The 127872-nt window shown below is 46.3% G+C and overlaps 4 protein-coding genes across 8 annotated transcripts; 2 read left to right on the forward strand and 2 right to left on the reverse strand.

The window, feature by feature from the left end:
* The first annotated feature begins 1941 nt into the window (after nucleotides 1-1941).
* Bhlhe23 (basic helix-loop-helix family member e23) lies at nucleotides 1942-3331 on the forward strand. The gene has a single exon (XM_055596238.1). It carries the CDS (start codon nucleotides 2037-2039, stop codon nucleotides 2706-2708), a length of 672 nt encoding a protein of 223 aa, XP_055452213.1. The 5' UTR covers nucleotides 1942-2036; the 3' UTR covers nucleotides 2709-3331.
* Nucleotides 3332-33734: 30403 nt separating this feature from the next.
* Nucleotides 33735-51542, reverse strand: Slc17a9 (solute carrier family 17 member 9). Of its 3 annotated transcripts, none has more exons than XM_055596286.1 (13): nucleotides 51444-51542; nucleotides 44689-44886; nucleotides 44157-44296; nucleotides 42831-42930; nucleotides 40553-40683; nucleotides 39746-39842; nucleotides 39409-39505; nucleotides 38730-38817; nucleotides 37941-37975; nucleotides 36933-37048; nucleotides 36265-36320; nucleotides 36103-36132; nucleotides 33735-34796 (listed from the first exon to the last, which is right to left on the reverse strand). In XM_055596286.1, exons 1-13 carry the CDS (start codon nucleotides 51533-51535, stop codon nucleotides 34633-34635), a joined length of 1344 nt encoding a protein of 447 aa, XP_055452261.1. In that variant the 5' UTR covers nucleotides 51536-51542; the 3' UTR covers nucleotides 33735-34632. The 3 variants fall into 3 exon arrangements, with proteins under 3 accessions (XP_055452261.1, XP_055452262.1, XP_055452263.1); XM_055596287.1 differs by lacking the exon at nucleotides 51444-51542 and adding an exon at nucleotides 49999-50058; XM_055596288.1 differs by lacking the exon at nucleotides 36265-36320 and having other exon boundaries at nucleotides 34700-34796.
* A 6427-nt stretch (nucleotides 51543-57969) lies between these two features.
* On the reverse strand, nucleotides 57970-64812 carry Gid8 (GID complex subunit 8 homolog). Its single transcript, XM_055596219.1, has 5 exons — nucleotides 64618-64812; nucleotides 61930-62059; nucleotides 60564-60760; nucleotides 59705-59902; nucleotides 57970-58891 (listed from the first exon to the last, which is right to left on the reverse strand). Exons 2-5 carry the CDS (start codon nucleotides 62045-62047, stop codon nucleotides 58718-58720), a joined length of 687 nt encoding a protein of 228 aa, XP_055452194.1. The 5' UTR covers nucleotides 62048-62059; nucleotides 64618-64812; the 3' UTR covers nucleotides 57970-58717.
* Nucleotides 64813-64970: 158 nt separating this feature from the next.
* On the forward strand, nucleotides 64971-119334 carry Dido1 (death inducer-obliterator 1). 3 transcript variants are annotated; one of them, XM_055596148.1, is made up of 16 exons: nucleotides 64971-65063; nucleotides 84754-84928; nucleotides 87059-87887; nucleotides 88754-89075; nucleotides 91698-91910; nucleotides 93414-93633; nucleotides 101787-102237; nucleotides 102355-102514; nucleotides 103791-103907; nucleotides 104044-104148; nucleotides 104988-105120; nucleotides 105336-105861; nucleotides 106232-106385; nucleotides 106807-106896; nucleotides 107620-107815; nucleotides 114709-119334. In XM_055596148.1, exons 3-16 carry the CDS (start codon nucleotides 87061-87063, stop codon nucleotides 117966-117968), a joined length of 6774 nt encoding a protein of 2257 aa, XP_055452123.1. In that variant the 5' UTR covers nucleotides 64971-65063; nucleotides 84754-84928; nucleotides 87059-87060; the 3' UTR covers nucleotides 117969-119334. The 3 variants fall into 3 exon arrangements, with proteins under 3 accessions (XP_055452123.1, XP_055452122.1, XP_055452124.1); XM_055596147.1 differs by lacking the exon at nucleotides 64971-65063 and adding an exon at nucleotides 73399-73503; XM_055596149.1 differs by lacking the exon at nucleotides 64971-65063 and adding an exon at nucleotides 73792-73934.
* Nucleotides 119335-127872: the final 8538 nt, after the last annotated feature.

A 127872-nucleotide genomic window follows, 5' to 3' on the forward strand; every position in this document is an offset into this window, starting at 1 on the left:
ACCCACAGGCTGAGACCTGGACCCATCCAGACATAGCACTCTCCGAAGCCTCCCACACTGCTTTGGTCAGGCCCTGGGCAGCTCTACATGGATTGGAGCAGACACAGGCAACAGTGCTCCTCTTCCATCCTACCTACACAACTAAGGCTACGGGGGGGGGGGGGGGCAGTCTTAAAATGACCTTCCTGGCCAAGAAGACAGACTCCCCTGAGCAGCTTGAGAGACTGCTGCTGCTGCTGTGTGCCTCTCCATCTCTGAATCCCAATGGCCCTGCTACTCCTTGTGTAGGCCTTGTCCCTTTTGATGGCCTGGACCACTCCATAGCCTCACAACCACAGTGGGGTCTTCACCAACTCTCATCCACACCTGCCATCAGCCCAGGGACAGGAAAAGGCCTCACAGAGACACTGAACCTTTGGTCCAGGATTCCTAGGTGATGCCGGCCCTCCACAACAAAGCTGGCTGCATGGCAAACCTTCAGGACAGCCAAGAAGCAGTTGTCTGGCCTCTTTTTTTCCCAGGCCTGGAGCAAAGCCTGATGTTCCTTAAGCATATATCCATCGGTTTGTATCTGTGTTCTTGCATACTGGTAATGGCATAGAGCCCCTGAACCTTCCAGAAAACACACGGCTCTCACCCATTCACTCCACAAATGTGCATCAGGCATCTATGCAATCTTGGAGAGTGCTCAACAATGGAATCATCTCTTTTCCTGGTGAAACCTGGAGAACAGAGAAGCTATGTTGAAAGCCAGAGTGACCTCATCTCTCACCATAGTGAGGAGAATCCACCTCTTGCTGAAAACGCAGAGCCCTGAGCAAGTTCACACCGGGGGAGGCTCTGGGCAAAGCCCTTCCGCGGCCTTCACATTTGGGGCATTAGTTGACGAATATGGAGGGCCAGCCGGCAGCCCCTCGTGTTCTGGAGAAAAAGAACCTTCAGCACTAGCCTCCTACCTCCCGTGGTATCAGAAACTCAACTTGCTCTGTTCAACCTAACCTCAGACACTCTGAGCTTCCAATAGGTCAAAAACTTTGGCTCCAATGCTCCCACGCCAAGAAGTAAGATGACTCGGAGCCCTGCACAGCCCCTGCTCCTGAGAGGGACAACTATCGGAACCAGACGTTCTGGACCAGTTGGGACACACAAAGCACCCAGCTCTAGACCACCTATTGTGTGGGGAGGGGTCGAGGCCAGGACTGAGGCCTGGACAGGTGACGGCAACCCCAGTCCCTCACTTACACGAAGGAACCCGGACGCTTCTCCAGCAATTTCTGCTCTGCCCTCAAACTCCAGCTCCTTTCCCCAGCCAAAACTGAGAAAATCCACCGTATTCTTCCCTCCAGGATAAGACTGGGAATCCTTCGTCTGAGGGAAACGAGGGGCTGTCTGTCTGTCCTAAGCAAAAGGTTCCATCCCAGACGCCAGTCTCCACCTCAAACAACAACTTAAGGAAAATCGCGGCAGTCTCGCTGCGATGCGCCTGTGAGGAGATTTCCTGCCTACAGGAAGGTGATAATTCAGCTTGCAAGGCCCGGTCTCTGATCGCCTGGAGCAGACTACACCTTACGGAGTCTGGAGACCTAGAGGAGAACCCGGCTGCGAGCTCCCGCTTAGCTCCTGCGAGTGGGGACCCAGAACGAAGCGAGACTGAAGCCGGTGCCCCCGGGACCGGAGCTTCTGGGGAGGTGACCTCCTAGCAAACAAGACTTGGAAGTTGAGGCGCCAAGAAGCGCTCCCATCTTCCGGCTGGTGGGTCCGCTTAGCCGCCGGAGCGCGGCTGAGAAGAGGCGGCCAGCAGGTCCCCTCTGATTGGACGGCGCCAAGTCCCAGCGGGCGCCTCCGCGGCTTAAAAACGAAACCGAGACGGGAGGGAGCTAGAGCGGCCCCGGCCGGCCCCGGCGCCTGGGTGAGGAGGCGCAGGAGGGGTGGCCGGCCGGAGAGACCACACGGAGGCCCGGGGACCCCTCCCACAGACAGCCGGACGCGCCCGCGGGGGCAGGAGGTCGCGGCGCGGTGGCCAGCTCCGGAGAGCTATGGCCGAGCTCAAGTCGCTGTCGGGGGACGCTTACCTGGCGCTGAGCCACGGCTACACCGCCACCGGCCACGCCTACGCTGCGGCGCGCGGACCCGAGACGGCCCGCGGCTTCGGGGCCTCGGGGCCCGGCGGCGACCTCCCCGCGGCGCCTGCCTCCCGCGTCCCGGCCGAGACGGTCGAGAGCAGCGGAGAGCAGAGCGCCGACGAGGACGACGCCTTCGAGAGGCGGCGGCGGCGGCGAGGGCCGGGGGTCGCGGTGGACACGCGGCGGCGGCCCCGGGAGCAGCGCTCGCTGAGGCTCAGCATCAACGCGCGCGAGCGGCGGCGCATGCACGACCTGAACGACGCCCTGGACGGACTGCGCGCAGTCATCCCCTATGCGCACAGCCCGTCGGTACGCAAGCTCTCCAAGATCGCCACGCTGCTGCTGGCCAAGAACTACATCCTCATGCAGGCTCAGGCCCTGGAGGAGATGCGGCGCTTGGTGGCCTACCTCAACCAAGGCCAGGGCCTCGCTGCACCCGTGGCCGCCGCTCCTCTGACGCCCTTCGGCCAGGCAGCGGTTTTCCCGTTCTCCGCGGGCGCCGCGCTCGGGCACTGCCCGGACAAGTGTGCCACCTTCTCGGGATCGCCCTCGGCGCTTTGCAAACACTGCGGCGAGAAGCCCTGACGGCACCCCGCAGCCGCCTTTCTATTTAGACTGTCCCCTGTCCTCACCGGCCGGACTCGATGGAGAGAAGGCGGCCAGACCTCGGACCCAGCTTGCAGAACTGTTGGGTGCAGAACGCGAGGTCCGTCCTGGCAGAGCCACAGACTGGGTGCTGGACTCCAGACCCCACCTCATCTACAGTGCTCTCTCGGTGTACTCTGGACGTTGCCAGCGCTCTGGAGGTGAGGATGACCGGTTACCAGCTGTGCATCAAAAGGCCAAGGGAAGGAACAAGTAGTGGCCTCTCCCACTTCTGACAGGTGACTCTGCCCAAGGCGCAGGAGCGCAGGCACAGAGCATCCCTTGACCATGCCCTAGCACTGGGGATCATCCTCTGCCCCAGTTCCTTCTAAGCCAACCTGCAGCGCCTTGCTCCAACTAGACGCGGTCCGCAGGACGGATGTGGCCCCTCACCAAGGGCCTCTGACGGCTCCAAGACTCCAGACCCTGACAGAGATTCTGAGAGGGATTCTGCGGTGGTCCTTTGCAAAGGATGTAAGGCAGATGGAGGAAGAACCCAAGAGATGAGGTTTGCAACATTTCCAAGTCTGAGCTTGTTCTCTTCATGCTCTCGCCTGCCCAGAGGCTCAGGAAACCCAAGTCGGCCAAAAAAGTCTGTGGAACCATCCCTAAATATGCCCGGATCACTAGCGCCTGCTTCCTGCGGGCTGGGATGGGCGTCACTTCGTTCTGCTTGTCCCAAGGGGACTGGTGAAGCCCTCAGAACCCGCTTCGGGGCTACTTCACCTGGAGAGTCAGCCGAGGACTCCAGTCTAGCTCCAGAGCCAACCGAGCCCCTCTGCTCCAGTTTTCGAACTTCTAAAGGAAGCCGGGCTACCGGTGAGTACCCGGGCGCTGGACTGAATAGGAACTGATCACTCACCAAATCGCATCGCAACCCAGAATCCTGCCACTCTCCCCAGTCCAAGGCTTAGCCCAAGAGCCCCAGATGTTGGCTGGATTTTGATCGGTGGCCCTTGGCAGCTTCCGCCTCCATTTACCCAATTTTCTTGGCCTTCGTTGATGCAAAGCAAATCGGGAGAGGGCTGCTGCTCTGCAAACCGCCTGTCTATAGCGCTTAACTTCAATGAATGCGTTTGAAAAGGCCCTTTTGTATTTGCAAAATGACGTGTGTGATTAAGTCTTATTCATAAAGACGTATGCTTAATACTGGTTTCTGCTCATTTCCATTTTTTTATTTCTTAATTGTCTTTTCCCCTCCCCTAAACTAATCTGCTTTGCACATTTCAAAACAGACTGTTTCTCAAGTTCCCTTAAGATGAACAGGGAAAAACTGAAAATTCAAGTGTTGTTAGCTCTGGGGTCATTACCCATCATTATCTGAAAAGTCCTGTATTTATGTTTAGACCGGGAATGGTATGCAGATAAAGTATTTGATTTCAGCTTATTTTACAAAAATAGTATGATTAAATTTTAATATCAAATTAAGTGTACATCAATGATTTGATTTCTAATCTCATTATCCAGACAGTGATACTGATTTGGGATCCATCTTCTAGGCCCCCAAGAAATATATGGGATTTTAAAATAGAGGGATACACCACTAACAGATACAATGAGTTCATATGAGAAAGGTGAGGAGTCGGGTGGGGGTGGTGATTTAAACCAGCAGGAGATTGGGACAGGAGGATAGAAAACTTAGGTCAGCCTGATGACATAGTGAGACCCTCTCAGGAAAAAAAAAAAAAAAAAAGATTAACTTTGAAAAAGAAAAGAAAAAAAATCTCTTCTGCTAGAATGAAAGCAGTTTTTAAAGAGCTGGGTATGATGACGATTCATACCGTAACTTCAGCCCGGGAAGTGGAAATGGAAGGATTGTGTCAATCCCAGGTCAGCCCGAACTAATAATACCTATTTTTGCCTAAACTAAACAGTAGTAACGACCCCCTCCCCCAAATAAAACAAAACAACTTTTAGCTGTTTCACTAATAAAAAATAAAATGTCTTCAATTAGTAATCTTAAATGAAAGTTCAAATTAAATCAGGACATTTTAAAACTGGAAGCTATTCTCAAAAAAAAAAAAAGTCAGCAACTTTCACTGGGATAAATGAGTAAGGTGGGTTTTTTTTTTTTTTTCAAGTAAAACCCCATACTTTTCTCATTTGTGGCCATTAATAAAGCGTCCTGGGCTTGCACAGCAAGTTTCCCATCCTGAGGCCACCCTCCACAGCCAGAAAGGGTGCCTGCCATAAGTGTGGCTCTTTTGAAGCAGCTCATGGGGCCTCTGGTTGGTTTTTCCCTGGGAGTAAAGGGTTAAGCTCCTATGGGAGAGATTCTCTATGAGTCTCAGGGGAAGAGCTTCATTTACATCTGCAATCTGACCTTGAAGTAGCGGTCTTGGAAGCTCCTTGCCTAGTTGGGGGTGGGGGGGGTGGGGTTGTTTTGTTGTTTTGTTTCCTTTTTAGGAAAGTAGCTGGAGCTGTGGTGAGGTGCAAGGAGGAGTTCCCAGGACTGGGCTCTTCCCTCTTCCCTCCAGAGTCCTCCACACAAGGAACATGGATTATGTGTGAAGCTTACATTTTTTTCTAGTGGGCTGCATAAAAACAAGTGAACAAAAAAAAAAAAAAACAGGTGAACAGAAGTGGGTGAAATCATTTTAGTGGTAATGTGTATGTCTCCGTACTTAATCACGTCAGTCTTCAAGTTGCTGTCTTGCTCAGCGAGCTCCCCTCTTTCCGACCTGCCACGTTCCCAGTGCTCCATGCTCACGTGTGGCTCATGGCCACAGTGGCCTTGGTACAGCTCCAGGCTGTGACTGTCTAGAGCACTAAATACCCTTTGCTTCTTCCCTTTGTCTAATAGTTACCGGGAAATGCCACCGATTCTAGAGCCATGCAGATACACAATGCTAGTCTATCCCTGCTTTCTTTCAACGCCTACCTCCTCACTGCATCTCCCTCTAAGATGCTAGGGCTGGGCCAATGAGGAGAAGAGCCACTGTCAGCTGTCTGTCAAGAGATGGGATAGACAATGTCCTTCTGCTTCACACTGGCTGACCACACCTAAGCCAGGAGAACCCACCATCAAACAAGGCCAGAAGCTGGTGACATCCCTAGGTCCCGCCCACCTTCCCAGGAGTTAGCTTGAATCAGGGGCACCTTCCTCTGCTGGAGTCCTCAGCCTTGCTGCTTGCTGGCTGAGCAACTCAAAAGACACTGCTTTGATTATGCTGAGAAGAAGGTCCAGCTTACAGGAGTATGGTATAAGCCCAATGGGAACCAAGTTGCATAGCCAGGTCCTACAGCATCTTCATTCAGTAACTGTCATGTCTGTTCTTGGATGCCTGCTGCTGGCCTGCTACTTGCCCAGGGCATCCAGCTTGCCACACAGGTCAGGAGACTTAAGATGGCCTGATTTAGGGGCCAGGAAACTTAAGTTCCTATCACCTCCTTTCTCCTCCTTTCTTAAAAACACACAGACCAATCTCTTCTTAAGTCTCCAAGCTTTGTGGCTTCATAACTGAAACACTGAAGGCTCCTAGCTACACACTGCTACAAACTATTTGATGAGGGTTTTCCCATCAACACTTGGGGCTTGTGACATATTCATTTCCCACAAAACTCAAGATTCTGCATACCCAAAGGCCTTTGTTTCTCCAAAGTTAAGAAATATATTGGCCTGAAACACACACACACACACACACACACACACACACGAGCACAAATGCCACAGGGTCAGGCTATGGGGCATCCAACAACTCCAAATACTACTGAAAGCCCAGCTCCAGCCCCAGAACAGTAGAGATGGCCCCAAGGCCACCTTCCAGCATTTCCTCCAGCCTTCAACAATTCTCCTGGCTCCCCTATACTCTCTCTCCTTCCAGACAGATTGGCCTCTAGAGGTTTCATTTTATTAACTTCATCTCAAATTTATACCATCACTCATGCAGGTTTACCTAAGTCATAGAGAACCAAGTAGACGTGTCTCTAGCCCACGTACCTTAGTGTGAGGGTGTTTTTAATATATCCTTATTGATTATTTGGGAATTTCACAAGGAGAGACTTTTAAAAATACTTATTTTTATCTTTAATTATGTGTATCTGTGTGTGGATATGTGCACACAGGTGCAGGTGCCCTCAGAGACCAGAGGTTTTGGATCCAGTTACAGGTAGCCATAAGCTGCCTGGTGTGGGCACTGGGAACGGAGTGTACGTCCTCTGGAAGAGCAGCCAGCGTTCTTAATCTTGAAGCCATCTCTCCAGCCTTAAGAGGCACTTTTAGAAGACATTTCTACGGAGTGTGTGGGCATGCACAGCACACGTGTGGAGCTCAGTGGACAGCTGTCAGTGAATGAGTTCTTTCCTTCCACGGTATGTGCCCAGGGGTTCAAACTCAAGTTATCATGACCTTGGCGGTGCTTCTTTACGAAGGAAAAATACTGCTTTTCTAAACAGGTATAAGAAATGAAACACCATCCTCTCACCCCAAAGCTACCTGGGCCGCAGAGTCTGTTCTGCCAAAGAAAAGAACCCGGAGCACAGTTGCTGATGCCCCCTAAACCCGGGTTAATCCGGCAGAGAATGATGACAGCAATTTTATAATGTAAATTTGTTTGTGATCTGTTTTTAGTCTTTATTCCCTTTTGAAGGGATAGAGATAGAGGGATTTGCAATGTATTAAACCATTTCTCTAACAATTGCCTCTTTGTAACCAGCCGCTGTGTTCCAACACCCCAACAGAAAGCCTGTTCTGGAAAATTGGAAAGTTATGACATGAATGCAAACTCACCCCCACAGGAACAAAACGCATGTTGCCATGAGCACAAAAAGATTCAAACAATTAGCCAATTGACCCCCAAAGCCATTATTGTCCCTGCAGTAAAAGTGACTCAGGTTGGTGCCTCGCCAGCCGGAAGTGCCCCGGGGATATTTACTTATGTCATGTAGAATAGCTGTTTTTGAGTGGCTACCAGAAAGGAGATGACAGTTGTGGGGTGCATGGGTGGAAGGGGGTCTCTGAGAAGGCCAGCATTGCCCTGTGTCGCTATTTCTGATCTCCAAGATTGCATCCTTGTATACCTCTGGGACTCAAACCACCTCTGGAGCTCAAGCAGGCAGAGTATTGCATTTTTGGAAGACATTCCTATCACAGTGCAATGTTGAGCCGGGTGTGGCCCTGTTGGTTGGTCTCTGTTCTCCAAAACTCTCAGGTCACCTGGCATGCTCACCCCACCATTAGTCTTAGGGTTTCTTTGCTGTGAAGAGACATGAGGCTAGTCTCTAGTTCCACAAGGACCACTTTTGCTGCCCTGGAGAGGGCTTGCCCAGCCAAGATTTTGGGTCAAAATGCTAAGACACACATGAGATGTATGATGGTCTTGGTAGCCACAGGCATCTGACAGGATTTTTTATTTTTGACGCTGTCACCTGCTGCCAGTACAGACTTGCATCATCCACCGCTGTGCCCAGCTCTCCCAGCACTGCCTGCTCTCGTAGCACCGTTCTAAAGTCCCTGGAAGAAAATGGTCTCTGTGCTTCACACACAGGAAAAATCCCATCTTATACATCCCCAGCAGATCCTGAGGTATCAAGTGGTTCTCAGGCTGCCTTGGCCCATGCTGTGGTGTCATGGTCTAAGGAGGGTCAGAGGCAGCCCCAGGGGAGCAGTTTATGACCTGCCTGTCTGATTGGCATAATGTGGGAACCAGGACTACAAAGTCCACACACCTTGTAAATAGTCTTTGGGTAGAGCAGTGGAACCCTGTCCATGAGACGCACAGTGGACTCAAAGCTTAACATATCCAAGTGGGGATATCCCACAGTGTCAGCGTCAGAAATGAGCCAGTTAGAGACAAAAGACCTAAGGAGTAGGCGGCTGCAAAAGGGCCACTGGGACACGTTCACTCCTCAGGTGGCCTCTGGACAGAGCCATCCCCACCCAGAGTAGCCTCACAGACTCCATGGAGGGGGCTTGGCAATCAGCACTTCAGAGGTTTAGGGCAAACAAGATGACATTAATTCAGAGCTATCCAGTCTGTTCTCCCACCTTGCTGACTCAGGGGACCGGAGGGAGAAAAACATCTCCCAGAATAGACAAAATCTGCTGCTAGAGGATCTGCTCCCATAGCAGGGTCCTGTCCATGTGCGTGTCAATTCCCAGAGAATGTGAGGGCTCACCCCTTAAGCTTCCTGTCTGAGCCTCTCCACCATCAGCTGCAACCAGTTTGGGAAGAAACATAGGTCCTGTCAACATCCATGCCTCTCTGCGGGTAACCTTCTCTCCTAACCATCAAGAAGCACTCCTTAAAGTATCCCACGTGCATTTTGGGGTTCCATGCTTTGTCTACTGCCCACAGATAAAATGCTAATGAATCTGGCTTTAGAAAGGCCTGGTTGCTCTGGACAGGAAGCCGTGAGCGGCAAAGAACAAGTGACCAGCTGTCCTCAGTCCTGCCTGGGACCATGTGGGCATCAGGTGAGCTGAGACTGGAGCAGCAGTTCTCCGAATACTATTGAATGTATACATGTAAACTACACACATGTGCCCTGTCAGTGTGCACATGCACTTACATGCTTCATGGCTTTGGGTTGCGATAGCAGGTGCACATGAGTGGATGACAAGAATTGTGTGTGTGTGTGTGCGTGTGCGTGTGCGTGTGCGTGTGCGTGTGTGTGTGTGTGTGTGTGTGTGTGTGTGTGTTATGTGCTTTCCTGGGTGTTGCAGAATGCCTGTGTGTACATGTGTGTGCATACTTGTGGTGGTACACACAACTTTCTCCTCATTGAGGCTCCTGAGTTCTAGTGCCAGGCTTGAAGCAGAACATTTCCAGCTCTGCAGGATCATCATGTCACATTCTGATCTCTCTGAATCTGAGAGGCTCCTGGTCGTTCAGCTGTGCAAAGGGCAGAGAGGGACCTTTATGTCAGTCCAGGAAAGGGCCATGCATGGCCAGGTGGCTTCTGGTTTAAAGGAATGTGGTGCCTGCTCATTAGCATTGAAGGACATGCTTTCAGCACTACCGGGGACAGGGAGACAGTGATTAATATCTTATTAGAAAATGACTCTGCTGACAGATGACAGGAACAGACAGACTCCAAGGACACTGGCTTTCCTAGGAGACCTCACTGTAGCTTGTAGCCCTCTGAATACACACATAGAATGAATAAGCCCACAAAGAGGATGTTGTTGGCTTTCTCTTCCTACCCTGCACCCCCGCCCCATCACACAAGTGAGCCAGGAGTCCCCTCCAGCGCTGTGAACTCTGTTCCCAGACACAGTCCCCAGAGATCACGCGTTGCCTTAATCCCATCTGAGTTCCCACTCTCTGTGGAGCAACAGAGATAAGGGTTCAGTGCGACAGTCACGCTCTCCAGGTCTTTGTAGGCCCTCATTCAAGTTCATTGTCCAGGCAGCTGATAAGGCTTCAGTGATAGCCAGGCGGCCGTGGCATATACCTTTAATCCCATCCCTCAGGAGGCAGAGGCAGAGAGATCTCTATGAGTTCGAGGCCAACCTGTTCTACAAAATGAGACCAGGACAGCTGGGGTTTCACAGAGAAGCACTGTCTCGAAAAAATAAAAACAAAACAAACAAAAAAACTTCAGTGACATAGTCTTGTGGCTCTTTGGTAGAGGTTCCTGGTCAGGGAGGTACCTGGGCTCCCACTGAAAGAATACTTGTAGCCAACAAACACAAAAGATTATTGTTTTGAGAGGCCTGAAGGTAGAAGAATGGCGTGGTTGCCCTTCTGAGGAGTAGATCAGACTCCCATCATATGATTTTTTTTTTCTTTTTCTAAATTAATTTGTTTTATGCATATGGGTTCTTTGCCCAATGATGTCAAAAGAGGGTGTCATATCCTCTGGGATTTGGGAAACAATCAATTGTGAGCTGCCATGTGGGTGCTGGAACTCAAATCTGGGTCCTCCAGAGAAGCAGCCAGTGCTCTTAATCACTAACATCTCTCCATCCCCCTTCCTTCCTTCCTTCCTTCCTTCCTTCCTTCCTTCCTTCCTTCCTTCCTTCCTTCATTCCTTCCTTCCCTATCATGGTAAAATAAGCATAACTTATGTCACTTAGGACAGTTTTTTGTGTGTAGTAGGGATAAACCTGGTTCTGTACATGCTATGTAAGCATTCTACCCCTGAGCTACACCCCAGCCCAATCTCAACCACTTTGAGGTGTCTCACCAACAACATTAAAGATGTTCACAACATCAGTCAACCCCCATGTATGTCCAAAACATTGTTACAGCCCACAGTCTTATTTTTAAGCCACGGTTATTGTCTTAGTTAAGGTTTTTATTGCTGTGAAGAGACACCATGAACAAGGCAACTCTCATAAAGGAAAACATATAGTTGGGGCTGGCTTCCAGTTCAGAGGTTTAGTCCATTATCATCCTGGCAGGAAGCATGGTGGCATGCAGGCAGACATGGTGCTGGAGAGGTTGCTGAAAGTTCTACATCTTGATCTGCAGGCAGCAGAAAGAGACTGTGAGCCATTAGACCTGGCTTGAGCATATGAGATCTCAAAGCCCACCCCCAGTGACACACTTATTCTAACAAAGCCACAGCTCCTGATAATGCCACTCACTCCCTAGGGACCATTTTTCAAACCACCACAGTAACTGAGTTAGAAATGTACAGTTCTGTGAATGCTGATAATACACACATGGCCACTATCATGACAGGCTATAGAATATTGCCATTACCTGCTCAAAAAATACTGCCATTACCCTCCGGCACCCTGACCCTACAGCTCTGAGCTTCCTAGTACAAGTGGTGGCTCCAGAACACTGCCTCAGTGCAGTGTTGAAAGGAGACTTTGCTCAGCACAGACCAACCCAGGTTCCTTATTGGTCCTCAGCCAATCACAAGGATGAGAACAGGTCTACGTTTAGATTTGAGAGAACAGGGCAGCATTGGGAGCTTAGCTTTGCCTTCAGGTATAAATTGCTGGCCTGCAGCTACCCTGGCTTGCAGCTACCCTTAGAGAGTCCCCACCCCTGACTTCTATAGGTGTGACCTTGAAGGAGGCCCTGAGATGTGAGAGACATTTGGTTCAACCTTAATCTTGCTGAAAAGATCCCACTAATCTATCCAAAGACATCTTAAGATGTTCCTGCTCACAGCTCCTAGACACCAAACAGTATGTACAGAGAAGCCCTGCCACGAAGGACCAATGCTAAACACCCCTACTGAGTGAGCTTATTGTACACATTCCTAGAGAGGCTTCTTTGGCTCAAGCACAGTGAGGGCTGCAGAGCTGCCCATCAGGTGGAGATAAAACAGGAAGAAGAGTCACCCTCAGCCCGAGCATCTGAGTGAAGAATGTCTCTGTGGGTGCTGACTAAGCAGAAATGGCAATCAGGGCCTAGGAGGAGGCCATGTGTCGGCCAGGAGTTCATCCCCCAGGGCTTCAGCTGAGAATTTAGTCTTCATGGCTAGAAGCCTATGGAACCACAGCCTATAAGCCAGCTGTGAAGGATCTGGACCTTATGAGAGAATGTTCGTATGAATGGTAGGGAAGAAACCCTGGGATACCATCCCTGTGAGTGCCAGGAAAAGACACCACTGTACGCTGGCTGCCTCCCAGAGAGAGGAATAGGAAGGGAGGGTTCCAACTCAAATGCCATGTCCCATTTTTCATTTTGTACTTCTTTGACCTGCAGATGTCTTTAATAGGTAAAATAAGCCGTCAGGGTTGACTCACTGTTTGAGTGACAGAACATCTCACTTGCCCTGGATGGTTGTCCAGGGCTACTTCCTGAGCTGATGCAGACACACACAGGGATCCAAAATCCCCCAGTGGTAGCAGTTATGCATCCAGCCAATGGATGCTAGGGATGAAGCCGTGATTAAATTTCCTCCTGTAACGACCCTAAGTAAATCTTTGCAATTTTCATTTTGCTGAGAATTAATATAGATCGGTGCCCTTGTTGCAGACTCCCACTTTAATCCAAAATCGCTCATTAAGAAGAGCCCAGCAGACGTTGCTGGGCAAGACCTGTGGCTGAGCCTGCAATGGGAATACCAGGGCAGGCAGGCTCCAGATGGACAGAAGCAGCTGCCCTTGTTACGTGCTGGGCGCTGATCTGAAATGCTGACCTGCTTCTCTGCACATTACACATATTAAATGATACCAGAATTCAGGAGAATTCACATGCCAGGGCCCCCAGGGAAAACGCTCTGCTGCCTCTTCCTCTGAAAGATGATGGGTGTTCCTGTTCCCTGAGCTGCTGAGAACAGGGCTTGGAGGGGCCTCCAAAGGGACCTCATTTCAAAACCATTAAGGACTCTAAGATGGTGACAGCACAGCCTTGAACCACGATCAGATACCTTTACGGTCACCAGGCCCTGGACAATGCCCAGGTTACACAGCCCCAAGCCACTCATGCCTGGAGGAGTCCCTTACACCCCAAACTGGCTTATATTAAGCTTTCTATCTTCTTCCTTCTCTTTGCACAGCCAGGACCCAAAAGCGATAGCCACATGTGGCAATTGTCCGTGCACACACACACACACACACACACACACACACAAATATACACACACATTTGCACATGTATACACATACTCACACAAATTCACACCCACACATACCCGAACATGTTCATGCATGCAGTCCACACATGTCTTGACAGGTACACACCTACACTTGCTCACACATGTGCATGCTCATCCACACTTGTGTATGAATGCACACACTTGTGTCTGAATGCCTTGCACACAGTTCCCTGGACAGTAACACCACTTGGGAAGTGGTAGCAAGTGTGTCTGCTGCCGTCACCCTTGCTCTGCTCGGAGGGATGAAACCCGCTTGGTCTTGGTGTGGAGAGCTAGCACAGACTAACAACTGGTAGCTGTGCCCCTGAGCACTGTCAGACTCCAGCGTGAGGCCTATGCAGCACAGGTGACCAGATGACTTGGCCACTCACTGAGAGGACGCTATGCAGCAAGCCACTAATATCAGCCATCCACCTTGCCTCTCTGACGCAGACAGTTCTAGGACCCAATTGAACACATGATCAGAAGTAGTTTGCAGACTCCATTTTTGTCTATTCTTGTTGTTTGAGGCAAAGTCTCACTTTGTACCTTGACTGGCTTGGAACTCACTCTATAGGCCAGGCTAATACTGTATTTGTAGCGACCCACCCACCTCTGCGTCCTGAGTGCTGGGATTAAAGGCCTGTGCCACCATGCTAGCTTGGCCTCTGCATTGAAGGAAAAGGCAGTTTCCGAGGAGTAAAAACTCTGGAGAGACATGTGAACAGGCCTCCATGGGCCTCTGGGGAAGGTGCTCAAGAATGGCTAGTAGGAGGGGAGGCCTTTTCCCATATCCTTCTACTCCCCGAATTTCCCTCTACCTCTTGTGGATAATCTTAGAGGCTGAGTGATGATCCCTAAAATGGGTATATATGGTCCCAGCATGATATGACCTTAGCCTCCATGAGCAATGACTTTGTTGATGGGCCCTAAGTTACTCTGGTAGGGTGTTTTGCGTAAATTCTCAGAAAACTATAAATGGGAAAAAGAAAATTCCTATTAGAGTGTGTGTGTGCAGCTCTCCCGCTGGTGATCAAGCCCAGGTCATGCTAAACTGAAGTGGGCTTGAGATAGACCAGCAATTCCAGTGGGAAAGAAAAAGCTATTGTTTTGTCTTGTGTTCATACTACGGCTGTTTAAACGTGGGGCTCACTGGGCCTGCTGTCACTCAGAAAGAGGGACACTCAGCGAGGACCCAGCAGACTGAGCTTCATCCCTGCACAATCCTGGACCTGCCTGCATCTCTTGGTCTCACTGCACCTTGGGCTAGTCCTTCATACATGGGACAACATCATTCCAGAACAGGCCACTGTCCTGCCTCCAGGATCTGCGACTATGACTTGTCTAGTAAAATGTGATAAAGCTGCCAGTCTGGAGTAGAGGCAATATCCTCCCATTATCCTGTTCTGTGGATCCTTATGAAAGCCACAGCAGGAGTCCAGGGACAGGACCATGTGGGAACAGCGATGAAAAGATGGAGCAGAGAGAGAGGCAGGCAGGAGGATTGACAGCCATTCCAGCAGCACCAGAAGGGCAGCTGTGGAAAGCTGCGGCTCTGTCACCACTGATTCAGAGGTGCCTCTGAGTGTAAGAGGGAGCATATTTTGCCCTCAGCCATCGAGTATGTGGCAGTTAGTTGTGGTGCTCCACCAGCATTCTTGGGAAGATCCTTCAGCTCTGCGTAGAGTCTGAGTCACTGAGCTATGCCTTAGGCTCATGCTGGGTACCAGGTTTCCATTTTCTTCTTTGGGCACATCCAACTTTTTCCTCTGACTTTATTCTGCTAGAGGGATTAGAGGCTTACAACTGGCCAGCTATGTGTCCCTAACCCTATCCACATATGTAAGTACACACATTACAGGGGAGCTACCCAACCCCAGAAACTGGCCAGTAGAGACACTTGCCAGCCCAGCAGCCTCTCTGCTCTCTGCCCAGGAGTTACGCTGTGGAGATATTTTATGCATGTGGGCTGAGTGCTATTGCTGTGCATGCCACATGCTTGGAAAGACAAGCAAACATCCACGAGAAGAATCATATAGTCATATCTTGTTACTCTCACCTCACAGATGGGAGACAGGAGGAGGGGAGGGGATTCATCTCAGGTCCCTCAGTTGCTGCCTACAGGGACCAGAACATGAACCAAGGCCTCTGTGACCCAACCTCACCTACAGAAGACAGATGCCCTACCTAGTCCAGTCACGATTGGGTGCTGCCTTGGAAGTTTCTGGAAAGGGATTCCTTGCAGACCTCCCTGTACCCTGGATTTCAAAGCACTCGCTTAAGGCGACACAGCATGGAGGGCTACCAGAAGGTGTGTAGGGGGCCACCCTAAGAAAGAGATTATAGCAGTCAGGCTTCCTATACAAGTTGAATGTCAGCAATAAGGAGGGTGACCTCAGCCCTCAACAGTCACAGGAAACAGTGTCTGATCCAATGGGAAAGAGAGAACAGAAGAAGGGAGAGGAAAGGAGGAGAAGAAGGAGCGAAGAGAGGAGAGGAGGAAGCACGAAGGGATGAAGACTATAGGAGGGGAAGGGTGAGGAGAGGGAGTAGCACCTTCCCTCTGCACCCTTCCTACCTCCTCCTCTCCTGGTATCCCTTCCCTCCTATTATCTCCCCAAGTGCATCTATGCTACCTGCACTATGCCAGTCATGATGCCCTTAGCAGATCTGCAGCCCTAAACCTTGTTTCCAACCAGCCTGGTTGGCCAGTTTCCTGCTTATCTCTAATTTTCCAGGCTCTGAGGTATCCTCAAGATAGACAAAGCCCATCAAAAAGCTGGTCTAGGTTGGATGTTCACCTCTCACACAGAGGTGTGTGATGGCCAAAGGTGCCCTGTGAAGGAGACTTTGGGGACATGGACAGCACTACCTTCCTGGGAAAGAGTGAAAGAGAGGGCTTTGACTGGGCAGTGCCACATGGAGATGAGACTGGTGAGTTTTTAATCCCTGTGTCTTTGAGAGCCTGTGCGCTGGCCTGGTGTCAAAGGAACTTTTATTTGCCTATTTCAATTGTTGTTTGGGAGGCTTACTTCCACTTTCTGCTAACCTAGGCCTAGTTCTGGAAGCTTCTAGCCTCCCTACAATCTAACCTAGGCCTAGAATGTTTTCCGCCTTTGAGACTTACTGCTGAATAAGCTCACCCTTTCTTTTTCTTACTGAGCTCTGGGCTGGCTGGTTCAACTCAGCTGTTCTGGCTCAAACTTTTCTCCCAGCTGAATTATTCAATCTGGCTTCTCTCTCGGCCCCTGAATTGCTCTCTTGACCTCAAACTAATTACAGCAATCTGCTCTAATCTTCTGACTCCTTATTCTCTGGCTCATTCAGTCTTCACCTGAGTTCTCTCTCTGCAATCCGTTTCTCTATTACTGTTCTGGTAAAACTGCCACCCCTCTCTCTCTCTCTCTCTCTCTCTCTCTCTCTCTCTCTCTGTGTATGCCCTCTTAGGTAGATTCCCTTTCCTTTCTCTTTTCTTGAGAGTTGGGCATATCCTATTCTGTCGAATCTTTCTCTGATTCGTAAGTTTTTCTGCCATCAATTAAACATCACCGAGTCTCCTGTATAGTTCAAAAGAGCATGGACTATTTCACCTGTATGTCTCATATGACTGCCTTACCCGCACACTTCACCTGCCTGAATCACCTCACAAAAGGAGTCTATTTGAATAATTACATTTGTTAGTCTTTGGACATGTCTGTGAGTGGTTGTCTTAATTATTAATTGATGCATAAGGCCTCAGCCCGCTGTGGGAAGTACATCCTCAGTCAGGTAGTTCTGGGTTATATAAGAAAACTAGCAAATGCTCTAGAGAGATGGCTCAGTATTTTAGAGCACTTGCCGATCTTGCAGAGGACCTGGGTTTGGTTTTCCAGTACCCATACGGTGGCTATAACTCCAGTTCCAGGGGATCTGATACACTCTTCAGGACCCCACAGGCACAGGTATGTGCATGCAGGCAAAACACTTGTACACGCAAAGTAAATAAATCTAAACTAAAAAAGAAAGCTGAGTAAGTATAACCCTAAAGTGAGTAAGCGTGAGAGCAAGCCAGAATGATTTCTTCACCAGGTTCCTGCTTGAGTTCCTGCCTGACTGCCCTCAATGCTGGGTTGCAATCTGGACGAATAAGACAAATAAATCCTTCCCTCCCAAATTGCTTTTGGTTACTGTTGTATCACAGCAACCTAAAGGAAACTAGGACGCTTACTGAAGCACCTCTTCTGTTCAGGGTCTGCCTTACGTGAGCACTTCACTGGGTCCCTTACCTGAGTGGTGGCTGCTGCCCCTTGGGTCCAGGAAGCTATCAGAGACAATATGTCCATCCACATCAAAATGAGCTGAGCAGAGGAGGTCTCTGCTCTGGGACGTGTGTAGGCTGGGCACCCAGATTGAGTCTGCCCTCATGGCCAGGTTCTGGAATTCACACTGGATCCCTGTGTGGTCACCAGACGCCTTCAGAGCTAAGTGTGTCCACTGAATGTGTGCGGTGGCCAAGAAGAAAGCATGTGTAGCCACCTCCTCCCAAGCAGCCAAAGGGCAGGAGATTCCGTCCTCAACTGGAGGGTCTGTCAGGGTCAGTGAGATAAGGGGCTTCCCACGGAAAGTTCAATAGATGGTCACTAGCGTCATAATGGCCATACCAATAATACTACCTGTCTTGTATCCATGTCAATGCTGGGGACCTCCATGTAGCCACATGCATACAATGGCTTAAAAGTCGGGTATACGAAACCATACCTGGGGTCAGGGGCTCCACTAATCCCACGGGAGTTCTCGGCTCGCTCTTTGTACCATGGGCTAGTGTGGGCTGTGCCTGGCTTTTCCTGAGAACCTCAGTTACCCTAGCTCTTCCCAAAGCCTTCTATCTCTCCTTCCTGGCTTTGCTCAGGCTCTGGACCCATGTCCCCCTCTTCCCAGGAGAAAATGGTGGTCTCCATTGGATCCTTCCCATTCTTTGGAGGTTTCTAGATGCCAGAGGCCATTTTCCAAGAAGCAAATATCTGCAGCAAGCAGAGTTAGGACACATGCTGGGGAGAGGCGTGGTGGTACCTCCACAGACCAGTCTATGTCCTCTTCATAAGCCAGCTCCAGCAGCCACAGCCCAGCTCATGCATATTGATGATGCTCCCTCGGTGTGGAGCCAGCTCTTGGACTCGTGGTCCTACCCGGACTGCTGCAGAGCGCCCTGCTCCAAGATCGATCAGGCTTTGTTGAGTGTCAGGCCACGCTGCGGTGACAGATGGATGCCCGCTTCAAACCTCCATGCGCAAAGCCTGCACAAAGGAGCCAGGGATGTTTTTAATATCACACACTTGCCTCAGGCGAGTTTTCAATCTCCATCTAGCAGGGGCTCAGGCTTTTTATCACGCAAACGCCTTAAGCACTTTGTCAACTTGGACATCTGGCCACTCAGTTAAAAAAAAAAAAATGTTCCTTTGCTAAAATATTTAGCGGTGTAGCAGGGGCCTAGCTAGAGACTGCATACAGTGCTGCCATACAGACACTCACAAAAATCAAGTACCCCAAAGCAACTGAGGTCCCCAGACTGGATGGGACTCATTATGACCACCAAGTCCTGGCCTGGCAGGAGCCTGTTCTTATCTGTCTATCAGGATCTGTTGCATCTTAGGGCACGATGAATGGCCTTCTGTGACTTCTTTCTAAATCAGCTTACAGCCAAAGATCCTGGGAGAATGTGTGAGCTCAAGAGTCACAACTAAAAACAAGGCTGAGACAAATGCTGAGCACATACATGAGCATTCCTCACTGCACTTAGCCCTGCACAGGCCTCACCAGGAACAATGGGCTCAAATGCACACCAGCTAATGCCCTGTCACACGGTGGGCTATTGTTCAGGCATGAAAAGCTAGGAGCACTGCTTACTGCAACACAGAAGAGACTTGAGATGTGGTTAGAGGAGAAGCTAGACACAAGGGTCACAAATGTCCTTAGTTGTCTAATTTCTATGAAGTGCAGAGAACGAGTGAGCCCACAGGGACCAAGAAGGGCTACCAGAGGCCTCCAGGGACTGATAGAGTAGGAAAAAAAGGGGGATGGGAGTGATTGGTGCCGAGTAGTAGATATTTCGGACAAGGTGAAAAGATCTAGAAACAAGTGTGTTAATTGCACAATTAAAATACATTTGGTGCAGCTGAAATGAGCCTTAACAACACTCATTGGCTTGTTTTATCACATTGAACACACACACAGGAATAAAAATAAAAAACAAACAAACAAAACCTAGTTGGGCATGGTGGCACGTGCCTTTAATCCTGTCACCCAGGTGTCAGAGGCAGGTGGATCTATGAGTTTAAGGCCAGCCTGGTTATATATAATCTAAGAAAAAAATTTCAAATTTATAGTGTTATTACAGATTTTTATATATATATATTGACTATAGCAGCTGCAACCTCTTGGATAAAAAAGGTCACTGCATTGACCCATATCCCACAGAGGGCATGCCCTGCCCAAACCCTGGCAGAATCAAGAGGTTCCCCAGGCAAGGAAAGGGTGTGAGGAGGGCTGAGGTGGCACAGCAGCACAGATTTTTCCGAAGGTGTCACAGGAAGCTGGAGGAAGGTTGTCAAGGAACCCTGGATAGAGTGGAGGTCAGAGGAGAGGCAGGGAGGACATGGACTGAAGTCTGGTTTTTGCTCAGTGAGGCATGGCTATAGGAAAAGAAGGGGAAATTGAGGCAGCAGGTGTCACCGGAAACCCAGCCTGTAAGCACAGCCCAGGAGGCAGCTCTGCCAACAGATGCCTGGTGCAGACTCACTCAGCAACATTTACCTTCATCTGATGACTACTTCCCAACAGGACACCGGCCTGCCTCAACCTACCCACTTCCTGAAAAGCATTTGCCTGTCAGAACCCAGTTCCTGATGGGGAAGCTAGGGCTAGGAGGAAGTGGGCCCCTGGCCAAGTCTGCAGTTCCTAAGATGGAAACAAGGATTTAGGTCCAACTTTGGGTCCAGATCCTAATAGGACTACAGTAAGTCACCTCTGAGGAGAGTTAAGAAGGGCAGTAGCTCTGCTGTTCCATCGTGGGCCCCAGAGAGAGGAGACTGGAATCAACAAGACCCAGCCCTGAGGAACCAGCTCAGGAACTCTTGGGTCACAAGGAGGCCAAGGACCTGTAGCTTCAGGGCTGATTCCTCAGTGCTCTGAGCTGGTGGTGGGAAGGCACCAACTTTCATACCCTCTCCTTGGTAACCCTTAAAGGCTACCACTGGGCTTCACAATGTGTTACATTCATTTAGAGTGGGCCTGGAGGATCTCTGTGAGTTCGAGGCCATCCTGGTCTACAGAGTGAGTTCTAGGACAGCCAAGGCTACACAGAGAAACCCTGTCCTGAAAAATGAAATAGAGTGGGCCTGGACCACTAGTATCTGCCCTGGCTTTAAACTGCAGCCACCATTCTACACTGCATAGGAATGCCTATGTGCCTGAGCTGGACACAGTACCAGCTCAGCACCTTGGACAGCACCAGGAGTAGAGGGGAGCCCTGGTAGTCACCTCTCTCACCTGCAAAAGGTACAAAATCGGAGAAGACTTAATCCAAGCGGAGTGTAGCAGGCAGGGTCAAACCACCTGGGCCAGGACCTGGACCCTGAAACTGCAGGCCCTTGGCCTTCTTGTGACTCAACAGCTGGTTACTTGGAACTGGCTCATGTTGAACCCAGTCTCCTCTCTCTGGGGCCCACTCTGGAGCCACAGGGCTACTGCCCCTCTCACTGCCCCCAGAGGTGGCTTACTGCAGTCCTGCTAGGGGTCTGGACCCAAACTTGGACCTAAATCCTTGTTTGCAACTTAGAAGCTGCCGACTTCGCCGGGGTCCCACATCCTCTGAGCCCCTAGCCTCCCTCTCCATCAGGAACTGGGTTCTGAAGGGACAGCATCCATCATGCTACAGGAGTTGGCCCTGCTCATTGCAGCTTCTTCAAAAGGAACATTTGTTCTTCTTTCAAGGAGATGGTTGAGGAGCTCCCTCCCTGCTCCTCAAATGAGCTTTCATGTCCCAGCAAAGGCTCAGTGACATGAAACACTCCTGCCTGGAGCCTGCCAATTATGTCCTGTCCTGAGACACAGTGGTGCCCTCTCCTGTGGCTGCTTCGAAACAGCAATGTCCTGCCCATGATGTTCCTTCCATTTGTGAGAATCCTGAGCCTGTCACCCTCACTTTGGTGGCTCTTTGTGTCACCTGCCTACATCTGGTCCCCAGGGACCCTGGTGGGTCTGGGCCCACAGCCTCTCCCCCATGGCACTGGGACCAGAGCCACTGGTCCAATTCTGCTGTTCCCTTGCCTTTAGATGTTCAGCAACATGAATATTCTTATTTTTTATTTAAAACTAATTTGGAGTCCTCACTCTCCAAGGGGCTTCTAATCACCAAAAAGTGCCTACGGCAAAAACTGATTGACAGGCCAACGTGGGCACTTCTGAGGAACAAATTGGCCATTGGCAGCGCCACCTACAAAGAGAGACGCTAAGTGCTTGTTATTTATGAGCTATTAGGGAAACGCTTTCCACAGCTGCTTCCCACATGGGCAAAACACCTGTCAGACATCAGCAAACCATGAAAAGACACTCAACCCGTAGTTACTTTGTTTAGAAAGTCATTAAAATTAAATGTCAGCTAAAACTTAGGAAAACATTTATTCTTCAAACCCCTTTGAATCCCGCCCGCAAGCAAACAGTCACCGACCCTGTCTTTGTGAAATGAAGGGATTTATGAATAGCAATACAAGGCTATGAGAGGAAGCCAGAGCCTCCTGGGGCAAGAACTAGTGGGCCACACATGTGGTATGGGTGCCAGTGCCTCCTGGGGCCACTGCTGTGAACAGGGCCACAAATACAGTGATTGTGGATGTACTCAGAGTCTTGGCCTCAATGGCCAGCTCCAGAGAGCAGCTAACCCCACAGATCTGGGCAAAGGCTGTCCCCAGCACTTCTGCACTGTCCTGTCCTCACCAACATGAGCAGGCCAGTTCTCCACCCACCAGGAGGCAGCTGCAGCCCCTCCATCTCTGTAAGAGTGCAATTAAGACCAATTCCAGAGATTCCTCATGACAGACACAGGTCAGGGGAATGAGCAGGGGAGCTAATTAAAGAGACAGAAGGTCTCCTTTGCTGGAAGATTGATGCAAGTGTCCATCTGTCTCCCAAGAGCAAATAGACTGGAGAGAGACTGGCCCAAGGAGCTTGCTGCCTGTAATCTACTCAAAATGGACAGAACGTTGGATTTGAGGGGCAAAAGCCTCCACTATGAGGAAAGCTCAATGGATATGAATCAGTGGGGAGGGGGGCTACATCCCTGACTGCTGCTGGTCAGAGGGACAGAACCCCACTGGCCACCAAGACATGTTCCCAAGAGATTCTGAGCAGCAGCAGTACCGGCCCCAAGAGTGCTGCCCTTAGCCAAGATTTTGCCTATCCCAGGCTGCTTGGGCTTGGGCTTGGCTGGAGGGTCACTTGCTGTCCACTAAAGGCAGATGGATGAACAAACTGCAAGATAACAGCTAGACTCCAAACAGGCTAGGATACCAGACTGCAGAGTGTGGTGACCCTGAGATGGTGGACAGGATGGAGGGTCATCTCTGGTGGTAGTCCCTTTTGCTAATTAAACATGATAAGCCCCATATAGAATGAGCTAGAAGAAAGCTGATGGACCACAGAAACTACCCCAGCCCTTGCTCTTCTTGATGAGCCCAGGGAAATAGTAGGATATATTTACAGCCTGCATTCTGACCCACAGAAGGAGGGAGCATGGGAACCACTCATGGGTTTGGAGAACGGTAATTAATGCTAAATGCATGAAATAATTTAATTAGACAGGCTGTATTTTATGTCATATATCTTGTATGCTTAGTGGTGTCTGCACCAGCATAACCTTGGCATAGACTCTCAGGGGAAGGATTTTTGCTAAAGTAGTTCTGAGGTCTGGCTGCCCACTCTTCTAAGAGGGGGCACAGCTTTGAGATAAGGTAGGCTACCAGTGTTGGTTAAATTCCTTCTAAGCCACAGTTGTGAGCATTGTAGGCCATGAAGCAGCAGGGGTTCTTGATGGTATCCACTGGACAACTGGAGGCTCAGGCAACACTGCCTGGCATACATGCTGAGCTCTCTGGCCACCAGGGTCCCCTTGGAAATGCTCAGTCTTATAAGGCAGCCCCCTCTGCTTCCACAGCTTGTTGATGTTCCAACTCACACAACCTCTTCCCAGGCCTTAGCTGGCCCGGCACACTCCTCACCTTTTGCAACTTGTGATCTTGGTTCAGAATCCCAGCACCTGGTCTGGTACCAGGATGCTGGTCCTGGGCTCTTTTCTCCCCCTAATCTGTAGTGGCACTAGCTGATACTACTCCTTGAAAGGCCAAGGGTGATCATATATGCCTTTATTCCCAGCACCCAGGAAGCGTACATAGGCAGGCTGATCTCTGAGTTCAAGGCCAGTCTGGTCTATATAGTGAGTTCTAGAACAGCCAAGACCGTGTAAAGAGACCCTTTCTCAAAAACAAAACAAAACAAAACAAGAAAACCAAAAACCCCACAAACCCCGTTGGGCTGGAGAGTTTGCTCAGTGGTTAAGTGTATTGATTGTCTTCTAGAGGAGAAGGATTCAATTCTCAACACCCACATGGCTGCTCACAACCATTTGTAACTAGTTGTAGGGAATCTGAAATGCTGTTCTGGCCCCAATGGACACTGTATGCATGTGGTGCACAAAAACACTCAGACACAGAAAAATAAGTGAAAGCTCAAAAAAAATTTAACCAGCTGGGCAGTGTGGCACATGCCTTTAATCCAGCATTCAGGAGGCAGGAGCATGTGACTCTCTGTGGGTTTAAAGCCAGCCTGGTCCACAAAGTGAACTTCAGGACATCCCGGGCTACACAGAGAAACCCTATCTCAAAAAAAAAAAAAAAAAGTTTTCCTTAACCAAAAAAGTGATATGTAAAGAAAGAAAGAAAATTCAAGAACTCAGCCCTGAGCCAGCTTTCCCATGTGGCTCCTGCAAGGGTGATAAGAGTCTTCTCACAGCATGGCAGCTGGATCCCAAACTACGTATCCCAGGAACGTGAAGGACATGGAAGCTGCAGAAGCCAAGCTCTAGCTTCTGAAGCCACCAGAATCAGGGGAGTGAAAAATGTGGAGCCACATTTTCAGTGGCCTCAGCATCCTATACACACTCTGCTCCTTTGACGGCTTTTGCCAAAGGGAGTTACAAAACTTGAACTCTCCTGCCCTCTCACAGGAGACAAGGGTCCCCAGAGAAACTCCTGCTGCTTCCGTCTGTCAGTCAATCGAGGAAGAAGAGTGCTCATGCTACCCAGGCTAGGTGCAGGGGCGCTTTAATTTTCTTCAGTCAATAACCCCTACCAACTGGGGCAACTAGATAACAGGGAGCACTGCCCATGAGGCCCAGGAAACAGGGACCCCAACAGTGGACCTCAGGGTGCCTTAGGATGGAAAATGCACCTGTGCCAAACTGCTACAAAGCCTGTGAACTCATCCTTTCCTCTAAGCCCTGTGGACAGCCTGAGCTCATACGTGTGTGTATATACAATCAATCACACATACATTTATGTTGGTTGCGTGTATGTATGCAGATATGTGCGTGTGTGGTGGTGCGTGAATATGCGCATGTATTCTAGGTATGTGCATGCGTGTGTTTGTATGGAAATGGGCGTATGCCACATTACACATATGTAAGTGAATACTGATGTGCATGCAGTGTGTGAATGTGTTCTGTATAAGACAGAAACAGCAGGAGGAGGAGACAGAGACAGAAAGATGAGCATGGAAAGGAGGGGGTGGGTCTGCAGAGGGGAGGGAACAACAGCTGTCTCTGCTCCTGTGTTTGTCCAGCAGGAGCATGAGTTGTGAAAGGGCCCCTATAGTGCAGGGCTAGCCTTGGGGGAGGCAGAAGCTTTCTGCTGCTGTGTGTCAAAAGTTGAGCAGGAAGTTCTTCCTTATTGGCCTCAGTTACTTTCTCCAGGGAGTAGGCAGCTTGGTCACCTGCTTGAGGGCTGTGTGGTTGATCTAGCATGGAGACGTAAGCTAGACAGAGAGGTAACTCAGTAGGCAGTCTCGTTCATCAAAGCAGCTCTCTGGGGACAGCAAGACTTCTGTCTCCTGCTCCCATTTCTGCCCAGGCTCAGCACCACTGCAAGGCCAGGGTTCTGCCTGCTGAGCTTCAAAACTTTACAGCTGTGGCTCAAAGCCGTTGGAACCGCTGTGTAGAAAGAATCCTTCTGTGGTTGATAGGGGATGAAGCCTTTCTGCTTGTTGTGAAAACTGATGAGTGACCATGCTCTTCTGGCACAGCCATATCCACTGGAAATGGCAAAAGTCATGAAGGCAGCACGGCTGTTTGACACAGTTCCAGCACAGCTGAGCTGAATGCTGCAATTGAAGTCCTCTGTCTCTCACTTTTGGCTCTGGTCTCTGTGGGTTCCACTCTTGGAACTGCATTATAATTCCCAAGAAAATTATGTCTGAGTCTTTTTAAGGAGAGTTCTAAACGTAACTTTATCTGGACACTGTCTGGAAGTCTTCCTTATGCCCTGGAGATCATTAAACACAGATAAGCAGTAAAAGCTGGAAACTCTTAAATGAGGCCATTACTCCAGGAATCTTCTTGGGGTATCCACCCCTAAGCAAACTCAAACAGCATAATTGGTGTAAGGTAAACAGAGACAATTGACAAACTCTGACTGGCCAGGAGAATAAGTTACAGCTTCAAGGCCTCTTTTTACAATACGCTTAGAGCTCTCTGAAAATGTAATTTAGAGATAGGAGTTTATACAGGGTACACCCCTGGAGGAATAGAACTCAGTAAATATGATAGATGGACCAAAATAAAAATTTCCTACTTAATAGCATAGATATAGTAAAAGGGTGTAAGTGTTAGTATTTGTTATTCATGAAAAGACTAACTCACATACTTTCTGTTTGTCTGGAGTGCTTTAAAACTGCAAATATTGCCAGCCTAAAAGCAGGCTGTCATATAATAAATGTGTTGGCTTTAGAGGAGACATTCTTTATTATTATTTAAGTTGGAGTTATAGGGCTGATAATAAAAGTAAAATCTGTTCTACTTGTACTTTCTAATTGTGACTGAACTTGTAACCCTGGACATGTAATGAAAAATCAAACATATTATCTGTACTTCTTGGATAATCATTAGGCTGTCTTTGTTCTGTGAAACCTGTATAAATAAGGGAGCACCTGATTGCTAGTCAGAGCTGTGAGATTCCCCTGTGCCTGACTCACTCCTCCCCTGATGACTTCTTATCTCCTCTGCAGGCTTCCCTGTCACCAACCAGGGAGGCACCCCCACCCCCACCCCCAGCTCACAGTGTCTCATGATGAAGAGAAATGAAGCTGGCCCCAGGAGCTTCCTGTCCCTAAAGGCACAGTTCCCAGGCCTCCCCTCCAGGACTCAGCCCTCGGGGGAATCAGTGGGCTTGAGGTGCAGCATTCAGGGGACTCCAGGTCCCCCCACCTTCCTTAGCCTTGGGCCAAGGTCCTCTCCTGTACTGGCCTATGACCCTCATGGTCTCCAGCCCTTATCCCCAGCTTCAAATGAATCAAGAACATCTTTTGTATTCCAAAGGCCAAAGGGCTAGGCTTGCCTTTAATTAAAATGCACATCCTTTAATTAAAGGCCCCATAACACATGAAGGGCATCACTGAAATACGACATGTGACATAGTCATTACCCTGCTGTTAATTACTAATTAATGAAGCTATTTCAATTAATAGCTTCCCCACCACCAGTCCCGGTGGACAGACCCCATGCTGAGGTGAGTCCCTGAATCACCCTCAAAAGCTGGCTTTCTGCCAGAGACTCCAACCTGAATATTCATGACTTAACTTCAGTGCTTTTCAATTAAACATAATAAAGTAAATCCTATCAAAAGTGTATTTCTAACTCAAAGCCATCTCCCTTTACTACTTCACTTGGCAGGAATCAGCAGCTGGGGGAAGGGCTGAACAGAATACACTGTGGACTTGGGAGTGCCCTCAACCCGGGGCACTATCACAGGTCTGGTGGCTTCACCCAGATAACTGATTTCCAGGAGTTCCCAAGGGAGCAAGTGGGCACCTCAAGGCATTGTTATCCTACAGCTGAAGGACAATGGCGAAGAAATGGGGAGACAGCCTAGCGATGTGGAAGGGACATTAGCATACTAATTATGAATATTAAGCAGCCACTAAAGCCCCTCATTTGAAGAAATGACAGGAAAGTCTGACTTAAAATAAGCAGGAGGGGGCAGCCCTGTACCTGAGCTGGAATTAAAGGATGGGGGGGCCCTAGGGAGATCTTCGCAGGGCTTCTAGAGCCTGTGGACAGGCCAGCAACTTGGACAGGAACAGCCTTCGCTGGAGGGACATTCAGGAAGAAAGAGGTAGGAGAGCTCAAGGCAGGTGGTTCAGGGAAACACTAGGCGTGGCCAGGACAGGCCTCCAGAGCCACATATTAGGAGAGGACCCCAGGCTGGAGGAGTTGTGTCCACCCCTCCAAACTCCCCTATGAATAATGACCGCCACAAAGACTATGTTCAATCCCAGAATCTTCCTGTACGAGGAGGCATGTTCAAAGTGAGGTGGGCACTTCCGTCTCCCACTTAAGCCCTAGTCTGTCTCTCCTTGATCTAGATTGGATTCCCAGGAGTCTCTGCTCAGGATGGCCCCTCCCTTTGATGGGCCCCAATGTGGGAGAATGAGCCTCTTTTTCCATGAGGGGTTGTTCCCTGAGGTGGAGGTCAAAGGTCTCCAGTGCAGCCTACTGAAGCCCCCATGCCCAGGTGGAAGACAGCTCTCATCCCCAACACCAAGCCCAACACCTCACAGTGGCTCTCACCCTGAGAGGAGTTGAGAGCAGGTTCCCAGAGGCAGTGAAGTGCCTAGGATGTGGACAGGGTGGGCGGTGCTGGAGTACCACGCTACAGCATCTCTGGGAGACTCTGGATCTGCAAACTCTCGCTCAAGCCTTCTGCATGCTCTCATCAAAGGTGTTGTCAGAAACCGCATGTCCAACTCTGCTAGCCAGCAGGAGGTACCCACTCTGGGTATCCCAGACTAAAGGTAGAATGGACTGTTGGAAAGGTGCATCCATCAGTCTCCTACCCAGCACCCAACGCGCCCATCCCAGCCTAAAGAAGGTTCCTGTTGGCTTCATGTCTGTCCTCCCCCCACTGTTAACTGTGCTTGACTTTTCCCCTGCCATCATTTCAGTATTCTCTCTGCCCCTTCTCTTCTATGCGGCAGAAGCCTGGCCCCCACTCCCCATTGCGTCCTGAGAAGGACACTAGGTGGCAGCAGCCCCCACAGAATCCCGAAGTTAACTCGCTCTATCCCGCAGTGCCCTCTGTTGTCCAGAGGTGGGATGTCAGTGGCTGTATGCAAGTCTGAACAGACAAAACACCACCAGCCTAGCACACACACTTGTACCCACACTCACTTATACAGACTCCGTTTCCAGAAAGCTAAACCCAAGATGCCCTCCGGATTCCAGGCCTACAGGAGAGAGGCTCCAACAGGAGACCTGGACTGGCCTGGAAGCTCTAAAAACATGTTTCTAGAAGTTGAAGCAGAGCCAGGTGCTTTGGTGCACACCTGCACTCCCAGAGCTAGGGAAGGTACAAACAGATGGGTCCCTGTGAGTTCAAGGCCGGCCTGATCTAAAAAGAGAGTCCAGGACAGCCAAGGCTACACGAAGAAACCTTAAAAGACAGAAAAAAAAAAAAAAAAAAAAAAAAAAGGAAAAAAGAATCCGGCATCAATCTAAGGTCTGAGAACCAGATGACTGTGGCTCTGCCTCCAAACAAGGCCAGACTAGTGTGTATATATGGTGCAGGGCTGGATAAGTGGGCCCAGCTGGGCTAGCCTGAGTTGATAAGGGGATTAGACAAGTGAGGGGGGAGAGGAAAAGGAAGTCAAACTTGTTCTTACCATTTACTCTGGTGTCTCTAAAGTCCTGCCACCTACTCGTCTTTATGTGAAGACCCATCTCCAAATGCAGCCTGTACATGATCACTCTAGGATCCTAATACCTCTGTCCTCCCCAGGAAGGCTCCCTCTTACCCCTTCTACATGCCTCTGAAAGGCTCAGAACATGCCTCCTGCCCACCATAGCCAACACATTCTACCCAGAACTCCTTGGGTTTATTTTATATTTTTTAAAGATTTATTTATTATTTATTTATACAGTGTTCTGCCTGCATGTAAGCCAGCAGGCCAGAAGAGGGCATCAGATCTCATTATAGATGGTTGTGAGCCAGCATGTGGTTGCTGAGAATTGAACTCAGGACCTTTGGAAGAACAGCCAGTGCTATTAACCTCTGAGCCATCTCTCCAGCCCCACTTCTAGAGCCTTGGAACTGTGGGAGGCAGGTTATAGCCTCTTGTTTAGTGAACTCACAAAGGCAAGAACTTACCAGCAAACAAATTATCCACAAGATTTCACTGGTACTCAGTTAGCTACTGCAGGCTCATCCACGAATATCCTCTCTCATCCTAGATCTGTGGTAGAAGCATACCCATCCTACCCTAATCCTGACCTGGCTGCCTACCAGACAACAGACATGCAGCCCCATCTTGCTGTAACTCCTGCATTGCTCCTTCCACCAGACACAGCCTGGGGATGGAAGAACCAGAGTCGGAGGTGATGGCCCAGGGGAAGCAGCTAAGGGACATGGTGTACCTGCACCCCTAAAGCCTATGCATCAGCCTCTGCCTACCATCTAGCCTTTGGAGAAGTGACAGATGGCATCTGGAAACCAGACATAAACCAGTAGTTCACACTGGAGTGTGATACCCTTAGTGTATCCAGCAGGACCTGCCCAGTGGTGTGAAGTGAATCATGTCAGGAGGCTTCAAAATATTGAGAGGCCATATGGTTCAGGGCTTCCAGGAGAAGGAAACTTTCCTCCACAGGCAAAGATTGCCCAGCTCACCGTGAATGAAGTCTGGAAGTGCCAGTTTTACCCACACATAGGCTGCAGCACGGTCCACACTAGGACACAAGCAACCCATCATCTATCAAGAGGCAGATGGACAAATGAGTGAAGTGGAACCCATCCCTGCAGTCCCAACTAACAAGAGCCTGAGGTAGGTTGACTGAGCCCAGTAGTCAAGAGACCAGCCTGGACAACACACCAAGAAACTGCCCCCTCCCCACATACACACACTATCTTAGTTTGGGTTTTTATTGCTGTGAAGAAGACACTGTGACCATGGCAACCCTTATAAAGCATTTAATTGGGGATGGCTTACAGTTTATAGGTTTAATCTGTTATTGTCATGGCGAGGGTGCATGGTAACATGGAGGCAGACATAGTGCTAGAGAGGAGTTGACACTTCTACATGTAAATCTGCAGTCTGCAGGAAGAAAGAGTGAGCCACTGGGTCTGGCTTGAGCTTCTGAAACCTCAAAGCCCACCCCTAGTGACACACTTCCTCCAACAAAGCCACACCTACTCCAGCAAGGCCACACCTACTCCAATAAAGCCACACCTACTCCAATAAGGCCACAGCTACAATAAGGCCACTCCCTGTGGCCTTTTTCATTCAAACCATTTTCATTCAAACCACTACACCCACACAACAAAATATTTGGAGCTGGCTTTCCTTCCACCCTGGTGGTACTGAAATTGACTGAACGCAGGTGCTCTCACATATGAAGCAAGAACATGAGTACTGAACCGTCTCCTAGACCCAGTCAATGGAGTAGTATCCACCCTTGGAAAGGTAGGAAAATTTTTTTCAAGGCAGGGTTTCTCTGTGTAGCACTGGCTGTCCTGGAACTCCCTCTGTAGAACAGGCTGACCTCGAACTCAAAGATCCACCTGCCTCTGCCTCCCAAGTGCTGGGATTAAAAGGCATGTATCACCAGCAGCTGGCTAGTAGGAAATTTTGATGCCTACCTCAACATTGGTGAATCCTGAGGACACTGTGCTGAAGAAATGATCCATTCACAAAGGTACAAAGCCTATGTGATAGTTTGTTTACACGAGGGTGCAAAAAGAGTCAAATTCATCCACAAAAAGTAGTGATGGGTGATTGTAGCTAAGGGTAAGGAAGGGAGCTAATACTTGATAGAGACAAATTTGTTTTGAAAGTTGACAAAGTTCTTAGATGTTGGTGTGATGAATGTACAACGCAATCTGCTTAAAGCCACCCACTGACTGCACTTTAAAAAAATGCAAGATAATAAATGTAACTTTACCTGTAAACAGGACAGAGAGGAGACTGACTCCAGGCAGGCTCTACCCCTAGAACCTGCAGGAAGGGGCTGCCTTGGGCTTTCATTGATGTGGTAAAACATCATGACCAAAAGCAAATTCAGGAGAAAGGGGGTTATTTCAGCTTACAACTCTCAGGTCACACCTTGTTACCGAGAAAAATTTGGGCAGAAATTCAAGGTGGAAACCTGGAGATAGGAACTTCGGCAAAGTTACTAGCTTGCTCCTCGCGGCTTCCTCAGTCTGCTTTCTTACACTACTCAGGACCGCATGCCCAGAGGTGGCTTCGCCCACAATGGGCTGGGCCCTCCCACATCGATCGCTAATGAAGAAAATGGCCCCACAGGCTTGCCTACAGGAAATCTGTTGGAGGCATATTCTTAATAGAGGTTTCCTCTTCCCAAATGACTCTAAAGTGTTAAATAGACAAAACACTAGTCAGCACAGGAGCCTTCTTAGGTATGGCTCCCTAGCCTCAGAAACTTAACTATGGGAGCTTCTGGAAGCACAGCCTGAGGTTCCTAGGAAGCTCCTCTGACTGAGGGATCATGACCCATCCTAGGAGGCCAGGCTAGAGAGCCAGATCATTAGTTAAGAGCATTTTCCGCTCTTCCAGAAGACCCAAGTTTGGTTCTCCCACACTGGACAGCTTACAACTACCTATAACTCCAGCTCTGGGGGTGGGGAGGGTCTAGTGTCCTCTTCTGGTCTCCATGGGTATCCCCATACATGTGGCGCACACACACACACACACACACACACACACACGCACACACACACACATGCACACACATGCATAAAACTAAGCATTAAAAGATCATTTTTACTCAAAGTTGGGAGACCATGGTACTCATATGTCATGTCTGGCACATCTGGTTCAGGGCATCTTGCTCTGGAGATCTGTGTACACTACTGAGTTGTGCAGACAGGTGAGAAAACACTGCTGATGCCCCAAGTGCAGCAGTGAGGGTTTACATCTACGCCAGTGCTCCTGGCCTATAGATATCTCTGCTCTGAGGACTGCCTCTGATCTGGCTGACACCTCACTGCTCTCCTCACGAGTGGATCATAGAATGTCCTCAACACGTGTTCATTCTCTAAAAATAAAAAGACAATGATGTGTGTGTACACACGTGCTAGCGCATGCTGGTGCGTGAGGAGGCTAGAGATGGACGACAGATGTTTTCTTCTACAGTACTCCTTTTTTTTTTTTTTTTTTTTTTTTGAGACAAGTTCTCTCACTACGCCTGGAGTTCATCGACCGTTTAGACTAGCTGGTCGGTGAGCCCTGGGATTTGCTGGGGTCACAGGTACACATTACCGTACCAGGCTTTTGTATGTGGGTTCTGGGAACCCAAACTCAGGTTCTCATGCCTGTTCAACAAGCATTTTATTCACTGAGCCTTCGACCCAGCCTCCATATGTTCATTTTTAGAGGTGATTCACGGGGAATGCTCTCTTCCAGGCATGACATGGCCATTTTGAAATGAGAGCAGCTGATTACTAGCATGAGAGCCTCATAAGACGGAGTACACGAGCACTCCCTCATAGAGGAGAAAAAGACTTTATGAGGCAGTTTAGACATGCAAGCCCACCCCTCCCCCAATTTGTTCCTAGGTGAGAAAGACTTTTCTTTGGTGGTATAGCCACCTCTAAGTTACCCATGTTCCTGTAAATAACTCCAATTAAACTCATTGGTAAACTGGGCAGTGGTGGCACACGCCTTTCATCCCAGCACTTGAGAGGCAGAGGCAGGAGGATCTCTGTGAGTTCAAGGCCAGCCTGGTAAACAGAGTGAGTTCCCAGCTCTGTTACACAGAGAAACCCTGTCTCAAAACAAAAACAAAAACAAAACAAAACAAAAAAAAAGCCCCAAACCAAACTCATTGGCTCATCAAGTTAAACTTGGGTGGAACCATTTTTGTTTGCTTGGGTTTTTGTTTGTTGGTTGGTTTGGTTTGGTTTGAGACAGGGTTTTTCTACATAGCCCTGGCTATCCTGAAACTCACTATGTACACCAGGCTGGCCTTGAACTCAGAGATATTCACCTGTCTCTGCCTTCCAAGTGCTAGGATTAGTGGTGTGTGCTACTGTGCCTGGCTAAGGGAAACCATTTTTTTTTTTTTTTTTTTTGGTGTGTCATTAGTGATCTAAGTAGGGGTGAATAGAAGCTTGTTTACCTCCCCAGGAAAAGTTCATGCAACAAAAAGTGTCAAACAAAACAACAATCTTCTTTTAAATAGTTTAATAATTTTTGCTTAAATAAGACTTTAGTGAGACTCAACATATCTATAAAGATAATCTAATTACAATCTTGGAATTCATTATCAGTTCATGAAACCACCAGCTCCACAAGGTATAAAAGGGGAGGTAGAAAAACAAGGCTAGAAAGTGGGGGGAGGTTTCACCTTGTTCTGGGGTCTGTGATACCTGGAGAATCCAGGCAGAGCCTGAGAAGTGCCAGGCACCTGCCTGACCAGGCAGGACACATCAGTAGTGCTGAGTGATCCACAGGAAGGGGACTGGGGTCTGTAGAGGCAGGCAAGGACCTCGAGGCCACTGCACACGGGTCCAGCTGGAGTGGCAGCCTGACTTCCAGGGAGAAGCAGAAACCATAGCTTCTGAACTGTGGTTCTGGTGGGCCTGTCTTATCATGGGGACATGGGTTAATGTCTATAGACAACTTGGGTTATCATTGCTGGAGAGACAGAGGTAGGATGCTGCCTGGGGTGGGTGAGGGTCAGAGCTGCTCCTGAACATCTACCAGCATACAACACATCCTCAACACATCAGATGGACTGGAGCTGGGGAGGATGCCTGTCAGCAATGTGGCTTCCACGATCCCAGGCAGCAGTCCCACTGAACCTGAGAGGAGGGTGGGACGGTCCTGACCAGCAGATGGATACACTGAAGCTCAGAGAGGCCATGACCCTACTCCTGACACAGGCCATTGTGTACTCAGGTGTCTGTTTCTACCTATCTCTCCAACTCATTTGCGTTCCCCAGGAGACCATGGTCTTGGCTGTCTGCTCCTATATGTGAGGTGATGATTCACAGTTTCACCAACAGAGCTGTTGTCCTTAAGCTGCTGACATCAGGGTCCTTGATGGGACTGGACAGTCTGGGAGCTAGAGGTCCTCATGAGTAGGGATCAGGTCCACCCTCTGGGCCTTCCCGAATACCAGAAACATGCACAGTCCCAGGTTGCTGATGATGGCCACCAGGTTGAACACACAGGTCCAGGATCCAGTGGACTCAATCAGGTAGCCACTCAGACACACGCCTACAACACCTGGACAAGAGAGGCAGAGACTGACTGACGCTCCAGGGAAGCTGGCCCCACAAATCAGCGAGCTCTGGGGCAGAGCAGGGCAGAATATAAATGCCCTGAAGACCCTGGGATAAATTTGGAAATTTGAACTGTGGGCCACTGGAGACTCAGACTCAGGTGGGTCTTAGAAGACGGAGTCCTCACAGGCCATTCTAAGTCACATGTTGATGGTCTCCCTACTCCATGTCCCGCCCAAGGGAAACAAAACAGAAGGTAGAGAATAAGTCTGTCAGCCCAGATACTCAGGGGAGGGACCAGGTGGTATCCCAAACTACAGGACTAATTAAGACCTGGTGTCAGTCAGGGGAGAGTGGCTTGTGGATCCCCCCACCATCAGCCAAATCAAGTGACACCTCAGCTGGCATATCTGTGACTCTCCTTGGGCCATCTTGGTGCTTATGCCCTACCTTGACTTTGGGACCCCATTCAGCAGCACTGGATGAGCAAGGTGGGATGAACCCCATCTAAGCTCCTTCCCATGCTCACTTATTAGTTAACCCAAAACAAAGAATGTAGAGACTTTTTAATTCAGAATTAAATGGTCATTCTGGCAAAAGATCTGTGATCTGGCTGGAATACAGACACACCTTCAATCCCAGGAGACAGAGGCAAACAGATCTCTGATTTCAAGGCAGCCTGGTATAGAACAAGTTTCAGGTAAAGAAAAGTTTAGGTCCAGGTATGGCGGTACACACCTTTAATCCCAGCAGTTAGGGGACAGATGCGTGCAGATCTCTGAGTTCTGTTCAGGCAGTTGGGTGAGTCAGTGAGTTGAGAGGCAGTGCAGTGAGGTTGAGTTCATGGCAGTTCAGTTTGTGGAATTCAGAGGCAATTTTTACCAGGAGAGTTTTACAGAAAGAGATTGAAGAGAGAACAAGCTAGACACAGGTGAAGGCAGAACGAGCCAGAGAATTAGGACAGACTGCTAGTGTTAGTTTGAGGCTAAGCAGAGCAGCAGAGCGATTCAGTCAGAAGCTGAGAGAAGCCAAACTGAATCAAATCAGCTTGGAGAGAAGTTTGATCCAGAACAGCTGAGTTGAACCAACCAGCCAGAGTTCAGAAAGAGCTAGAAAGGGTGGGCTTATTCAGCAGTAAGTCTCAGAGGCTGAAGACATTCTAGGCCTAGATTAGATAGTATGGAGGCTAGAAGCTTCCTGGACTAGGCCTAGGTTAGAGCCTCTGAAACAACAATTACTTCAGAGGAGTAGAAGTTACTTTACCAAAAGAACAAAAGAACTCTAGGCCTGGGCCTGGAGCCATCCCTTACCTGCCAATGCCCCTGCAGTGTTGGCCACACCTGTGAACAGGAAAGTGCGGAGGGAGACATCATGAGAAGACCCACTGTTGATCCTACAGCTCCCACCTCCATCCCCTGGGATAACCTACTGGCAAGGGCAGTAGATAAAGCAGGGATAAGCAAGCAGCTCACCAAACAGAAAGCCAGCACAGGATGGGGCCAGGTCCTGAATATTGACTGAAATACCACTATGGCAAACAGGAAGGAAGGCAGGTTAGTGGCCACAGGCCTGGCTACCTCTACTTGGCCTGAAGGGGCTACTAGGACATAAGAGAGGGTTTGAAGTCATCAAAAGACACCCAAGCCTGCCCTGCCCCTACCTGCCAAGTGCTGCTAGGCCTGTTGGCACCATATACTCCACACCTCAGCTCTCCCACCCTCTTGCTGACACAGCACTAGAAGCTAATTCTGAGAAGGTATACAAGACCAGAGAAGCATGCAGTAGGCTCAAATGCAGTCTGCTGTTTGTCAGTTTAAGACAGCTTTGAACTGGGTTCCTAATGCATCTTTGAGATGCTTAACTAGATTGCTACTACTACAAATAAGAGAAAAGATGCAAACTGAAGGGAACAGGCTGCAGAGGAGCATCAAGCCTGGTGTTTATGCCTCTTCCTAGGCCCTACTCTCAGCACGGGGTTGGAGGAGGTGTCCTTGTTTTCTTGAATGACCCTGGCTTGGTACCCAGATCTACTTATTTTAACAGATTATGGGGAGCTTTTCCTAACCCCACCTTCATAGGCCTCTGAACCAGCATGCACTAAAAACAGGCAGCCCTGTGGTATGAGGTCATGGGCCCTTACCTGTGGTTGAAGGTCTGGAAGCCAATGGAAGCTGATGCAAAGATCATAGCCTTGAGGAAGCTTGTAGTATGACCCAGACACAGGGCAAAAACGCTTGATAGGCCAAGGCCCATCACCTGCAGAACAGGGCTGGTGAGGAGCCAGGAGTCATGCTGGCCAATATGGCTCATCCTGGCTTGGCCCCACTTAAAGACCCCTAATGTTCTGAACAAGATCAGAATAGTTCTGCCTAAAAATCCCTCCCAGGCTCAGCCTTCCCTACTCTATTGCCCTGACACAGAGAGACGAAGAGACCATCTTCAGAACTCTGAGAAGGTTCTCAGGTTAGCCAATACTGACCCCAGAGCATCTTCCAGTGGCCACCTGCAGTAGCCTCTTTCTGGGTTCTATTGCTGTGGACTGGCCTCTGATGGTTTGATATCTTACAGACTTTCAAATCTGAGCTGACTCTGTCAACACCTAGGAGCAAATACGGTTCTGGGACTATGAAACCTGGCTGCAGTTTTCCCAGCCTGTACCTGATATCAGCCTGGTTCCAGAAATCAGGGGATTTGCATACACAACCCTCAGGTCCCAGAAGACCAGAACAAAATAGGGATGTCCAGGGAGGAATGTAGTGATTTGAATAAGAATAGTCCCCATAGGCTTATATATTTAAATACTTGGTCTCTAGTTGATGGAACTGTTTAGGAAGGATTGGGAGGTACGGCCTTGTTGAAGGAGGTGCATCACTAAGAGTGGCCTTTGAGGTTTCAAAAGACTACAGCATTCCTAGTGTTTCTTTCTCTGCTTTGTGGCTGTGTCTCAAGATGTAAGCTCTCAACTAGTGCTCCAGGGCCATGTCTGCCTGCCTGTCTGCTACCATGCTTCCCACCATGATGGTCTTGGGGTCCAACAATATGAAGCTGGAAGCTCTAAATAAATGTTTTCTTCTATAAGTTGCTTTAGCCATGGTGTCTTATCACAGCAATAGAAAAATAAAGTAAGGGAGTCAAATGATTTTCCTACCTGCATGAACTTACGCACCGTGATGACTCTGTAACCTGAACAGGAAGACAGAACCAGGATGAGTTTCTATCAGCTCTTTTGGGTGGCCCTTAAAGGTGTTCTCAATAGAGTCCCACCCACAGAGTCACAGAAGAGGAAAGAGGGTACACAGGGCAACGCCTCAGGGCTCAAGACCAGAGATTCCCTATCATGTACAGTATATGTGTCAGAGGGTTTCCTGTGGTGCAGTCTGGGTAGAAATATGGAAGGGCAGCCCCATGGGGTATTACAAAAGTGCAAGCTATCAGGCAAGCTTAGTTCAGTTTCTTTGAGTTTCCTCAAATTTTCTGGTCTTGCCACAATGAATGTGTGCTACTTTCTGTTAAGGAAAACCTTTATCTAGAGAATGAGGACACATGTACATGTGTCTTCCATACCTGAATCTATAAGGACATTGCCCCTTAGGGGCTACAGTGTGGCCCCCGGTGCTCTGGAAGACTCAAGAGCAAATCTAGGTACCTGTGATGTCAGGCACTACCAGATACTTTTCTTTCCCTGTCCAGGGTCCAGGATTATGTTCACTAGGATTCTCTTGCTTCCCCCAATCCTTCCCATTAAAGGGGAGATCAAGAAAGACACAATGGGCGCCTCAGCCCCAGGCTGCTTCCATTCCTTGGGCTGACTCTAAAGGATAGTTGTCTGTCATGGGATGGTGGTATGGCCTTTCCCCAGTGATGCAACTGTACTGCGAGAGGGGAGTGAGATTCTTGAGGATGTGGTTTACCTATGACAATTTACCCCAACACTTACCCTGACTGATGAGATGGTCAGAGAGCAACCCACTGAATAGACTGGCAGGAATTGCCAGCAGCCAGGGTACTACATTGAAGATCCATCCCTGCAGGGAGAGGTGCAGCCTCAAAGGTGGCCAGGGTGGCACCTAGCCTCAAGGTGACACCCAGGCAAGAGGACCACTCCAGTCTCGCCACATCAGTTGAACTCTGCCCACCCACAGGCAAGGCCTAAAAGCAGAGGGTTCTAGGAAGACAGGCCCTAACCAGCCCATTTCTAGCCCCCTGGGCAAGAACTGAGCCCACTAATGGTTAACTCCTGAAGCCACATTCCCTACATGTTCCCCTTATTATAACAGGGCTAGAGCCAAGCCAGTCTGCCTGGGACTGCACAGCCCAAGAACTCCAGGATTCACAGGTCTCCCTTGGATGTGGCATCAGCACATTAGCTAGTCAGTCCTAAGAGAGGGGGCTCTCTTGGGCAGCAGAGCAAGGTCTTGGGTTGAGGTAGCTACAGCTCTCAAAGCTCTCATAGCCTTGAATTAGTGTCTGTTCCCAAATGGACTGTCATCTCCAGGCCTGAAGGCCATAGAGAAATGGAGTTTCCAAGACAAGGATGCAACCACCCACACACAGGGGCCTTTACAGCCCAAGCTTAGCCATCCTTACCCTGTGAGGACCCAAGCAGTATGACCCACCTTGGAGTGAGGGAAGGTCTCCTTGAAGAAGGTGGGCAGCCAGGAGAGTAGAATGAAGAAGGAGCAAGCTGAGCACAGCTGGGAGCAGATAGCCGCCCTGTGTGGGGTACCAGGCTCAGGGATCTAAACAGCTGCCAGCCCCTTTTGACACTGACTCCATGTATAGCCCACTCCTTCCCGAAGGACACCAAGGCCCTACTCTCTGAAATCCGGGGCATTTGCTGGAGTGTCAGGACTGGGTCCTGCCAAGCATAGCCAGCTCCATGCAACAGTGGCTGTCATGCCCCATGTCCTGTCCTCACCCACACTCTGCCTGGCCATGCCAACCCTAGCTCACCAGACAGAGGCCTTCCGGAAGAGTTGTCTCCAGGGCACTTTGGAGGGGCTGGCCACAGGTAGGCCTTGTGCCAGAACACCCAGGGCCAGGACAAGGTCTGTGGGAACAAATGATTTCAAAGTGATAGCTTCAGGACTAGGAATACCATGTCGTTCCTAACACAGCAGAGGAGTCAGGGTGCATCTTAGTGTCCCTTTTAGACAGTGCCTATCAGGTGGCAATACCCATGAGAGTCAAGTTCTATGTCTAACTTGTGCCTGGAGTCCCTCAGAGGCCCCTTCTTGCTACCTGAAGACAGCCTAGTCCTACCACCTGCCTTCACGTACTAGACATCCTGTGTCAGTTTCAGCCCTGATGGAACAGAATGATGAGAATCCAGAGCTGGGGCTGGCTGAGGGCTCAGCACTTGGGTTTTCGGATCTGGTTATTACTCTCTTCCCCAGACAGCTATGACTACCCACAAAGATACCCTCAATATGGAGTCTGTTGGCCATTAGACCCTCACCTGACATTCCAGCCTCTTCTGCCTGTGCTTTCTGTACTATTGCCCCAGCCACAAGTGGCTTGGGAGGTTAGCTAAGAAGGGGACTCCATCTGTCAAGCTGTAGGGAAGTCACCATCGTCATCCTTGCTGGGGTGAGCTAAGCTAGACTGGAGTGAACTTGTTTCTTGGATCTGTTGTTGGTGCCCTGTCTGGGGCGAGTAGAGGTTCGTTGGCTCTCCCCAGAAAAGGTTTCTGCCACAGATGTTTGAAGTATTGCTGCAAGCGGAGGAGGCACAGGGACCGGCCCACACGACTGCAGTTACCTTTCTCATTCAGCAGGTACCTGTACACGTAGCACACCCAGAGCAAGGTGAGACCACCGGAAAAGTAGAAGACACTCTGCCAGCCACACCAGTCCAGGAGCACGGAGCCTATACCCCCGGTCACCAGTGTCCTGGGAGATACAGAGCAGTTTTGGAGTAACCTTGGTGGCTATCCACAAATGAGTCAAGCCCCCAGGGAAAGGAGCTACTCAGATACCCCTGCCTTACTTATTTTTTTTTCTTCAAGGAGACTGGGGGTGGGACAGTTGGGGCAAGGGGAATTTGGGAGCAGGTGAGGGGACTCAGCATGAGAACTTCAGCTGAATATTCAATCTCTTTCTTCTAGACCTTCAAACTGGCCCACCATTTGCCATGTGGATGTCCGAGGGGCAGGGTGAAGGCATTGATAAAAAGGTATTTTAGGAAACACTGAAATGAAATTTCTCTCTTTTTTTCCCCCTCCATATATTATAAAGGATGATATTCCAGAAAAAGTTCTAAGTGCAAAAGCATGGCTGCCAACACCAAGCCCCACAACCTTCACCTTGACTCCAGGATACTAAGCCCCGGATACAATGTAGGGCACCTCTGCTTCAGCCTTCAACCTCCACCCACCTTGTGCACTCGCCCAAGAATAAAGAGAGAACACTGGGCTCTGGTATGAGGCTGAGCTGCTTCCTTTCTTCCTGTGCATTCGTCTGTGTCCCAGGACTGGCACCTGGGGCAGTTCCCTACCCCTGGCTCAGGTACTTTCCCCACCCCTGCTGGCCATGCATAGAACCCTGTCTGCTGTGCAGGACATCAGAACTGGGACTGAAGATGTGTAGTGAACCCTTCTGTAGATTTTGAACCCTATTGTTTCTTTGACATTCACATTTCACAGCATGAACTGTGTTTTTAGTGTTAAGTCAGGCCAACCTACCTGGCAGAGTTAACCTCTTCCACAGGCAGCCTCTGCAGCTCCCTCTCTCCTTCCCTCCCCATCCTGAACTCAGCATCAGTAGACCCAAGGCTGAATGCATCAGGAAGTCCCCTTTAACCTCCCAGGGGTCCTATCAATATACCAGTAGTGGCCCTTCCTCCATGATGCCCACATAGGGATGTCTCAGAGAATGGACCTACCTAGTCTACATGCTAGAGCCTCATCTTACAGCATCCAGAAAGGCACAGGCATGCTGTGATTGTTAGCCTTTACTGTCAACTGGAGAAGATTTATAATCGCCATAGAAACACACCTCTGCGGGTGTCTATAAAGGCATTTCCAGAAAGGTTTAACTGAGGAGAAAGAGGAAGAACGAGACTGAGTGTTAGCAGCACCGTACCATGGGCTGGGGTCCTGGGCTCAATAAAAAGAAGAAAATGAGGGGCCTGGAGAGATGGCTGGCTCAGAGGTTAAGAACACTGGCTGTTTTTTCAAAGGTCCTGAGTTCAGTTCCCAGCAACTATATGGTGGCTGGGAATTGACCATCTATGATGAGATTAAGTTCTCTCTTCTGGCCTGCAGGCACACATGCAGGGAGAATACTGTATACATAATAAATAAATCTCTTAAAAAGGAGAAAGTGAGAGGGTGTGGTGGCACACACCTTTAACCCCAGCACTCAGGAGACAGAGGGATGCCAGCAGGGCTACGCAGTGAGACCTCGTAAAAAAAGAAGCCACCCCCCACCCCCAGAAAGAAGGATAAAGTAAGCTGAGTACCAGTATTCATCTCTCAGCTTCTGGCTGTGATGCAGTATGTCCAGCTGCCTCATGCCCCATTGTCACGAATTCCCTGCAATGACAGACTGTACCCGCAAACCACAAGCTAAAGTAAATCTCTCCTCCTCCTCTTCTTCCTCCTCCTCCTCTTCTTCCTCCTCTTCTTCTTCCTCCTCCTCATCCTCTTCCTCCTCTTTCTTCTTTGAGACATGGTTTCTCTTTGGGTAGCTCTGGCTGTCCTAGAAGTGGCTCTGTAGACTAGGCTGGTCTCAAACTCATAGAGATCCATCTATCTGCCTCTGCCTCCCAAGTGCTGGGATTAAAGAATTGTGCCACCGCCCACACACCCAATCCTTTCTTCTTAATCTGCTTTTTTTGTTTTGTCACAGCAAAAACAGTAGATAAGGCACTTTCACAAATGCAGCACAGACACGAGGTACAGCAACCAGCCTTTGGAACCTAGCACTAGCCAACAGTTCTCAAGCACCTCTACTTTAACTATTAATGCTGGACTTGAAGGATGGACCTTGAGAACTCAGCTGGAAGTTTCCTGGATCCCTGGGAGGCAGGACCTTACCCAAACTGGGAGCCAGCACCCACAGTGCTGTAGGTAAATGCTCTCTCACTCTCCTGCACTCTCTGGGACAGCAGACTGGTCAGGGCTGGGAAATAGACACCTAAAACAAGCAGAGAATGCTGTCAATGGGTGCTCAGTGACAGCCAGTGAGAGCCAGGACACCACTTGGGTTTGGGCTGTGAATCCAGAGGATGCCCATGTGTCCTTTCTGTTACCTCACTGGGCTATAAGGGACCAGCAGGGCTTTTGGCAACATTAGGAACCAAACTAATTCAGGGTGAGAGTTATACAGAGTGACATAAAACATCCCTTGCAGAGCACTCTGCCTCAAAGCAAAACACCTCTACCCCAAGACATACTACCCTACATCCAGACTGTTGTTCGTGCACATATATACATACATGCCCCGCATCAGCTCCCTGGTGGCATTTGACAGTCCTCCCACTAACACATTCATGTGTGCGCACAGAGACTGCACAGCAGCCTCTCCACTGTGTTCTGGCACTGTCAGACACTTTCATATGTTAGCCATATACTTCTATATGTCTGCCATGTACACATAAATATCCTTCCGGGAAAGTAACTCTACCTATTCTTAGAGGCAGTTTCCTCCCAGGATTCCCTTTGGTTCCTAGGCAGCTTAGAAGCTTGGAAACAGCTGGGCACACTCTTTTAATCCTAGCACTCTGGAGGCAAAGGCAGGCAGATTTGGTCTGAGTTTGAGGCCAGTTTGGTCTAAGTAGTGAGTTTTGGGCTACACTCAATGAGACTCTGTCTCAAAACAAACAACAAACAAACAAATAAAAAAAAACTCAAGTATTCTCGCTATTGTATTCTAAACTTCAGTCTGGAGAGACTCCTTGAGAGGTCTCTTTGGGGGTGCGACAGAGGAACCCACAGCCTCCCTTGTTGTTATCACTCATAGCAGGGAGGCAGGAACCACCATCCTGCTTCCCTTCTGGAACTTTTTATCACCATGTTAATGAAGGGGGCTCCTCAGAAGGCAGTTCTTGCTGCTTGAGATCATGGGACCTGGGGCCAATACCCACCACCCTATGAAGGAGAACCACAGGATTGGGGAGCTCCATCACCTCTTCTTTGTCTACAGATGACACAGATATGGCAAGCCCCCCCGCCCCCCAAATCCCTGCCCTGAATGAATAGACATGGGTTGTCATTCAAAATAAATATCTTAGTTATACAGAACAGATTTTTGAACAAAAGGTAGCATGCGGGTACACAGGTGTACATGTTCCTCTCTCTAGTCTTCCTGGTGACAAGGTCAAAAGGCAGCATCAGAGGGAGGAAGCTGGAGATGGCCCTTACCTTGGAGCAGACCGGTGAGGATTCGGGAGAACGTCATGAAGGCCAGGTGGCCACTGCCAAGCTGGGCAAGCAGTGGTGTGGCAACAGTAATGAAGCCCCAGGTGGAGGCTGACAGCAAGATGACTTTCTCACCTCCGATGCTGGAGGAGACACAGGGAGGGCCAGGATGGAGTGGCTACTTGACAGGGCTGAAGGGCACTATCACTAACCACTGTACTAACCAGTGCTCATCACAAGTGCCCTTGTGATGGACACTGCAGTGACCTGCCCTTTAGAGGGATCCAGAGCTTAATATGGTATACAGGGCTGAGTCTGCCCTGTCTGTTTCATGTTTCTGTGCAGAGTGCCTCAGAGCTGCTATACTTGACCTCCTCTCCCCAAAAGCTAAGCTCCTCCCCAGATATCTGTTGATCCTCTCCCATCAGCCCCTCCCTCTCCTGTGTGCAAGGCAGGACTGACCACACCACCTCTCTGAGGCACCCAGGTAATGGTCCCCCTCAAGCCTGAGAAGTGGGGAGAGGAGGTTGGTTACCGATCCCCAAGGTGGCCGCCCACCACCTGAGTCAGGCAGTAGCCCCAGAAGAAGCTGCTGAGCACGATACCAGCCTCCTTCTTGTTCCAGCCAAAGTCCTGGCTCATGGCAACAGTACAGACGGGCATGGTGACACGAGAGCAGTACAGCAGGCAGGTACCCAGGAGCAGCATTCCTGTCCATGCCTGGCATTCAGGCCTGTAAGACACACAGAGAGAGGATCAGGACCAGGCGAGGGTCCATAGCTAGCCTTGATCACTAGCCTTCCCAAGGGCTAGGGAATGTGGTCATGCATACAGTATGGTTGGGAATTAAGTTAACCTCTTTGGCGGGGATTTTGGCAGGCTAATAAACATTTGAAAGCACCAACTCTGCTGACTTCCAGAACATAAGGCCAATTCTAAACACAGGGGCTGAGAACAGTACTACAGCCTTCAGGATAGGGGCATGTTAAATACATGATAGTCTACTCACAGGCTCAGAGCCTGAGCCCATTCTTCTGGCTACCAGGACCACACCAGGATCCCAAGTTGAGAGCAGATACTAGCATGGCCCATATTCTCAAGTTTCTTGTGGGACTGCAGAAAGGGATCCAAAAGTAGCAGACAGCTAACAACCTTCAGGGCAATGTGCCAAGCAGGGGAATGTTGGGGGTTGGTCTGGTGCTATATCCTAATGTTAATTATTTTGCTCCCGAGGTCTGCTTGCTGTCTTCTATGAGCAGACACTCGGGTACCCAAAATGATGTTTGTAATCCTTGCCTCAAAATTATCTCTTATAGGTTGAATAGATGCCTACACACCTGGACAGGGCGGGAAGTGAGGTAGGCAGAGCTAAAATTCACAGGCTTGGAGGAAAGAAGGATCACTGGAAGGAGAGAGGGGTACAGGAGAGAAGGAAGGAAAGCAGATTGCCATGGGTTAACGTAAAGAAGTACCATGTGGCTGGGAGAAATTGACTCTGAGGATCGGCATGGCTGGAAAGAAGCAGCCCAGATGGAAAGCATATGCGAGTATTTATATTATTTTGGGTGGGAAGTAGCTCAGATAAGAATGATTACAAATGGCATGGATGTGGGACTGGGAGATAATTAGGTAGTTTAGGGATTTATATATGCCCAGCCCCAGGGGAAATAAGGCTTATTAAAAATCTATCACTGGTAGCTGGGCAAAGTGGCACATGCCTGTAATCCCAGCACTTGGGAGGCAGAGGCAGGCGAATCTCTGTGAGTTTGAGACCAGCCTGGTCTACAAAGTGAGTCCAGAATAGGGAGGGCTATTAAACAAACAAACAAAAAACCTGTCTCAAAAACAACAAACAAACAGTATATGTATGTGTGTCTCTCACTGGTGAGGTGAGGTTGTGCATGTCTGTAATCTCAGCACTCAGGCAGGCAGAGGCAGGCAGATCTCTGTGAGTTGGAGGCCAGCCTGGTCTACAGTGCAAGCCTAGACAGCCAGGGCTACACAGAGAAACCCTGTCTCAAAACAACCAAAAAAAAAAAAACAAAAAACCCTATCAGGTGTCTGTGTCTTTTATTGATACTGTAGGGGGTTAATAATAACCGCCACAATAATTATAGGCTATTAATAATACACATTCATAGGCTTTCAATTTTCTATAACAGGGGAACCCAACTCAGGGGGAGCAGAGGACTCCCAGGGAGTAGTAGTGCCAGCCCTCAAAGTACCCCAGGAAAGCTCTTGAGCTTTTCCGGGAAGGGGGCATGGCATAGTCAGGAGAAGATAGAGAACTTCAGGGTAGTTATCCTTGGAGGAATTCTGGCTGGGCAAGGTTGCTGGGCATCCAGATCTCAAATAACACTGCAACTGGGATCTCAGGGCTCCCACTTGAGTGGGGTTTACTGCACAGCTGACAGTGAAGAGGCAAAGAGTCTCAGAGGGAAAGAAGCAGACCCTGTTTTGGCTCCCAGCTAAGAAGGGAAGAGTGAGGTACGTGGCTCAGTTATAGGAGCCAGTTCATGCTTCCTGAGAAGAGCTCTGATGGTAACAACTTCCTGGTATACACAAAGTCATATGGTAGACTGGTGGCCTTAGCTGGATGAAAGGATAGGAAGCAAAGTGCCCTCTCTCTCTGCCCCACCCACATCTTACTGCTCCCCCAACCCTCATCTGTGTAGACTAGACTAGAATAACAGAGCCCAAGGTGACCTCAGATTCAAAGCAACCAACCCCCTTGACTCAGCTGTCTGAGTGCTAGGACTACAGACATGAGCCACTCTAGCTTTCTTCTTTCTTAGAGTCTATTTTGTCCCGGAGCTCACTGTGTAGAAGCAGGCTGACCTTGAACTCACAGAGATCCTCCTGCCTCTACCTCCTGAATTGTGGGATTAAAGGCATCTTTTGCTAGCTTCTTAAATATTCAAATTTTGGATTACCATTCACCCAGAGAATTCTGCTGACTGAAGAAATCTGATAGTGAAACAGAAACTCTGGTATGCCCTCCAGACCAGACCAGCCTCCTGTCCTGGCTCTTCCTTTTCAGTGAATTTGGATATCAGCAATTTTGGGAAAGACGGTGATGACAGACATGTAGGTCTGGATACTGTTAGTGAGTTTAATCACACATGCATAGACCTATGGTCTACATTATTTCTCTCACCTCAGCCTGTAAAGACCCTAGCCCTCTACTGAGGGAGAGATCTGCTCTCTGTCTCTTTCTTTCTTTTTCTTTTTAGTTAGTGCTGGGAATCAAACCTAAGATCTCACTCCTGCTAGGCAAGTATTCAGTCATTGAGCCCTGTCTCTAGTGGGAGGTCGATTTGAGATTTGCTCTGTTGTCTCAGTGGATGGTCACTTGGCAAGCAGATTCTCTTTTGTAAAAGCTCATTGTCTGAGTGACTAACAGTGTGTGGTAGGCAAACCTGATCTGATTCTGCCACAATAGGACAGTGGAGAATGGCTCTTGGCCCATGCGACCCTCCTCCTAAAGACACCCTGCACAACAAATATCAAGAGGGATATTACACACAGCACTGGCCAGCCAGTCATCAGCCACTAGAATGTCCACACTGACTCACAGATGGTGATAAGCATACCATCCATCTAGGACAGCAGTGGAGAGTTTGTTTTGGGGCGTTTGGGGATTGAGCTTAACTATCCTCATGGTGATTCTAGACAAAATCTACAGTTTAGACTTTTAAAATATAAAATGGGTTTGAGCACAGTCATAACAGTGGGACCCTCTGGGGAGATGAGTGCTCAAATGAGTCTGAGTTGGGAGGAGGAGGTAGGGTTTCAGGGAGGACATCCTCTCTGGGAGAAGGCAGATAGAAGGGAAGCATGGCTAGACACAAGTCCTTTGGAAGTAGGCTAGAATCTTGAGGCAGGCGACACTGGCACAGACAGAGCAGGGAAGGCACAAACTAGCAGATTCCAGCTAGCTTGGAGACACAAGGCTGCAGGTGGCGTGGATCCAGAACCCCATAGAGTAAGTGCTGGACAGAGTCACAGGTAAACAGGAGCAGAGTCAAAAGAGAGGGCCAGGAGGCAGAATGAACAAGCTCATGAGAGCAGCAGAGTCAAAATAAAATGGCAGAGAGAAGACTTTGTGCCACAAGCCAGGAGCCCAAATTCTGTGATCAGTGTCCAGCAGGGGGAAAGAGGCATGGGCCTCAAAGGGCAGCGATCAGAACAGAGAGGAGGTAACAGCGAGACAGATGAGGTGGGCTCCTGGGGGGGGGGGCATTACACCTACACTCCTCCATAAGAACTGTGGGGTTCTAGGGTCCAGCAGCAGCCCCCAGACTATGGAGCCAAGTGTCTCCAGAGAGCTCATGGGAGGTGGGAAACCTCTGAGGTCTGCTCTGGTGATGGCCATCCTGGTTCCACTGTGTGGGCAAGGAACCTCTGAATCCCAGAGCCAGGAAGAAATCTCTTGAGTAGATTTCTCCAAGAAAGGCTGAGCCCTCTGCCACGTATCTGGAGACCTCAGGCACTGGGGAGGGCAGCAAGCTGTGAGCTTGCCCAGCATGAGATCAACAAGTTCCTTGCTGGTAGAGGGGGAAGACTCAGAGCTCCAGCTACTCTCAGGCTGGGAATCCCAGACACTATTGTTTCATAGTAAGAGAAGACAAGGCATGGATAGGCTAGCAGGCAGGAGGGGATCATCACCTCCTGCTTTCTGCTTTCATTTCTTGTCAGGTATTGTCCTGAGCCAATACTGCCATTGATTACTGGGAACTCAGGTGACCAGTCAAGCGATTCAAGCTGCCCTCAAGTGCTGCCCCACCTGCAGAGCAGGTGAGGACACTATATGCAGCACAGCTGGTTTGTTTCAGAGGCAGGAGGATCACACCAGGGGCACAGGAGCAATGCTAACTCACCCACGAAAAGCCACATAAAGATTCCAGAGGTATCTTTAATGAGGCGCTTTATTCCTTTATGGAACTAAAGCAGCAGAGAGCCACTTGTGTTCAAGAGGGACCCACCCAGCATTCCACTCTTCCCTAGGTACACCCATGATGGCCCATCCCTGTTACTTTCTGGAGAAGACCAGTTAAAAACAGGAAGCTAGCTAGACTCACACCCTCCAGATGAGAAGTGTCTCTAGCTTCCTGGTAGCATGGGAAGTCAGGAAAACCTAGGCAACCAGTGCCCTGACTAGAGGAGTAGGAGAGGGCTTTGGCAAAGTGTTGTCTGAATGAAAACGAGGACATGACAGTTCCTAGATATGGTTGAGGAAAAGGTTTATTTGTAGATTTGAGAGTATGGATAGAGGCATCTGGAAGAGTCCAGACTGAACATGGCTAGCAGAACAGAATGGGTAATGAGAGGAGAGAGACAAGGGAGAGAGGAAAAGAAGGAGAGGGCAAACAGAAGGGACCAGGCGAGGGAGAAAAACCAGAACACATGGTAGAAATAGCTGGTTTTTTAAAGGAAAGAGAAGCTGAGGGAAGGGAAACAAAGCTCAGGGGCTGAAGTAAGAAGTGCTAAGAGGAGCCAGGACTCAGTAACAGTTACTTGTGGTGCTGGGAGAGCCTGGCAGCTTTGATATGTAAATAGGCACCTCGGTTAGCCATTTCTCCCAGGTTTCTTGGGACCTAACAGCCTTCTGCTACATCCCAGCACCCTTGGAGACAAGAACAAGACCTTTTCCCTCAGCTGGGTGGGCAATATTAGCTAGGTTAATGAAGGTACATCCTCAGTAATTGCCGGTAACACAAAATAAGATGGCCCTATAGGCCAGCTGCCTGACTAGTTAGAACCCCAGGGTCAAGAGCCCCCATCTTGCTGAAAGCTCTTTAGGACCAGGAGCTTGGGTCAGGACTGCCTGAAAAGCTCTACTTGCCTGATGGAGCCAGAGCTCAGTCTGCCACTCTCAGCAAGCATGGCACTTCCTCACAGACTTCTACAGCCTTGGTTTCCTGTTAAATGGCCTGTGCACAGCATCCGGGGCTGAGCAAGCAGGTGGTCACGTGACCTTTGGTTCAGAGAGGGGAAATGTACTGTCACCAGTGGCCAGGGGACCAGAGTGAACTCCAGAGGTATATCTCCCTAACTCAGTCTCCATCAGCCTCCTCACACTCCAAGATTTGTTGAGGAGTACATTGCGTCCCAAGTCATGAAAAAGGATGGAGGAGGTGGTGGGCAGATAGAGTATTTAGTGCTGTTACTATTACCCCCACATGAGTTGAGAATGACCTTGACCCTGCAAAATCTCCCAGAATTCTCGGCTACCACCTCTGCCAGAGGTGACTGGAGCAACTACACAGGGAGAGCAGTAAAGCAAGGGCCAGGCAGGGCCATTAAATTGTAACCTACAGCAAAACTGGCAGGACAGTTTACAGTTCTCAGAAAAGCCCAGGGTGGTGCCTCCAGGAGCAGGTGAAGCAGAGGCATTGGATAAGCATGGGATAGGGAGTAAGGTGGTGAGCCAGACAGCAAGAGAGAGCTAGTAAGGGCAGGCACACAGTCTCCCCATTTGGCACACTGAATCTGGCCCTCCCCTAATTGTCTGGCAGGGCTGTGACCTGGTGCTCTGCCTCTCTATGACCTCCTGTGGTGCCTTCATCTGGTCCAGTGGTGGTACTATCTTAAGGTTCTCCTTTCAGCAGATCCAGGTTCTTGCCTCAGGTGACCGGGAGGTATCAAGACTGCTCTGGGCCCTGGGTCCGGAACCTCCACCTGGGGACCATAGGAGCCAGAGCAGGGTGTGAGCTCCTTTGTAGCCTGGGTCCCCCTCTTTGGGGCTCCTGTTTGAACCCTCACAGAGGTTACATAGCCAGATGCCACCTTCTTGCTCCCGGTTTCTGTGGGGCTACTTACCTGGAGAGCAATGGAAGCAGTGGGAATGGAGTATGAATGAGGATGGTAACTGTTTTCCTCCCTAGTTTAGAAGCCTTATGATATGGAGCTGCTGCCTGGATCCTTAGTCTGTGAGCATCTGTCCAGCCCATGACTCCTATCAAGCATCAAACACTGCCCTGCCTCCCACACCTCAGAATCACTGGCAGGAAGAGGGGCAAAAGGGCCATTTGCCAGATTTCGGTATCTGGTAAGAAAAGGAGGGCCCCTTTATCGGGCTGAGCATCTGTGTTTTCCCCCTTCTTTTGGGCTAGGGCTGTCCAGGGAGGGGCATGCCAATCCCAGGAGTGAAAGTGGCAGGAAGCTGGGAGGCAGCCCCTAGAGTCTGGTGCCCCCTGAACTCAGGTCCTATGAAGTAGCATCTCAACTCCCTCCCTAAATGTAAATGTCCTCCTTGCCTCAGCCCCACTCACCCACACCTCAGTTCACCTGGACCATAGTGTCTCCTCTGCTACTGCAGATGGGGTCTTGCGGGTCTCCTCTGGGGTTTGCTGCATCGGGCTGGAGCGCTGGGATGGCATAGGCACTGTTGTGTCTCAGTACAGTGCCCTCCCACCTCAGGCCTAGGACAACCCACGGGGCAGCACCGCCCAAGTCCACGTGTCAGTCCCAGTGCTTCCGTCTAGCTCTCCCAGGACGCGTTGCCCCCGGACAGAGTCTCCGCCCCCCTGATCTTCGGGGAGGCAGGGCCAGGGACCTTCCAGCTACAGCAGCCCGAGGCGTACCACTGGGACTTCCGGCTGGGGGAGAGAATTCTCTGGGGGATTGTGGCCCCAAACCTGCCAGAAATAACTTTTTCAGGAAAGAAAGCAGTATGTATGAGAGTCTCTGGTTCTTTCTGCCGGTAGTGATAGACATGCTCACAGGACTGTGTTCTAGTCTAGTAAGAATTAGGGATCAATCCATAACCAAATACAAAGATAGTAAAACTTTTTAAGGCAGTCAAGTTTTAAAATGGGCTGGTGAGAGCACTGGTAACACAGGGGCTAAGGGCAGTGACCTGGAAATCCGGGGCAATGTTCTGAGCACTGACCAAGGACTAGGCTCTAGTCCCAGCTAGACCTGACCTGCAGGCTTCTGAGTCTCCTTCCTTACACTGACTCATCCCTCCTCTATCCTAAATAAATTTCTCTTCCACACAGCTGTAGGCTGAACGGGACACACCTACCAAAGGCACCCATAGCCCTCTATCTCCACCCTTGACAGAATGGCTTCTAAGCATTCTACAACCCAGTCCAAAGCAGGTCTTTGAGGCTATACATATTTGTACTTAAAAAACAAAAGGATCTAAAGCCAGGATATAGCTCAGTTGTAAAGCATGTGTTCAGCAGGTGTGAGGCCCTGGATTCAATCCCCATTTCTGGGGAAAACAGTCAGGACCTAAAAGTAAGGTCAGTCTTTCATCCACATCAGATATCCAGTAGGACACAATGATGGCAGAGAAAGGTTTGCTTCACTGGTGGCCCAGGGATTGCCTCTAAGTGTATGCTACTAAGAAGTCTGTTTTCTTCCACTTATATACACTTTCACTATGATGTGAAGCTCTTCAGAAACTGAATATGGAAGATCCAGAATCAAAGAGCAGGAAGCGTTAGCATTTTTTTCTTGAGGTGTCACTGTTTTGTCACCTGTTGGGGCAGGTGGCCAAAAATAGAGATGCTACCTTAGGTAGGTTGAGTGGAGGAGGGGCCTGCAATACACATGAGGTCTGCAGGAGTATACCCATAGAGTGCTGGTATAGATCTCAGACCAGAGCCTCAACAGCAGGGTAGAGAGGTACACTGCCGGAGTTGACAGGATTGTAGATACGGGCTGGGGCTTTCCTCCCCAGGCTCCCCACAGTCACTAAAGCAGAAGGTACGTGTACAGCCAATTGCTTGAAAGAGGAGCATGTCTGGCTGAGAGGTGAACAACACCAACTATTGGCAATAGCTGGGGTGGACATTCTCTTGGGCTTCTCATTGATACTTGTGAGGTACTCCACATACAACTGACAAAACCATCTTTGCAATTTGAGACCGAAAATTTGATGTGGGGACAGACAGGTAATGCTTGGCACAGGGACTACACTTTGAGCTGACTGACTCCTATCTTGCTGCTTATACTGCCACCCTATCTTTCTTAGATCCTTGGCTATTCTACTGAGAAATGAGGCAACATGGGTCCAGATGACTGGGTTCGTGAACAAAAGCAACCCCTAGACCTTACCCTGGGCCCAAGTCTCCTCCAAGACTCCGACTCCATGTAACCCCAACCTCCTCTATAGTCCAACAACACACAGTTCTAAAGATGAAATATCCAAATAAATCAGACTGAATAATTAGATTGTACTCCATTGTTACTGACAAGCAACTATAAAAAATAAGACTCCAGGAGCCAGATATAGTGTTGCTGCCTACAGCACCATTATGACCAGACTGGGCTACAAAAATCCTGCCTGAAAAGAAAATACAATTTGCATCCACCTTTTAAGACACATGTGTGGTAGAGAAGAGTTTGAGCAGCCAGGTCTGAGTGCACAGGATGCCAGGGAGTGGACCTCATGATGACCAAAGATGCGTGTGCATGGCTAGGTCTGTTCAAAAATGGACCCTCAGCCTTTGGAATGGCTTATTCTTTTTTTGGATGCTGGCGCCTTCAGCTGAACCTTACCAACACCACCACTACTCTCTCTTTCCAACCCAGAGTTCTAGGTGACAGGACAGCCTGTTTTATTTCTGAGAACCAGTTGGAGGGGTTGTCTATATGACCGACAAGAGGGACAATTCCTGTGTGCACGCATGTGGGTGAAATCCGTGGATGTGCCTGTAGGAAAAGGGAGTTTAGAGCCATTTAGAGACTGTCTACCAGGCACCGAGGGCCTGCGTTCGGAGGCTAGCAGTCATGCATGGCAAAGCTGATTCAAGAAATGAATAGTCCCGCCTACCCTGTAGTAGCCATCCTCTAAAAGGCCCCAATCCAGCCTCCACCGACTTTCAAAAAGGCCAGGCAAGGCAACTTTCATCAGGACCTTGAAAAGTCACATGTAAGCAGCTGGAGATGGCCTACTGATTAAGAGCCCTTGTTCTTACAGAGGATCTGAGTTTGATGTCTAGGACTCACATCACAGCTTACAACTCTTCATAATTCAAGTTCCAAGGGTTCTGATGATCACTTTTGACTTCTGTGCACACTAGGCACACACATGGTGACAGATACACATCCAGGCAGAACATTCATACACATAAAAAAATTTTTTTTAAATTAAAAAAAAAAAAAGTCAGATAGGTAGCATCCTGTAGTCACATTTCTTGGTTACAGTTGGGCACAGTTTTGCAGTTTTCTTCTGTATTAGGATCACAATGATGCTTAACCTGGCCCTCATCTAGGGGGCATGGATGAGCTGCAGATACAGAAGACAACCACAATCTGTTAAACATTCATACCCAGCATGAGGCCACAAATTCCTGCCCTACAGTCCACCAGGTTCACATATAACCCCATCAATGGATCTGTTGCCCAGGCCTTAATCCACAAGAGCCATTCCTGGCTTCCAGAACAGGCAGATAATCTCAGGACATATTACTGAGAGCACAAAGAACTATGTCAGAGTCTGCAAAAGGCCAGAATACCAGAGGCCATTCAAATTCTTTGTTCTTTCATGTACATATAAATCTCAAGTCAGATGGCATTCCAAAATTGAACTCATTCATGATAGGCAGGTGACAGCCCAAGCCCCTCTTACCATGCAAGAGGGTTCATATTCAAGCATACCAGAGATGTCTGCCACTGGACCATTTAGCATTACCCTCTGGAAGCATAAGGGAACTGTGAACAATGCTCAAGAGTTCCATACCATGGCACTGCCATAAAGGGCCCAGGGATGACAAGGTTCTTTCCTGTGTACCATCACCACCCATTACCCAGTGCAGAAGGCCTCTGTAGAGTGTGCAGCTCAGAGCCCTTGGAGGCTTCCTCTCACTGCATTTCCCTAAATCCTGACCGAGAAAATGGCATTAGAGGTCCAGCGCGGGAGCTGCTGCATATTGCACAGGGCACCCACAGTCACCTCATCCTAGGGCCCAAGAATGCTGCAGCTGTCAGCTGAGTGGATTGGCATTATGCTATGGCACCGCTGGATTGGGGACAGAGCAAAAGCAAAGTGCAGCTACATCTTCCTATTCTTCCAGTTCTAATACACCGACATGCACAGTCGGTAATTCTTTTCTCTTGTGGTACCTCTCCAGGGAAGTGGGGGCAGAAAAAGAGCTTTCAGACATGCTGGGGGAAAAAACATGAAAACTTTTACTAACAAATTCACAGCAGGCAGCCAAAAGCTACCCAACCTGTACTTCTCAGATGATATGTGGCTGGGGCACAAATGCTCCTGAATGAAGAATTACAATTAAGTATGCACATGAGTACCCTAGCAAGCTAAGGATTTATACTGACTCTACATATCCTCTGCTGGCAATGCAGCTCACTAAGCATCTGAAAAAAAGCAATGTTTGTGAAACAAAAATATGCACGGTGTCAGAACAAGACATGTTAAAAAAACAATGAGTGAAGGCTGGTGAGCACACTGTCCCCGTGCATGGTGTCCCCTGCACACTATCCAGCGTGTTCAAACGCAGGTGTGAAATTTGGTCTTTTGTTCATTCTGAGATTGGACAGCAACATTCTGTAAGGGAATTCCCATATTATTCTCTTGATGACATCAGTGTCCTTACAATGGAACATGTAAGAATCCTTCTGGAACCCAGGTTTCTCCTCTCCAAAACTAACAGTAATAGCACAGAAGAAAAAAAAAAACATTATACTGCTCACCTCAGAGTGACTATTCTTCAACTACATATACTATAGGAGTCTCAAACACCAAACTGAAACCATGATTCAGGTGATAAATTCTCACTTTAGTGTGCAATAATTACTATGCTTTAGAAATTTCAATCTTGTTTACTCCTATGATGGAACAGAGTACCAGAGTATTCTCATTTCATTTATTTCAAGGCACTTTCCACCAAAAGGTGCAAAAAGAAATAAAACTACTGTGTAAAAAGCCATAAACACTTCTGAGTGAGACTCAAAGGAGGCAAGCAGAAAAACTAATGTATCCTGCATGTTCAAGTTCAAGTAGATTAACTTCATTTGTCTCCTGCAACAGGAAAAGTCGACATGCACACCTTTGGAAGGTGACTTCTAGGCACTAGCGAATCATGGATACGCAAGCAGTTCTTTCTGAAGTCCTCCAGACTCACTGACATCTGAGGTATTGGCTGATTGGGCTAGTGTTAAGAAAGATGTCAACACCTTATCTTACAGCCATTTAACATTTTATGCATTTAACAAGCCTCTTTTGCATTTTTGCAGATAATCTCTACAGAGGGGACCTCCCATTATTATACATTTTATGTCCTCTAATTTTAAGAGCATCTCAAACTGATTAGCCATACGAATGATCATATATATGTTAACAAATGATAGAAATATGCTGTCTGTCTGGTGCTTTTCTGTATAAGAAAGTATCTCACATATAATACAGCCTAGGCTGGCTTGGAAAAGCTCTTCCTCAGCTTCATGAGGAAGCTTCATGAATGCTGTAATTACAGGCACAGGAGCAACAACACCTGACTGTATATGGTGCTTTAAAAGCAAACACTATCTTTATTGATTGCCCCCTCACCAACTTCTGCTTCTCACCAACTTAGCTACCTGAAAACTAAGTTCTTTTCCCTTCACATTTAAAAACACTGTGTGTGTGTGTGTGTGTGTGTTTGTGTGTGTACGTGTGTACATGTGCATGCATGCCTATGAGTATGTGGAGGCCAAAGAGGGCATCAGATTCCTTGGAGTTACATGAGTTTGGGGGATGTCTACTTGGTATGTGGGTGCTGGACTCTGGTCTTCATGATCATTCATCATATCTTCTTAACCAATGACCCGTCTCTCCAGTAACTCCCTCTATGTTATTCTTGCTACATCTCAAGATGATGTTGAAAGGCACCTGCCTGGGAGGTAAGGGGAGATCTGCTCACTCCTTACTCACAGACCAGAAGAGCAGTGGAGGGTCATAATGACAGCAACAACTTCATCCTTGAGTCTGTTACTAATGTGATCCTAAGGTCAATACTGCCAAAGCACCTGCCCTCTGAAGTAGAAGCAGAGAGCAGAGAGCTGGAAGATACTTCATTCCATCCCAACAAAGTACCCTGTGGGAGAAAACAGGTAGATATTGATGAATAATACTGAAGTTGGGAACATGACAGAGACAGCTTGTTGGCTGTGTTACCTGAGCAACCCAGGTGCCAGCAAGCCAAACACACCCAGTTTGATCTAGCTGGTCAGTATACACTGCATTGCTCAAGAACAAGGCCAACAGTCCCTCCTCAGTAGTTGGGAAGTAGGACACTGCTTCTCTGCGCCAAACACCAGAACTCCCAGTTCTAGTGCCAGATAGGCAGGACTTCGACCAAAGGACAGTACCCACATTATCTCCACCATCCATATCCACACATAACTGAGGGCTCTGTCTATACACCCTGACCCAGCCTTCAGCATTGGCTCCATCAGGCCTGGGCCACTGCCAAGATTCAACCAAACACACCCACACCAGACACAACACATGTATACATGCATCACTCAGATCACTGACCTACACATGCAAATGTCCTTCCTGCCTTCCACTGAGCAGGTAACAAGCAGCTGGTGAGAAGCAGGGCATGCATCAAGAGAAGAGAAACTACTTTGCAAAGCTCAAGTTCAAAGTAGCTAGCATGAACATCTAGTCCTGTGAAGTTTGGCACCACCCAGCTACACCCACCAACACCATGTTGCCTTGCTGTCATGCAGGGCATTCCCTAGACACTTGGGAATTAGTCCTTAGGCCATGAGTAAAGGTGCTGTCCCTGTGTCAACAGGGAAAGAACACCCAAAACAAAGGCTATGTGAGATGAGAACTTCTTAGAAGCCACTGTGGTCATTCTCGAAGTAAAGAGAAATCTTTATTTTCAACAAAGTTGCCTACAAGAGATAATTCATTGATCCACTATGAATGAGTCTCTCTCACATACAGCACCAAAAAATACATTAAAAAAAATTTAAAAAGCACAGCCTCGTCTCTCACACCCACACATATCCCCTCCCAAAAGCCATACAGCCCAAACCAAAAGGCAACAAACCAAATCAAACTTAATACCCACACACAAGTTATCTTTGAATTAAGATTTACAAATTTATATATTCTTTCCTATGAAGGAATAAAGAGAGAAAAAAAAGAAAGAAAAGAAGGAAAGGGGTAAGGAAAAACTTGAAGAAGGCCTGATAAGACCTAAGAAAATAAAACACTGCCTGCCTGCAAGCTAAAAGATAGCAAAAGAATGTCAGTGCTTTTCATATTCTGTGAGTGTGAGGCCTGCAGCTGAAATGACACTCCCTAGCACTGTAGCACACAGCGGCAAACCAGGTCTTCTAGAGCCAGCGACACCAGGAGCAATGGAATAGTCAGCCGCAGTGTGTGCAGCTCTCAGGATACAGGGCATGGCAGAGGTGGTGTCTTCCATCATGGGTTTGCCAGTGTTTAAAAAGGCCATTTTCCCTTTTTAAACAATGGGGGCCAAAGAAGAGTCAGGGGGAAAAGGTTCTCTACTGTGGTGACAATCTGCCAGTCACAGCTGGAGGAGAATGAGTCCTGTGCTGGTTGACAGTGCTGGGTACGTGCACAGGCTCTATTTGGGCTCCTCAATCACACCTTTGCTGAGGTCTGTCATTTTGGGATATTTTACTTTCTTCTGGTCTAGCTCATTCTGAGCCCAAAGTAGCAGTTTCAGTAATTTTGCCAGCTTGGGTGTGGACTCTCGATTTTCATAATCCAGAACAGCCTGGTTAACTTCACTCCACACCTGGAAAAGAAACACATCCAATAGAGAAGGCCACACTACAACAAGTCTGACAATATGCTCAAGATATCTTTTTTTAGTGCTACAGATAGAATAAAGCACGTTAGGCAAACACTATCACTAAACTATAGTCCAGCCCATCTGGATACTGTCCACACCCAAGAGGCTTGTTACTCACTTAAAAACAAATTAAACATGCAACTATAAAAGCCATTTCAAGGTACTGAATGGTCCTCTCCTGAAGGGGCTCTTACACTTTGTTCAGCTAAGCACCCTGACCCTTTCTAAACAAAGTGTTGTGAGGACTTAAGAGAGAAGAGCAGCACAATGTCTATATGAGCTCCCTGCAGGTACACATTAAAGAGATATCTCAAGAAGACCTTTCAAGGATAGGCAGCCTTTCCAATATGGTATGGAGGACAAAGCCTTAGGAGGAGGGATCTAGCACATGGAGAAAGCAGGACACAGTACTTGGGAAGCAATAAGCGATCATGCTTGCAGCACATAAACAGAACAGGAAAAAGTTCCAGGAGACTGTATTGATTTTAAGTTGAAAATACCTGTTTTTAAATAGACAGGAGGAAAGTTAAGAGAAAAAAATATTGGCAAAGGGTTTTGGATACTAGCAGTCATAACTAGCTGCTCCTAGTTGCACAAGATAAAAGGGTACAGATAAGAGGAGCTGCCAGTATCCTACTGGAGAACCCTAGCCCAGGACCATGTGTTTCATCCCATGACAAGTACAGCACATGCACCATCTTTCCACAAGTCCTCTGAGTGTCCATTGGCAGGGCTCTTCCCTTACTGACCCTTTACCTTTTGTCTCTGCATCATGTGGAGGAGGTCTCCAAAAGGTGACTCCTCAGGGCTGTCGAAGGCCAGCAGGGCCAATGTACGCTCCATTTCTGTGAGGCACTCTCTGCTTTCCTCACCCTGCTCTGCCAGTTGCGTCTGGGCAAACTCCAATGCTGCTTCTGTCTCACGCTGACGGATAAGCTCAATCAAGTGCTGTTGCTGGTCAATAACAAAGACAGACAAGTTTAGCTAGCACACACCCAGGTAGGTAACACCCAGCGTAGTCAACAGCAAAGACAGCCAAGCTTGGCTGGCACACACTTAGATGAATAGCAATAAGCACCTGGCTCTAGTTAAAACTATACCTTACGGGGTGAAGGTGTAACTCAGTGTTAAAGCACTTGTTTAGCATTCAGGGAAGAACCTGGGTTCCACCCCACCACCACAAAAAGAAGGTAAGAAAGACATCTTAAAAGAAATAGTTTTCTAGCATCTCCAAGTTAGTGCATTTTCATTTTAAAAGCAAAGGAGAGGTTAGAGAGATTGCTGCAGTGATAGTGTCTGTTGTGCCAAGTATGCTGGTCTCAGTTTGATCCCCAGCGCCCATGTAAAGGTACAGAGTGGACTCCCAAGGATAGTCTTCTTGCTTCCATACACACGCTATGTGGGCCCCCCTGCTCGCCCTCTCACACACACCCCTTTAAAAAGTAACTAGTTTCTATAATACATAAAGCAGCACTTACCTCAAAACCTGTCCCCTCCCCAAAACTAAGCAATGTGTTATTAACGTACACATCAATGTACGTTGGCCAACTTCTTTCTGAGCCATTACAAACATGCCTAATCTACCAACTACCAAAATCAGACTGATAAAACTCACCTGAAGATGGAAGTAAAGATACCGGTTTGTGTCCAGGAGCTCTGGGTGGAGGCTGTTGATTAAGGCAATGGCCTCCTGGATTTGACCCTTCAGAATCATCTCCCGAATCTTGATTCGCTCATCAAGTGTTTCTAGGTCCACACTTGGTTCGATCCCAGATTCCATTCGAAATTTCTCTGCTGCTTCCTTAAAGCCCTCTGAAAAGAAAACTATCATCACTGCTAGGAAAGATAACCAGGAATTAAGGCTCTGAACATCCAGAGAGCCCAACCACTATTAAATGACCCTACATATAAATTATACTTTCTTAGGGACTTGGTTTTTACTATTTTTGTGATTAACAATGATTTCATTCCTTTGCAGCTATCCAAAAAACCTAGCCTAGCAACCTGAAGATCACAGACTACTAGCCCATTGTGTACTGTGACATGGTTAGGGAAGGTATTATAGGTCAGAATGCCATAGCAACAGAGCCAACTCCAGATGAGGCAGACACCTTGCTGTATCTTTACAGGGCTGCTGTGCTCAGTGCTGCTTCACCCACAAAAGCCTAGTGAAACTGCAGGCCAAGATGTCTGTATCCACTTTTTAAGAAATTTTAGCAGAAATTAACCAGAGATGTGCAGAAGGATAAAGATTAATGGAAGAGTTTTCACTGTGTGCCTTTGAAAATTAGGCAGAAAGATAGCTTGATTCTTTCATCCTAGTTGGCAGTGACCTTCCTCCCTCCAAAAGGAGCATCAAGTGCATATTTTTCTGCATATATCCACCCATTTTCCTTTCCTTCCCTGTTTTGAGTTGGGCACACCTAGAAACAGTCCAGAATATTTTTCAAAACTGGCCAGAAGATATCATTTATTTGGACTTTAAATGTACTCTGAAACTTTTTTTTTTTTTTTTTCAAGTTTTGAGACAGTGTATAGTCTTGATGTGTATAGTCCAGGCTGGCCTACAATTTAGAATCTGAGTCAGAGCACTCTTAATAATCACGAAGGCTTAACTGTAAAACTGTCAAAAGCCAAAAAAGGATGTTGCTTTAAGTCTCAGTGACCTGGAACAATCATTTGCTATGAAAAAATAAATTTTAGGGGGTGGGGAAGTTGAGAAACAGTTTCACATTACAGCCGAGGCTGACCTTACACTCAGAATCTTGCCCCAGCTTCTTAACTGTTCGGATTCATACCACTTTGGGCTAGAGTAGGTCATCTTTAATATGTCAATTTCATTTACAAATATCAAGTAAACATTGTGTTTTTATGATTTCTCAGTACAACCCAGCCTTATCATTACGCTTCAGGAGTAGAGGATTCCTTATTTAGAAAGGGAGAACTATGGTCAAATGGTGGTACCCACAGCCAGTCTTTACCTGTGACTAGGTAGTTCATGATAAGACGGTTCATGTCTGCTCGTTGAACATGTAAGTTATTGAGCTTTTCCATCCATTCATCTTTGGTTATTTCATCGGGTTTTTCTGCATAACTCATTATGATTTATTTCTACAGAAGAAAGATACAACAATTGGGGAAGAATTCTACATCCACTGTAATAATTTCAAAAAACAAACATGGCAATGTAATAAGTGGAAGAGTAGGATACTTTCAATCTTCAAAAAGACAAGCAAAAAAAGGCCTGTCTGGGTAATATCAAGAAGGTCAAGGGTGGGAAGTATGGTTCAAGAAACAAAGAGTCGAACGTCCTAGAATGAAGAGACCAAGACATCAGACTGTGTCAGACAAAGTTCCCACCCTTTGAAGGAATTGGTCAGATTTCCATTCCTCAAGATGGCAAAAGTGTAAACATTCATTCAACAAGAGCCCAAATAAAAGAGCTTTGATACAAAGATACCACATCCAAACCCCGTTCATTCAACAAGAGCCTGAATAAAGGAGCTTTGATACAAAGATGCCACATCCAAACCCTTGGGTAGATGTGTTCTCAATAGAATGCTGCAGTGTGCACACAGATAAAACAGCACAAGTTCTGGTCTGTTTTATGTATGACAGCCTCCCTAGAGACTGCTGCATGGTAGAATTTTGCATCCTTTATTCGGTGAACAACATGTGTATTCACACTAAGTGTAAAGGAAAGTAAAAGATGTTACCAAGTTTTGTCAACAAATAGGTTTAAAAAAAAAAAAACTGCTTTGGCTGGGTGTGGTGGCCATGATTTTAATTCCGGCACTTGTGAGGCAGAGGAAAATGGATCTCTCTGAATTCATAGCCAGCCTAAGCCTGGTCTACAGATCGAATTCTGGACCAGCCAGTTACATGGTAAGATTCTGCCTCAAAAATTAATTAAAAAAAAAAAATAAAAAAAAAAAACTTTTAACATTCAGAGTACTTACTTTAGAAGGAATATGGTTGTACATTATTTTTAAACAACACTGAATGGGGGGAAAAGGCTAAAACAGAAGTCCAGGTGTGACATGAGGGTTCCTTGTTTTGTTTTGAAGACAGGATTTCTCTGTGTAGCCCTGGCTGTCCCAGACTTGTTTTGTAGACCAAACTGGCCTCTAATTCACAGAGATCCACCTGCCTCTGCCTCCCTGAGCGGAGGAATTATAAGGGTGCACAATGGCACCTGGCTTGTGACATGAGTTTTGCAAAATCAAACATGAAACAAACTACATGGCACATCTTTAGCACTAAATATTGTGTACTGTTTAAGCAAAGACATGGAATCAGTGATTGTTTCATGTGGGAGGAAGGCAGAATGGCAGAGCCACAGAGGGCAGATAGGGTAGCTCTGAGAGCATTAGCTGGACCGTTTTCATACTTTGTCAGTAACATTTACCTCACAGATATTAACTCTGCACACTTCAAGGAACAAGCTAATCTGTTTTAATAATCATAAAATTGAAAGATAACTCTGGTTTCTGGCCTATGGATGGAATGCATATTGATGGGGAGAGCTAAGCAGTCCAGCACAGAGATGTCCTAGTGCTGTCACAGAGGGCAGGAGAAGACAACAGACTCTCAAAATCGAGCTTTGACCTCCAAATCAATGGCAGCTGTTGCTGGACTGAGTATGAAAGGACAAGAGAAAAGAAAGAACCATGAGCAACCAGAGACTGGAAGTTACAAGTGTCAGATATGGGACAACAATATGGGAGAGCTGCAAGTAAAACAGGTTGGAGGAGCAGGGCAAGTATGGGTGCAGAGGACTCTGGCAGTTGGAGGGGTGTGGTAGGCCTCTGGATTACAGGTTTTGGGACAACTCTGGAAACAGTAATTTGGAAAACACACATACTCTACACACTGGTGGAAAGTTATTTAACCAAGTTTTTTTTTTTTTTTTTTTAAAGTAACATATTAAAATTCCAAATCCACTTACAGAGAATGTGGGCAGGGAATGTAGAAGGGCTTAGAATTTGGGGCATGCCAGGACTTCTAGTTCTGGCGGACTTGGTGGTCACAGCAGCCTGAAAGGTAGGGGGCAGGCGGGAAGTGAAACTAAACAGGGCTGATGCCTCGCCACAGTCACAGGATAACAGCAGAATTTACCCTGATTAAATGTTTATTTAGAATACACGGGTAAGCTAAAGATCAGTCTGGAAAACTGTCCCCCCCAAAGGTCCCTTCCTCTCGATTTCCACTCAGCGCCCGGAATGGTTCTCAAGCAAGGCTGCAGACTGAGTCTCAGTGCTAGTGTTTCTGTATGACTCAGTGGTCCCAGAATCCAGCGACTACAGTCGACGGGGAAGTATCCTAAGCCCCGAGGATGACTTTCAACGCAGCAGCTGCGTCTTCACCTTCCAGTCTCCGCTTTACTGCGGCTTTCATCACAGAGACAAGCGAACATTTGCAGTAAACTATTCCGGTCCCGGCAGCACCACGACCAAGAGCGCGGTCTCCAGACCTCCCGCTCCGGGACCGCGCCGTAAACGGCAGGACCGACAGCCCTGATACTGGCTCTCCTTGCAGGCTTCGGATACCCTAGGCAGGGCAGTCTGGTGGGCACAAGCCCCCGACCTCTGACCTCTGCGCCGCGGCCCACCCCAGAGCCCCGCGGAGACGATCGGCACGGCCGCCAGAGCCCGCTGCGGCCATCTTACCGTGCGGATCCCGCCTCCCGCGCGACAGGGTCTGGGCGGCGGCTCCGCGGCCGCTCCCGGGACCGGGGAGGGGCGGCAGCGACCGCGGGAGATAGAGGAGGAGGCGGAGGCGGAGGCCGCGGCAGAGGCGGGGGCGGGGCGCGAAGCAGAGGTAGATACACCGGCGTCTGCCCCTTAGACACCTCTCGCGAGATCGCAAGATCTCGAGATGCGAACCGGCAACCAATGGAATCCTCTCGCGATGGCTGCTGGGCGGGCGGTCACCGGAAGCTAGGTTCTCAATTTCCGTCCTTGCGCACAACTCTTCGGCGGTGCCCTAGCTCTACGGGTTGGCGCGAGAGTCAAAAGGTTAATGTCGCATCTGCGCAAGATGGCTACTGCGGGTGCGTCCGCGTCTTGAGTGCTAGCGCGGGGATGGAGACGTGTAGACTGAGTTCGAAGCGAAGGTCTTAGCTCTTTTCTTGTTTTGGGTTTTTTCTATTTGTGCGTGTGTGTGTGTGTGTGTGTGTGTGTGAAGCTGGGGGCGGGGGATAGGTGTGTGTGAACACGGGAGAGCGCGAGATAAGGAGTACCTGTAGTCAGACAGGCTTAGTCTTCAGGGCCTACGGACGTGAGCGAGCTCCTAGGATTTACTCCGCGGACGTTATAATCGAGGCCAGGTCGGCGTCAGAACTGCCCTGCCTAGAGCGATCGTCGTGGCCGCGTTCGAGAGCGGACTGCATAAGCTTCTGTTCCCGGGGCAGGGACGCCTGGTTTCTGGGCACTCGCGAAGGTGACTCCCTAGTGGTGGGGCTTTCATGCACCGAAGTGACTCCCTGCTTACTAATGCAATCGTGGAAGCAGAGTGAGGCCATCCTTCCAAAGCGCTCACGGGAAGGGGCAACTCACTACTTCTGGGCGTTCACGGAGTGACTCTACTCTTAGCTGTGTACGGTGGGGACCCTGCTCCGGACGCCGGCGGAGGGAATCTCTGCCGCGGGAGGAGTGATCCCAATGACCCCGGGAATCGTGCTTACTCCTTGCCGTGGGGTGGATTTTAAGAGTTTGCCATGAGGGGGTAGGTAGTTGGAGGCCGTAGAAAACCTAGAGTTCGTAAATTGGTATTTGCATGTTTATGTGTTTATTGTCTACCGGAGGAGAGTGCAAATTTAGTCATTGTAATGTAAAGAAATTCTGGAATGCTTCTGGAAGGAATGTTGGGCAGTTTTTCTTGAGATAATTCTGTGTGCTTTCTTTAAAATGAACTGAGTCTAAGGAAAGAAACTTCTTATTGATTTACAGAAGAAGACCAATTTAGCAGATATGTTGGACACTATGACCACACTAGACATTTTCCATTTATTACATGCGCTAAATCTGCAACTTCAAAGTTCTGACCAAAAAAACTGTTGAGGACGTACAAGCCCTACAGTAGGTAGTGACAAACTTTGTAAGGCTTACTTAACCCTGTGTAAAATTGGAAAGTTGGATATCAACTCAAAGGTGTACAAGGGAAGAGGCCAGTATCTTTTGTTTGTTTGTTTTGTTTTTCGAGACAGGGTTTCTCTGTGTGGCCTTGGCTGTCCTAGACTCGCTTTGTAGACCAGGCTGGCCTTGAACTCACAGAGATCCTCCTGCCTCTGCTTTCCTGAGTGCTGGGATTTAGGTGTGTTAAGGAGAGAGAATGATTAACTCATAATTTCAGTGCCTCTGTGAGTAACAGTCTTGCCCGCAGTTGGCCAGTGCCTAAGGCTCCTCTTCCCTCTTCATAGTCCTTTCTATAAACTGACTCATTTAGGGTTCCGCAGCCACTTCACTTTGAGCTTATCATCTTCGCTGTTTCCACAGTGTTCTCTGCTACAGTGTCTTTCCTAACGTCATATATGTTCCCTCACCTTACTGTTTCTCCTACAGCTTTACTTTTATGTAAGGTGTTCATTGACAGTTGATTACCTATTGTAAGCCCAGCTAAAAGTCTGTCCTTCCTGCTCCAGTCATCCTGACTTCTGTGCTTCTCTTTGAGCTGTGCTATGCAAAATGCTTCCCTCAACTGCTTGGGCTTCCCTGGGAAGTCTTCCCTAAACACCAATAAGTTCTGGCTCTCCCTTTTGCTCAGGTGATTTTTTTTTTTAATTTTGAATTTTCTTTTTTTAATTAAATTTTTATTTTTTATATTAATTACAGTTTATTTACTTTGTATCCCAGCTGTAGCCCCCTCGTTCATTCCCTCCCTAATTTTGAATTTTCTAGATAAGGTTTCTCTGTGTGGCCCTGGCTGTTCTGGAGCCATGCCTGCCTCTTCCCAGAGTGCTGTGATTAAAGGTGTGTTCCCCAGGCTGGGTATGGTGGCACACCTAGACGCAGGCAGGTAAATCTCTGTGAGTTCAAGGACAGTCAGGGCTATGTAGAGAGACTCGGCCTTTAAAGAAAAAGAAAAAGAAAAAAAAAAAAAAGTGCAGCCCAGCATGACATTGTAAACTAGGGTTTCTTAAACTTTCCACCCACAACCCCTTTATGTCTAGGTGGGGTGTGTGTGTGTGTGTTTTTGTTTTGTTTTATTTTGGTGCTACTCTGGGTATATAGATGTATAAAATAGAAATACAAATCAAATATTAACTGATATATAAATTTAAAATGGCCTTCTCATATAAATAGTTTACATCTTTAAAAACTAAAACAAATTTGCATTCTAGTGAAATGGATATGTATGTTTATTTTTAAATCAACCATTGGCCTTGGGGCTGGAGAAATAGAGCACTTGGTGCTCTAGAAGAGAACAAAATTTTAAGTTTTCAGCAGCACCTACAACTCTAGCTTCTGTAGATCTGTTATCTCTGGCCTCTGGGCACTTGCAGATATATAAAAACAAATCTTTATTTTTGGTTTTTTCATTTGTTTTTTTGTTCTGAGACAAGGTCTCACTATGTAGCTCTGGCTATCCAGGAACTCACTGTGTAGACCAGACTGGCCTTTAAAATCTGCCCCTCTTGAGTGCTGGGTTAAAGGCACGTATCACCACGCCTGGAAAATCTTTATTAAATGAAAGAAACTTTGGCTGGGTGAGGTGGCACAGACCTTTGATCTCAATCAAGGACAACCAGAGCTACATAGTTCTGGAGCTAGGCTTGGTGGTGCACGCCTGTGATGCCTGTGATCCCAGCACTCAGGGAGGCAGAGGCAGGCAGATCTCTGTGAGTTCCAGGCCAGCCTGGTCTACATAGTGAGTGGTATAGTGAGTATCCTGTTCCAGGACAGCCAAGGCTACACAGAGAAACGCTGTCCAGAAAAACCAAAAATACAAAACAAAACAACATTTACATAGTTCCAGCTTAGCTAGGGCTACATAGAGACATGTGCCAAAAAGTCTGAATGCTTTCCCAGGATTTATTTTTGTGTATGCGAATGCCTGAACATGTGAGCCTGTAGGTCAAAAGAGGCTGTCAGAATCCCTGGAACAGAGCTTTATAAGGGTTGTGAGTCCCTCACTCTCCTGTGAATGCTAAGAACCAAACTCTATTTCTGAAAGAACCTCTGAGTCTTATTTTTGAAAGACAAGGTCTCCTCTGGTGTGTGCTGCTTTTAAACTTATGTGTAGGTAGGCGAGAGTGGCAAGGGCTCCTGCTTCCACCTTAGGCCACTGTGCCCGTGAATGTGCTATTGGGGACTGAACAGAGTGTGGTGCATACTAGGCCAGCAGTCTACCCATTAACTACATCCCTGTCCTGATGTATTTATTTACTAGCACAACTCAAGCCAGTAATTCCAACAGCAATTTTTAAAATCCTAAACCCTCCAGAGGTTATTAATTTGACACATGCTGAAGAATGAGTGTAGGGAGTTTTTAAAATTCTGTTATGTTTCTTTAAGAGCATAAGCTTTGTCCAGTAAAAACACTGCAGTTCATAACACACAGTAGTCTTAAATATGAGCAAGGTGCCTTTGTAGGTGTTTCATGGCATGTAAAGTGAGCATGTTTTATATTCCGAACCAAGACTGCAGGACCCAGAGAAATAGCTCAGCCCTTGTTGAGGGGTTAGGTCTTTAGCTCCCACAGCTGTTGGTTCATAACCACTTGTAACTCCAGTTCCAAGGGATCCAATACCCACTTCTGACGTATACACAATTTTAAAATAATAAAAACAAATCTTAAAAAGATCCAAGACAGCAGTTGATCAGTGCAACACAGGTAAGCCCTGCTAGAAACACCTCAGGTTGTGTTTGATTTTGATTTGTTACATGCTTACAAACTATAACTATTGCCAAAATTGTCTTGACCTTCCCCCCATTTCACTTATGCGACCCCATATAGGACTGCAACTCAGAGCTTGAGAAATGGAGTTTTGGAGCTAGAGAGGCAGCTCAGCAATTAAGAGCACTTATTGCTCTTAAAGAGGACCCAAGTTCAGTTCTCAGTGTCCACATGGCAGTTGCTGCCTGTCACTCCAGTTTTGGGCGATTGAGCTTCCTCTTTTGGCCTTAATGAGCACCATGAGTGTGCATTTGGTACATATACATACAGATACAGGCAGAATAGTCATACACATGTGCATGGTTGTGCATGCTTTCAATCTCAGCCCTGGGGTGGGGGCAGAGGGAATAGGGCCAACCCAATCCACATAATGATTTTCAGGATATCCAGGGTTCTGTAGAGAGACCTTGTCTCAACGAAAAAAAAAAGTTCTAAACTATTATTTCTTGACCCTCAACACCCTATCCCATGCTGCCAATGACCATGGTTCCCCCAGAAACAAGGTTCACTGTGTTGGGGAGATGGCTCAGTCAGGACATGCTCACTACACAAGCGCAGGCAACCTGATGTTGGTTTCTATGTAAGGACTGACACTGGCTTCTGCCTAAACCCCAGTTCTGGGGCAGATGTGAGCATCTCTGGGGCTTCCTGGCAAGCCCACCTAATCATAGTCGATGAGGGGTCAATCTCAGATAAAAGATTGAGAAAGACAACTGACCCAACACTGACCCCTGGCCTCTAGTTGCCTGAGTACACATACAACTTCATGTACATATACACACATGGATGAAGGGGCACACAGAAAAGTAAAGTTCTTGTGTATTGTGCATCTCCAGTTAATAAAAGTGTCCAGTACATTTTAGGAACTTTATATGAATCTCTTGACTAGATTAGGGAATAAATGAGTGAATAGAGACCTTTCCTTAGGATGAATACTAGCAAAGGGTGGAAGGTTTGAAGTCAATAGCTCATGTCTGTCTTTTTTTTTTTTTTTTTTTTTTGTGGGTGGGTACACACCCAGGAAGTGCATAAAGGCCAGAGGAGATGGCTTATGTTCTCACTGTACCTTACTTCTTCAAGACAAAGTCTCTCACTAAACTTTAAGCTAGGCTGGTAGCCAGCAAGCTCCAACAATTCTGCCCGTCCCCTCACCGCCACCCACACAATGCTGAAGTTAAAAGCACATGCTTGTGTTTGGCTCTTTATGTGGGTGCTAGGGATCTGAACTTGGGTGCCTCTACTTGAGCATCAAATGCTCTTACTGCTGAGCTACTTTCCCATTTCTGAGAGTGAATGTTTGTATGTTAGGCTTTGAAATGCATTTAGGTTTGAGGTATACCAGGGAAGATTCTGAGGACCAGGTGAAAGAGTGGATCCACATTGTGTAAGAGTTGGGTTCCACAGTATATGTGGAACAGACAGGATAGTTGGGCAGAGCAATAAAGACCTGTGTGCAATAGCACTGAAGATGTAGAAGAGTAGAAGTGGCCAGATATAGTCACGTTGGCTACAGTCTGGGACAGTTGCCAAGTTGACAGAGATATCAACCTGGTGGATTCATTAACTAGCTAAGATTCCGGTGTGCAAGAGGTGGACCTGGGCGAGAGGAGCCATAAAGTTTGGCCCTGAGGTAGGAGAGGCTACCATATGGTCAAAGGTACTATTGTTCTGCAAGCCAAGGCAGGAATTTGAAGTTGTTTCATTGTGGAAGTTCTCGAGCCTGGCTGTGGTGGTATAGGTCTTTGATCCCAGCACTTGAGACACAGAGGCAGGTGAATTTGAGTTTGAAGTGAGTGTGGTGTACAAAGCAAGTTCCAGGACAGTCAGGGCTACACAGAAAAACCCTGTCTGGAGTTGGGGTTGGGGAAAACTAGCAGTTCTCTAGAAAGATTAATTGAAAGTATATGGGCTGGAAGAATTGGTGGGTGAGATAGCTCAACAGGTAAAAGTATGCTGGCTGCACAATGCTATAATGATGATCTGTGTACTAGATCATCTGGGAACCCATGTAAAGGTGGAAGGAAAGAAGTCTCCACCACATCTGTCCTGGTGGTGTAGATGTACACATACACAATAATAAAAATTAAAAGAACACTATCGGGGTTGAAGTGGTAGCTCAGCGGTAGAGAACTTGCCTAGCAGAGTGGATTAAATCTTCAACATTGAATTGAGTAAATAAATATAGAGGGAAAGGCAGTCCGAGGATAAAATACAAAACACTCCCATTAGGCAAATGTTTAGATACCAGGATGCAAGCTATGTTTTGCTGAATAACTTTCCCCCCTTGAGACAGGCAGGGTCTCAGTGTGTAGACCAAACTGTCCTTGAACCCGCAGATATCAGGCGGCTGCTCAAAAGGCAGCCGCAACTAGGTGTGGCCAGAACAATGTTGTTTTTTTAGATACTTTCTTTTACTCTCAAAACAAAAAAATAGAAACCTTTGCATTTCGGAGTTCTTGGCTTTTGTAGAAGAGATCTGTAAAACAAACTGCTTTCACATTTACACCTTAATTTTTTTTTTTTTTTCCTGATAGGAGTTTATGTGTCACTTTCCATTTTTCCTGTAAATACTGACATGGGCTTGTAGAGGTATTACACTGGTTAGAGGGACTTGTTGGTCTTGCAGGGGACCCAGATTCAGTTTCCAGTACCTACATGTTGGCTCACAGTCACCCCTAACATTCCAGTTCTAGGGGATCTGACACCCTCTTCTGACTTATATGGGTCCCTAGGCATACACATGGTGCATATGTGCAGGCAGAACATGTATACACATTAAATAACCCTGAAAAAAAGACTTGTCTGACCTCCCACCTTCTATAGGCAGATTTGCAGAGATTATGTCCTGTGAACACAGTAGTTTTTCTCTATTTCTCTCATTTGTTCGAATGATTCTTTTTGTTGTTTCCCTTCTACCCGTTCTTTGACCAGGATCTCAGTGTTTCCCTGGCTTTTCTGACTGATCTTTGTGTTTTTTAAGACAGTGTTTCACTGTGCAGGCAAATCTGGCCTGGAAGTATCTTCCTGCCTCAGCCTTCTCAGTGCTAGTAATACAGATGTCACCATACCTGGCTACAAAGTTCATGAATTGTTTTCTTGGCCCTCTTCTGTTCTGCTAATACCCTGTACTCTGTCTGTATTGTGATGGCTGCTGGTGATGGTTCTCTGCTGTGTATCTATGAGGCACTGCCAGATAAAGATCTGCTGCAAATTGGAACCTGCTGTTTTCTTAAAAGAGGAACCAAAGACTGGTGCTTTATTCTGCTTTGTGCAAAGCAGCTGCTGATTTGATTGTTACAGGATTGTTAGTGGAGTGCAAGTAAAGATACTGTATCTAAAGTTAGCTGTTCGGGGTACCAGATTACTCATGCCTAGCATGGCTCCGGGTTCAGTCCCCAGAAGTGCACATAATAAAATGAAGTAGAAATTAAATGTTGGTTTTTGTTTTTTAGATTTTTAAATTTCTATGTAATGTGTATGAGTGTCACATGCAGTGGGTGTCCCACGTTCCTGTTGCAGGAGGAGGCCAGAAGAGGGCACTGGATCCTTGTGTTGGCTCCTTGTGGATGCTGGGAACTTAACTCAAGGGCAGAGTTGAGGAATTAGGGTATGCTCCTCCTTGACAAGAGTCAGAAAGGTGGCATTGAAGGATCTTGCCAAGGGAAACAGAAGCAGCTTTCCACTCCATTGGGAGCCTCAGGGGCTGGCATGTAACACTGGGAAGTGTTAGAGAGAAAGCAAACCTACTCAAGCCCCCTGGTCTTCTGGATGGAGCATTAGAGGCCTCTACAGTGTGGATGGGACTTTACTAGACGGGGTTACATCTTTGTTCTCTGAGGAGGCTAAAGTTAGAGGCCAGAAGACTCTGGCTTCCAAGTTATGTGCATACATAAATTAGAAGAAGCTGGCTGTGTCGAACAAAGCTGAGCGCTAGTAACTGCTTTCAGGACAAGCGGCTAGTGTTCACCTTGCTGCTAGGGAGTAGCTACCTCTCTCCGGTTTCCGGAAGTATTTGGGCAAAGTGAAGGAATGCCACTGTACCTAGCACAGGTGGTGGTGGTGGTGGGTCCTGGTCCGGCCCTCTCAGGCACGTATGCCCAGGCTCTGGCTCCTGGTCGGTATTTTGGAAGGGCACGGGGCAGGGGTGTTTCTAGGAAGAAGTGAAGCAAGGTCAAGTCCCAGGGAAACCCTGCTGGGCGGACGCCAACACCCGGCCAGAGGCCCAGAGTGCTGCGCAGACTGCGGAAGGGCTTTGGGGTCTTTTCTTCCTGGCCCCTTCCCACCGGAATCGCACGCAGGTTCACCCCGAAGGACCGGTTCCCGCAGACGCAAAGGTTTCTGAAGCTTTTGAAATGCTGGCCAGAATAGCCCGAGGACCATCTTGGAGGCATTGGCTCCCAGCTTAGCCCCTTGATTCAGGACGCAGGAATCTGTCAAGCGTGTCTAGGACACGGACCAGGCCGACGCTCTGGGTAAAAAACTCGGGCGGCGCATGCGTGCTGGCAGGGCGGCTTAGCCGCTCTAGCCTCGCCGCATCTCGGTGGCCGGTCTACCTTCCGCTTACCGCGCGGCCCGCCGCTCTAGGCTGGTAGTCTCGCTGGCTTCCGCTCTAGATCCGTGGCCGATCTGGAAATGGCTGCGGGATCCCGGAGGCCGCGGTAAGTGGCTCTGTGCAGCGAAGGAGGGCGGGAGCCGTGTGGACTCGGACGGCGCTTGGAATCAGGACAAGGCGGAGCGGCGCCATGCCCGCAGCCCAATTCCAGCGAGCGGCGCAATCGCGCTGAGAAAATGGCGTCGCGTCCCGTGGGGCCCTTTCCGGCCCAGGACAGAGGGGTCGCGGAGAAGAGCGCGAGGCCGGGCGGGCGGGCGGGCGGCCGGTCTGCGTCTGGTTTCTGCCGAATCACTGGTTGGTTTTTGTGGTCCAGTCTGGTCCGGGTATGGGAGGCTGTGGAGCCCTTGAGTGCGAGTCGGAGTTGGGGCCCGAGCCGCCCGCGACGCGACCGCAGGTCTTGGCACTTGTGGTAGGATGTGACTGGGCCTGGGCACGAATTCGCGGGTGTACGAGCAAACATCTCGTGGGGGTCTTCGGGTAAGAACTAGCCCCAGCCCGGTGTAGAGTCTGGGCGTTGCCCCGGCTCTCATTGCCTCTTGCCAGTGTTGGTGGCCAGGTGTGTATAAACAGTGACTCTTTAGTAAGAGGCCCTGGTTTTGATTTGGAATGCCGTGTATGTTTCATTTTCCATAAGATACTCCTTGTTACACTTGATTATTCTGTCAGACAAACTCAGTTGTGTACAGATGAGAAACGGCACACACACACACACACACACAAAACGGTTGTGTAATTGATTACCCCTGCCAGCACCCATGACCAGCACTTTCCTCCTGGCACTCAGTGCACATGTAGCATCACAATAGCTTGCTGAGAACATGTGCTAGGGTACTGAGGAGAGCCCAGGTAGGTCTTGAAGGCAAGGTGGGATGTTTTGTGGAACGGTTGTTCGCAGGAGTTTTCTGTTATCGGTAAAGCTCTCTGGATCTCTGGTAGGTACTGCCTTAATAGGCTAAAGAGTCTTAATCCTCAGCCAGTGCTGAGCAGCTCAAGTAAAGATTCTTCTTCTGCATATGGGTGCTGTGCCAGGCTTTACACTTTTGTGAGCAGAGCGTGTTTTACCATGTTATACACCTATGCTCAATACCAGGTGGCTTCTGTTTGACTCTGGAAGAGCAAAGATTCAGTTCTGTTTCATGTCGCTGTTAGTTCCTGAACAGTGACCCATGTCTTAGGATCTGTTTGTCATGCTCAAGTCCCAACTAAGAAATTGTTCCTAAGTGGAGTCTCTTTTGAATCTTAGATGACTGGTTCCTTAATAGGATCCTTTATAAAAACTCAGGAGTCTCTAAAGTTGTGTGAAGTGATGTGTGTTGATTCAGTTGCAAAGGTTATATGATTAATAGCCAGTGATACTGTGCTCTTTGGAAAGAGGAGGTCAAAGCCCAAAGTCTGAGTTGTGCTCGTTTGTTGTGAGAGTACAGACTTGCCTGTGAGACGGACCATGTTGACCAGCCTTTAGTTCTTTTTCTGAGCAGTCATTTTGAGAAGTTGATAAGGGAAGATCAATAGTCAGTTGTACATACTTTTTAAGAATAAAAAGGAGGCTGGAGAGATGGCTTCGTTGTTGGGAGCTCCTTTTTCTCTTCTAGAGGACCAGAGCTTGGTTCCTAAGCATCTATGTCACCTGGAAGGCTCACAAACAGTTCTAACTCCAGCTCCAGAAAATCCTATGTCCTCTTCTGGCATCTGTGGGCACCTGCACACAGGTGGCAGATATGTTTTTTTTACAAAGAATAATTCTATATTTGTGTCCATACAATTTATTTTTAGGTATTGGTTATCTTCTGCACAGTTTGTAAGCTGTGGTGTGTGTCAAGGTTAAGTTCTGGGGTTATGTTTTTCTGGGGTTATGATAGAAACTGAAGTGATATGTAATATGTCATGAAAAGATAAATCAGGTTTTTCCAAAATGAAGGTGGCTTCATTGTGCTTGAATCAAGAGTTAATACTTTAGAATGAGCTAGAGAAGATGGCTTAGGTGTTAAGAGTATATACTACTCTTCCAGAGGACCTGAGTTCTCAGCATCCATGTCAGGCAGCCCACAGTACCATATAACTGCAGCTCCAGGGATCTGAGTCTCTGGCCTCCACAGATACCAGCCCAGCACTCATGTGTACATACCAAAAATTTAAAACAATAAAAATAATTTTCAAAATAATTTACTTTATACATATGGGTGTTTTGCCTGAATGTAAGTTTGTGCAGCACATTTGTGCCTGGTGCCCTCAGATGTCAGAAGAGTCTGAGTCCCCTAGAAATGGAGTTAGAGATGGTTGTGAACTGCCATGTGGGTGCTGCTTATCAAACCCTGGTTGTTAACCACCCAGCCATCTCTCCAACCTCATAAAAAATTTTTAAAGAAATGTATCTATAGAGAAAACAATACAGAAAAATGAAGTGAAAACACTGCAAGTAGCTTGTGCTATACTTATTTGTGTGTTCAGAAGCTCAGGTATGGCGCCGTGTAGCTATTTTTCAGTGCTCTTTCCAGTATTGTGGATCTCTTGAGTAGTACTTCAAAGTAGTAGCTGGATGCATGCCTATAATCCCAGCACTTAGGGTGGCAAAGGCAGGAAGATCTCTGTGAGTGCGAAGCCAGCATGGTCTACAAAGTCCAGGACAGCCAAAGACAGGCTACACAGAGAAATCCTGTCTCAAAAAACAAAAAACCAAATTAATTATTTACCTTTTATGACAACACGGCTGTGTGCACTCTGGTATGTTAGACTGCTAAGTCAAAGGGAAGCAGTCTCCCTCTGTATGAGATCAGGTCTGATGATAGCCTACTTTGATGCTGTTAGTTCAGTATGCCCCCAAACCCTCTAAGAAATGTGGACACTTGTCATTTTGGTGGGTGACATTGACCATTTGTTACTCAGTTGTCAAGTGGGATACTGATTTGATGCTTGACCTGGTAGGACTTAAGGAAAAATTTTAGGAAACTGAGGTCTGTGTTGACCCCACTTCAGAACGGAGATTACAGCCCTTTGCAAAGGCCACAACTTGAGCCAGGACTAAAGGCTTGAAGGTTCTTTTTCACACTTGGTTGGTTCTTCCTGAGCCTCTACCCAACTCTCATTGGACTAATCCTAACCCCTAAATGTCTTACAAGGGAATCCTTGCTCTGACTGTTGGGGATAGAAAATGTTGGTTATTGGGACAGGAGCAGGAATTGGGAGCCTGTATACATAGAGCCCTGATAGTCAGGGACTGTCAGAATTTGTTATATTGTAATTTAAGAAAAGTGTGTTTGGTTTTGACATAACCTTCTTATTACCCGTTTTTACCTGTGTTAATAAAGAAGTACTGGGTGTTGCTACTCTAATTGGCTTGAGAATAGAGTTCAGCTGAGTTACAAAAGGTAATATAGAAAACCCTGCTAGAACTCCTTTATCAGTGGTGGGCTTTGTTATTTTACTCCTGACCCCACCACCAATAAAACCAAAGGAAAAGCCCCCTTGTCCTTGTCCGCTACTAATCTCAGAAGGAAAGGAAAATTCCAGCTGAAATACAGCTAACTTGAGTTTCCCAAGCCTCTTGGGCTTTGCCCTGAACTTAGGTAGCAAGCCTTACAGCCTCCTCAGAGTAATGATTGAACCTGAATGAGGTGGGAAGGAAGTGGAATCAATTGGGTTACTGCCCTTATGAATCCTGGCTAGATAGAAAGGGTGTTTTTAAGTTATTTACCTTTATTATGTGTTCACTGGTGTTTTGCATGCATGCATGTCTATGTAAAAGTGTCAGATCTTGGAGTTGCAGACAGTTGTGAGCTGCCATGTGGGTGCTGGGATTTGAACTCCGCTCCTGGAAGACCATTCAGTGCTCCTAACCACTGAGCCATCTCTTCAGCCCCCAGAAAGGGTGTTTTATACAGAGAGATAGCAAGTACGGAAACTCTATGCTCAGTTCCATACCAGTTGTTCTCAACCAAACTCCAAGGGATTTATACTTAACAATTACTGGTGACACTAAAGAGCTTTTGTTGATACTGATTATTTTACAACTGAGAAATTTAAACTTTTTATTCATTCTAAAACTTTTAGCCAAACTCAATCTGCCCTTATGTTAAAATAAGTATTTTGTGGGAACTACTTTCTAAGAAACTTCATGAGAAAAATAACATTTATGCTTTTGTAAATCTGTTTATCTCACAATGACTGGTTCCTTTTATCTGTTTCTACTTTGTGGCACATCACTATCACTTAGCTTCTGAAAAGTGTGATTTTTCACTGACAATAAAGAGGGCATATTATACCTTAGTGCTGTGCAGATAGCCTTGATCCGTAACCCAATTATACATTTTTACCATTTACTGCTCATAACAATTAAAAGTGCTCCTTTTCTTTTTGTTTTGTTTGCAGTAGGGTCTTGCTATATGGCTCTCTGGCTGTCCTGTTAATCACTCTATAGACCAGGCTAACCTGCCTCTGCCTCGTGGAATCAAAGACAGGCATCCCCTGGTTTGGTTTTTAAGAGTGCTCTTACTGCCCAGACGTGGTGGTATATGCCTTTAGTCCCAGCACTCAGGAGGCAGAGGTGGGTGGATCTATGTGAGTTTCAGGACAGAGAAACCCTGTCTGGATCCCTCCCACCCCCAAAGTGGAGTGTTTTTATTGTTAAAATGAGTTGAAAAAATAGTTGACTCTAAACACTTAGAAAAACAGATCACCTTTATACTGTTAGACTGTATCTTTGAACTCTTTTTATTGGCTCAGCCAGTTTCTTGCCTTTGGGGGAAAGTATGATGAAACAAATGATTTTCTTGTGATCTTGAAGATGCTGTTTCATTCAGTTCATGCTCCTCCAAGAGATGAGTTAGGAGCTGCCATTGCCACGGTGCTTCGGACAGCACCACAGTCAGCTGGAGGTGTCTGCATGGGAGAGGCACCAGGATTGTGTTTGACCAGCCCTTTGCATTTACCATAGGATGTAATATACTTTCATTGTAGACAGTGGGACTTAGATGTTCAAACCAACCTTCATCTGGGGCTGTGGAAGTAAATATGAGCTCCAGGTACCAGGGATTCCATGTTCTTTGCTTGTATGATTGTCTTGGAAACACTAAATGCCATGTACATGTGCACACATTGTTGGGTAGTTAGCATAGGAACACAGTGTGGATACCAGGTTTCCAGATAAGCAAGCAAAAAAAAAAAAAAAAAAAAAAAAAAAAAAAAAAAAAAACATGCAAAGTGATCAATGTGCTGGTGACCTTGAGAACAGCAGTTACCTATACAGAGCTCCACTGTCTCTGGGAATGTGAAAGAGACAGGAGGAGAATCCGGCCTCTGTAGCTGCTTTAAGAGACTTAGTGTCCTGCCCCAGACAAGGCAGTGCTAGCCTCAGAGTTTCTACTTAGAAGAGTTGAAATGTCCTCCCTGAGTTGCCACCAAACTTAAAAGCCTATACTTTTAAACTAGAAACTGGAAGGGATTCAGAGATACTTGGAGACATCAGTCCTCAAAGTGGTTTTTCTATTGGCGAGTGTTTGCTGTTTGGCGCTGTGTGTTTATAAAGTAATAACTGTGAAATTTAAATCAACAAGATTGACTTTTTAAAAAATAATTTCCTTTCACCTTACCAGAATAATTAAATAACATTGTGATTTAGCTAATAGCGGTTTATCACTGAGAAATGAGAATTTGGGTTTTTAAATTTCCTTCATGGGCCCGAGCATCAGCATGTGTGATAGACAAAGGCAAGAGGAGAGGAAGTTTTCTGATTTCTGAAAAGGCCACATTTTCTAGGCACATTTTAATTTTTAATTAAAATTAAAATCAAACTGAGTAATAAAAACCTTTTTTTAGATAATTTTTTTCTTTTTCATGAGTGTTAACATCTTTTAAGTCTCTTATTTAGCAGATTACCAAGGTAGATGTTTAATAATAGAAAACATAAGTAATGATAAATTGGCCTAACCTGTGAGAAGTAGCAAATTCTGAGTCAGAGTCAAATAATCTTTATTACTATACTGGTCATAGTTTCTAACAAGTTAAAATTGCTTTAAAATTAAATTTGGGGGCACTGTAGGATGTAACTTTTGCTGGTATTCGGTAAGTTCTCAGGTCAGGGTCTCATCCCCCAGCATTGCATAAATCAAATAAAGCATGCATGTCATTTCAGCATCCCAACACTCAGGTGGTAGAAGCAGGTGTATTTGAAGTTAAGGTCATCCTTAGCTACATAAGGAGCTGAAGGTCGGTCCAGATTGCATGAGACCCTGTATAAAAATCAACATTTTGAATAGCATTTCAGAGTAAACTGAAGTTTAAAAACATAGTGATTAAATAGGGCAAAATGTGCATGTGCACTTGGGTATTAAGAGTCATAACTGGTTTCCTGGAGTTGGCTGTAGTAGAGTGTAGGAGTTTCGTCATGGCCATCTGTCAAGTTTCAAAGTAGCTCATACTGAAAGCTAAGACATTAGCTTCATGTTTGTGGCTGTAAATATCTTTAAGTGGACAGCAGTTAGAATGGTGACAGTTTTGAATCTTCAGATTGAGTTGTTAAAAGATAGGTCATGTACCATTACTGGTTTTTTGAGAGAGGGTTTCTCTGTAACAGCTCTGAAGCTCACTTTATAGTCCAGACTGGCCTCAAACTCACAGAGATCTGCCTGCAACTGCCTCTGCCTCTGGAATGCTGACATTAAAGGTGTGTGCCACCGTCATCCAGCACTACTACTGGTGTGTTGTGTTTTTTTTTTTTTTTTTTTTTTTTTGCTTGTTTGTTTCCAAGACAGGGTTTCTCTGTGTAGCCTTGGGTATCCTGGACTGGCTTTGTAGACCAGGCTGGCCTCGAACTCACAGAGATCTACCTGCCTCTGAATCCCTGAGGGCTGGGATCACAGGAGTGTACCACCGCCTCTGCACCAGCCACCTCTCCTGTTTTTTAAAAGTGATAATTTAGTGCCAGGCGTGATGGCAAATGCCTGTAATCCCAGCACTTGGGGAGGCAGAGGGAGACCAATCTTTGTGAGTTCAAGGCCAGCCTGGTCCACAAAGCGAGTCCTTGACAGCCAAGGCTGCACAGAGAAATCCTGTCTCAAAAACCAAAACAAACCAAAAAAAGTGACATTTTAACATTTTGGGAGAGTAGGTTTTACTCAGTTTCTCCTTTGCATTGGTAATAATGTTTTTGCTGAGTCAGGAAAGGAAGGGAATTGGGAGGTTGTTATGAAGTACCTAGGATGAAAGATGGTGAACCATAGATGTCTGTCATGCACTGTCCATTTCTACTGTCCATTAGTAGAAATGCCACAGAGCTAAAGTTCTTTAAATGTACTCCATAGATTTCTGTGGGATCCCTGAAGCCTCCTTTGAACTGAGAGGTCAACACTTTCTGAAATAATAGACCAATATGATGAGTCTTCCTGACAGCTGGTTTTTGCACCCACATATAAGGGGCCTTGTGGTTCCATTGTGGGCTGAGTTTATAAAATACACATTTCCCTTAGAATGTCTTGGAGCCAGGGAAAGTGGCTCGGGTGGGTAGGGGTATTTGCTACCAAACCTGATAGCCTGAGTTTAGTCCCTCTAACCTATAGGATGAATAGAAATTAAGGACTATTGCTAATTGTCCGCTGACCTCTGCAAACTCATGCTATAGCAGACACATGCATGCACATACACAGAAAGAATAAGTGTAGTTTAAAATTTTTTAATATCCTTGAACAAGACGTACATGCTCTTTTTATTAGGCTTAACTCTCCAGTGCATACCTGTGTCACTTTCCTGTGAGGAGTTGGTACTTCTTTTGGATGAACAGGCACTTCAGCTGTTTGGCAGGTGTGCTCTCCAATATAAATGGCGTGAGTCTCAAGAAAAGCAGCTGAGGATTTCTTGGTATACATAAAATTTACACTTTCAAGAGAAAATTAGAACATTGGAGACTTGTATCTATATCTTGAGCTTGATAGCTTTCCAGTAATCACATATCTGTGAAGCCATCCAAGTTGTATAGAAGCCTTTCTTGTCTTAATACCTGAATTCTGTGAGCTTAGTGACTCAGGGTTAGGATTAGAAGACAGAAACGGGTAAAAGACTCACATAGTAGCAGGCAGCACAGGGGTTAATGCAGGAGAGTTAAGAGACCCTGATTGTACTTTATAGTCCACACTGATGATGCTGACTTCTGAGACTACTGCTCCACAGTTATGTAAAAAGAATGACATGCCTTGGGCTGGAGAGATGGCTCAGAGGTTAAGAACACTGGCTGTTCTAGAGGTCCTGAGTTCAATTCCCAGCAACCATGTGGTGGCTCATAATCATCTATAATGATATCTTGTGCCCCCTTCTGTTGAGCCGGAGTATCTGAAGGCAAGAACACTGTATATAAATAAATAAACCTTAAAAAAATAATAATTATATGCTTCTGTATGGCAGGAACTTTCTTCCTACTGTTCACTAAAAACCATACAAGGCAGAGGCATGTTTGGAAATGCTGCTGGCTTCTCCTGAGCCAGAGACCTCCAAAAGAAAAAAATACTACCATTCTTAATACTTATGATTTTTGGAATAACAAAAACTAATATTAAGTCTAGTGGATTTTTAGTAAATGACTGTTCAGAAATAGCAATCAATACATTCCACATAAACAAAAGACCTTTGGAGTCCTCAGAGTGTATTTTTCCTGGACCACAACCTTTGAAACTTACTACCCAAGAATGCTGGTCAATCACATACTGTTTCTGATGTCACTCTTAATTATAAGTGTGTGCCATCACAACTGGCTTTAAGCTGTGTGTGTTGCAATTGTATGTTATGTGAATGTTTGTGCCCTTGTGCTTGATATTCTGTATCTTCCTCTATAATTGCTTTCTACATTACCTCCTTGAGACAGGCTCTCTCACTGAACTCAAAGCGTGGCATTGTAGGTAAACTGTCTCCCTGTCTGCGCACCTTCTAATGTAGGGATTACCTGTGTAGTGCGTACAGCCATACTGAGCTTTTATGTGGGTGCTAGGGATTTGAACTTGAATCCTTGTGCTTGCTTACAAAGCAAGTACCCCTACTCACTGAGTCATTCCTCAAGCTGACTTTTAATGCTGAATTTTAATGCTGAGATTTCATTGTATAATCTATACTTCTAGTTAATAGGAAATAGTGAATTTTAATTGGGGAGTGTAAAAATGCCCTTTATAGTGTTTAGTGCAGTGGCTCACACCTTTAGTTCTAAACATTCAGGAGGAGTAAGATTGCCATGAGCTCTAAGACAACTTGGACTAGAATCAGGCCCTATCCAGAGACTGACAGAGGTCATGTAGAAATGTTTAGAAATGTAGAAAGTTAATTGTGACTTCAGCAGTCAGAAATGGCCACTTTGTCTTCCTTTGGAGAAAAATTGTTAATATTACATGATTATAATTTCATGATCACTTTTTGTATGGGCTACCCTGTATGGTATGTAGAATTACATACTAATTTGGGTTAGAAATGTAACGCCATTTTTAAATTTAATCTTTAGTGGTGTTGGGCTTAGTACCCAGGATCTTGTGCATGCAAGGCAAGTGTTAAGTGTTTGCTGCTCTACTACAGCCCAAACCTTACTTAGTTAAAATGGTCTTATATAGCCCAGGTTGGCCTTGAACAGGCCTTTCTCCTATTCTCCCTTCACATGCCTGTTGCCATGGGGCCAGGCCCCAACACTATTTTTTACTTACACTTTATGATATATTTCATTTTGTTTGTATTTTGTCTCAGTACAGTATATTTTTATTCCGCACACTGAGTTTTTATTAGTTTTTGCATTGGCAGAATACTGTTACAAGTGTCTTCTATCTCATTCTACTTAGCAGAAATGACTGCATTTTTACTTCTTATTAATATTAAGGACTATTCTAAATCCTTAGAAACATGTTTATTTTTCGGGTTGACTTTTCACCTCATTGTTGGGGATCCAATCCATGCTAGGTAGACACTGCCGGTAAGCTACATTCCCCATCTATAAATTGAATCTTATAACCTAAAAAAAAATTTAGGTTATTTTATGTGTATGAGTGTTTTGCCTGCAGGTATGTTGGTGCACTACATGTGTGCCTGTTGCTTGTGGAGGTCAGATGAGGGCGTTGGATTTCCTGAGGTTACCCTGGAACTGGAATTAGGAATAGTATGTGGGGTGCTGGGGACCAAGCCCAGTTTTTTTTGCAAAGAGCAACAAGTGCTCTTAACTGCTGAGCCATCTCTCCAGTCCCTCTGAGTTGAATCTTTTTAACTGATTTGCATCCCTGAGATTATTGTGATTTTATTTTTTTGCCTTTCTAAGGAGTCAGTGTTAGTGTTTGTTTCCCTATACTCTGAGAAAACTCTTGATTTGTTGTCTATTTAGTTTTTGAGTTGCTGTATAGATCCAACCCAGGTCCTGTGGCCCAGGCCAGCCAGTAGTTAACTCTTAAAGTTGGCTTTTGTGGCTAGCTTCCCATGTGATGGAAACTAATTACCTCCTGTAGCTACATGGAGTGGACATGAGGTCTAAAAAGGTCTTTGTCACTTTAAGGATACATGGAATGTTTGCTCTTTGTCTTGGGTTACTAGGGAGACCACAGTTAGCTGAAAGGCAGTTGGAGTCAGGCAGAGAAAGGAGGTAAGAGATGGGTTCTGCTCAGAATTGCTGGCTCTAGCCCTTGTGGCTTAAAAGACCTAGCTTAAAAACAAAGGCATCTGGAGAGAGATTGTGATTGTATAAAATAAGAAAGAAGAGACTTGTTGAATTTGTTTGTTTATTTGTATATTTATTTTAGATTGAGACACAGACTCATTGTGTAGCTTAGACTGGCCTCAAACTCATCTTTTGCCTGCTTTAGCCTCTGAGTGCTGGGATTACAGACAGATATGTGCCACCCTACCTGGCTCTCAAATATACATATATAACACATTACATTGATGTAGATATAAATTTAGATCTCTAAATTCCTTATATTTTAAATTAACATGATATTTGTATACTACTAAGATTTAAAAAACAATTACATAACATAATTTTACTATTCAGCTTTCCACTCTTTGTGTTTCTCTGCTCAGTCTTGGGTTTCTTTGTGCTGGGTCTGCTTTATGATGGGCTGTTAATTGAATTCAGAAGCAGCTGATGCACTGAGCCCTCTTCTCACCTTGACTTTGACTTTTTGACTCTTGCCTGGTGCTCTTATTTCAGAGTGTACCAGTGTGACTACTTCTCTACTCTTAAGATATCTTTGTAGGTCACTCAAAATAGATTAAATAGAATTTGCTTTTGTTGGTGGTGTGTGGTTTAGTCACAGCTGCTTAAGACCTGTGATACATCTCTCCTTTCCTGTAGGAGCTTGCTCAAGAAGCAGTTTATACTGCCCCTTTACTTTTTGGGAGCTCCAGGACCTTCTCATTGATGCGCTGACTGACAACGGTGAGGCTTGCCTATCTGCTGGACCCGGCCCCAGCTTTTTATTATATGTAGGATTTCAGCCAAAGGTTTCCAAGCTCTCAGTTTTACACAGGTAAGTGATATTATTTGTATAAAGAAATGACTATAATGTAGCATTTATATTTTTAATAATCTAAAGTATCAGATTTTTTACTCTAGCACTTTTTTGGGGGGGGGGTGTTAATGAATAGCCATTGTTAAAATTTTGACTCATTGTTTTCACCTTGGCTATTTTATCAATGTATAAACCTTTAATTCTGTGGTTTCTGTCTAATGAGAGAACAATTTTGTAGAGGAAAGGTGCCTCTTGGATTCTAGGGGTGCAGTACTTCTTAGGAAGGCTGGGCAGGGTGGCTCCCAGACTGCCCTCTGAGTAGAGATGCAGTGTTGCCTGAAATGAGGATACAGCCATCTTGCTGCAGCCTGTATCTGGAGTGTGGCTCAGTGATTAAAATAGGAGCTTAATCTTAAAACATTGTTTTGGTGCAAAACTGGTTTTGCCTAAACATCAAGGCCATACTTTCTAACTAGAATGAATAAGCCATTCTCGTAGGTACAGTTTGATATTTACTCAGCTGTGTGTATTTAATTTTTTTTCTCCCTCTAAACCAATTTAACTTTTCTGTGTATAGATACTTTACCTGTAGCAATGCCCACAGAGGCCAGAAGAGACTGAGGCGAGAATAATAAGTTATTAGCGCTCTTGTGAGTGCTAGGAATCAAACATGCCCACCTCCTTAACTGCTGAACCCCTCTCCTGCCCCAGCTATGTGTATTTAAAAGGAATATAGCAGGTGGCCATGGTGATGACATCTTTAATATACCAGCCTGACCTATATAGCAAGTTCTAGGCCAGTCAGTTACATGGTGAGTCCCAGTCCCTAAAAAGATAAAGAAAATGGAGTACACCTCAGCCTTAATGAAGCCAGCTCCTCTTGACAGTTGCTTTATGCCATCGTGTCTGTCCTTGGTGTCCAGGCAGTCTGCAGAGTTGTGCTGTGACTCAAGAACTACTGTTGGTACCTGACTTGGTTGAGTTCTGGCTTTCACATTTTAGGAGAGGGAACTAAAGTGATTTCTTCACTCAGCTGCTTTGAGTGACCTGAAGGCCAAGGTTATAGGGTGATAAAGGTCAGTGCTAGGCAGCCCCTAAGGCTGAGTAACAATTATTTAGTAAACTGCTAGGAAGGAAAGCAATATTTAGGGTACTGATAATTTTAAATTTTCTGTGTTTTGCATTTTTGGGTTTTTGTTTTAAATGCCAGTCCTTCCCCTAAGATGGAACATGCAGTAAGATCATTTATCACTAACATTTAAATGCGATTAAAGCCTGGACAGCTAGAAAAAGAATTCTCAAGGTATACCCTTTTTTCCAATTTTGTCATTTTAAACAATGAAGATTTCATCTTTTAGAAAGAAAGGAAAGACCTGTGTGTGTGTGTGGTGGTACATGCTGTAAACCAGTGCTTGGGATGCTAAGGCATGAGGGTCACCACACAGTGCTGAAAGCCAACCTTTGCCGCATAGTAGTAGCAAGACCCTAGGAGACAGGCAGACAGGAAGGTACTTGGGCAGTGATATACCTAAAAGCTGTTGCTTAGAACAAACGAAACTGTGGTCAGGAATCTGGGTAGTTCTTCTTACTGGTGTCCACAAGAGTTACTCTATGCTCAGTTGGCTCCAGTGTGTTCAGACTAGGCCTTGGATGAGAGTTTAAAAAGCCAGTGCCAAAGCCTCAGACAGATTTGCCCAGACTTATTGTGGGCAGGCCCAGAAGTGGCACGCATCATGTGCCCTGTGCCCACTGATGGTCTTGGGCAGCCTGACTTTACAGAATCCCTTAAGAATGGTGTGGCCTCTAACGCCACTCACATATGTGTTGCCCTCATTGACTGTTTTCATGCTGCTTGGACTGCCTTCACTTAATAGCTTCCTACCCATCTTGTTCGCTCTCTTACCTGGATTATTTTCTGTAGAACATTTGCTGCATAACTTAGAATCTTTTCATAAGTTAACTTATATCTCACACACCATAGAAAACAATGGTCAAAAGCATTTAGTTCATGTGCAGCTCTGTTCCTGTAAGAAAATGCCACTGTTGGTAAGGGGAACTCACTAGGTACCTCTGGTATGCCACCCAAGACTACATGGTATGGTGGCGTGGTGGTTTGTTGGTCACAGTGTGATTACCTTTTGTCATTAGGTATGGATGAAAAAGAGCACCTGAGCAATGAGGAAGCACCCAAGGCTATCAAACCCACCAGTAAAGAGTTCAGGAAAACCTGGGGTTTTCGAAGAACCACAATTGCCAAACGTGAGGGTGCAGGAGACACCGAGGTGGACCCCAGTGAGCAACCAGCACAACAACATAGCCTTTCCCTGCGCCGAAGTGGACGGCAGCCTAAGCGCACCGAGAGGGTAGAAGAGTTCCTTACTACAGTTCGCCGCCGAGGGAGAAAGAGTGTGCCAGTCTCCCTGGAGGATTCCAGTGAGCCCACATCTTCCACAGTCACTGATGTGGAAACAGCCTCAGAGGGGAGCGTTGAAAGCAGTTCTGAGATCAGAAGTGGCCCTGCACCTGGCTCCTCAGGGAAGGAACATCCTGCATCTTCTGAAAAGGCAAAAGGTGATGAGGAAGAAGACACCTCTGACAGTGACAGCGATGGCCTTACTTTGAAGGAACTGCAGAACCGCCTTCGAAGAAAGCGAGAACAAGAACCTGTGGAGAGGCCCTTGAGAGGCATTCAGAATCGCCTGAGGAAGAAACGCCGAGAGGAGGACCCTGCTGAAACGGGGAGTGTCCAAACAGGCAGTGCTGATGAGGACATACCTCTCTGTAAGCAGGAGCCTGAGGCTAGTCAGGGACCAGTGTCCCAGTCAGAGAAAGATGACAGAGAAAATCAGTCAGAGGGGAAAGCAACTCAGGGAAGTAAAGAGGAAGGCCCCAGGGATGTGGGCAAACCAAAGCCTGAGTGTGAGGTTTACGACCCCAATGCCCTGTACTGCATCTGCCGCCAGCCTCACAATAACAGGTAGGTGGAAGGAGGGAACCTGTGGCTCATTTTCAGAGAGATCCAAGGGATGGAAACAGCGAGAGAATTCCCATTTGCTTTGATGCCAAAGAGCTTTAAGCTGGGCTTGCCAAGCAGTTGGCTTATTGAAAAATGATGAATGTGTCTGTGAAAAAGAAACAAAAGAAGTGCATTCATATGGACTGCCTAGAGCCACCCTCTCTACTGCGGCACCCACCTATGGTCAATTGTTCACAGTCATTGTGTCCAGCGTGAAATGAAAAGCTCGCTGCCTCAGTCTCTCAAGCCAGGTGCAACTAGTGGACACTAGATGGGTGAGAACCATCTCTCCCAAAGAGCCTATGGGAGTATTACTCAGGACATGACTGCACCCAGTGTGGTCCCTATGCTTGAGTTGGCTGCCAGGTAGTAATGGGTCATCCCTGTGGGATTGTTAGGGGATGAAGTTGCTGCTGCGTGAAAATACTCTAAAGCCTCTAGTTCACTCTTAAAGTGGTCCAGCCAAAAGATGAAGGCTAAGGATGTAGCTTAGTGCATAGAGTGCTTACTTAGTATGCATGAAGCCCTGGGTTTGATCCCCAGTACCTCATAGAATGGTGTAGTGGCATATACCTGTTAATCTCAGCTTTCACTAGGGGCAGGAGGATCAGAAATTTAATATCATCTTTAGCTACATAGGGAGTTTGAGACATGAGAAATCCTGTCTCAAAAAGAAAATAAATAGAAAATGAAAAAAGATGAAGTAGACTTGGAGTGCTACTAACAAATCATTTTTCACATTATTTGCTTGCTTTTCATAATAGAATATTAAATTTTTTTTACTTGGTGATACGTTGAACCGTAACCACATACCCTTCCCATTTCAGGTTTATGATCTGCTGTGATCGATGTGAGGAGTGGTTCCATGGTGACTGTGTGGGTATTTCTGAGGCCCGAGGGCGGCTTCTGGAAAGGAATGGGGAAGACTACATCTGCCCAAATTGCACCATTTTGCAAGTGCAGGATGAGACAAGTGCCAGCGCCACTGACGAGCAGGATGCTGGGTGCAGATCTGTAGGTGCTGATGGCACAGACTGTACAAGTATAGGGATAGTAGAACAGAAGTCTGGTGAAGACCAGGGGATAAAGGGTAGAATTGAAAAGGCGGCAAACCCCAGCGGCAAGAAAAAACTCAAGATATTCCAGCCTGTAAGTATTTGTCGACCATGGCAAGCTCAAATGTCAGAGTTACTGCTGGTGAAAACACCAAGACTAGGCAGGTGCCTTTTCATTGGGATAGCTAGGCTTTTGTGAGGTAGATGCTATATCTGATACGGGTCTGAGCCCTGCAACCTAACAGCCTGCTATTGTTTCCATCGTGTATCATCTTTATGGCATTTTTGCATGGATGTGTCTATGTCACTCAGCTTGGCCTCAGTTTGTACTCCCTCTGCCTTAGCTTTCTTAGTACTAGGACTGTAGATATGTACCACCAACACCATACTCTAATGGTCCCTTCCTTAACAGGAAAGTTTGTAGAAAAAAAATTAACCTTTTCATATGTTCTTGGTGTTACATGTTTTGAGTGCTGGCAAAATTAACTGAGAGAGAGATGGCACTTAATCCTCCACTCTTAGCATCATGGCCTGTACTCATTGTGTTGTTTCTCTCTGTGCCCAGTGTTTTCTTCATTCTTCCTACTTGATTTAAGACTTGATTTAGGTTGGCTTATGGGGCCTTGACTATCACGTTTCCTGTGAACTATGACTAGCAGAACTATCTCCTGTTCTCATCATGAGCATCACGTGTCTCAGGGGTGCCACCATTAAGTGCCTTTTGACTGGATCCCAGACCTCTATAGCCTGCCCTCTAGCAGGTATAGAGTCTGTGGAAACTACAGTCTAGACAACACTGTGTTGCAGGGTAAAAGAGTGATGACTGCATCAGTGTGCTGTTAGTACCACTTATTCAAGGAAGTTGTCAATTTGATATTTTTGTTATTGCCAGTATGTTAGACATGGCATGAATTTAGTTTTTTGTAAACTTAGATTTGGTAGAAAAAAAGCAACTATATTAAATATTTAACCTAAAAATTGACATTTTGCTTAAGTCAGTGTAAGGGACATGTTAATGTGTACTTACCTTTTCCTTCAATATAACATTAGAAGTTGTAAGCAGAGACATCTGTATGTGCTATTGCCAGTGTCTTGTTTGTGCTGCTGTGGTACAGACTTAGCTTACAATTCCTACTCCCAGTCTCCATGGGTCGGAGCCTGGACCCCTAGGGGCAGAGGGTCTTCCAAGGCTTCAGCCTGGCTAGGGCTGTGGTCTCATTAGATAGCTGGAGATGAGTCTTTCTAAGGTGTATGTTCCGTTCATTATTTCTGACAACTTAAAACTAAATGGTCCAAATGGTCACTCATTATCTGAAGTGTGTATTTAATTGAGTGTCCTGTGTCTTTTGGCAAATAGCCTCCCCTCCCCCAACACCAAAAAAGGGGAGGAGGGGGGCTTCCTTTTGTCCAGAATCAACAGTGAATCTCTGCTCTTAGGGAATGGCACACTTTCTCAAGAATTTTTACCTGAAGACTGGGTGTGGTGAAGTCCACACTTTGGAGGCATTATGAATCCAAGGCTTGCCTGGTTCACACATACACACAATGTTTATGTGTTTGCTTAAGTCACACACGCACACAGTTTGCATATTTGCCTGCGTTCCAGGCTAGCCAAGACTTTTTTTTTTTTCTCTCAAAAAAGAACAACAACAACAAAAAACTTTCCACCCTTCTGGGGTCCTGGAGAGGTAGCTCAGTGATTAAGAACAACAGTTGCTCTTCAAGAGGAACTGGGTTCAATTTATAGTGCCCAAATCACTGTTATCTGTAATGTAAGTGTCAAGGAATCTGGTGCCCTCTTATGACTTGTGGCACTGTGGATAGCCAGGCATACATGTAGGCAAACACCCATACATATAAAGGAATTTTCAATTCCTTAACAATTACAAAAAGGAATTTTCACCTGGGCCTCCAAGATGGCTCATTGAGTAAAGGCACTTGCCATCAAATCTGATTACCTGAGGTTAATCTTAAGATCCCACATGGTAAAAGGACAGGACTGACTCCTGAAAGTTAGTCTGACTCAGCTATATACATGTACTCCTACACACACATACACGCACAATGTAACTAAAATTTTTAAGAAAATAATTTGTACCTCATTAAATCTACATTTTGGCTTTTTTTTTTTTTCATAATGGCTTATTTTTCGTGTGTGTATTGGGGGAGGGGAGGGAATAATGTATACAGTATAGATACCCTCAGAGCCCAGAAGTCTGAAGTCTGAGGTGGCAGTGAGCTGCCTGACATGGGTTCTAACAACCAAACTTGTTCTGTAAAGGCATTCTTTGAGATACATTTCAGCCCCTCTCTGATTTTTTTTACCTCATTTGGGACCTGGACATGTTTTCTATGGCGGGCATGTAGCTCTGAAGCTCCCGTATGTACAGAGCTTATGTGCCAGGGAGGTCAAAGAGGAAATATATATGCCATCATGCACAGCTAATGAATTAAAACGATACATTTTTTTTTTCATATAAAACATGTTAGAGCCAGCCATACTTGTATACACCTTACACCTTTTAGTCCCAGAACTGGAGAGGCAGAAGCAGGCAAATGTCTTAAAATCAAGGCCAGCCTGGTCTGCATAGCAAGTTTCAGGCTAGAAATACTGCTGGTGTCTCAATTACAGTGACCATCAATAGTGCTGTCACTGAGCACTGACTACTATTGTCCACCACATATGTTGTCTGAAGTCACCTGTTTCATTCTGCAGGTCGTAGAGGCTCCTGGTGCTGCTAAATGCATTGGTCCTGGGTGTTCCAATGTAGCACAGCCTGATTCCGTGTACTGCAGTAATGATTGCATTCTCAAACACGCTGCAGCTACCATGAGATTTCTAAGTTCAGGTAAAGAACAAAAACCAAAACCCAAGGAAAAGGTCAAGATGAAGCCAGAAAAGTTCAATCTTCCAAAATGCAGTGTTCAGGTAAGCTGACCAAAGTCGCCTTTGGACAATTGAAACAAGAAGTGTTTGAAAAATACTCATCATAGTCTTGTTTCTGTTTGCTTAAGGAGTGCAGGGAACAACAGTTGTCAACAAAATCTAGATCTCATTTTCCTTACCTCTTCCCCTTTCACGAAGGGATTAGCTAACAGGTATACAGTAAAACAAGCAAGCATATGGTTCTTTTGAAGAACCTCTTTTGAAGACCTCAGGATGTGGACCACACAGTTTTGTGCAGGACATTTAAATAGGGACATAAGGTTCTGGGGCAAGGAGCTGTGTCTGTGAAAGATAGCACAGTGGTAGAGCATGCAAACAGTCTTATGATTTCTACATATCCCTTGGGGGAGTGTTTCTTTTGTTTTAAAGGCAATTTCTATAGTGCAGGCAGGACTTGAACTTGGAATTTTCTTCCCTTAGCTTCCCAATCAACTGGGGTTACAGTCCTGTTGCACCAAGCCTGTCCACATGACATAGTTTTTATTTTCAAGTCTGTCATTTTCCATCTTCAAACTCTTCATAAAAGTAGTTGCTCTGTACAGTCTGGGGTTAGCTGGAGCATATGGGATCCAGCCACAGTTTCCCCAGTGGACAGATTTTTCACTGGGAATACAAATACTATTTGTCCCCATGCCCACAGGCAGGCGTTTTCCATTTTGTTTTTAGCTTGTTTCACTACCTTGCCTGGAGGGGCTCATGCCTTGGCTGTATCACAGACAGATCTGGGCCCAGGACCTTCACATTAACCAGGTGTTACAAAGGAATGCTAAGGGTTACTATAGCAGAAGGCCACCTGTAGTGGTCTTTTAAAAAGCTCTTATTTAGTGTTTTTAGGTCTCTACCTCCCTTCTACCAACCCCCCAGTGTTAAGTAAGAGAGAAAAAATGGTTAGTGGGTAGAAGGGTCGCAGACCCCTTTAACTTCTCTCAGCCAGTTAGGCCAAAGGGTTCTTATAGGGCCCTATACCAATCTCTGTTAGCTGCAGATGCAGCTAGCAGGGTCCTCCATGCCGCTGCACTCTAAAGCGTTTCTCTCAGTTTGTCTGTTCCAAATAGCAGCCACACTGTCTTTGGTCTCTGTCTCTCCAGACTGCGACACGCCAACACTGAATGCCGCACAGAAAGCCTCCCAGTCTCTTTTTCAGCTTCATATATATACTCTTGAGTCCTAGACCACACTCCTCTGTGCCTCATGTGAAAGGCTGTTAACAGCTGGCAAAAATCATACCCCACATGTGACAACAGGTATAGACAAACAGGCCCAAATAAAATTCCATACATGGAATTAAAACAAAAGCATATTTATATAACATACAAAGAAACCAAAATTTGATGTGTAGATATAGCCATGAAAAGATGATAGGACTCTGCCTAGCTTGAAGGGTCTTCAGATTCTAAAATAAAAGGCATATCATGTCTTTAATTGGTCATTGAAGCAAAGGTGTCACTTCAGACTTTAATAATTGGGATTTCACTGATTATCCAGGCGGGGATTAAAATCTCTTCTGTGCACAAGAGACTAGCTTCAGAGAAAAAAGAAAACCCACTGAAGAAAGTGATGGTGGCTCCCAGGAGTGAAACATCAGGGAAGGAGGTAGCCTGTGAAAGCACCACACCATCCTGGGCAAGTGACCACAACTACAACGCTGTGAAGCCTGAGAAGTCTGAGAAGCCCACTGCACTCTCACCTACCCTATTGAGTAAATGTACGTATCACCCAAAGGCTGGCTTCCCAGACCCCTTTCACCATCTGGATGGCTGCCAGGGCCTATCTAGGACTGGAGTCCTGGGTGTTCTAGTGCTGCTGGTAGCCAGCAACTTACTGCCAGCCAGACACAAATACCAAGATGCCTCTGGACCCCAGGCATCCTGCCTAACCTGTGGAACTTCTCTGGGTGTTTCCTAAAGAGTGTGTAGGCCTCACTACTGAGTGTCTTAACATTGGAGGCAATTTATTTCAGTTTCAGGCTTTGGTAAGTATTTGCACTGCTCTCAACAGGATGGGACTACATCAGTATTATGCAGACATCATTTTCTCACAGGACAGCCCTGCATAAACCATGAGGAATTTTTCCATATTATCTACTTTCTGCACATGAAATCATCACTACTCTTCTATAGCAAAAAAATTATTTTTGTATGAGATAGGGCATTTTTGAAAGGATAGGCAGACAGTTTTCATCTATTTCACATTTACATAACTACATAAACAGGTTCACATTTTGAAGGTCATTTGTTGCTGCTCAGACCCCATGGTGAGTAATCATGTTGACCTCACACTTAGGGCAGTGTCCTCATCCAAGGAGAATAGTGGGTAGTTGCTTTCAGGTTCCTCTTAGATATTTTAAATTAGTCTGCTCCAGATTTCAAGTAGGTGAAATGGCGATAATTTGAGTAAATTTTTGAAATCCCAGATCACAAAAGTTGAAGCCATTCTTGTTCATAGCCCTTTGCTCTACACGTTACTTTTTTATACAGTGGTTTCAAATGAATTTTCAGTTATGTTCTCTTGATAGTGTTTTGTTCCATGTCTTCCAACCCTCAGCCCCAGACAGGGGCTCTTATAGCCCAAGCTGTCTTTAAATTTGCTGTGAGGTTGAGGATGACTGTGACCTTGTGATTCTCCTGCCTCCACCTATAAAGAGTGCTGGAATGTACAGGCATGCACCTATTTGTGTTCTGCGGTGTGAAATCAGGGCCTATTAGGCAAGTGATCTACCACCGAGCTGCATTCCTACTCATGATCTTGAACTTCTGGTCTTCCTGTTTTTACTTCCTGAGTGCTGGGGTTACAGCATGTGGTGCTGGGGATCAAACCCAGAACTTCATGCATTCGACTAGATAAGCACTACTGACTGATCTATTACCCCACCCCCATTAGTGCATCTTGTACCTTTTTAAAAAGCGTAACAGGGTTGAAGAGCCCTGAATTCACAAATACAAACATGCTACATTTCTTACTAGCCTTTTATCAAATTAACTAAGGGAGGAGCCTTTTGCAACTAGGTTCACAAAGTGAAAATGCAGTTGTGCATGGTGGTGTAGGCCTAGAGTCCTAACACTAGAGAAGTTGAGAGAAGGGGATTGAGTTCTAGGCCAGTTGGGGTTGCAGAGTGAGATCTTTTCTTTAGGACAAGTGGAGGAAAGGGTGAATAAAGACCCAAGAAACGGAGTAAATTAGCCTACTCTGCTGCATTATGGCAGGCCTCAGTGCACTTTAGGCAGTTGAGTAGTGGGTTTTGTGTTTGCAGATGACAGGTCTCGGGTGGCCTTCCAGTTATAGCAGCTCTACAGCAGCAGCACTGTAAGCTAATGAGTAGACTTAGAGCCAAGTACTACCTCTCAAAATAGGTTAAGGCCTGCCAAGTATAGGGTTCAAGTGCTTACTAGTGTCTGTAGACCTGATAGAGACCTGACAGTATAGTCAGTCTTGGAAGCTGAAGAATGACCTGAGTTGTAATCTTTATCCATGTGCCCAGAATGGAAAACATGGTCTTGAAGTTCTGACTCAGGGTCTCACTTTAGAAGCAGTTGAATCTCTAGTTTTAGTTTCAGACCCTGGTAAGTATATTGACTGGCATTACAGAAGGTCCTGTGCACTGGAAAAAGATTGGTGAGGAAGATGGAAAATAGTGGGCCTTAAATCTGAGTACTGTCTTCTGTCTCCCTTCCACGAAGTCTGGGAGATGGAAGGCTTCCCAGGGTTCAACAAAGTGACCATTTGCCTGTGCTCTGGGGTTCTTCTCGGACCTCTTCTGCCCTACACATCGGCTTGTTCCTCAGTGGTGCTGATGGGCTCCAGGGGCAGGAAAGTGGGACGAGTTAACAAATGAGAAGTCTTCCCAACATACCAGCATCTCAGTATTGACCAACATTCAAAATACAACATGCATCGGGGACATGTTTCTAATGTTCTGATTTTTCCCTTCATCCCGTAAATATCTTCCAAACACTGAGTAGTGTGTCACCAGTGAGGAACAGTATCCCTTCTCTGCCTCTTGCTGAGGCAGGGCCTGTCAAACAGGCCCTGTCCATTTTGATTCCTATTCTGCATAGTGGGAAGGCACCACACATCCTGTGCAACTGTCCCAAGGACTCTGGCCTTGTCTCCCCACTGCCTGTGTGCAGAACACACAAGGGGGTGGAGAAGGGAGGGAGGGAGGCTCAAAGTGAAGCCAGTGCTGGGAACACTTTCTACAATCTCCTAAGTGGATGCTCACCATGAATGCTGTGAGAAGATGCATGGCAGAGCCGAGCCAAGCTGCTGCCCTCCGCGTGGATGCAGGCAGACAGAGTGCTGCCTGCACAGGAAACCACTCCTACACATGCAGGTGACTCAATTTCACGCACAGTTGTTCCTCTGTTTTTTTTTTTCTTTCTAGAATATCTGTACAAATTCCTCAATTTATAGAAACAATTGTCATTTTAAAAATTCCCAAAGATTGATACTGCTATCGTGATTTTTGTATCCTTCTGTGTTTCTTTATTTTCATTGACACCTCCCATTGTCAGGGGAGGGATGTGGGCTGAACACTTGCCTAAAATATTCCTCGTTTATTAGTTTTGAAACAAAATTTGGTACTTGTATGCACAATATTTAGTATTTTGGATTCACTAAATGGCTCATCAAGTGACTTAAAACACTAGGTATTTGAATAGATCTTGACAAGACATTTCATCTGGCTGTGGGGATTTAATGGAAAACCCTGACCACCTACAAACGCAAATCCTGGGGATTGACTGCATCCTACCTATGTACAAACATTTTCCAAGTTGATGATGGCATGCATCCTGCACAGGCAAGCAGGTGGTGGGGGAGGTAGGTAGAATAGGAAGAACATGTGTTTTTGTTTTTTGTTTTCGTTTTTTTTTTTTTTTTTTAATCAAGGTATCGGGGAGGAGATTCCAGGAGTACATTTCATGGGATCATGAAGGAACCCTGTAGAGGGTACTAGAAACCTAAAGCTAGGGTGGGCCTGTGTTTTATCAGCTGCATGAGCCGTTTGTTTGTCTCCTTCAGAGTTGTTAGTGGCAATAAAATTGGATAAGAGAACAGCTTTGTACATCCAAGCCAAGCCCCTTCCTGTTAGAGGGGGGGATGCAAAATTGTTGCTTAAGGGGGTTAAACTTGGCAGCTGTTTAATAATATAGAGTTGAAACTTACTAGGTTGTTAGTTACATCCTGATATTTTAAATTATTTTGCTTTTTATAAATCTTTAGAAAAAAACCCATTGTTGAGAAAATTGGATCATAACACTAACTTGAACCTGACAAGCGAGAGCCTCTAAGAATACTCCAGTGTTCTATAGCTGTCCCTGCGTGTCCTTCACCTTCTGAATAACCTTCCTGTAAACTTAAAAAGAGCTGTGGGTCGAAGGGTTAACACTCCAAGAAAATCCTCTTGATGCCATTGCTGATGTCAAGAGGACAAAAAGTCGCCTCTGAAGATGCCTGCCATGATTCTCATTAGTGTAAAGTGGTAAAATGCTTTTGCTACACACCAACATGCACATAATTAACATGCTTAGGTATCCAAAAGTTAGAATAAACAGATCAGATTCTTTGCTGCTTTAATGGAGGTTTGGGCAACATTGATTTGCTCCAAACCTGGAAGAGCTTGGCAAGAACTGAAGGTACCCGGCTGCATTTTCTTCACCTGGTTATCCATTATGCCTCCCAATTTGGACTCTTCCGGTCTGGAGGGTCTAGGGAAGGTGCATGGATTGTTCTAACATGCTACTGCCATGTTTCAGTAAACAATTTAGGTACAAAGAAATAATGGTTAAAATGAACTTTACTGAAGTCATCTGTGCCTGGTGTGTTTGGGGAAATCTGAGAAGCAGCAGCTCCGCTTCCGCATAGGTGGGCAGACAGAATACACCCACCTGGCCCTCACCACACTGCATTCTAGTGCCTTAATGTAAGAAATTATTAGCATTACCAGTCCAACATGATTTAACTTAAACCTTTCAAGATACTATGTAAAATGGTTAAGAGAATTTACAAGTTTAGAGTTCCTCTGCGTTAAGATGGAAGTCATACTGGACATCAGTAAATAAAAACTTGGTTTTCATCCCCTAGAACATAGCAGTTGGATGAGGATCTCTACAGGGTCATTGTGATCCCAGTGGGTATCAGAGGAGCATCTCTAATGTAACCTGTGCTGCTTTTGGTCCAGGTCTCATTTTCATATATAAAAGGAAATCAGTAACTGCTACAAAGATAAACTTTTTTTTTTTTTTTTTTTTTTTTTTTTAAGATAGCTTGCTTTTGACGATGGTGCCAGTATAGTCTTGGCCACCTCTCCCTTATAGTCCTTCCTTCTGAATCATGAGATGACATGTGCATGAGGTCTGGATACAGGCATATTTATTTAGAGATACTTAAGCATGTTCAAGAAGCAACAGCAAAAACATTTCCACTTGGTACTGCCACCTCACTGAAAAGTACAGTGAAGCAATGGGAAATCCCATGTTATGTGGCCCAGAGCCACAGAATTCAACTAGTGTCCTGGTTTCCAGGTGCTGGTTGGTCATGGTCACTATTCTCAAAGCAGTTTCCCCCTTAGGAGGTGTCCTGCATGGGGACAACTGTAGTAACCTTCTGGCAGTCAACAGGTAGCATGTCTGGGATGGTTGGGACTGTAGATTTGGATCCCTGCCCTGCATCTGGAACCTGTCCCCAATTACGTTTCAACTTGAGGGTTGCAGGGTTTTGCCCTGGAAGAACATATGAGCAGTTTGTTCCCTCATGCCTTCTTTCCTCTGGATCATTACTGCCACCTGGTGGGCAGCAGTGCTGTAGCGTCCTTACTAATGAGCCCACGGTGTGAGAGTAGTGTGTTGTGCTCCCATGCAGAACAATCTCCTGTACTCCCGTCAAGCTTGAAGCAGTTTAGTTTCCATTACAAAGAACCGATCTTGGCAGCAGTTCGCCTTGGGTAGTGGTCAGCACCACTGGAGACCCTTTTCTCCTGTCACTTAATGTTGGTCAATATCTTTTTAACCCCACAAGAGGGCAGAGACTTCTAACAAGATGGCTCAGCTAGCAGGATGGATGGGTGGGAACTAGGCATTAACCTTTGCCTAGTGGTACCAGGTATGGCTCTGCTCACCAGGTGAGAAAGCCACACACAATGTAAAGTGCTAAATGCTATTTATAAGAAGGGTTATTGGTCACTACTATTTAGTTAAAAGTAAATTACGCAGTTGAAAGAGAGGACTCAGTGGAACACATATTTGTCCAGTATGTAGAAGGAAACCCTATATTGTGGTAGGGAATGGAATAAGTGTTTACAAGTTCATTTATTGCCCTATTCAAAAATGAAAGTGAACTCCTGTTGCTGGCATTGCAGCAACTGATCCCCTAAATCAGTTTCAGTGCTATTCCTACCTATAGGGGCTAGAGGAGCATGCCAGTCCCTTGAGTAGTTGCAGTGCATAATTGTTGCCCTGTTTGACCCCCTCCAAAGTAAAAGAAGGCTTGATGTGTCAAGGTGCTGACAGGCAAATGGTTAATGACAGCTATCATTTATGGCACACATTTACCAATTCAGTTACATAACGGCTTCCATGTAGTGCTGGGAGTGTGGCTAAAGGGTCCTGGCAGTTGGCCTTAAATGGGCAGAAACCTCTAGAGTTAAAACTCCCGGGTGATACTTAGAGAATTATATTAGTAATAGATGGCATTTGGCTATAACTGCTCTCAAATCAGCAGAAGTGTTCTGGGAGTGTCAGGAATAGCCAAAATACAGTCAAACCAAGAGTTTGGAACCTGTGGTTTTAAAGTCCACATTTGTAAACAAGAAAAACACATTGTCACTGCTATATGAAGAGGCTTTGTTGAGGTTCTGGTAATACCTAGTTTTGTAGAGTGGAAGACAGCTGAATTTAGGTCTCCCATCTGACAGCTGACAATCTAATACACAGATTTACCATACCCCTGCCCAGTGTCAACGTCTCATAACCAAAAGAGTCTGTACTGACCTGCCCCCACTCCCATAACCCAACAACTAGACATGCCGGTTAATTGCTGAATGCCCCTGAAACCAAGAATTAGAAATAGACTGCTACTGCAGAGAGTCCTTGGGTACTGACCTTTATCAATGGGAAGCTTGCTGTACTCCTTGTTTTTGGAATGTTTATACACTGTATTGTAAAAATAGGTCCTTGGCAGTAAAAAGTATATACCATTGTTCAGAGTGTACTATTCATTTTTTACAAATCTGCCTTTGGATATTTCCTGCCCTCATCTAGAAAAACAAAATGTGAGAGTTTTGGCTAGATGTGACCCCTAAAGTGCTTTGAGGCTGAGGATTGGCATGCTTCGGAACAGACAGGCTACTTTTAACAAAGGGCCATTGGGGTGGAGTTGGATCAGATGCCCTACAAGATTTGCATCATCTCGGTTTTCTGTGCCACTTGGTAGTTAGCCTTATGGCAGTGGTACAGGTTCCAACCCTTGAACAGGTTGGTGGCCAGGTCTGACAGTACTTGGTGGGGTCACTAGATACCTAGAGCAGTTTGTTGAAGTGACCTTCCTTTTGTATTTGTTTTCTGCTCTTCTCTGAGCTCTCTGACCTTCCTGGTTATTGGAAATTATTACTGGGGCAGAAGATGGAAAGTACTCATCTATGATCTTGATGTTATGCTTCAGGCATGGCTAGAACTGCCTGTGTAGTGTGGGGGATTTGCCAGCACACCATTGTATAAGGACTACCTATCTAGATGAGCCATCTTATAGGTGTTTCTTGCTGGTAAGACAGCAGTCCTAAACTACATGATCCCAGATACTAACTTCCCTCGTTTGACCACTTGGGCTATTGGTCAATTTGTTGAATAAGCATCATTCAGTTCCATGACCTAGGCTGTGCCTTTTTGAGACATCTTGTGAGTTCTTGATGTGGTATTTTAATTAAACTGGTTACCTACTAGCGTGTAGAAGTTTTGATGTAAACCAAAGCTATTTGACAAGCACTTAAAATGAGAGGTTGTCATTTTATTCTGCTGAGAGAATTGTGAGGGGTGGTGGGAGTGGGAGTTTGTATAAATGGACATCACTGCTTTTGGCATCTGGTATTCATCGCTTCCCTGGCTCTCCCTCAAGAAAAAAGCCTGTGCTGATTTCTTTTACATAAATGCCAGCGGACATCCATGTGAAATACTAGATACCCTGGAAGCTTACAGTCATTAGGAATAGACAGCCATTGAAATTTTCTATTTTAGCATCTGACTTTTGGTGTGAAAATAGGCTGGCTGATCTTTGCTATATTGCAAACATCACCAGTACATATTTTTATCAGTGTCTCCAGTGAACTACAATTGAAGTAATGTGTTCCCTTTGCAGACAGGAAGGGATCAACATCTAGGACCCTCAGGGTTGGCTGTTCGTGGAGGATCGTTTTTTTTGGTTTTTTTTTTTGTTTTGTTTTGTTTTTTTTTTGTTTGTTTGTTTGTTTTTTCTCCCCTTTTTGAAAAGAATTTTTAAGGTCACACAAAAACACCTTAACTTGTTAATGAAAATTATCCTGTAAATCTACCCTATTTTTATGGCAAGTTCGTCCTTTAGTTTTACAGTTTAGCTAGTGATTAATTGGAGCCTTTGATAATTGGCTTGTTTGAAGTAAAAGGCTTCATGTAATAATACATGAAAGCTTTTTCTTTCTGAAATAAAGAGTAATTACCGTAAAATACTATGACAAAAGCCTTTCTGAGCTTTGAGAGTTTAAAAATCTGCAAACATGTCTGGTTTTAACTGCTCAGTTGTACTGGCTATTTCCAGGATGGACATGGTGTAATGTCAACTTGCAATTTTGTATGTTTTGCCCATACCTCACTCTGTTTGCATTCTGCTTTCTAGCCACGAAAGACGACAGGAGAATCGAGGACAGAGCAGTCCCAGTCCCAAAGAAAACAGTTCCTCCAGGCTCCTTGGTGGGCAGACAGACTTCACCTAGAAATCTCGTTCCAAAGAAGCTTCCTCCTTATGCTAACATGGCAGGAGCCAAACCAGCCATTAAGAAGCTGCCCTCAGGTTTCAAGGGCACCATCCCCAAGAGGCCGTGGCCTTCAGCCACCCCATCAAGCACTTCTGCCAGGCAGGCAGGACCAACACCTGTAGCAGCTGCTTCCAAAAAATTGCCTGGCTCTGTTGCTGTGGTGGGAGCTGTCAGGAAGCCAATGTCTGCCAATGTCTCTGCATCTGCTCCCGCCCCGGGACGCCTTGGGCCTGTGAGTCAAGCTCCATCACAGCCCAATTCGCAAATTCGGCAAAACATAAGGCGCTCCTTAAAAGAGATTTTGTGGAAAAGGTGGGCCATTGTATATGTCATACCTTTCACAGATGTAACATTGATGATAGTATTCTGGAATTCCCCATTAGGCAAGTGCCCCCTGATTTATATAATCCCTCTTTTCATTCTATTCAGAGTCAATGACAGCGATGACTTAATAATGACAGAAAATGAAGTAGGAAAAATTGCCCTCCACATTGAGAAGGAGATGTTTAACTTGTTCCAGGTTACTGATAATCGCTATAAGAGCAAATATCGCAGCATCATGTTCAACCTTAAGGATCCTAAGAATCAGGTCTGTGTGCCTCCAACTAGATGATGGGATTTCTTGACCTAGGATAGACCTTCACCTTCATTTCTGTTAGCTTCACAATGATATATCAAACAGTATTTAGAGATGTTCATTTGTTTTTTGGTTTTTGAGACAGGGTTTCTCTGTGAAGCTTTGGCTGTCCTGGAACTCTCTGTAGACCAGGCTGACCTCAATCTCAAAGAGATCTACCTGCCTCTGCCTCACAAGAACTGGGATTAAAAACATTTGCTACCACCACCTGTCTGTCATTTGGAGATGTATGCATCCTTTCTGTCATCTTTGCAGGTCGTCATCCCTGCCAGAACTAGCATTATTAGCTTTTATAACCCCTCTTTTCCCATTTTACTAGATTAGTTTAGATTTTGCTAAGAAATCACTGCCCACTGACCTGAAAGTTTTCATCCCAATTTTCAGTGATGTCTGATGTAACTTTTTTTCTGGAGGGGTGGAGGGCAAGGTAGGATCATCTTATAGACCAGGCTGCCTTCATTGTTAGGTGATCCTCTTGTTTCTGCCTATTCCAAGTTTTGGGATTAAAGATTCAAGCAACCTTTTCTCCCTAGGCTTTCTTCCTCAGCCAATGATATGTGCCACCTCTGAAGGTACTTAACCATGCCAGCTGGATACCTCCCCTTCTTTTTGCTGCTGGGACTTGTTCAAGTCTTCTCTTGACTCTGAACAGCATTCTCCAAACCTCCATGTTTTAGAACCCCCATGCTTTGGCTGCATCTCCTAGAAGTGATCTATCCCTGCCTTTATTTCTAACTTTTTGTATGTGTGGCAGGTGGTCAGGGTCTTACTGTGTCTCTGGCTGACCTCAATCACAGACCTTAGTGCTAAGATAAAAGGGCTGTATGGTCTGGCCTTTAACTCCTTTTTTTCAGGCAGAGTCTTGTGTTTCTGCTTCCCGGGTGCTGAAATTATGGGGGTGTATCACTTAACCTGGCTTCAAACTTTTTAACCTATATTTCAAGTTGAATTCATGGTTTGTGATTCTGAGAAGGCATAGAATCTGCAGATGGCCTTGAATTTGTCTCACAGCTGGCCAATACTGCCTACTCCAGAAATGCCGCTACACAGTGGGTTGAAGGTGTACTTCTGCACTGTGTGTGTGGTTCAGTCTTAGAGTATTCAGGGTTTATCTGATTCCCATTATGCTACTTTGTTTCTTCATGTTGATCCAGAATAATCAATATCACTAAAAATTTATGAATGAGGAAATGAAAGGTGGCTTTTTTTTTTTTTTTTTTTTTAATAGGGCCTCTTTCATCGTGTTCTTCGAGAAGAAATCTCCTTGGCAAAACTTGTGAGGATGAAGCCTGAAGAACTTGTGTCTAAAGAGCTTTCTATGTGGACAGAGAAGCCCACAAAATCTGTAAGTGCTAAGGAGGATGGCTGCCTGGTGCCCTGGAGATTTTTCATTTTTCTAGAAGTCAAGTAATAATCTAATTGTAGGGTGGATAGATATTCTTTCTTCCTAGAACCCAAGGCTTTGTTTTTGTCCTTTGTAGGTGATAGAGTCCAGGACTAAGTTGCTTAATGAAAGCAAGAAGAACACTGCTAAGCCAGAAACCATTCCTGACATGGAAGATTCTCCACCAGTGTCAGATTCAGAAGTAAGGATTTGAAGTCTTTTGTTTGCAGAGACCAAAGCTAACATCTGTCTGCTTTCACATTCCTTAAGTCTCTGAGAACATCACAGGCCTTTGAACAAGTGTGTGTGCATGGTGGCACTGTGTGTATTCATTGGGATGATAGGGTTTTGTTTTTTTTTTTTTTTTTGTTTTGTTTTGTTTTAATTAAGACAGACTCTCTAGCTTAGTCTGGCCTAAAACTTTTCACCTCTGGAATTTTGGCATTAAAGACTGGTCCATCACGCTTGGTTTAGTGCTTTCTCAAAACAAAAAGTTTTTCTGACTAGCTCTGACTGTCTTGGAACTTGCTCTGTAGATCTGGCTGTTCTTGAGCTCAGAGATCTACTTCCCTCAACCTCCTGAGTACTGGGCCTTAAGACATCCACCACCCCACCATGCCTGGCTCTCCATTTGTTTTTCATCGTTTGCTCTATTAACTTGGAGATGGATTGGATTTAGAAAAATCACCTACTTGAGCTATGTGTTGGCACTTCCTGTTTCTTGATCAGTGGTTTTTAACCTGTGGGTTGAGACCCCTTTGGGGTCAAACGACCCTTTCATAGGGTTCTCATATTAGATATCTTGCATATCAAATACTTACAAGTCAAAACATTAGGAAAATTACAGTTATGAAGTAGCAACAAAAATAATTTTATGATCGGGGGTTACCACAACGTGAACTATATTAAAGGGTCACAGCATTAGGAAGATTGAGAACCACTGATCTAGATGGAAGCAGGAGGATCAGAAGTTTCAGGTCATTGCTGGACATTATCTGAAGAAAACAACAAAGGCAAGACCTACTTTCATTTCACTTGTAGGAACAAGAGTCAGTGCGAGCTGCCCCTGAAAAGAGCACAGCACCTCTTCTCGATGTCTTCAGCAGCATGCTAAAGGACACAACAAGCCAGCATCGGGCCCATCTTTTTGATTTAAACTGTAAAATCTGCACAGGTGAGCATAATCTAGGGGCTGAAACTTTGGAAATGGGATAGAACTTGGTTTTGTTTAAAATTGCTCTTCTAAAGGTAGCTGTATTCAAGCTACGTTTAGACAGTAGCTTTCTGATGCTTATGTAGCTTCAGTAATTGTGTTTTTATTAAGTTATTCCCTACACATGATTGAGCTGTGCTGTTGAATGTGTCTTCCTCACACCTCATACTGTTCAGGTCAGGTTCCATCATCAGAGGATGAACCAGCTCCTAAAAAGCAAAAGCTTTCAGCTTCTGCTAAGAAAGAAGACTTGAAGCCCAGGCATGACAGCTCTCCATCTGATCCAGTTTCTAACACTGCTGATGAAGGAATTGCAGAGACACTGCCTGAAAACGCCTCTGACCCAGACCCGGAGAGTATATCTAGTCTGAACCAGGAGAGAAAGTGTTTCCCTGCACCTTTAGGTGATGGCCACTCCGAGCCCTCATCACTGGATGGCCTCTCTCCCTCTTCTGTCTCTGGTGGGAGTGGGGTGGTCACCACAGTCACAGTGTGTGGTCGAGACCCCAGGACTGCTCTGAGTGGGTCATGTACAGTCACAGCCTCCATGGCAGCCCACCTGGACACCCAGACATCAGAAACCAAACTGGACATGCTAAAGCCTGCTTTGACTCCTGCAGTGGTGCCCAAGTCCATATTGGCTAAGCCGTCCTCCTCTCCTGACTCAAGATACCTGTCAGTACCACCATCACCAAATACGAGGTGTGTTTTTAGGATGGGGTCTGAGCAAACCTCAACTCTTGCCTTAGACTAACAAGGGAAGATAGTGATTGGGTTATCAAACCTGAAAAATCTTTAGTGTCCTGAAAATGCTCCATTTCTTGGATGCCTAGTTAATATTTAGTTGTCATTCAGGTCTTGAATACAAAGTTTTTAACTTAATGGCCATTCCAATTTGTTTAACTTATTTTCTTAACCACATGTCTAAGTTATTATGACTTAAATAGTTGCTTGGTAAGAGGAACCCACCAACCTTGGGATTCTCTTTTGCTCTTAAATATGAAGTCACCATACTTTGAAATATTCTTTCTACAAAAAGAAATTAATACTTTTTTGTGGTTTGGTTTTACAGCATTTCAGAATCACGATCCCCACCAGAAGGAGACACAACCCTCTTTTTGTCTCGACTCAGCACGATTTGGAAAGGATTTATTAATATGCAGAGTGTAGCGAAATTTGTCACTAAGGCATATCCTGTCTCTGGGTGTTTGGATTATCTCAGTGAGGTTAGAGCCAAGAAGTCCTTTCCCCTCCTCCTCCCCCATTCCCTATCTGTCTGTATGCCTGTGTACGTGTGTGTGTGTGTGTGTGTGTGTGTGTGTGTGTGTGTCTGTCTGTCTTGAGAAGGGTTCAGATTTGTGCTGTCCTGATGTGGTGTGGCAGCAGGTTATGTGGTATTGCTAGAAGCAGAAATGTGGACCAGAAATCAGGCATCCCAGTTCTTTGCTTAGGTGTTTCCACATATTTGACCTGCTTCAGCTTCTGAACGTAATATCCTTGGAAGTAATGCGGTTACCTTCCCACCCTGGCATTAGCTGACACTTTTCTTAAGTTACAGTTTTGTTGTGTGGTCTGCTATTTGGGGATTATTGTGTCAGTCTCTAAAGACTGCAGCTCTGGTGTTAACTGCATGCTCTTCTGGTGTAGGATTTGCCAGACACCATCCACATCGGTGGAAGGATTGCTCCAAAGACAGTTTGGGATTATGTCGGCAAGCTGAAGTCATCGGTGTCCAAGGTACCTGCACACAGTATGGTCTGTGCAACAGTGGGAGAGTGTTTGCTTAAACTTTTTATTTTTTAATTTTACATTTTGTTGGGCTAAGGCTTGTAACCAGCTTCTAGCTTACTGGATGTGGAAAATGTTTACAAGTACATAAGATGTGACGGTATACTTGACTGTTTGTTTTTTTAATTTATCCTAATGATGTTAGTGCATTCCCTCTTTCTTGACTAAGGGAAAAGAAGGTAGGAACTTGGAGGCATCCTGGCTCAGACATAGTCTTAGCTCACATGCAGGCTTTGACTTCTAAGAAATCCCTTAGGTCAGCTTCAGGTGATGTGTGAGGTTTTTTGTTTGTTTGTTTGTTTTTTGAAAAAAACAGGCTCAGAAGAGTGGGTAAACCATATATCCTGCCTTCTTAGTGTGGAGATAACCAGATGGCACCTGTTGATGGTCTGTCCGGTCTGCTGTGATCCTGTGTCATTAAAGGAATAGTGAAAACTTTCTTGGTGTCAGACATGCCTAAGCTGACAACTGTACATAACTACTCACTGAGAATTTTGGGATTGGTTTCAGCCGAGTAGTCTAACTGGAACCTGTGTTCTTTATGCTTTGTTTGTGTTAATGAACAGGCAATAGGACTGTGACAGTCAGGTCAGAATTGTTAGACATTGTGCCTTAGGGTCTGCATCTGAAGGAGGGTTGAGCATGTTTCCTTGTGCTCTGTTTGCCTTACAGGAGCTCTGTCTGATTCGCTTCCATCCTGCCACAGAAGAGGAAGAAGTTGCCTACATCTCTCTCTACTCCTATTTTAGCAGCCGTGGCCGCTTTGGGGTTGTAGCTAATAACAACAGGCATGTCAAGGACCTGTACCTGATTCCACTGAGTGCTAAGGACCCTGTACCATCCAAACTCTTGCCCTTTGAGGGCCCAGGTAAGCACCCAGTTTCTGGGAGGTGATTAGGTCCAGCTAATCTCCGTACAGTTCTCTGACACAGTCCTCCTAGGTTGTTACAGGGACATCTGCCTCCTGGCCCAAACTCCCAGGAACTAGATTAGGACAACCGTGGAACCATGCATGGCAGGAGATGCTGTTCTCTGAAATGTAAGCACATAGCTCTAAAAGTATCACAGCTAACATAAAAATTGACTCACTGCTTACAACCAAATTGTTTGCTGCCTCAGACCAGGGAGCTGTTCAAATGTGAGGACCTAGGACCAGACCTAGAGAAGAAAGATAGGGCTTGCCCTAGATCCAGGGGTACCTTCTACCCCAGAAAGAAAGTTATTACTACTGCCACTCTGCGCAAAGTGGGCTGGCCTCTTTCATTCCAAGGTGCTTTTCTACAGGACTTGATTCCTGAGTGGTCTATTAACAGTGCCATAGAAAAGGATCTCAGTGCCTTTTAGTCACTGCACGTATTGTAGTAAATTCTTTCTTTTTTTGCAAACTATTTAGATTTGGTCTTTCCTTTAGAAGTATTGCTTAGTAGAATATATATATAGAAACACTAGCTGGGGTTCATATGACACTGAGGAGCCTAGTCCCGTGGTGTGTGGCTCTGCTAAGCAACTTCAAGGAGTTTTCATGACTTCAATTAGGGAATTGGCACTAGGTGCCTAAAATGGTCTCTTTGGACATGTCCCCAGAGGATTAGTCTTACCTAAAAGTCAGTGGGTTTAACATGTGCAAAATATTCTTTAATGTGCTATCATACAGGTAGCTGTTGAATGTTCCAAGCCCCACAACTACACATAAACTGGCTGGGATACTGAAGACCCAAGCCCATTGCCCCAAGCACAGTCCTCTGCCAACTACAGCTTGCTCCTAGTTTGTGGCATGGGTTTACCTGTGCCTGTAGTTTCAAAGTATGTGCACATTAAGGTATTATGTTGCTTGGTGTCATAATGCTAGGTTAAATGTTACTGAGTATGCTCAGTAAATGATTTTAGTCCCCAGCACATTTCAAAAGCAAAGTGCATTCGTGTGTTCTGTGAAGCCATATTAGGGATAAAAAAAACAAACAAACAAGGAAACAAACAAAAAAGCTAAAAAGCCACCCTCTGGGTGGCAGAAGGTGTCCTGGAAGTGCTTGATGACAGCCATGTGAAGAGCTCTGTTCAGCCCACTCATGACCATGGGGAAAAAGGTATCCAGCTCTCCTGGAAGTGAAGATCCTTGGCACCTGTCCGTGTGAAGAGCGGCCGGTCACTTAGATGTGTCTCAGCTGGCGGGTAGGAGTAAATGTCCACAAATGGTGCCTGTAGTGAGGACAAGTATTGCCCCTTGGGTACCTCCCTTCAGGTGGAAAAGCACACCTTTAATTGCAGAAATGTGAGTTAGATCCCTTGCCTCCTGTTTGCATATAAACAAAAGCAGCCCTTCATCCTTCATATTCTCTATCCCATCTTCATCTCAGCATTGCCAAATGAGGACAGACTGGAGTGTTGAGAAGCCTGCAAAGTACATGGGTATCGGGGGTTTATGGGACCCTTAACCAAATAGGACTTGGAGGAGGTTCCCAGTGGCCAGTGCCAGGAAGTGATACCACCAGAGTAATAGCACATACATTGTGGTCATCTGGGTGCAGGTTTGTGGGATAGCCAACTAGGAAAGGGCAAGTCACACTGTGCTTCCAAAATTACAGAGGTTGGGTCCTGGCTTACTGTGTCCCACTAAGTGATGGCCACTCACAACCCAGACTCACGTGCAGAGGCTGGCCAAGTAGAGGGCACACTTTCTGAGGCCATGATACAGAAGGAACAATCCAAAGATAGGCAGATTCCCATACACATTGGACTATAGGGCTGAAATACTTTTTAATGATAATGTCACAATTACTTGTGTGGTATTTGCACACTGTCGGTGCAAACAGCCTTGGCCCAGGCCAGGCTTGTGGCTGGACTCGACCTGCCTTATGTACTGATGGCTTGACTTGGCATTTTCTAGGTGTAGGGGTGTGTGTGTGTGTTTGTCATTATGCTTGTGTGTACTGTATGTGTGTAAGGCTAGGCTAGAGCCTTTTTCCTGGCTTGGTTTTTCCTGTCCTCTTAGCACCTAATCGTCACAGAAGCCCTAGATACCTTGTGCCATCCATAGGTGGTAGCTCTGTCTCCTGAGCTGACCTGTGGCCCCATCTGAGTACCAGCTACCCAACAAGCTGGGGGCAGTGCACATACCTAGGAAATTACTGGAGCTTGGTCTATGTACCTAAAGCCTTTCTCTCTCAGTGTAAAGGCTCTGACTTTACACTGACAGTAGTGAAGCTCTATCTTTGAGCTGCTGTCCCAGCAGGTAGAATATCCTGCTATGCCCAAGTAGAGTAGTCCCATATAGTGTGCGTGCAAAGGAGCATGATGGGAGTAGATAGGATCTTGCCGGAGAGTGACCCACTTGTTTCTGTGCCTCTGTTTTTACACATGGAGCCACAGTCCTCTCCATCTGAACTCAGAGCCGAGTAGTTTCTGATAATGGCCTCTTGAAATCAGTTTTTCTTGTGCTGAAGGAAGGCCACACCCTCAGGACACCCCCTGCTAGCATTCGGTTCTAGTCCTAATATGTGTTGTTCACAGACCCAGTCAGTGCATTCTGAGCTGCTGGGTTTTCTAATGACCTTGTGCTTTTTATAATGATTATCCACAAAAATGCTGTCTGGTCTTATTCTGTCAGACACTGATGTTTATACCTAGAATGGATAATTCAGAGGACAGCTAGAAAGTCTAGGTCATTCTGACCCTGCTGTCCGTCCTCTCCACATTAGTTTAGATGCTATCTTAAACCACCAACAGGGTCTCAGGCAACTTGTGGCCTTAGGGGAGCAAGACTAGTTACAGGGAACCCATCCCTTCTGCTGGGCCCTGACAGTACTGAGTCCAAAATCCATGTACCACCTCATATTCATCAGGGCCCACTGCTGGGTTGGAGAAACCAAGGGAGCTTCATTTTGATGTCAGTGCCTGTTGCACTCCCCACTTCACTCAGGATGCAACCAGTCTCTTCCCCCAATCCATCCTCAGGTGCTCTGAGGGAAAGGGCATGTGTCTGTACATAGAAAGCATTCCTCATGGAGTGTCAACTCCAATGTCCTTGTGTTTACTTTAAACAATTCAATTAGCTGGAAAGTTCTATGCTTTGAAACATTAACAGGTAAGCACTCAGTTTTCTTGTGTATGTATCAAAGCTTTGCACAGAAACTGTAATCAAAGTCAAATACAGTATTGAATGGAATGTACTACTTTGTCGATCTACATCAATAAAAATATATCATGGAAACTGGTCATTGTTTGTTTGACTTGGAACCATGTGGTAGCTACGGCCACTTGCCCTAGGTTTGCCTCTGCTCCTTGTAAGCCAGCATAACTCTCTTCTGGTAGTACAGGGGCTCCCAGTGTCCTGCCAGGTGGTACACAGCAGAGGGCATGCAGAATGGCATGCTTCATAATGTCCTTTGTTCTTGGGCACCTGGAAGAAGATGGACAGCGCCCTTGTTACCCCAAGCATACACTGGGTGCAGTGGCTTTACCCTGGTCTTAGAGTTTCAGAGTCAAGGAAAGACATGTGCATGAGTGTGTGTGTGCTAAGTGGGTGGGGAAGTATACAGTTCCCCTCATTTGCCAAGTATGTCCAAGTCATAACTAAAGTCTCCACATAGTTTCTGATCCAGCAGGTATGAACATTCTGTTTTGACAGATTCAGACCATAAAAGGGTTTCATCTTTGAACATGTTGAACATACTGTTAGATTTGGGGATAGAGGTCAATTTGACAGATATGAGGTCAACAGGAGTCAGCTGTACACAGGTCTCAGCACCGCCTCTATCTGTAGAAGCAGGTGCTTGTCTCCAGGTACACCTTGCAGTTGTTGCTGACACATCTGGACACATCCCAAGAAATTAACCGGCACACCTTTCCAGTTGTACCCTTTTCTGGTTTTTCTGTTCCTGTCTGATATCCCTGACTCCAAAGGCTAGACATTTGCACCTTGAAAATGGAACAGACAAGGAGCTTAAAGGGCTTGCTCTCATACACATGAAACGGCACTAAACAACGTATCCTTTGTAGAAGTAGGACAGCACATTTTAACTGCATCTGGTATGTCAGTCTCCCATTGTTTTTTTTCCTCATAAGAGCCCCAAAAGAGGGTGGTAAGTAACTGCCATCCTGTCTAGTGGCTGGCTCTTGTGGACCTCTCATCTGTACTGAAGCTGGGGTGACCATTGCTTCTCATGCCATACACTCCACACTGAACTCTTAACCTGATGGTTGACAAAATGCAGCAAGCCTGGAAAGTGGACCCCAAGAAACCTGGACCTCCACTGCTCTTCTTCCAGGTGTGGGGTAGAGACGGGGACTTGGGTCCTTTGACCTTCATTGATATTTCCTATATGTCACACCTTGCATACACAATGGAACAGCATCATTAACTGGGACATGTCCTCCTCAGTGAAGATACTTCCAAGGCCCAAGACAAATAATTGAATTTTGATTGTTCACAAGATGAAGCTGCTTCCAGGGTGCTAGCTACAGTTGGATTTGGGGTGGGCTTTTTTGTTTTATTGGTTGGTTTGGATTAGTTTTTTGGTTTGTTTCTTGTTTTGGTTTTGGCCCAGTCTAGCTTGGAAGTCACTATATAGTCTAAATTGGCCTTGAACTGATGAAGATCCTCCTGCCCTCAGACTCCTAAGTGGATAATACATATGAGCCAGCCACCATACCTTACAGATACTTACGTAGTTGTTGGCATACACAAGTCAGGCAGTGACAATTGTTTCAGAATGGGGCCATGCATTCTGAGGAGGTTAGGCATTTACAGAACATGGACCAGACTGTGGAACCCTGTAGTATGCACATGATGGCTGGGTGGTTAGAAACAGCTACTGCAAAGATGCCATTCTAGGCAGCTTGCTGTGCTCAAAACTAGCAGAAAATCAACACTAACGTACTACCAGCTTACTGTAGGTTCTGGAGCATCCTGCTGTGTTGGAGCACATTTATTCTTAATGAATACCCTGGACCTCCTTTTGGGTATTGGTTGCAGTGGAAGACTACTAAAGCAGGAGTCTACAGTGGAGGGACCATCACCTGCACTTCAGAGGTCTGGACTGAGGCCTCTTGTGGAGGACTAGTGGTCAGCACTAAGTTGTCCACGCTGCTTCATCACACCAGAGCCCCCAGCCCTTAGCATTGTGTTCCTCCCTCACAGCCCACCACTCGCCCCCAACCAGCCTCCTAGTATCAAATTATAAAAAGCCTGGCTTAGAGCTGTCCAGTAAAACTTAAGCTTGAGGCCCAAATGTTCCAACAAGTTTTCATAACCCAAGCTTGCAAGCTTTTGCCATTTTCTACAGATTTATCCAGAAAGGCTATAAAACTGGTTTAGCAATTATTCCAAACTATAGATCTTAACAAACCATGTAGTATCTTGGAAGCAAATAGCAGCTGCTGTTTTAAAACCCCCTTAATGTCTCTTTAGAAAACAAACTTGATGGATAGCCTTCCACACATTCTAAGTGGAGAAATTTAGATGTGATGTTCAACGGGATCTGCCTGATCTCCGGGTTTTTTGTTTGTTTTTGTTTTGTTTCCTGACTCCTAGCTCTTTCTCTGGTACCCAATTTTGTCCCTCTAGGAAGCAGGAGGGCTGGCGCTGAGATTCCTGGAAAGAGGGAGGGGGGCTAGCTGTGGGGGCTGGGTAGCCTGCTCCCAATGGCTGTCCCAGTCGGCCCATTGTGTGTTAAGCCTTACTGGAATTTAGGAATTGTAATACTCTTAGAACTAACTACATAATATGTCTAAAAGGAATTGTTTATAGTAACAAAATTTTTGCTGGTGATTTTAATTGCTTGAAGATTATAATATGAATATATTTTTATAACAGTAAAATGAATAGTATGAAAAGATTGATAGCTTGTTTCATTTTACATTTGTACTCTGTCACTTGTCTTCCCCAACCCCCAACCCAAGTTACCAGTTTTGTGACCTGATCTTTTTATTCTTCCTTTGTTGTACATTCAGCAGTGGGAAGCAGCACTGGAAAGCTGGCATTCCTGAGTTGGCTTGCCACGCTGTTCTACAGAACTCCTTGCCTTTAAAAGCAGTGTGTCCTGAATCTCCCTAGCACTTCCTCCCTGGGTGTGTTCATTACCACCGTTTGCAAACGCCCTGTCCTTCATTGAAGCAAAGGACTCCATGTTTACTAAAACTTCAGCAGTAGGCAGTAGCCCAGCTAGACCCTGAATTCAGTCCTGCTGCTGCTGCCTCTCCAGTGCTGGGATAGCAGTTGTGCCCACCATTCACAGCTCAGTAGGAACTTCATAATGGCGAACGCCCAATGAATTCTATTTTAAATTGAACTTTATTTTCTCTGACCTCAGACTCTAAATCCACTGTACTGCTTGTGTGTCATTGGTCTCTAATGATTAAGTAGTCTCTATTTGCTAGCTTTGTATATTTAACTTAATGTATGCAGCTCATGTTAAAGCTAAAAGGGGGCTGCTCTCTTCCTGGCATGCAGTAGGGGCAAACCGGAGAGCACAGCTAAGACTTAAAAACACTGTCAGCCTTGCCAGTCAGCTAGTGGTTGTTTGTCTCACCTCTTCTGATGAGGCACTGATCTATCATGGGCTCTTTTCAAACTACTAGTGCTGGGACTGGGTGGGTATGCTGGGACATTGAGGGACTGGAGTCTCTCGGCCTTCTGCCTCAATAAGCTTCTCAAACTTGGAATTTTATTTTGCCACAGAATCTCTTCTTCCTATTGAAGTTCCCTGGAAAAGGATAGTAGCTCCACTTAAATTCTAAAATTTGTATAAATGTTTTGTTTTCCAGGTCTTGAATCACCGCGTCCAAATATAATACTTGGGTTAGTAATATGTCAGAAAGTCAAACGTCCTTCAAGTGCTGGAGAGTTAGACAAGGCAGATGAAAAGCGGACTCGACTCCAACAGGAAGAAATAGACACTTCAGTCTATCCCAAAGTAACTGCAGCTTTGCCATCTGAAAAGAAGCCTCCCAAGTACCATGTGCATTCCTCAGACACAGCTATCAGCAGCACCACACCCCCTGGATCTCCTCCACCACCACCCCCTCCCCCTCCTCCCCCTCCTCCTCCTGAACCCTCGGTATTGAAAATACTGTCATCCCTCAAGCCAGGGTCCACCAGCACTGTTACAGCACCCACCACATCAGGAGTAACCACCACCACAGCTTCCCCTGTTAGTTCTGCCACTTCAAAAACAGCTTCGCCTCTGGAACACATCCTGCAGACTCTCTTTGGGAAAAAGAAATCATTTGAGCCCTCTACTAAAGAATCTGTTGGATCTACCCTATCTCCACATCAGGATTCCAAGGCCAAAGGGGAGGACACCATGTCAGCAGCTCCTTTGTTGGATCCAATTGTTCAACAGTTTGGTCAGATCTCAAAAGACAAGGCTCTGGAGGAGGAGGAGGAAGATGACAGGCCCTATGATCCTGAAGAAGAGTACAACCCTGAGCAAGCCTTTCATACCCTGCTTGCTGAGCCAGGGAGCCACCATGATGTGCAAAATGTTCCTGAGACAGCTGAGAGGGAAGAGGTGGCCTATGATCCAGAAGATGAGACCATCTTAGAAGAAGCCAAAGTGACCATTGATGACCTTCCCAATCGGATGTGTGTGAAAGTCGGCTCCACAGAAAGGTCTGCTGACTTTACCACTGATGCTTCTAATGCCTCTCTTGTAGAGCAACAGAAAATGTTAGAAGAGCTGAATAAGCAGATTGAGGAGCAAAAGAGGCAGCTGGAGGAGCAAGAAGAAGCCCTTAGGCAGCAGAGGGCTGCTGTGGGTGTCTCCATGGCACACTTCTCTGTGTCAGATGCATTGATGTCACCTCCTCCCAAGTCTTCCCTGGCCAAGACAGAGCTGTTCTCTCAAGAACAACAAGCCTCTGACCCAGGTCAGGGAGCCGTGAGTGCCAACCACAACTTAGACTCAAGACAAAATAGGGACCCCAGGCAGGCCAGGCGGCTGGCTGCTGAAAACATTGAGAATGAACCCCTTCCCAGAGCCTCCACAGGAAGCACACCTGGCCCACAAGGCACCCTGCCTGCCAGGGAGATACCTGCTGGTACTGCAGTAGTCCAGGGGCCTGGGCTGGGTGCAGAAGCCAAGGAGTCAATGGCTGTTCCCTGGGCTCCAGGTGAAAACACTGTGTTGAGACCTGAACATGATACCCAGAAGTGTGAGCACCCTGGTAACTCTGTTTCATTACCCCTGGACAGCAGCCACCTTCCTGCTTCTGGGGATGGCACAGCCAGGCCAGCACCACCCCGCAGAGTGCTACTGCCCACACCCCCTAGCACCTCCTTTCCACCCAGCTTCCCTTTGCAACCCGAAGCACAGAATTTTAGTTCTGGAGGCAGGGAGCCTTTCTCAGGGTCCACATTTCTGTCTCAGGAAACACCGCTTGGCTCATCCCAATATGAGGACCCGCGTGGTGCTCAGTCTGCTGGGAGAAGTGACAGTCCAATAGCTGATACCAATGACAGCAGAGAGCCACAGCCCAGGCCTGGTGAGGGGACTTCATTCCCCCTACCTGGGCAGAGGGGAGGAGCCCCGCAGCCCCAGTTTCCTGGCCAGCGTGAACCTGTTCCACGAACTTTTGGACAGTCAGGACATCATGGCCCCAGTTTCCCTGGACCTAGGGGCCCAGTCCCTTCATTTTCAGAAGAGAATGTTCCGAACAGTGATGGATCAAGAGGCCCTCCACCTGTCAGATTTGGTGTCCAGAAGCCACCAATCCCTTCTTTATTCTCTGGGCAACATGGGCCACCTCCCTATGGGGACAACAGGGGACTCTCACCTTCTTATCTTGGTGGGCCCAGAGGAGGAGCACCAGCCCAATATGAAGACCGCAAGGATCCTCATGGAGAGAAAAGGGAGTTCCAGGACACGCCATACAACGAGATGACAGGTGCCTCTGCTCAGTGTGAAGGGCCTGATCAGACCCAGTTCATGGGGAATAGGGCACCCTTTCAATTTGGAGGCCAAAGGCGGCCACTGCTGACTCAGATGAAAGGGCCCCGTGGAGGACCCCCACCCTCTCAGTTTGGAGGCCAAAGGGGACCACCTCCTGGCCATTTTGTGGGCCCACGTGGGCCCCATCCTAGTCAGTTTGAGACTTCTCGGGGCACTCATCCTGGCCAGTTTGAAGGGCCCAGGGGCCAAGCACCAGGTTTCATGGCTGGTCCCCGGGGTGGTCAGCCCCAGCAGTTCGAAGAGCAGATGGTCAACTCACCACCACGATTTGCGGGTCAGAGGGCACCAGCACCCCTGCCATATGGAGGACCAAGGGGCCCCGCACCCTTTGCTGAAAAAAATGAACAGCCACCTTCTCGATTTCACTTTCAAGGCCCATCTTCACAGCCTGTGAAGCCTCTCCCTCGGCCCCTGCTGGAGCTACCAAGCCACCCTCCTCAGCATAGGAAGGACCGATGGGATGAGGCAGGCCCCACCACTGGCCTGCCTTCCAGTGCTGGGCCTGGACAGGGACACGAGGCGGACGGTCAGTGGGCCACATCAGAGTTCCGGGAAGGCAAAGGCCATGAGTATAGGAGCCCAGCTTTTGAAGGGAGACAGAGGGAGCGGTTTGAAGCAGGACCTAAAGAAAAGCCTCTAGAGGAGCCTGAAGCCCAAGGGATGGAAAACCGCCAGGGCCGGGCATTTGAGGATAGGAGGCGAGAGCGAGAGAGAGGCAGAAACTGGAGTCGAGAAAGAGACTGGGAGAGGAGCCGGGAGTGGGACCGGCATCGGGAGTGGGACAAAGGCAGGGATAGGAGCTCCAACAGGGACCGGGAGAGAGACACCGACAGGGCTAAGGAGTGGGACCGGAGCCGTGAGAGAAGCCGGAACCGCGATCGGGACCGTGAGAGGAGGCGAGACCGAGACAGGTCCCGGAGCAGAGACCGAGACAGGGACCGGGAAAGAGCTCGAGACAGGGACCGGGACAGAGGCCGGGACCGGAAGGACCGCAGCAAGAGCAGAGAGAGCCCTCGGGATCTGAAGCCTGAGGCCAGGCCCTCTGATGGGGGCCCTGCCACGGCCCAGGCCTAGAGGCCATTGCACTCAGGGCTTGTGTGGACAGAGACCTGTGTCAGCTATTGTGTATATAGGCTCAGCCTGGCAAAGACCCTTTAAAAGCCAAGTGCATAAAATGTGTTGAGCAAAGAGTTTTTGAAATAGCTATGAACTTATGTGCAGGATATATTCTGGACTACAGGCATTACTGTAATTTTGTGTATAATGGTTTGTTACAAAATTTCCCAACTTTACAATTCTGATGTTTTTTTAATAACTATTTCCATTTAAAATTACAGAAATGGGAAAGTGTCTACAAAAGCATATTGCTTTTTTTCAGATTATAAAGTTATCTTTTCCAATAACTTGACTGGTGTAAGTTTTAAGAGAATTTCAGTGGACCTTAGAGCTAGGTTTCCCTGTGCTGCCATCTCTGCTTCTGCTTCCATATATCCAGACCTATCCAGGGGCTCTCAGTGCTGTCCTGGATGGAAAATGCTGTTGGGGGCGAGCTGGGGGTGTGTGCTTGCAGTTGTGGGAGAACAGCCTTCTTAATAAGCCTGGCTCTCCACAATGCATCACTTTAGAAGTGTCCTCGAACATAATTAGGAATAATCTGTCCTAGTGGAAATTCTTACATTTTATCTTTAAATGTTCAAGTTTATCAGCCTAAAGAAAGAAGCAAAGCAGTTCAGAGGGAGGAGATAAGAGAAAAGCATTGCCCATTGCTGCTCTTTGTGGTTCTCTTCAGATTCACAGACCCCCAGACAGGTGATGGGTTTGGAAGCTTCTCAGGGGGGTGGGGTAGTGTTTGTACCAGATCTGGAAAAGAGGAAGATGGTGGTGAAGCAGACTGCTTCAAGGAAGGCTACTCTGCTGCTGCTGCTGCTGCTGCTGCTGCATAGCCCCAGGTCCTCTGAAGATGTTGTGAGAAGGCCAGCTACCTTATTTGACTGTGCAAATATGTTTGATAGTTACTTTTATATTTTCATAAACTTACTTTTTCAGATAGAGAATTAGAAAGCTTCGTTTGTTCTTTGGAGTCTTTTATTTCATTGTACATCACTACAGAATTTTTCACTTTATAGCACAAATTTTTAAGTTGAAAAGACATGAAAAAAATAGCAATTTGGGATATTTGCTATTATAACCCAAACGTTAGGTTAAATTACATGAAAGTGTCAGTTTCAACATCTAGTAAGACGTGAAGGTTTTTTAAACATATAAAGTAAAATTTTCTAACTTAAATGCACAGCATAAAATCAAGTGTGTTTCTTTAGGTTTACTTCGTAGAAATTTCTGTACATTGTATTTTGTATTGCAGAGTGTTATATCACTGTCCATTGAAACACAGGACTTCATAGGTTTTGTTACTTGGAGTAGAATAAATATCTACAGAGTTCTTGTCTCTCTCTTCACTCAGCCTTGACCTCTAGTTACCACAGGTGCAGGCAAAGACATCCCACCCCCAACAGGCAGCCCCAACTTCCTGTGTTGGATGCTGCCTACTTTGTGTTATCAGGGCCCAGAGAGTAATGTGCTGGCTGGTATCCTATGCAGAACCCTGACTGCAGGTTCATGGGCATACAGGAAGCCTGAAGGTGTCACAGAAGGCAATCTGTGGAACATGAGGTAGGATGCCATGAGTAGAGTCCAGCCCTTCACTGCCGGCTTTTTAAAAGGAGCTGAGCTGGTTGTAGAGCAACCACTCTGGTGACCCTGCCCTTGACTGCCACCAGCTGCAAAGACTTGGACCTAAACCCACCTACTATATCCCCACATAGTTACCCAGTGCAGCAAGAACTTGGCAAGATGGTCCTGACCTGCACCCAGCTGAAGTGTTTCCTGGGATTTGGAGGCTGAAGGCAACTCACTCACCAAAGCTGCCTCTGACAGCCATAACACCTTTTTTGTTGTTTTTTTGTTTTGAGATGGTCTCACTAAACAGCCCCAAATTCACAGCAATCTTGCTTCAGCCGCCTAAGTTCTGGGGTCAGGGACTGATACCATTACCCCACAGGTCCCATGTGTTTTGGCTGGGTTATGTCATCCGTTTATCCCAAAGCTCTGTGAAACCTACTGCAAGGGTTATGTGGACGAAGCTCTTAGTTGAGAAGGCAAATTAGGGGAAATGAAAAGAGCCATTAGGGGTGTGTCAGTAGTATCCTCTACCATGCTAGAGCCCTTCAAAACCAGCCAGGACATGCCATTACCAAGTCTAATAACAGGGAAGCAGTGATGTCTGTCCCAGGGAAAGCAGTAGAGACTGGCTATGGATCAGGCTAGGAAACGCCTGACATGCACAGCTGAGGAGGCAGAGGGCTAAAGTCATACCAAGGGCAGCAATCACTGGGAAGGCAGCTGGTGGGTACTATACCTCAAACCTGCTTCCCACAGCGGCATACATATGTAGGGCTCTTAGCAAAACTGTTGTGTGGAGGAAAGATCCAGATACCCAGCCAGTTTTACACCCAGCAGACTTAGTAATGCTTGATGTACCCTTATGTATTACTAACTTTACTCATTGCTGTGACAATGTAACATGGAAGGGAGGACTGATTCTGATTGGTGGTTTCAGGGGGATTCCATCCATCATGGAGCCTGGAGCAGCTGTGATTCAGAGCTTGTGACATGTCCTGTTCACATTTAGTGAATCAAGCAGCATTTCTCAGGATCTAGAACACAGCTGGGCTATACCCATCTCCTGACTTGTTAAATGTCAACCTCTTAGGTCCCTCTTAAAATGTTTTATTAGCTCCCAGAACAGCACCACCAGCTGTGTTGAACAAGTACTCAAACACTTTAGCCTGTGGGGGACATTTCAGACCCAACCATAACACTATTATCTTTTTTTAATTAAGAAAATTGGGATTGTACAGTATCATAGGTTTATTGGGTTATTTTTGATTTGTCAGTAAACTGGATAATTCCCCAAAAGCATTACACATTCACCAAAACTTGCTTACAGAAGGGCTTGGTGGCACATGCTTCATAAGCAGACAGATCTCTTTGAGTTTAAGGCCAGGGTTGCATAGACACCCTGTCTCAAAAAGAGTACTGTGGTTTTGTATCTACCTTAAAAAAACAAACAAACAAAAAAAAACTGTGTTAGGTCTTTTTCCTCTGAGCATAACATGATGCCATCTTAAGAGTGCAGATGAACTTGGTTTGGTAGCCATAGCAACTAAACGGCAATACTAGGATAGTCAGTCTAGAGTAATGGTGCTGATACTCCTTGCTCTCTTATGGTCTTGTGTAATGCTAGAGCATACAGGAAGTAGTTAACTGAAGGCAGGACTCCATGGTACAGCTTCCATAAGGTGGCCATCCACATGGTGTGAGACTTTGCAGTGATTTGGAGTCGTAAGTAGGCCTGATCAATTCATTGGTCCACCAAGCTGGACTTTGGTAGAACTGTTTGTTTTGTTGTCAGTGTCACCCTATAGGGTAAACACATATTCACATCTTCTCAGGAAAAGTTAACAGAACAAGCTCACCAGGTATGGTGTGGTGTATTCTTCAATCCCAGAACCCGTGAACACCTGAGTGAGGTAGAAAGACAAGAGTTCAGGACTAGCCTGGATTACAGTGAAACAAGTTTTTAAAAAAAAAAAAAGCTCATTGTAGGTTTGTAATCCCAGGTGCTCATAATCAAGAAAATGGGAAATGAAATAAGTATATCCTGGGACAGCCATGTAATGGCTTGCCTGCTCTGTTTTGCCTTGCTGTGTTACTACTGGTTTCAGGGGGAGGGGTGACACTACAGAACACATTTACTTACCGGAAATGAAGCTTCAGGGAACAAAGAACTGAGCAGAGGGCTTTGTGTGTGGCTCCACATAAGCCTGGTGAGGTAGAGGGTCTGGCCCCTGTCAAGGTGCAGGCTTCATATGACTGACTGCTCACACTGGCTACTGCTATCCTCTGCCCCCACAGCTACCAGACGGACTGACCTAAAGGTCTTGTGCCATCCGCTACTTGATAAACCTAGTAAAGGATGCTAGGCCTCACATGCATGCTGACCTCATCTATGCCCTTCAGGAGACTTTGTGGCCATCTGTTAGCCTTGCGAAGCCTGACAACCTGGGTGCAAGAGAAACAAGGCTGCCTGGGTTCTTTGTCCCTGAACAAATCGGAGCCTATGAGGACAGGAAAACTGTGCTATGTGCCAAATGACACAAGACTGGATGTAGAGCAACTCGGCCATGAAGACATAACAGGTGGCAAGCAAAAGACCCATCCCCTTAGTAAATCTAGCACTTTTCAAGTGACTTGTACAGTCACCACCTACCCAGCAACAGCCAGGGCCAGCTTTGTTTGAGGGGATAAAATCACACTCAGGAAAGAAAATGGGCTCCTGGGAGCAGGGACTGAGCTATTGAGGTTTGTGGCCCTACTCAGGCTAGCACCAGAGTAGGCAGTTTCCCAGTGCTGTAAGAGCTGGAGGTTGGGAAAAGCAGTAAGGCAGGCTCTAAGAAGCACTGCCCATGTTTGTAAGGCCAGGGCCATCCTGAGTCTGTTATCATGGAGTGGCTACATATGGTGGTATTTTGAGAAAAGGAAGATCAGGGTGGCTAGGCTGGGACACGGGTGGAAAAGGCAACCCAGGGAACAACCTGGGGATCTGCAACTGCTCTGTGTCTTGACAGCAATGCTATCACATGACCTATTCTTCAGGAACTCAGAAGGTCCATCTGGTAGTGCGTGGAAACAACAAAATGAAGTCCCAACTCCTCTACACATGTGTGTACAAGCAAAGGTACACACACCCACACATGCTCATATACACAAGAAGCTAAGCAGATCCAGGGAAGACAGGGCCAAACCTCCATAGTAGCAAGAAAATCAGAACTAATGCAACATGGATGCCTTAGAAAAACAGCCCATTCTTCAGCATGGAAAGAAGCCGTTTGTCCTCTCAGGAGGCACATCTCCCCAGTGCACTTCACAGCAATGTAAAAAAGTGCATAATTTCAGGAACCTCAACTGAGGCTAAACTGGGATGGCTTCAATGCTAAAAAAGATCTCAGGACTGGCTGTATATACTTTTAAAATTTATTGTATTTATCCACTCACTCATACACTGACGAACATTTGTGTTGCAGGTGTGTATGTGCCACAGTATGTCTATGAAAGGTCAGAGGTCAACTTGTGGGAAGGGGTTCTCTTTTTTTCCCCCCATCTGTGGGTACTAGGAATCAAACTAGGGCTGCTGTGTTTGGTAGCAAGCACTGTTACTGATGAACTATATCACTGGCCCTTAGAAGTAGTTTTGATTTGCCTTTTGCTTATGGATAAAGATATTGAACATTTCTTAAGTGTTTCTTAGCCATATGAGTTTCCTCTATTTCTGTTTAGATATGTACCCCATTTTTAATTGGATTATTTGTTTTCTTGTTTGATAACTAGTTTCTTAAGCTCTTTATCTATTCTGGATATTAGCCCTCTTTCAAATGTGGAATTGGTGAAAATCTTTTTCCATTCTGTAGTTTTGTCCTATTGACAGTATCCTTGGCCTTATGGAAGCTTTTCAGTTTCATGAGGTCCCATTTATTAATTGTTGTTCTTAACACCGATGCTATCAGTGTTTTGTTCAGGTGGGATGTATCTGACCCTTTCCTCTGTCCTTAGGATCCTCTTCCTGCTACTGGGTTGCCTCTCCTAGCCTTGATATGAGGGTTTGTGCCTAGTCTTATTGTACCTTGTTCAGTAGCTATTCTTGGGAGGCCTGCAGGGGAAGCAGAGGAGTGGATCTGGGGAAGAGGCCTGGGAGGGAGGGGAAACTGAAGTTGGGATGTACTGGAAACAAAATATTGGGGAGGAAAGGGTGTTTTAATATAGGCTTCAGCAGGCTGTTTAGGAGAAAAGGAGAGGCTCAGAATAAAGTAAGACACATAGGAAAGTACGGTGTGGCCTCATTGAAAGAAGAGTTGCAGCTCATTGTTTTTAGAATAGTCATTTATATGATTTGGGTAGGTTTGCAGTTACTATTTGTGAGGGTTGCTAGGAAACCTACGTGAGATCACTGTGTGGTTTTTGAGGGGTACTGACAGGATTACATTTGATATGGTAAAAGTCTAGCCCACAGGGATACAGGAAGGTAGGGGGATAGCTTTACAGGAGACAAAGTGTTGTTTGAGATTCTCTGGAAAAAAAAAAATGAGGTGCTACTCAAGGTCATACACAATCAGGCCTTAAGCCTGGGTTACTGCTACCTTTAACACACAATACTTCTCTGAAAGGAGTATTAACTTTAGGTTAGCTGCTTTTGTGGCAAATGTGACTCATCATGCCGAAAATCTTGATACTTAGTTTTGTTGTTTTTGTTTTTTAGACAGGGTTTCACTATGTAGCTCTGACTGGTCTGGAACACGGTCTGTAGACTAGACTAGCTTGAGCTCCACTTGCTTCCCAAGTGCTGGGACTAAAGAAATGTGACATGATGCCCAGCAGGGAGAGGTTCTATTCCTGAGTAAGGAGCTCCTTCTCCTTCTCAAGCCAGGTGGTTTCCCCGACTTTCTACCCTGCCTCAGTCTGGGTGGTGCTTGCCTTTCTTGAAGTCATCTCAGACACTAAGAATAAAACCACTGCTCTTGGTGCATTTCATTTTAGCAGAAAGCCAGACATGGTGGTATCTGCCTGTAGAGGTCACAGGGCATCAGATCTCCTGGAGTTACTGGTAGTTGGAAGCCACCCGACAGATACTGACATCCAAACTCAGGTCCTCAGGAAGAACAATATATGCTCTTAACCACTGGGCCATAGCTCCAGGTCCCCCAGTTTAACAACTTTTAAAAAGTAAATCTGGATACTGGTATTAACCTAAGAAACATAAAAAAAAAAAAAAAAAAAAAAAGGACAGGGTCTATGTAGACCAGGCTACCCTCAAACTCACAGATAGTCACCTGCCTCTGCCTCCCATACCTAAGGTTCAATGTATGTGACATTGTGTCTGGCTTGCCTTCACTCTCCTATAAATAAAGCTTATGGTTTTTGTTAAGTTAAGCTTCATGTAAGACTCAAGGTTTGTGTTGAGATTCCCTTTCTCTGCCCATTGTTGAAAGGACCATTCTCAGTTGAGTGGGTTTTGTGTAGTCAACTGGCCTGCTTGTGGGAGACTGCTCTTTGCTCTCTGCTCTGTCTCATTAATCTTTGTGACTATTTCTTTTCTGATATTACACATTCTTTCCGTTTTAGTCCCTTATCAAACTTGTAAAATATATTTATTTAGTGTGACCGTATGTCCATATGTGTGTACCATGGCATGTGTGGAGGTCAGAGTACCACTGTGGGAATCATTTTTCACCTACCACAAACTGGAACCTAGAGATTGAAGTCAAATAATCAGGCTTCCTAGAAGGATCCTTTACTTGCTGATAGCTCTCTTATCAAACTCATAGCTATTCAAATTTGTCTTTCCTTTAAATTTAGAATAAGTGGGTCTAGAGAGATGAATCAATGGTTAAGAGCACTGTTTGCTCTTGAAGAGGACCCAGGTTCAATTTCCAGCAGCCATATGGCAGGGTCACAAGCAGAGGGGTCTGATACCCTCTTCTGGCCTCTGTGGGCACCAGGCATGCAAATGGTATGCAGGCATACATACAGGCCAAACACCTATGTACAGAAAATAAAATAATTACTAAAAAAAACATTTTAGAATAAGTTAGAATTATAATAAAATTTTGTTAGATTTTAATAAGAATTTCATTAAACCAATTACTTTGGGGAAACTGGTTACTGTTATGTTTCTCAACAGTAAATATCTAGATCTTCAGTATCTATAGGGTGTAACTTCCAGTATCCATGTTCCTAATTCAGGTTTTTAGATTTATACCTAAATGCACTTTTGAATAGTTGTAAATGTTATTGCATTTCATTTTGGTGTCTACAAGTTTGTTGTTGGTATATAAATATATACCGTTACCTCCATGTTGTTGGATTCTGCAACCTGGTTGAATTTCCTAGTTTTGTTCTTTAACAGATTCCATGGGACTGTTTACATAGTTCAGGGTGCTGTTCCTACCCCATCTTAACGTGTAGCATAACCATTTCCAAACGCAGAGCAACTGTGACCACCACGTGAGGCTGTCAAAAGTGGGCATTGTCAGAGTGTATGTGTCACTTCCCCTCCCCAAGGTTATGTATGAATTGACTAGGGTGGGACTTTTGGTATAACTGCCTGAGTCACTCATGTTTCTGTAATAACCCCAAATAAACTCACTGGTTCGCTGGGCTAGACTTGAATGGAATCCTTTCACTGATCTATTGTTTATGCCCTCTCTAATTAAAATGAACTTTTTGCTTTGTTTTCAAGGCAAAGTTCACTCTGTATCCCAGCATACCTGGAACTCACTCTACCTTCAAGTTTATAGCAACCTTTCTGCAACCCTAAGTGCTGCAATTACAGATATAATCCATATTTGTCACTCAAGGAGGTTGTTTTGACACAGGGTCTCACTGTGTGGCCCTACTGGCCTGGAACTCATTATGTAGATCAGGGGCTTCACACTCACAGAGATCCAACTATCTCTGCACCTGCGTGCTGAGACTTAAGGCATGCAACATCACACACAGCCTAGAGGCATGCACATATATGTATGGCTTTGTGTTCGTCTTGCTAGCCACTGCTTTTCCACACATATTTAGTATTTTAAAAGATTTATTTACTTTATGTGTGTTTTGCCTGCATGTAAATACATTAACCACATATTTGGCTCGGGCCTGTGGAGATCTAAGGAGGGCATTGGATCCCCTGGAATGGGAAGTTATGAATGGCATGAACCACCACATGGGTGCTGGGAGTCAAACCCAGAGTCAATAAGCGCTCTCTTAAATGCTGAGCCATCTCTCCAGCCTGCTTTCCCATATTTAAATCATTTATTTTATGTGGTCTTATTGGACTTAAGCCTTCCATCCCAATTTTTCCCCCATGCCCACATTTCTACTGTTTTCTGCCTCCTTACACTGCAACCCTGTGTTATCTCCTTGATTTTCTTGTCAGTGGTTGCTTTAAGGTTTTCAGTGAACATTTAAAATCTATCCAGGTCTTCCTTGGGTTGTATGGATCCAAATGGATACCTTCCTTATATATGAGTTGATGGGTTGCGTTACCATCTCCTTAGTACAAGTCCACTAGTAACAGATGGCTATTTAACTATTTTCTTTCGGTGCTGGAGATCAAACCTAGGACCTCATACACTGAACTCTAACCTAGCCCTATTTACCTTTTTTTATAATAGAAAAAAAAATCATTATTGTGTCAAGATACCTCCAATCCCAATATCCAGAGGCTGAGCAGGAAGATTGCCCTAAGCTTGAGGCCAGATTGGCTACAGTGTGAGTCTTTTAAAGGTGAAACAAGAAACAGAAAAGAAGAAAGGATTATTTTACCTTTGCTTTTCAAAAGATAGTTTTGCTAGACATAGAATTATGAGATGATGCCAGCTCTGTTGGGCATACAATTATGACACTATCTTTGTGGGCAAGCCTGTGGTGCATCTTCTTGATTAACAATTGTTGGGGGTGGGCCCAGCTTACTGTGGGTGGTGCCACCCCTGGGCGGTAGGTCATGTAGCTGATTTTGGTCATGTTGTTTTACCACAGCAATAGACATTGGGTATAAAACTATATGGTAATGCTATCTTTGCTGGGTATAAAAGAGTTGCTGCTATCTTTGCTGGTAAAAAGGTAGTTCAGCATGTGGGAAGCCCTAGGTCTATTGCCCGGATTGACTAAAAAAGAAAACCTGGAGTGCATGCTTCATGGTACGCCACATAAAGCGCCCAAAGTTAGTGAACGAGGAGCTGGGCTGGACACAGCCAGTAAAGAGCAAGGTAGCACTGCAGATGCATGGCTAGGAAGGGTGGCAGTGGGCAGGGTGAAGCTGAGGGAGGGGACAAGCCTAAGACAGACATTGGGCCCGTGGGCGTGTCTTAAGGAG

Source organism: Psammomys obesus, unplaced genomic scaffold (assembly GCF_907164565.1).
Source record: "Psammomys obesus unplaced genomic scaffold, mPsaObe1.curated_primary_1811, whole genome shotgun sequence".
In the NCBI taxonomy this organism is placed as follows: domain Eukaryota; kingdom Metazoa; phylum Chordata; class Mammalia; order Rodentia; family Muridae; genus Psammomys; species Psammomys obesus.

Excerpts from the sequence above, each read along its gene's own strand:
- Dido1 (XM_055596148.1), top strand. The coding sequence starts at position 87,061 with ATGGATGAAAAAGAGCACCTGAGCAATGAGGAAGCACCCAAGGCTATC. Across the intron at positions 102,515-103,790 it reads TTAAGGATCCTAAGAATCAG|GGCCTCTTTCATCGTGTTCT; the intron begins GTCTGTGTGCCT and ends TTTTTTTAATAG. Across the intron at positions 106,386-106,806 it reads GTTTGGATTATCTCAGTGAG|GATTTGCCAGACACCATCCA; the intron begins GTTAGAGCCAAG and ends CTTCTGGTGTAG.
- Gid8 (XM_055596219.1), bottom strand. The coding sequence starts at position 62,047 with ATGAGTTATGCAGAAAAACCCGATGAAATAACCAAAGATGAATGGATG. Across the intron at positions 60,761-61,929 it reads CATGAACTACCTAGTCACAG|AGGGCTTTAAGGAAGCAGCA; the intron begins GTAAAGACTGGC and ends TTTTCTTTTCAG. Across the intron at positions 58,892-59,704 it reads ACATGATGCAGAGACAAAAG|GTGTGGAGTGAAGTTAACCA; the intron begins GTAAAGGGTCAG and ends TTTCTTTTCCAG.
- Bhlhe23 (XM_055596238.1), top strand. The coding sequence starts at position 2,037 with ATGGCCGAGCTCAAGTCGCTGTCGGGGGACGCTTACCTGGCGCTGAGC.
- Slc17a9 (XM_055596286.1), bottom strand. The coding sequence starts at position 51,535 with ATGCCATCCCAGCGCTCCAGCCCGATGCAGCAAACCCCAGAGGAGACC. Across the intron at positions 44,887-51,443 it reads GAGGAGACACTATGGTCCAG|GCCTGAATGCCAGGCATGGA; the intron begins GTGAACTGAGGT and ends TGTGTCTTACAG. Across the intron at positions 37,976-38,729 it reads TGACCATCTCATCAGTCAGG|GTTACAGAGTCATCACGGTG; the intron begins GTAAGTGTTGGG and ends CTTCCTGTTCAG.